Below are 144,179 nucleotides of genomic sequence, written 5' to 3'. Positions count from 1 at the left end.
AGAGAGATAAGTCAAGAGTCTTTTACTATGCTCACGATACGAATGAGGTATCAGGTCTACAAAACTTGTTAAAATTTCGTATAAATTTTCTTCTTGTTTTGCTGTTTTCAAAGCTTCAGAAATTTCAGAAATCGGATGTTGATAAATGAAATTTACTTTGAGCGGTCTTTCACGGTAAGGTTTATGTTTATCGACACGTTGAAGGGAATTTTGAGGCAACCTTAATTTTTCATCATCGGCAATTGTTTCATTGTTAATAAATTTATCAAGATTATCTTCAAAGTGCTCTTTTGATGAAAGAGCGAGTTTGATTGGAGTCAATTTATAGGGTTTGGCCATTTCTAGAGAATAGTGTTTAAATGTCCTGCGATTATCGGCAGCAACAATGAAAAGAAACTACCACCAGCTCGAACAAGCCGCTTTCTCTTATAGAAAACGGCTTTAGTCGTTTGTCTGTGGTCTTATACCTTCTGACAGTTGAAAATTGCTTTCTGTTACATTTAAACGAAGTTCAGATAGGAATTTAATGAATTCATTGTCAATACCGTGTTTGAGTATAGCTTTCCTGAGCCGTAGTTTTGAATACCTAGGACGGAAAATAAATGCCTTTTTCATGTAACTTCTTCAACATCATGATGGTGACTAATGACCTTTTTTAATATTCACGGGTAGATATACAGTAATTTCATTATCGAAAATACCCATTAGTAGATCCAATTAAATCCAATAAAATATCTGCAAAGATCCAATAAAATATATCCATGGGGTTTATTAGTAGCTTGATTTTACGCCGAGAGTAAAAATTTTGGTTAACCTGTATATATTTGCTTGTTTAAAGTTATATGAGAACTTGAATCATGAACAACCCTATAAATGATATAGTAAGCACAATTCAAAGCATATATTCTCATACATGTGCTCTGATGAAAAAAATTATGGAGAATAACAATTGTGGATGTCTTTTTCATGATGAGACAGGCCGTGAATATATCTATTGTAACAACTGTTGAGACAATTCTTCAATAGATTCTGCTAAATCATCAATGATCAACCACGAGTTTGGCGCAATAATATTAAACACGTCAAGTCCTCGTATAAATTTTATGTCTGGTACAATACTCTTTATTTTGTCATAGGACACTCGCGACATACTATAGCAATAATAGATGTTTTTCGATTTTTCTTAAGATATTTCCTCGCCATTTTGAATTATTTTTGTCAAAAGTATTGTTCTTGCCAGACATTGATGGTTTGCAAAGAAATTATCTGAATTGTGTTTTAAATTGATACATAATCCTCAAATGTCAAAAAAACTAACCGAACATAGCCTTAATCGGTTGAATAAATACTGAAAGATAGAATACATGGTTTCTTAAAATAAATGCAATACAATTTCTTAAAAAATATATTTACATAGGCACTTGAACATATTTACAAGTGCATTTGAACATTAAAATAAACATTTGAACATTAAAAAAAACACTCGAACAAACTGCCGGGTGGGGTGGCCGGAACGGGCTGGAAGGTGTGGTGCTTGCTGCGGACCGGGGCAAACCGGCGCAATGGCAAGGAAAAAAAACTTTTGATAATATCGATACCACTTTGCACAAAAAAATGACTATAAACACACGACTAGAAAAACACAACACTATAATATTCACTGCTGAGCTGGAGACTGAGAATTACTGTATGGATAAAAAACGGTCCCCTTTCCACCAACTTTTGAGCTTTCTTTCTACCGAGACTTCGTCTGTAATCTACACATACGTCTCGATCTGAAGTAAGATATTAACCGTGTGGTACTGCCCTCACACCGTCCGCGCGTACATAGAATTTGTCCAATATGGCTGACATGGCATTTATTGACTCGAACTGTGTAGTCTATATTTTAAAGAGCGAATGGCCATGACCTTTGCTCTTGGAACTAAATTATTCTCTACATATTTCCTATAAACACTAATGTTGAAATTTTTCTTTACATAGTGTGAAGACACCACCTTGCTGGACTTGTTTGATATATCAAATTGCTCCCCGTCTCGGATTTTAGCATAAATAGTTGATTTGGGCCTGGTGCTTCACTAGCTCTGGATAAACGGACTCGTCCCATTGTGTAAAATCTGTTCGGGAGGTAATGTGCTTACGATTTTCCAAATCGTCCAATAGATTATCTGCTCTAACTTTCAACAGGAGTGAGTCAGTGTCTTCATAATACACTTGAACTTGTCCCTCTCCCGGCCATTGGCGCTTACATACATTGTAATAAAATTCCAACGTTATTTTTTTGAAATTTACAAAATGGTACTGCCAGCGGCAATGTTATTATTTAATTTAATACTTCTTTTTTTCTATGTGAAAGGACCATATTGGAGTCTATGATCATGAACGATGTGAAGCTCGGAATTGCCATTATTCGGGCACATGCTTTTGAGTCGATCATGAAGTCACAACAACTCCTATTGCGCACAATCTCACACATCAAACAGTTCGTGGTAACGAACTGTAAGTAAGGAGCGACTAGGAAACTCTAGAAAACGGGTTTTTCATACCAATAGATACATCAAAAGAATCAAATTTCAATGCTGATTTCAAATATATAAATTTCATCAAGTTTAGTGCTACCCATCAAAAGTTAAGCGCATGAGAAAGTTTGGCTGATTTTCAAAAAAAGGGGAAAGACCCCCTAAATGCCATAGGATCTGCATGAAAATCACAGCATTAGATTCTGCGTACCAAAGAGCACTACTTTAGAGGTTTCAAGCCCCTATCTGCAAAATTGTGTAATTTTGCATTTTTTGCCAGAAGAAGGATCACGGATATGTATGTATTTGTTTTTTTTGTTTTTTTCCCCAGGGGTGATTGTATCAACCCAGTGGTCCTAGAATATCGTGGGAGGGCTTATTGGAACGCAAATTAAAAGTTCTAGTGCCCTTTTTAAGTGACCAAAAAATGGAGGGTAACTAGGCCCCCTCCCACGCTCATTTTTTCCAAAGTCACCCGATCAAAGTTTTAAGATAGCCATTTTGTTCAGCATGGTTGAAAATATGATAACTATGTCTTTTAGGATGACTTAATCTCCCAAAGTCCCCAGGCGGAGGGCTAAAAGTTATGAACTTTACCCAATGTTAACATATAGTATTGGTTATTGGGAAGTATACAGACGTTTTCTGGAGGGTTTTTTTCTGGTAGTGGGGGGGGGTCGGGGGTTATGCTGGAGGATCTGTCCATGAAGGAAATTTTCATGGGGGAAGGGAAATTGCCATGAAGGGGGTGCCGGACTTGCCAGCATTATTTATTGGTTATTGGGAAGTATACAGACATTTTCAGGAAGGATTTTTTTTTCTGGAGGGTGGGGCTGGAGGAGGGGGTTACTCGGGAGAATCTTTCCGTGGAGGATGTTTCTTTGGCGTAGGGGACATTTCTATGAAGGGGGCGCCGGACTTCCAAGCATTATTTAAAAAACCATCAGAAATTAAATTAAAAAAACAAGTTTTTTTCAACTGAAAATAAGAAGCAACATTAGAACTTAAAACAAACAGAAATTATAACGTATATGAGGGGGTTCTCCCCCAAGTCAATACCTCGCTCTTTACGCTACATTTTTTTTAGTGCTTTCAAAAGAGCTATCTATTCTAACTAAACGGCCTTTGTGATTCAGGGGTTTGTGAATTAATTTTTTTTTAACTTTTAACGTAAAGAGCGTGGTATTGACTAAGGGGAGAACCCCCTCATATACGTAATAACATATACGTAGTTAAAAAAACAACAACAAAACAAGCGATACGCCTCAGTAGTAATCGAAACTTTTAAAAACTGAATTTTGATGTCAATAAATGTATCAAAAGAATGGGTTCAAAATGCTGATTCTAAATATATAAATTTTATTAAGTTTAGTATTACCCATCAGAGGCTACGAGCCTGAGAAAATTTACCCGATTTTTTAAAGAGGGGGACAACATCCCCTACAAGTGAAAGAATTTTAATGAAAATCACACCGTCAGTTGCAGCGTATCAGAAAACCCTATTACATAGGTTTCAAGCTCATATCTGCAAAAATCTGCAACTTTGTATTTTTTGCCAGAAGAAAAATATACGAATATAGAAGTTAGTTGCGTAAGTTAATTTGTAAATTACGTCATAACCAAATTTAGAAACATCCATTTAGCAAAAGAAAAGTTAAATTTTTATGCAAGTTTTGTTTAATTATTCAATGACGGTGAGCCAAAATAAAAGCTGCATTGACTAAAAACGATCAGAAATTAAATAAAAAAACAAGTTTTTTAAACTGAAAGTAAGGAGCGACATTAAATCATAAAACGAACAGCAATTAGTCAGTATATGAAAGGGGCTGTCCCCTCCTCAACGCCTCGCTCTTTACGATAAAGTTTCACTCTGTTTCATAACTTTATTTTTTAAAACAATAAAAAACTTTAGCGTAAAGAGCGAAGCGTTGAGGAGGGGACAGCCCCTTTCATATACGGAATAATTTCTGTTCGTTTTAATTTTTCATGTCGCTCCTTACTTTTAGTTTAAAAAACTTGTTTTTTTTATTTAATCTTAATAAAGGTCGAATTTAAAATAAGTTTAAAGATCTTTTTTCGACCTTTGTTTTCGCTTCAGAGTGTTTCTTGACAAAAGTGTTAACAAACGTCTGGTTTTTGGTCAAACAGAACGGCTCTATGAATCTTTGTGACATTGAAATCGTTGGCCATCATACAACAGAAAATAACGTGATGTACAACACTATTCTGTTTCGGATGGAGGTCGGCAATAAGATTTTGTTTTGAAGGTGTACAGTGCATAACTCCATCCACTACTAAAGATAAATTATAGGGACTCAATGAATCCCAAGGAAACGGTCGGTTTATGCGCAGGAAAACAAAGTCCTTTACCGAATCATGAAGTTCCAGAGGTATTTCACCATCAACTTCGAAAACCATTCTTGTGGTCCATTCTCCTCAATATCATAAATTTTTGGTAAAATTGAAGCAGAAGGATCCTCGAGCCATTCGTAATTCCTACACTGCAAAGATAAGAGAGAGAATGCCGACGGATAAAGGGAATTCATATTCAAGAAAAGTGCATTCAACTTTTCACCAGGGCTTTTCCCAGTCAGGTCGGTTTCAAGGATACAATCCCCGTGGAAAATATACTCTCCCCGCATGGATCTCTCTACAAATAAGTGCTGATCCACGCCGGTAATAATCCCTATTTTTGTATCATTGATTTTAAAAACTAAATCCATCACAAGATGAGGAGTTGAAAATAATACACCAACTCTAACCTAAATTCCTCGTTAGTTTCAACCGTGTTTTTACAGACAATGTCCAACAACGTCAATACCTCACTTCCCAGGCATATTTTAAAATAATCCTCCCCATTTTTACACCCTTACTTAGCACAAACTTTTTTTTAGAAAATTCATAATCGGCAATGGTGCATTGACGGCCAAGAAGTGCATCATAAAACGCTTCGATTAGTTATAATTTTTCCTCACGTAGCTTCGAGATGGAGTTGCAGTACTCATACGGTATATGCCCTTACATGTTAATAAATCATACATTTCATCATCTGGAAAGTTTCTGTTTAAGGAGGGGGAAAATATTAAAATCATCACTTTTTTGTACTTGAATAAACTGACTTAGGGATTTGGGGAATAAGCAATAGGAATCTAAAAAATGGATTTTATTCAAGCACGTATTACCATTATCAATTGTTTTTTATTTGAACTCTAAGACTAGCAACTTCTCAGATTATTTGGGTATGATGTTTAGTGAAAAAGAGCCATCTACCCATCACCATCTACAACTTCATCTTTCTGCAAACGTGCCAACGCTGGTAATATGGATTTCAAGTCTTAGTTGCAATTTTGCATGTAAACCGGTAGAAAGTATTGTTACCTAACATTTACATTAGTTACTCCCTTCCGATAGAATAGGATTACCTTAATGGTCATGATCATGGACTTTTCCATCCCCACTACCCTCGACATTTTTGTTTTTACAAACTCAACACATATCATGATTTTCAATAGCCAACTCGTCTTCTGATGATAGAGTCACTGGATAATCTCTGTCGCACAGCCGTGAAATGGACTTATTAGTAGTTCTAATAAGTGCAACCATAGCTACGCCTACACAATCTTACCCATAAAATGTCTCAAATACATCCACCAATTGTATAGCATTACTCTAGTCCCTTTGCTGTGGGTAGAACAGACCGCAATGACTTCGTGTTCTTTGACACGATTCAAATTTGATGGATCACACACATCCATGAGTTTGGCTTCAATTTCTAATCAAACCTTGTCGCTCTTCAAAAGCAAGTTCTAAAGTTTTTGAACCACAAGGTGGTATTGTTACCCAGAACCGTCTCTACGGATTGGTATACCGCTTGCAGTACATCAAGTGGTGTTTTAATTTTAATTCTGTATACAATAAAGACAGATACATTAGACAGCAATAGCTTGTAGTTTGCTTCAACCTCCAATTAAAACACAACAAATATGTGATTAGAAAAAACTTTCCAATTGAATCAGGATCTTTGGCAGGCTCGTAGAAAAGCCATACCCAGTACCCTTACTGAATATAAAACACCCTTCTTATCTTTAAGTTGCCCCTCTTCATACTCTGTATCGTACTGTGACACTGAAACCCCTATCTTTAAGTGCTCTCTTGCCCTCTTAAAAATGTCAATTCTCTTAAATGTTACAGAATATTACCCCCTTTGAATAATTAAAAACAACTTTAGGAAAATCTCCACCCTCCTCACCCCCAGTAACTGTCAAGTTGTCCAAATGCGTCTTACTAGCTTCATTGAAGGAAGTGTTATGGATCTTGTCAAGGACTGAATACTTGAAGCACTCTAAGCCCGTATAAAGAGAAATACTGAACACCTCTACAATCCTTTAAATATGCATAGTATTTTACACCCCCCGCTTCTCCTCAAGCCTATTAAAACAAATTCTTTTTTAAAATTTTCGATATTTACTTCTAAATTTCGAATAAATTAAACCACTACCCCGCTCCCTTTTCATTATGACTCTCTTTTCTATTAAAAAATTACCAGCCAATCAAAAAATTAAAACCTTCAAAAATGCGCAATTCCAGATGAAGTGTGCACATCGCCGTTTGCAGGTCACGCGAGTAAAAATCACCCGGCTTTTTTATTAAAAAAAATGTGAAGTGTGATAGATGGCTTTATACTGTCCCTACCTTCCGCTTCCCGAAGGTGTTTTTTGAGAAGTGCCCAAATCTTGATGATATATGAATGCGTTATGACTTTTGGATACGTATGGATACTACCACTTGTAAGGGAGTTGAAGGGGTCCCAAGCTCAGCTTTAAGTACATAAATATTGCGCAAAGCAGTATCTGCTAAATACAACTCGGGTAAAGCATGAGGTGAACCGTCATCACTTTGTCCTGCTCCCTCCTCATCACTTTGCTGGGCTGGTATTTTTTCGACCTCACTTGCTGGTAACTGTTCGAGCCATTAGTAGTCCTTATCCAGGCCGATATCCCTCACAAAACTGTCTAAATCAAGTACAGGGAGAGCTGCATTGACCAGATTCATCCCCAAACTTAAAATCCCCTCATGTTCACTACTCTCTGGGGCTTTTTGCATTTCCATTATTGTTTCAGTATTCTCATAGAGTTTGTAGGGCCCCTTGAGATTTTGGTATGTGGACCTAGAGAATAATAAGAGCTTAATAGCTCACTGGAACACTTCATCCTATGAAAAGAAAACAAAAGAGCTAAGAATGAGCTTTAAGGACCTCACTAATACCTAATGAGCATAGACAGGCAATTTGACGCTTCGGACATATTATGAGCATACTACTGCCTATAAATTTAATGATCTTACACTGGCCTCCAAAGGGTCCCCTTTGGGGGTACTGAAAGAATACTATCATCTAGAGGTGCAATGGGCATCCACGGACTCCTTGAGTCTATAATAATAGCTATAAAATTAATGAAGAAAAATTATCAGGTATGTTTTAAAGAATATTAGAAAAACTTACTGAGGAGGTGTCGCTTCCCGTTGGTACTGCTTCAAGGAGGTCAGTCAGGAGATTGCCAAGTAATTGCTTGAGTTCGGGGGCTGTCTGAAAAAAATTTATTCCCTTTGAAGTATTTATGATTTTTAGCTCTGAAAAAGGAATATTATAGTTACCTTGATAAATTTTCGACGCAAGATCCTAGTTATTTGCTTAAAAGAATGTCCAATATACCCCAGGTACCCCCTGACATCCTCCGTTATTAGGATCCCTCAAATATCCTTCTTGCAGTGCAAGGGTGAAACAATAGTTTTAACTATTTCTCAAAGGACTACAAAGAGTAATATCGACAGGGGTCCTTAAAGTAAACTAAAAAGATTGTGTTATTATTCCGAGGAGCACTGGCTCCTCAAACCCTTCAGAACTAACGAATAAGACACTCAAGTCCTTTATTAGCCAGATTAGAATTCGTTACTTTATAAAGATGATTACTCTCGGATAAAAATTTAGTTTTTTAGCGATAAATCATGGTCAAAAGCCCTTCAACACCTTTATTAGGCTGAAAGAAAGTTTTTAATGTCACGTGAAATGAATGTCTTATGTCTCTCTTAGGAGGTTTTTTTTCTTCCAATAGTAAACTAAAAAAGAATAATTCTTTATATCCCAAATAAATATCAAAGGATTTCACTTACATATTCGCATTGCGCAAGTCTTGAACCCCAGCTGCTTGACTGGGGGTTGAAGGGGGCGCATCATGGCCTTGTAATGTGACCACGGAAGGAACAACAGCTTGTATTTGCAGTTTTTACACAGTTCCTTTCGGTTAGTCCAATATCCCCATCAAAATATCTGAAAGCTCCAACGCGATCCTCAAATCCGTTCATAAGGTAATGCTGATGCGCCCTTTTGCAACTGAATGCACATAGTCTTTTGATTTAGTTCAACTTCTCCATGAACATTCCCTGAAACATTCACCTTAATACCCTTAATTTTAGAAGTAATCGTAGTAGTAGCAGTCGAAGATGAGGAAGATGCAGCCAGACAGGACAATAGTAACATCTTGTACTGGTATGTGAATAAATTTAGAGGGAATAGTCAATCTAGATTTGTCCCTCTTGAAGATAGGAAGGGGCCCCTAAAAAGTACCAGTCGTTGTCATAGTATTAGTAGCGGTAATATTATTAGCAGTGTGTACATTGTCCCTTTTGGCTAGTTCAACATCCCTGTAAGTTCTAATATAATACTCAAAGCCGATCATAAGGTAATGCTGATCTGCCCTTTTGCAACTAATTGCAGATAGTGTTTTGATTAAGTTCAATTTCTCCATCAACGTTTCCTGAAAATTTCATCTTAATACCTTTAACTTTAGTAGTAGCCATAGCAGTCGTAGTAGTAGTAGCAATCTTATTAGGAGAAGTAGTGGTAGTAGAAGTAGTAATGGTAGCAGTACAACTACACCGAATTTAAGGTGTTACGTCGAAAAAAGTAGCATGCACATTTTCCCTTTTGGTCGGTTAAGCATTCCATCCATCGTATCCTGTAAGTTTCGACTTAATACCCTAAAACTTTTCTGAAATATAGCTGGTAAGCCCTTTTTACAGGATAAATGAACATAGTGTGTTTTGATTTAGCTTGACACTCCCCTAACATTCCATAAGAACTCCAGCTTAATACCCTTACCCTTTTCGAAACCAAGAATAAAATCCCTGTTGGTGGAAAAATAGAAAAAGATCAACCGAAGGTAATCAGAAATTACCAACAATGCAAAATTAAACTTATTCTCGGCTCCCTGTCTACGTCTTAGCTACTCAGAAACACCGACAAATAAAGCAAAACAAAAACAACGCAGCAAGTACATGGAACGGAATTGTTTCCGATGCAACTCTGTAACGCTGAAACATTGCCTATACCAAAGTGCCACAAGATTTCAGTGATTTATTTATTAAATTTTTTAAAGGCTTTTATTATTTATTTATTTATTTACTTGAAAACCCGTCATAAAAAAGCAACAAGATGGAGCAGTAAGAGAAAACAAAATAATAAAATAATAAAGACAGCAATTTGACACTTCGCAAAATACAAGAAAAACAAGAAAAACTTAAAAAGAAAAACACTTCTAGGCGAACGAGTATAAACACAAACATTTACTATCTGATGTGCCCATTATCTTACGACTGCAAGATATGGCTCCAGTCGCGTGACAAATTAATCGTTAAAATTCACAATATTCGTAAATATGGCCATACATGAATAAATTATACTATACCAAATAAACGCAAACAATTTTCGGGTCCAAGGTGGGAGCCGAAGAGGATAAGTTAAGAAACGATAACAGGACCATCTAATTTATATAATATATATGCGAAAAAGAAAAAAATAGTCAATATGGCGCAACCTACTATATATGCTGCAGAACAGTAACGTTAAAAAATCATGCAAGAATTAAATTATTATTATTATTAAAAACTATTCAAAAATCCATCACAATTAGAGAGAGATGAGATAACGATTTTATTTTCAAACGCCATAAAAACGGTCATGCCGATCAGAGGCAGTTTTTGTCATAATAAGACACTAAACATATAAAACATATGAAAATCATAGAAATAGTTATCGTCATGCAAAAATATACGTTGATTCGAAACATCAACACAAAGGGGACAGCTTGTATTCTGGCAAAGCGGAGGGCATGACATATTTCAGCACAACATATATCAAGACAAATCGGGACTTCATTTTTAGGTAACTAGACTGACTTGTGGAGGAAGTGAAATGGGACATTAAATTTACTTAGAATAGAGTCAACCAACTCGAGGAACTTAGTGTGGTCAATCTTTGACCAATCACGACGATACCGCCGTGCTGAGGAATTGCGTCCTAGTGGACTGCTTTGAGAAACGGAAGACGGCACACCGATTGACAAAAAGACAAAGAATAAGTTTATTTAACAAACAAATTACATGAATAAATAATTTTCTAAACTGGCCGACGGGGAGCAGGGCTCGATGTGTCGGCCAAAAAAACTTAAAATAAAAATGCCGAAATAACAAATAAAGCATATCAATAATGAAAAAAAGACACACATGGTAGGAGATAACAGAGGAGGCCACCCCAGCGCGAGAACACCACAACAAAATTCATACTAAAATCCAAATTCACCAATCCCAACATCCAGGCAAAGAAAAATTTTTGAAATATGTTTTTTCAAAGAAAATCCGCTCTTGAATCTTGGGGACACATCTATTAGATTAAATTTATTTGCAATATGAGGAATCTGGTATCTGATTGAGAATCTAGCTCTTTCAGATTTAATTAGGGGAAGGCGATACTTCTTGGAGTGGACGTGGGGGGCAGGAGAAATGGGAGTCTCAATTATACCCAGATCATGGAAATAATTTTCTGAAGATTGGATATCATAATATCCAAGAGCAAGTTATGAGTAAATGGTCAGACACCTGATAATCAAATATAACGTTAACCAAATTGGTGGTCAGATTTGAAGTTACAGCAACGTGGTCCAAGTTAGAGGTTCGCGAAGACCTGTGAATATACGTAAAATCTGACATTTATCTAATACATGCAAAAAATCACTAAATAAAATTAGTGAATGGTAGTATGTTACTAATGACTACTGATACCCTTTCACTTTTTTGATTGATTGCTTTTGGTTTACTCTACCATAGGACCAGGACTGATGTCCTGGAGGACTACCAAGGAGGACTGATGTCCTCCTTCATGGTCAAAGACACTACTACAACACGAATAAGGAGTGCATATGGAACTTTCGCAACCTTCAAATCAGTTTTTAAGGCCAACAACATTTTTTGCTAAACCATTTTGGTTCAAAAACCCTTGCAATGCGTCTGATGACAGCTATAGGCGGTCGTCAACCCTTCTAACTGGTTTTTCCAACGACAGTATCATCTGGGTTTGCCCATACGTTCTCCAAGACGCTGGTCAATAGTGGGACACACCGTGGGTCACTCGGTAACTGAGTCTGGGTCACTGAGTATCCAGCCCATAGTTGGGAACCCCCCGCAAGTACATGATTTAGTTCTAAGGCACTTGGAGGAGCAATGAACTCCGATAATGGTTTGGATCGTTAATGGAATATTGTCGATCCATTTAGTTTGAACATCCTGACAGATTTTTTTTGCTTGGGCAGGAAATAATGTACTATGAAAGAATACTGTCAGGGATGTTAGTTCCTTATTATTTAAAGGTCTAGTGTTGATATATGGAAATTTTAAATCTATCGAATCAAACGACCTTGCCAACGATGTGTTTTTTTTTGCAAATTTAAAGGCTGAATGTTTACATGATTACAAGTGCCTATCTGGCATTACAATTTATTATAACGTAATCTTTAGTGAACATGGTTTGGATTCTTTAGCCTCTAAGCAGTTTTCATTGAGTTTATGAAATATTTGTCTGATACAGGATTCGAACGTGAGACCTGAGGTTTCTTATGATAATTGGATTACGCGTTAGTAAATTGAACCAACAAGTCAGGGAATATATGATGTTCTTAGAAAGACATTCTAGGTAATAGGTTTTGTGCTAGCGAACTTTGCCTCCTATAAATCAATTAGTGTAGGATTTTCAGAGGGAACCCAAGGTCCTCTATGCCTCTACCAACCTTGAGCCCTCCTTGATTCAACCTTCGGAGGGTCCATCCCCCTCGCGGCGATCTTCAGAGGGCCTCATACCCCCTCCAGGGATCACCAATATCAATAGATTTCGTGCTAGGGAAGTTTGACCCCTATGAATCATTTAGTATGAGGTTTTCAGACAAAACCCATAGGACTCCATGCCTCCACCAACCCTAAAACTCCTCGGGTACACCTCTGGAGGGCTCCATGCCCCTGTAGGGGACCCAATATCAATAGGTTTCGTGCTAATGAGCTGCATTCCCTATAAATTGAATAGTATATTTGAGAGGGAACTTGGGGTCCTCCATGTCCCCACCAACCCATGAGGCCCCCACGAGCTAACTTTCGGAGGCCCGCCATGCTCATCAACTTTTTTTAGTATTATTTTTTCACATCGCTAAACAAAACCGTGTATACTTGTCATACAGTTTTGCTATGCAATTTTTCTGGAGTACCATATATACATACCGTGTATGCATACATAACCGTGTATACATAGTTTTGCTATGGAATTTTCTGGAGTATGAAATGAAAATTGTTTATGTTTGTTAGTTGCAATTTTTTTCTTGTTAAACGTAAACAAAATATTATTTGAGTCTTAGTTTCTTTGTAATCATCTGTATGACACTCAGTTTAAAATGATTGAAGGGGACAAAAAAAATACAAATGGCACCTTGTACCTCATGGATCATCACAGTACAGGACAGTCCTAAGCCATGTGATACTCCATGGAATTTCACGGCCACTGGCCTTTTGCGGCTGTCCCGTGGTACTCTGTGGATGGTCAAGAACGTCGCTTAGTTTATTGTACGTTTTCAATCAGTATTAACAGATTGATCAGTATATAAATTGATTCAATCAGTATATAAATTGATGATAATTGTATTACGCGTTAGTAAATTGAACCAACAAGTCAAGGATTATATGATGTTCTTAGAAAGACATTCTAGATAATAGGTTTTGTGCTAGCGAACTTTGCCTCCTATAAATCAATTAGTGTAGGATTTTCAGAGGGAACCCAAGGTCCTCTATGCCTCTACCAACCTTGAGCCCCCCTTGATTCAACCTTTTGAGGGTCCATCCCCCTCGCGGCGATCTTCAGAGGGCCTCATACCCCCTCCAGGGACCACCAATATAAATAGATTTCGTGCTAGCGAAGTTTGACCCCTTTGAATCATTTAGTATGAGGTTTTCAGACAAAACCCATAGGACTCCATGCCTCCACCAACCCTAAAACTCCTCGGGTACACCTCTGGAGGGCTCCATGCCCCTGTAGGGGACCCAATATCAATAGGATTCGTGCTAATGAGCTTCATTCCCTATAAATTGAATAGTATATTTGAGAGGGAACTTGGGGTCTTCCATGTCCCCACCAACCCATGAGGCCCCCACGAGCGAACTTTCGGAGGCCCGCCATGCCCCATCAACTTTTTTTAGTATTATTTTTTCACATCGCTAAACAAAACTGTGTATACTTGTTATACAGTTTTGCTATGCAATTTTCCTGGAGTACCATATATACATACCGTGTATGCATACATAACCGTGTATACATAGTTTTGCTATGGAATTTTCTGGAGTATGAAATGAAAATTGTTTACTTTTGTTAGTTGCAATTTTTTTCTTGTTAAACGTAAACAAAATATTATTTGAGTCTTAGTTTCTTTGTAATCATCTGTATGACACTCAGTTTATAATGATTGAAGGGGACAAAAAAAATACAAATGGCACCTTGTACCTCATGGATCATCACAGTACAGGACAGTCCAAAGCCATGTGATACTCCATGGAATTTTGCGGCCACTGGCCTTTTGCGGCTGTCCCGTGGTACTCTGTGGATGGTCAAGAACGTCGCTTAGTTTATTGTACGTTTTCAATCAGTATTAACAGATTGATCAGTATATAAATTGATTCAATCAGTATATAAATTGATTGAGCATATGACTTCAAATAATACTGAATTAGCTGTTGCTACCCCTCCAAACCTGAATACATATTTCAACCCCAAAAGTGGCAGATTCTCCATAATTGACCTACAAATTGTGTCATTAAACATTTTGAATAAAATTTATATAAATAAAATTGATAGTCTATGTACTGACCACTTTGCTATAGTTTGATCCCTAAATGAACCTGCTGAAACTCTATCACATACCTCCAAATATATCAACACTAAAGCAAATTGGTCTATGTTTCAAAATAAGCTAAATGATGAAATTACAAGTTTCACCCAAAATTCATGCATTTCAAACACAACAGTTGACACACATGCTGAAGTCTTGGCATCTTTACTAATAAATACAGCAAATCATGCTATCCCCAGGACAACACCTAAGAAAACCTTTCCTAAACACATTCCTAAAGCATGGTGGACAAATGAGTGCCAAAATAAATGGAGAACAAAAAAGGCAGCTAGGAGAGAATTCATAAAAATACCATCACCTACTACATATTTAAAAAAATTACAAGCAGAATCTAATCTAAAACGACTATAATAGATGCTAAATATAACTACTGGAATAATTTTGCAAATAATCTCTCCAGAGAAACACATGAGCCAATTATATATAAAGTCATAAGCCACATCTGTGGGAAAAAGACTTCCTCCAACCCACTCCTGTATGAGCTTATACATAATAATACCCATTATGATAATGAAAAAGCTGAGCTATTTGCAACTCTTTTTGTTCATTAGCTAACATCAAATAATCGAAGCAAAATGTCCCCAATTCCTATGAGCCCAAGTTACCAACCACGACCAGCATCCTAGTATATAACTAGTCCATTTTCAATCCAGGAAATAAATAATGCAATACATCCTATTAGGACCAAAACTAGCGGCAGCTATGACAATATACACCCTACATGGATAAAGAATCTCACCCCTTCATACAAACAGGAACTGCTAAATTGTTATAATCACGCTTTGGCATCTTCTATGATCCCCAATATATGTAAATGTTCGTCCCTACTACCAGTCCTAAAGAAAAATAAACCCAAAAATAACCCTGAGTCCTATAGGCCCATAATGATTACTCCTGTGATGGGCAAAATAATGGGGAAAATGATCTATTACCGACTCTTCTGGTTTTTTGAAAAAAATAATATGATCCCTCACACTCAAACTGGATTCAGGAAACACCACTCCTCAACAAATGCTTTCATTTTGCTAACAAATGCAATAAATGAATCATTCTAAAAAAATAATGTCCTAGTTACAGCTTTCCTAGATCTTGAAGGGGCATATGGCAATGTGAACCACCAAATCCTTTTAAACAAACTTGCAAACCTTGGACTACCCTCCAAGCTAGTATCTTTTATAAAATCCTTCATAGAAGTGCGAAGTTTCATTGTTTGTGTTGGTTCAGCCTCTTCACCCCAAAAGACAATAACAAAAGGCCTACCTCAGGGAGCAGTCCTCAGTTGCCTCCTCTTTGCCCTATATCTCTGGGACATGAACCTCCCTCACACGAATCTACAATATGCTGACGATCTGGTGCTATGGTCATCTGGCAACACCTTTGCGATAGCACAGTCAAATCTCCAGAAGTCACTTTTCCAATTTGAAAAATTCTCTCAACATTCGGATTTACCCACTGCACCTACCAAGTCAAAAATAATCCAATTTCACCGAAAGCGAAACCATGTTAATGCAAGACTAACTCTAAATGGAACAACTATTCCAGAAGATAATCATATTAAATACCTAGGTCTCATGCTTGACCAAAAACTTAATTTCCACCTCCACATTTCAAACACAATAAAAAAAATGCTATAGGAAAACAAATATACTAAAAAGACTTCTTTCCACACCCTGGGGTTGTAAGGAGAAAAACTTACTCTAGTTTTATAAATCACATATAAGACCCCATATTGACTATGGGCTCATCGTCTATGGTACATGTGCAAAGACCCAGATGCAAAAAAATTGAAACAACACAAAATTATATAATACGTCTCATATTTGGTCTTAGGGAACCCACAAGCACCAAGTTTCTGCTTATGGAGAGTGGATTAACAACAATAAGGGAGAGACGTAGCTTTCTCTTGACAAAACATCTTACAAAAATTGAATTAAATAGCTCACACACCCTACATAATTGGTTAAGAAATCCAACCATGTATAGAGGCATTGCAGATGAGAATGCCAATATTCAGAAGAAGTTCCCCGTATCGGCAAAGTCTATTGCACCTATTTTCCCCGAATCCCCTCCATGGAATTGTTCAAGTCCCATAATAAATACTGATTTCTCAAAGTGGAATAAAGATTTAACCCCCATTGCTTTTGTCTAGAAAAAATTTGCTGAACTTAATACAATGACCTATAAAAACCACTTCCAAATATTTGTTGATGTGTCAAAAATGAATGAGAAGGTAACAAGTGGTGCTTTCCTTCCTCACCCGAAAATTGCAATGGGCGAGAGATTATAATAATTTCTTAGACCACACTGCTTTTCCATTAAAAACAAAAAAAAAATTTTAAAAACGAAAAAAGGGTTTTAATTTTCTATAAAGCAGTTAAATAAAAAAAAGTTAATTATGCAAAAAAGCTCCGAATATTTTGGCCCCGCATCCGGGAGCATCTATAAACGGAAAAAAAAAAATAAAATAAATAAAAAAAACAAAAAACTTAACTTACATCACAATACTAAACACATAAAGAGAAAGAAAAAAACAAAAGAAAAAATATAAATTAATAAGAAACAAAACTCACATATTAAATAAACACTTCCATGCACTGAATGTCTATAATGATTCAACTCGCCTCCTCCCAGTGTATAAATGGAAATATATTAAATAAACACTTCCATGCACTGAATGTTTATATAAATGGAAATCTATCAAAAATGAAGAATATATAAATATATTCTTCATTTTTGATAGATTTCCATTTATATACTGGGAGGAGGCGAGTTGAATCATTATATACATTCAGTGCATGGAAGTGTTTATTTAATATATTTCCATTTATACACTGGGAGGAGGCGAGTTTAATCATTATAGACATTCAGTGCATGGAAGTGTTTATTTGATATGCGAGTTTTATTTCTTATTTATTTATATTTTTTATTGTGTTTTTTTTTTATTTCTCTTTATGTGTTTATTATTTTTATTTAATTTCATTTTTGTTTTGTTTTTATTTATTTATTTTTTTTTTTTTTTTTTTTCCGTTGAGAAAGGCTCCCGGATGTGGGGCCGAAATATTCGGAGCTTTTGTGCGAGAGATTATATAATAATTTATCTATAATGTCTGCTGAGTTAAATGCCATAATCATGGCATTAGAACACCTTAAGGGAAACCAACCTTTGATTGCAAATTCAAATAATATTATTGTATATTCCGACTCTTTATCAAGCCTTGAGTTGCTGGCCTCAGCTCCTCAGTATAAGTTGGACATTGATACTTATCATTGTCTCAGTATTATATATAATATTGCTTCAAGCGGCATAAGAACCTATTTTCAGTACATTCCTAGCCACTCTGGTATAAGTGGTAATCATCAGGTTGATGAAATAGCAAAAACTGCTATAAATATTGACCAGCCAAGTGGGAGACCAATCCTAATTAGAGATATTTACAGATGGACACTATCAGATATTAATTTTAATAAGATTAATCCTATCCTTTCCCCCTTTCCCAATAAGTATTTTTCTAAAATTTATCATAGAATTCGTTATGGAACAAATGGACTAAATTTTCTTGCATTCTCGTATAAGTTTTCTAATTCAAGGGGTTCAATTCCCCTGTCCCCTCTTTGCAGGCATTGTAATGTGAATATTGAAACAATTGACCATTGCCTATTTGAATGTAATATGCTGACGTCTGCACAACATACCTTGCTTTGTAAACTGCTAAAATGCTTCAAACACCACAAAATCTCACTATCAGCCAAGAGCCTAGCCAACTATACCTGCACACAGAGCATAGAAATTGACATCTATCATCTTATATTTGAACTCCTAGAGTCGAAAGATCTACTGAAAGATATCTGAAAATATCTAATAAATATTAGGCAATCAAGCCAGTAGCTCTGTAGCCCACAGAGTCAGGGGCGTAAATTGCTATGGGGCAGGGTGGGCAGTTGCCCCCCCAGACCTCGTTTCCCCCCCCCCGACCTGATTTTGCCCCCTCCCCCCCCAGATTTTTTTAGATTATACCCTTATTTATCCTTCATCCGAATAAAAAATACAAAATTTTATCGAATACAAAATCTTATACGAAATGACGCGTAACCCGGATCCTCGTGTTTTCTCTAGCATTGTCAAGTAAAGATAGTAACCCAGAGCCTCGTGTTTTCTCTAGCATTGTCAACTGGGATGCCAAATGGACACTTTTAGTGGCTTTTGGACACTTTTTCACTCTCAGGGACACCGGGACACTACAGGGTCAAAAAAGGCAGCTTTTTGAAAAAAGGGACACTTTTTGGACATTTTTCCAAATCAAAACCAAATGTCTTTATTTTCTTCTCTTTTTATAAAAACGACTACTTTTAATTGGTACTTTACTTTTAAGCAGTGGTAATGGCTTGGGGATTTTACTTAGATGCTTTTGCGCCCTGTGTGAACACCATATATCAACCAAATAGGAATAGGACCTAAAGTCTTAACCAATGTGGTATGCTAGAACTATTGAATCCATCTTTTTCTTCTATCTTATGGATGACGTTTGTCATCAAGTCGGTCAACTTCAAGGACCCACCTACTGCTGGTGGCAAAGCCACAAAGGCCGCTGAGAAGGCTGGAAAGAAGAAGTGAATGGCCATTCCCTGCTGGCATGTTCCGTTTAAATCCCTGTGGCGTGTAGCCCTTTGCATATGGCTATTATTACACTACTGCCATTAATAGAAAGAAAGGAGTTTCGCAGAAAAGCTGTGTTGCGGCTCAATTTTATTTATAGCCGCTAGCAAATATTTCTGTTTTATATTCTATACTTTCAGCTGTGTTTTTTTGTCAAACGCTGGTCGCCAGTTTCTATCGAATATAACTCAAGCGAATTTATTTCAATCGGCCTTGTCTTCTCACTTTTTTAGTTCTCGAAAACGTCATTTTTGCTCAGGGCTACTTCTAAATGTTCAGAAAACGGCAACATAGAGGAGTTGTTAAACAATTTTAATCCCTTGACCAACCGATTGACTGAGTGGTTAAGGTTATCGACGTCTTTTGTTTAACTTTAAAACCATGTAGGTCAAAATAGACATATTGTTGCTACAGCCGTTCGGACCGTGTCACACCCAAAGATCCTTAATAGCTACCAAAGATCGACAACTCGCATCTTTTTTGCATTAGTTATGAAAATGCCGAAGTGAAAATGAGTCTCTGAGATTGGTTCTTTACTTTTCGACTAAGATAAGTAGCGGTATTCGCTCTGTTGACATTCTCGTGACGATTTTTTTCTGCCATCTCTTCAAATTGAACTAGCTCTAAACTTAATTTATTGGTAGCGTTAATGTCAAAGCTGGAAATGCCTGCAAAACTCCTGCAGGTAACACTAGGTATCAGAACAAAGAAGGACAAATTTCACAGGTTTTTTGGCACTTTTTTCACAGGTTTGAAAAATCATGGTGGCAACCTTGTATATTGGCTAATTTTCTAGAGGGACACTAAAAGTGTCCTTTTTTGACTGATTTGGACACTTTGGCCTTTAAAAGTTTTGGCAACCCTGATTGTCAAGTAAAGATAGTATTGAATGAATTCATTTGTTGAATAAGAGTGTGCGATGAGTCAGAGAAAAATAATCGATATTTTTAAACCTATTCAACCGGCTTAAAAAAGCTAAGTTGGTGGATAGTGTAGCAGCAACAGAAGCTGGCCCAAGTGAGGTGTGTAATTTTGCCATTTATGGTTTAACTAATATAAACTTATAGCCTTTGCTTCATGCAATAAATTCCATGCGAACTGAAGTTTAGCCTACAGAAGTAAGATCTTAATATCGCGCTACAACTTTGGATTAATGTATAAATCGCAAATTTTGTGGGGAAAATCATATAACCGAGCATATAACAAACAATTATAGATATAGAGGTGTCATTCAAGGAGGGGGGGGGGCAGGCTAGGACTTAAGAGATGAATACTGGGACAACACCCTGATTTATAAGACATAATTTATTGCAAAGAGTTTTGGAAGAGCTTAAGAGAATGAAAGAGCAGTATATGCTTTCCTAAGGCCCAGCCATTTTAGATAGGCGGCCGATCACCATTATTTATACCTCTTGTTATATTCTCACCCTAGAAACTGGGTATGGCGCAAAAAGGGAATGAAAAAGAGCTAAAATACATTTGAATTGACAGTTTTAGTATAAATAAAAATTGCTGATTCGTGACAAAATTCTACTTTTTAAAGTTAAATCGGCTGTTATTGCGAGGCATTCGCTTCACGTCAGCGTGCTTCATCCAAAACAAAATTTACGACTTGCCCTCCTAGATTTTGCTGATAAGCTCGGTAAGTACGAGAATCTTGTTGTATTGAGTTGCTAAGTTTCTTTTTCGGATTATGTTGTCGTTTAATTTACGAAATTCTACTAGTAGTTAAACTGACAAAAAACGATATATATGTTTTAACCCTTTTAAATTTCAGTTGACTAGCTTATACTATTTTACCGAATTCTAAAATCTGAGAATTTGAGCATTTGGAGGCGCTTAAACATGCAGAAAATGCTAGAGCGTATTAAATGATCAGTTGAAAGATATTTGTATGCTATCGTCAATTTTGGCGGAAATAAAGCTATTATTATAAATGAGAGAAAAAGCACCCTATTTAATAGACCACCCCGTTATTAATCAGGAAATAACAAAAACGAAAACTATTAAGGGCAAAATTCTAATACGTAACACTAAACGGTAGCAGAAAAGCTAATTAGAAGCTAGGAGCACTTTTTTTTAGGGGGGGGGGCGAGTACGACGAAAGTTTTCCAACAAAATCAAAACTGTACCGAGGGAAAAAAGGTTTAGAGTGAAGAAAGTTTCTGTATAAATGGAAGTAAATGGCTTGAAAACAGTATTTTTTGCTGCGGAGCGTTGGAAATTCTAGAAATATTTACTAAGAAAGTCTATTATTCTTTATGTCTCCTAGACACCTATTTAAGGGAACAACTCTTTCATAGCTATCGGCCTCTGAATAAAGTTAAAACGTTTAAAAGCGAAAGCACTGGATTTTTATCTAGGGTGGAAGTGTAGCCGATGCATCGGATACGATATTGAGAGGCAATCTTGACATCTCCCACCATAAAAGGGAGGCACCCAACCAGCCAAAGCTAGCCGACTACCCCAAAACAAACGGTCGCCGTTTTTCTGCTAAAGCCTATGAGAAAAAACCATGGGTAGAATACTCTATTAAAGAAGACGCCATTTACTGCTTTTGCTGTCGGCACTTTTCCTTAACAAGAAATCATGGAAATACTCCTGATAATGTGGTGTTTGTCGACACAGGAATGAATAACTGGAAAAAGCTATTCGAAAGGATTGAAAAACACGAGGCTTCAGAAGCTCATAACGAAGCAAATCGCAGCTGGACCAAATATAAAGCAATTGAGTGTGGCACATCTGAGTCAATAGCTACAACTCTCTATTCAAATCGGAAGGAAGACATAGAGGAAAATCGCCTGCATATAGTCACACTTGCGAAAGTGGCATGTGCCCTAGCACGCCAAGGGCTCCCATTTCGAGGTCATGATGAACACGACGACTCACACAATCGAGGTAATTTTATAGAAATACTAGAAATGATGACAGAGGGAAACCCGGATCTTCAGCAAAAACTAAAACGTCGGTATGAAGCTATTTGAGTCCCGACTACCAAAATAGTCTTATAAGCATACTGGCTGACCTCTTGCGAGAACAAACAAGATGCTCTATTAAGAAATATTGGGCAATCTGCGAAGATGAAACGAAAGATCTGTCGAAAAAGAGCAGCTTGGTTTAATTATTCGGAATATTGATAGTAATGCTATCATCCGCGAGGAGACATTCGGAAGTACACATCTTGAACAATTAGATGCTGCATCCCTTGCTAATGCAATCAAGGATCTTGTTGAAAAACACGGACTTGATTGGAGCACCTGTGTGGCTCAATGCTATGATGGTGCGAGCGTCATGAGCGGTGCATGTAATGGTGTTCAGGCTATTCTTAAAGGATTTGCACCACAAGCTAGGTATATTCATTTTCACGCCCATCGCGTAAATCTTGTGCTTTTGCAGTCAATAGCTTCTTGTCCAGAGGTTAGAAACTTATTTTCGTGCATTCAGGCATTATATGTCTCTCAGCCGAAGTGTGCCACGTCACGAACTTTTCTTTCGAACCCAACAAGAACGCGGAGAAAAGAAGATTGAGCTCGAGTGGCTAGCCGACACTCGATGGTGCTATTGGTTTTCCTCAATTCAGAAGATCCGGACACGTTTAGGTGCTATTCTCGAAACATTAAGGGTTATTTCGGATGAAGCCAATTCCACAGAGGACCGTTCTGAAGTTTCTGGGTTGCTGGCAACAATTGATGCCAAATTCTTGCTCATTCTTGAAATAAGGAGCAGTATCCTCAGTCCGATAGATATTGCATCCAAACAACTCCAGTCCAAGAGCCTCGTTCTTTCAGGCGTAAATTCTCTGCTTCAAGCAGTTCAACAACAGGTTCTAGAGCTCCGATCTGAAGAGCGTTGGTTTAAGATGGTCGAAGCAACGAAAAGCTTATGCAAGCAGCACTCAATCCAAATAGAGAAACCTAGACGCTCGGTTGCTATAAGCAGACGCCTTCTTGATTTTTACGTCGAAACCACTGTCGGTGCCAGAGCAAGAAATCGAACAGAAGAGGATCGTGACATTTTTTAAACTTATAGGTCGGACATTTTATACTTCATAGTCGACCGAGTAACTTCGGAGCTGAGACAAAGGTTTGGTGAAAACTCCTTAGTAATCCAAGGCTTAGAAGCGTTTGAGCCAAGTTCACCGAAGCTCCTGGATGCACGTCTAATACAAGACTTTGTACGTGACTTTCCTACATTATTAGTAAACGACTTGAAGTTTGAGTCGGAGATAGCCTTGGCAAATTCTTATTTACAAAGGATGAAAGCAGAATGCCCATCAAAAGCTCTTACCTACCTCTACATGAACAAAGACGCCTTTGCTGTCATCTCGGAAGCTTTCGAAATTGCTTTGACGCTCCCCGTTTCAACTGCTTCTAACGAGAGATTTTTTTAAACGCTTAAGAGGGTTAAGACATATCTCAGAACAACCATGACTGATGAGCGACTTAGCGATTTGTTAGTTACAGCAACCCAGCCGGAAAAAGCGAAAAAGATAGATTATAACATTGCCGTCGACAAGTTTGCTTCCCTGAAGCAACGACGTTTCCCATTAGAATAGTGGCTCTCTCTGGATACTTCAGTCGTGATGCAAACAAATTTATGATTCATTTGCTTAATTGTGTTTATGTACTTGAATTTTTGTATATCTAATTGTGTTCTAAACTTTGTTATCCAAAGAATTTTAAGTTGGCTACCGCTTAATTTGGCTTGATTTCCCCCTCCCTTGGATTTTTGCTAATTCAACCCACTTGAGGCTGCCTATTGAGACATGGAATTTCCCCCTCCCCAGGTTTTTTTTCATTTCCGCCAGTGCGCTTCGCGCCAAAAAACCCTGTTCTAGGCCTTCACTCAATTCAATTCTTAACAAAACAAAATGGCATTTCCTAATTATAAATTTTCTTTTTTGGCTTAGATCTTTCACAGCACAATATATGTTTTTAAGTAATTTGTTTCCCTAAAAAGGAGTCTAAGAGGTCCAATATAAGGGATAATACAGCTTTTAATAATATTTCAAAAATATCCGCTACTTCGCGGCAGGAAATGCTCTTTCCAAGCCATCCACTCGCTCTGAATTAGAAACTTTCACCAATTCAAACTTTTTTTCTTTTTTTTTAACAGAATATAATCAGCATAGTTTTGTACTTTCCTCACAAAGTAAAAGTGAAAATTGGCAAATTTTCTTCGGTGATGTGGCAAAAATCTTGCCCCCCCCCAGAATTTTTCTGAATTGACGCCACTGCACAGAGTGAATCAAAAGGAAAAGGGCTAAATAGCATTACTGAAAAGCCCGCCTGCTGGTAAATAGAAGAAGAAGAAGAACAGTGCAGTGCAAGGATAAACACATATAACTCATTGTGAAAGTGAAGATGAAATATTTCAGGTAAGTGTGTATTCATGATAGAGTTATCGTAGTGTTGAATGCTCATAAAAACAAAAATTTGAACGATAAAACAATCAGTAATTGTAGCATCATTGGAAACATATGAGTACGTTCTCATAAAATTCAGAGAGTGAGTTTCTTTGGAGTATCGAAAATTTTAACTTTACTGCTGGTGGATATAACAGAGTAACATTTCCAGAGATGATAGTGCTAAAAAACAATGCGATCCTGAAAGTAATAGTTGACGAAGAGGGCCAACTTCTTTCTCAAGGTGAAGGTTACACGCTGTCTGTTGATAAATTATACAGTCAGATTTCAAGTGTTAGCACTCAAATGAAAGCAAAGAAAAAAAAGGCCTACTGCTCTACGAATACCATAGGCCATATCTTGCTTGCGTGCTGGAAGTTTTACCCGCGTAAAAGTAATGTGGTAATAGACAATGAAATCGCACGCAAAATAAAAAGGGCATTTGCAGATAATATCACCAAAATATTTAAGGCCAATTCGATGAATAACAAAGCGCCTGTAAATGTTATAAGTCCTAATGATGTAGCAGGCCCATTTTCTCATTGGATATAGACCTCTCTTGCCCCCTCCCCTCCCCCCAAATAAATGCTGGAGCCATGCCCCTGCCTGCAATATATTTCCTTGTTCTTTTCTAGGTTGCTACAACCATGGAACAAGGTCTCTGCATTCTTAACCTGATGATATCCAATTTTACATTTTATTGAGTGTAATATTGAATAAAAATAGCCTGTGATTTGAAATGATTTGATAAATTGGATAATGTTAGATGGAGACATGATAATTTGATTGATATAAACATCTTGTATTCAACATTATCATTGTTTTAGTGTTGTGTTTTAGTATTTATATAGACTATTCCTTGTTTTAGGATATGTCTAAGAACATCGGGGCAGGCTTGCCACCCCTAGTGATTTATTACTGGTTCTAGTGGGTTTCTTTCTCGCTAGTGATTATAGTAATTTTCGTTCTAAAACTAGTGATATTTCTCAAATCTAGCGATTTTTTACCTTAAAGCGTGGAGATTCATGATTCAATTGAATGAATCATACAAGAAGTAATAAAAAAAAACGCATAATAGTTATTCACTATAGTTTCTAATATATTGCAGATTAGCATTTATGTAAATATACTGCCATTGAAACTTCAAATTTTCCGCCATAACGTGCATATCAGATTTGGACCGGTAGACCCCAGAGCGCTATCATCAGCAAGATGATACGTGAACTTATTTACTCTGGAAATTGTAAAACTGTTCTATAATTTCTATTTCACAACTTTTACTCAGGTTGAATGTCTTCAAATTTATGATTTTTTACTCTCAATAATCTATCAGTTCCAAATTACATTTTCATTTGTTAAAACCTTTGAAAGTGGAGTGGATAGTGGATATGAACACACCCTCTACATCTACTGATAGAACAGAAAAGGAGTCATGTAAAAATAAGAAGGTGGGCATACATTAAATATAATTTTTTGAATGAAACAATAAATTATTGAAACAGAACATAGGACTCAGTGCTTTTTGTAATAAGATTTGTAACATAACTATATAGGTTAAATCGATTGTAGTATGATGATTGAACATGGTTGGGAGTAAAGGGGGGGGGAGTATCTAATCTAAGAGTTGTTTAGTGATTTAATTTTTTACTTCTGATATCTAATCGAAACTCCAGTAATTCTTCAAATTCTCGTATTTGTAAATGTGTAACACCTAAAAAGCGCAGATACCATCCTATGCTTCAAGTTTTTGGATTCATGTGCTAACATATCAAATAGTTGGAGACAACAAACTATAAGAATGGAGGGACACGGCTCAATAGTGACTGAAATTCTAAAAAACGGAATTTTGATATCAATCAATGCATTATCGGATTATTATGCTGATTCCAAATATATAAGATTCGTTAAGCTTAGTGCTACCCATAAAAAGCTACGAACCTGCAAAAATTTGCCTGATATTCTTAAGAGAAAAGAAACACCCCAGAAAGTAAAATAACTTTGAATAAAATCACACCATGAGAAACAGTGTAACAGATGACCCAACTGTACGGGTTTCCAGCTCCTGTCTGCAAAAACTATTAATTTGTTTTTTGTTGTTTTTTTTGCCAGAAGAAAAATCACAAATGCGTGTCATCTTTTTCCCCAGGTATGATTGTATAGAACCAAATAGTCCCAGGTCATTGGGAAAGGGCTCTTTTAATGGAAACCAAAACTTCTAGTGCCCCTTTTTTCGACCAAAAATATCAGAGGGCTACTAGCCCCCCTCTAACGTCCATCTTTTCCCTAAAATTGTTCAACCAAAAGTTTAACATAGCGATTTGGCTTAGTACGGTTGAAAGGTTTCAAAACTATATCTTATGTTTAGCTTGTTTTTGGAGAAAAATTAGGGTTTTTAAATTACATAAAAAAAGAAGTAAATATATCGATTATATCATGGATAACAAATTTTCAGTGATCAGGTTATACGCAAAGGGTGCCAATTTGGAAAAATATATAAAGGAAGCAAGGATTTTGTTCCATTCTCTACATAAAGACGCAAAAAGACATTTTTGTAAGTTCCAAGGGTATTTTTCACTTGATAAACAACAAAACATCAATCTAAAGTTATTTTTCCAGCCCTAGGGAGGTAATTTTACCCCCTTACTATATATGCACCTGTATAAAACATGGTAAAAAAAACAAAAAAGTTGTTAATTACACTGATAAAGAGTATTATAATTTTAGTGATTTCTTTTAAGAATCTTGTGATTTTTGTTTCCTTCGGGTGGCAACCCTGCATGTGGGAAGGTGAAACGTTGGAGAAGGAACCATGATATTTCGTAAGAGTTTAAACTAAGCAAATCTTAAATAATATCTGGAAAGCCCATCCCAGTAAGATATACACCATTGGCACCTAAAATTTATCTAACAAACCAAAGCCCACCAAACCTTTCTCCATTTACGTCCCGGAAAGACTCAAATATGTACCACAGAATACGATCAAATTCTACTGGTCTTAATTGTCAAACTCATCATTTCCAAAACACAACCACTTTGACAATAATGAGCCCTCTTTGCTGCCTATGCCAAACCCATGACGAGACCATCAACCACGTTCTTTTTGATTGCTCTGTGGCAACTCTCAACCATAAAAACGAATAGCTAACTTCATCTGCTATGTTCAAGTGCCTTAAGCTAAGCCCTAATATTGACCAACTAACAAAAAGCAAACTCTCTTCAATCGATGATGCTGAATTGTTCAAAGCTGTCTTTAACTGCTTGAATATAGCTGGTTTCATCAATGATATATAGATTCTATTATTAAACAATAATCAGGGGCGTCTTTTGGGGGTGGCAAGGGGAGCAGTTAGCCCCCCCCCAATAATGTGGAGGAAGAATCAGAAAATACGAAAAAGGTTAAATGGATTTATCCGAAGTCTATTACTGAAGAGAGAAGAAGAAGAAGAAGGAATTTAACAACAGGGTTGCCACCGGTGACACTTTTGTGTCACTTTGGCATTTCTTTTCTTAAGTGGCATTTTTTAGGAAACGTGGCACTATTGTGACACTTTTTTAGTAAAAGTGATATTTTTTTTCCAAAGTAGCACACTTTTCCAGCACGAATTAAAAAAAAAACAAAAGGAAAAGTGTTAATGTAGAAGCATCAATACCCTTTTTTCTTTTATTTTTCAGATTCAGAGACACTATTATAGACACTATATTTTAGATTCAGAGACACTATTGCTATGTTTGTGCTCTTTCATATTAAGCATAAATTTCATATGAAGCATAAATTTTATGGTTCATCACCATCACATTTATCATAAATAACAGGAATTTTGGAAACCTGCTGATTCATCAACACCAAAAAAAGGATTGGACACACTTCATCTTTTTAGCTATTTCCTGGTCACGAAGTTTTGAGTGTAATAAGTGAATATTTTTCTTAAGCTTTGTGTCCCATCTACCTCACACGAAGGATATCCTACAGTTTTTGCCAAATAAATTATTTGAAAGAGTTAGTGTCTGATCAAACATTAGTTGTATCAAACAGTTCGTGGTAACGAACTGTAAGTAAGGAGCGACTCGGCTCAATAGTAACCGAAACTCTAAAAAACGGAATTTTGATACCAGTAGATACATCAAAAGAATTGTATTTTTATGCTGATCTCAAATATACAATTTTCATCAAATTTAGTTTTACCCAGCAAAAGTTACGAGCCTAAAAAATTTACCTATTTTCAAAGAAAGGGAAAAACACCCCCTAAAAGTGACAGAATTTTAATGAAAATCAAACCATCAGATTCAGCGTATCAGAAAAGCGAACTGAAGAGATTTCAAGCTGTTATCTGCAAAAATGCGGCATTTTGAATTTTTGCCAGAAGAAAGATCACGGATGTGTGTTTATTTGTTTTTTTTGCAGAGGTGGTCGTATCGATCCAGTTGTCCTAGAATATCACGAGAGGGCTTACTTGAACGGATATTAAAAGTCCTAGTGCGCTTTTTAAGTGACCAAAAAAATTGGAGGGCAACTAGCCCCACTTCCAGGCTCACTTTTTTCAAAAATGTCACCCTATCAAAATTTTTAGATAGCCATTTTGTGCAACATAATCGAAAATATAATAAATATGTCTTTGAGGATGACTTAATCCCCCACAGTCCCCGGAGGAAGGGCTACAAGTTATGAACTATGCCCATTGTTTACATATTACATATAGTATTGGTTATTCGAAAGTATACAAATGTTTTCAGGAGGGATTTTTTCTGGTGGCAGGGGGTCGGAGGAGTGGGCTACGTGAGAATATCTTTCCGTGGAGGAAGTTTTCGCGGGGGAAGGGACATTTCTACGAAGGGGGTGCCGGAGTTCCCAGCATTATTTTAAAAACGATCAGAAATTAAATAAAAAAATGATTTTTTTCAACTGAAAGTAAGAAGCAACATTAAAACTGGAAACCAACAGAAGTTATTACGTATATCAGGGGGCTCTTCCCCTAGTCAATACCTCGCTCTTTACGCTAAAGTTTTTCTTAGTACTTTCAAAAGAGCTATCTATTTAGTTAAACGGCCTTTTTGATTCAGGAGTCATTCTTAAAGAATTGAAAAAATTCGAACTTTGGTGTAAAGAGCGAGGTATTGGATAGGGGGCGGACCCCCTCACAGACGTAGTGATTTCTGATCGTTTTATGTTTCAATGCTGCTCCTTACTTTCAGTTGAAAAAACTTGTTTTTTTTAATGTAATCTATCATAGGGTCATCAATAGTTGCAATCTATGTTCACGGCATTCTGTTCAGTATTTTCAGAGAAAATTTTCAAGTACCCGAACGTACTGTAATAATCCAGATAGTCCATTGTGTGGAAAAACTGGATGAACAACTCTCAATGTAGACGAGTATTGCTGTCCCTTTTTCCCGTTTTCTCAAAAGAAAAAAAACTCGGACGGCTTTTTCTTTTTTCTTACTTTTGTAGGACTACTCAGAACAAAACAGCGAAACAAGTACTTTATGGGGTGAATTCCCATTTTATACAGTAACCATCATTTGCGCTTTAGCAGGTTTTTATGGGAGAGCTGGAAAGCTGACAAAAGTGGAAGTGCTTCGCAAAGAAGAGAATCAGCACGGCCTAGACAAAATCAATATTAGTTTTTCGTAGTTTATGGATGGCATAAGAGCGGGACTTTTGATGTTTGAAATTAAAAGATGCGTAAAACTGCGCAGAGGTGATCCCATGCGGATTGGCCAATATTTTCAATTTGAAAAGCTTGTTGGTACCAGCGCGAGCGATGCAAAGCATCGCAAGCGGCGAATTTTTTGAAAATGAGACTTTTTATACGAAATTGACACTATTTTGCCACCCAAAGTGTGACCAAAAAACCTGCTGAGTTAACACTACTCTGAATCAGGGTTGCCACCGCTGGTGATTTATCACCAGATCTGGTGATTTTTCATCCTCCTGGTGATTTTTCTGTTGATTTTCATTGAATCTGGTGATTTCTGGTGATTTTCTTTTTTTATCGGGTGATTTCTGGTGATTTTCATTTTTGAACTGGTGATTTTCATTTATTTTGATGATTTTTTACAAAATTGGTTGACATTCCATGCATGATTGGTTTCGCTGCCTTACTGAGATGAAATAATCAGTGCCTTTCATATTTTATGTCTTGTTTTTATTCGTTATTTCTAAAGAGTGGCGTTATTTTGGGCTTCTATGTATTCTTTTAGCTTGGCAATCGGCTTCCCCATAATGGCAAATTTTAATTTATAAATACATACATGTGTGCCCCATTAAAAATGGAATGAGGTCCAGAAACTAAAAAAAAAATTCTCAGGTAAAGAAAGCATAGTTCCACATAAACATAAATTCAGCACCCTAGGCTAGGTCTTTTTAAAAGGACTTAACAGTCTCAACAAACCAGGGGGCTCAATCTCAAGGGGCTATCGTTTAAGGAACCAGGGAAATAAGATTTATCACCGCTTGTCTGATGTTTCAGCTTAGACTTAACCCACGAAAATTTTCCGGAAGTAAAATAAATATATAAGAAATTAGCACCACTTGAGTCGTCTTTTTCAGAGCTAAAGCTTACCACTAAGGATACCAACTATGGCAGGGGGATTAAAGACGCTCATAAGCAAATGAAATTTTATTTGAGGACAAAAGAGGATTATTGGGGTTATTCTTTTCAATGGAAACATCGAAAAAAAGAAAAAGAAAAGATTTTGCAAAGTAAAGACAAAGAAAAGTATAAAAGTAGTTAAATAAATAAAAAGGCTCTTCATGTCCAGTAACAGGATTTTAGGTAACAATTTCTGTCTTTGCCTGGAATTTTGGTTTTAGGTATAAATTCTCGTCCTTCTTGAGCAGTTGACGGCCTTTGAAAAACATAATGTCTTAGCTCATGGTGTCCAACACGTCTTTTTGGTGTAAAGCTTATCGTTATTGACCACCGATTCCTGGTGATTTTATTGGTGATTTTTGTAAAATACTGGTGATTTTCTAGGTGAAAATCTGGTGATTTTCTTGGTGAAAAACAGGTGATTTTTATTTGCTTGTGCTGGCAACACTGTTCCGTATAAGCATTGTCAGGATTGCCACTGAGTTTACGTTCGTACCAATTTTGGTGCGTTTTAAATAAAACGGTACGTTTTAAATAAAATGCTACGTTTTAAATAAAACGCTACGTTATAAGTTATGGTCCTAAAAACGTTACATTTTTGTTACGTTTTTGAATTTATGTTACAATTATGTTACGCTTTTGAATGATAAGTAATTTTCACATTTTCTGAGTAATCTATTTTTTTCCTCCGTAAAAAAAAATCCGCTGTTCCTATTTTAGTTACACTGACATGAGTACCGAAATTCTTTCACATCGCGGTCATTTAATCTTATCACACAATTACTCGGTTATTAGGATGAGAAAATAACCACTTCGCTTACTCGCATTGAAAGTTATGACAATAGTCAGTTAGTCACCTTACCAACTTTCAATTTCATCATATGAGTTTGAATCTTTGTTCTGTCAACAGTCATACTGAACTAATGTGGGGAAGGGCTAGCTGAAGGTTCAGGAAGGAAAATTTATAATAAAACAGGTAAATAATAATAAAAGTTATTTTCCTTATAATTTCTTTTTGAAAATGTGATTATAAGATGATATATGTATTATTCTTTGGGTAACAACCTCATCCCCCCCCCCACCCTTTCTGATTGGTTGGACATAATATCAGGTTATATACAAAACTTGCTCTTTTTATATGGGATTATTAACGGCTGATATTGACAAAATATATGAAACTGTAAAAATGAGCCATATTTTGGTTATAACCAAGCTATATATAATCACTGAGGAGGGTTAGTTGACCCAAAATTTTCGATTTTATGGTAGACTTTCCAAGTATCATGGTCACTTTTTTGATATTATACTCCCCCTCCCCATCTGTATTTTCAGAAAAGGGGCTATGATATTTGAAATAGTATAAAGTAAAAGACTTAATGGTCTGCTTGTGTGTTTAGCATGTCTTCTTCAGAAAAGGAAAATCACTTAATATTTGGCATAAGAAAAAAAACAAATAGACTAGTGCCCATTTTTATGAAGAAGATAAACAGTCTTGTATCTGTATAGGGTAGGCTTGCAGTTTACTTAAACACTAATTCATAGGGACCACGCATGTTTTTCCCCAACCCCCTGAGAACTTAAATTTCTTCCAATTTCTCGGAATTTGTTTATTAAATTGTATGTTTTTTACTATCCCCCTAAATTTTTTTTTTAATTAAACCATTTCTTGTTCGTTTTTATTAACTCACTGATCTTTTTGTAACACCTTCCATTTATTTCTTTGTGACACAATTTTTTTTTTCAATTTGTGAACTACTTTTCAACCACTTCAGAATGTTCAGTTACTTCCCACGTTTATAAGTATAGCACAATTGTATGAGTACTTCCTGAGGCTGTGTTAACTTTGGTTGTGATCTTGGATGAGATATTATATTTTTTTTAATTGGAAAATAAAAAGTTGAAAATATTTTCTTCCCAGAATCTTTAAATATAAGTGAAAATTAGGGGCAAAAAACGATTAGTTTTTTCTTAATTTGATCTTTTTTACTTGTTTTCCTCAAATCATCGACTTACTTCATTTATGCATTCAAAACCTAACAAATTTGGTGTTAATGTTATGTAAAACTCAAAGTTTTTTCTACCACTCTCGTTCACTTATTTTAATATATTCTTGAGAACAAATAAATAATTCTCTACTTTTTAGTTCAATTTGAAAACGAGTTTTTTTTTATTGTTTGACCCCCTCCCCTAAAATTTCTTTGTACGTGCCTGGACTTTTGACACCCATCAAAACAGCTTTAGGCTGACATTCTTATGGTTGAATTATATGAACTCTTCTTTTATTTCTTTTGTTTTGGAGTTACAATTCAAATTACAAACGGAAAAGGTATTTTATGTAAATGACTGCTATTTTGTATAGGAACTGAAAACAACGATTGAAATATTATTTGTTCGATAAAACAAAAACAAAACAAAAACTCTGTCGCTCGGAATTGCTCAAATATTCATGTAGGAGCGATGCAAACTTGAAGCTGGAGGAGGCGAGACTGAGACCAAACCAATCTAAAATATTAGACGGGAAGGGAGCGATTAAATGATTTTTTGGTTTTTTTTAAGAAGCTGGATTTATTAAGATCATTTGAGTTGAAATTTAACAATAAAAAAAATCATGTTGGTTATTGACTTTTCTGAAAACTCTAAATCGTCCTTTGTTTATTGATTTGCGTTTTATCTTGTATGTACTACTCATCAACCTTTGATTTAAATAAATAGATTCAAACACTTTTGGTTCAAAACACTAATAATGTCAATTAAAAAGAACAACAACGAAATAAGCCAAACAGTAGCCTGGGGTTATATACACGCATTAAGGTGGGGGGGGAGGTTGTCTTTCTATTGTGCAGGTAAACCGGAAGCAAAACTTACAGTTGAATAAATAGGAAATTCTTAAAGGTACAGAAGCATAAATTGTTATTATTATATACTTCTTAGGCATCTTTTAACTTTTGAAGGGAAGATTTTAATGAGATAATATAAAAATATACTTTTCAAACTATGTAGGCAACAAAATTCCCCTCCCTCCTTTAAGTACCGCTCTTGATAGCGGAATTAAGGCACTTGGCCTTGAAAAGAGACTTTCCTATCAAAAGTTACAAAAAAGCTACGTTTTAAGAGTTGGACGTTACGAAATTGTTTTTGTCTGTTGGCAACCCTGAGCATGTTTCTATTAGAAGCTTTCAACACAACAACTGCTAAACTGCAACTAGCACTATACCCCTATACCACTGCAATAATTGAGTGATACGAACGCATATGACCAATTGGTCGAACGCGTCAAACCCCAAACAACAACATACCACTGCAACTGTTTCATGCTACATAGGTGAATAAAACTGTAAATTCTTTTCTTGGTTATCTTGGAAAAAGGTTAGGTTAGAAAAATGAAACTTTCAGGGATTTGTCTACAGGCTGAAGTATGTCCTAGGAAGGTATTTTGAAGTGCCTAGCTCCACTCCTTCTCCCTCTAGAGGGTCCTGGAATTTGCCTGCATGACAGTTCTATTACCTTAAATTGCACTTGCTAGCAATAGGACGAATCCTGTGTCCGCCAGCTTCAGTGATGATAGTTAATCATCATCTGTGGCGTCCCAAATGGTGCACCACGGTTTGTTGAGCCACTCCCTATCCACTGATCACTTGAACACATCCACGCTGGTAGAGGTTACTGTTTTTTCACTAAGGGAGTTCCACAAGCTGACAACTCTATTTGAGAAGAACTTGTTCCTTAGTCTGGTGTTGGCTCGTTTTTGGAAAAGCTTTTGAGAATGACCACGAGTTCTGTTTGAATTGTCCAGTTGGAAAAGGCCAGGAATGGTATCCTCAGCATTTAGGAGCTTGTATGCTGTTATCACATTGCCTCATTTGCGACGATAGGTGTTAGAGATGGTATTCTAAGCTTATAGAGACGGGATGGATAAGGGACATCATAGAGGTCCCTAATACATTTTATTGCTCTCCTTTGGACTGATTCTAGAGCTGCTTGGTCTGTCTTATTGATTGGGCATGCGATACACATTCCAAACTCTAGCCTTGGTCGAACTAGACTTTTGTATAGCTTGGTCATAACAGTTGGAGATCTGCTACCTATTGAAATTTTGACAAAACACCATTTTACCTTAATTTTCAGTTATCAGTTTCTTTTTCTCAGGCTTTAGTTCTGAAAATGCAATTCCTGTTATTTGAATAAAATTTTAAGCCATATTAGTGTTTTTTCTCAAAATTTAGGAAATGTGTTTGCACATAGCCTATTTAAAATCTTATAGATTGGAATTCAGCAAAGTTGTGGAGCTGAATAACAATTTTGTTGCACTTCATTTAAGGAGAAGATCTATTTTACAAGGTTTCACTTTTATAACACACAGATCCCTGAAAGTTTCATTTTTTCTAACCTAACCTCTTTCCAAAATAGCCAAAAGCAGCTAAAGTAGAATTTTACTGAATAAAACTGTAGGCTTACCTAAGTAATGTTGCTCCTTTTTTTTATGTTGTATACAGTTTTAATGTTGTGCCAGAGAAAAGTACTCTTAAAAGTTTTTTTTGTGTGATACAGGATATTGGGGGATTATGTTAATGTAGAGGGAATTTTCAACAGGATGAGGGATATGCCAGATACTGTTTTGTGTTAAAAATTTGCTTCATTGAGCAAAGCTTAAGACTGTCATACAGAGCCAGTCTGAAGGGTGTACAAGGCCTTGGGCAAATTTGAATAACAGCTTGTCTTATGTCATCTTTTTCATATTCCAAGCCCTGCTATACCTGCTGGCTTTTTGCCCCCCCCCCTCCCTTTTCAGGATATGTCACAAACATCTATAACATTTTAAATCTCCTACACTGCCCCAATAGGTTTATGCTTATGCTATATTGCTTAATAGCACAGTACCCACACTTCCTGGAAAATCTGGAAAAAGCTGAAAATTAAAGACCAATTTTTCAATCATGGAAAACATCTGGGAAATGAAAAAATTGAAGTGTCCTGGAAAAATTTCAGTTGTCCTGAAAACAATCTTCCATCCTTGTGTATGAATGCAAATTGGTTAAACATCTAATGCCTGAATGTCTGTTTTTTTAACATCTTTTAACAATAGTAATCTTTTAACATCTTAATTTTATTTTCTAGCATATTGCTGGCTGTTTATAATGGATCAGTTGTCTTATCAGCAGCTAAATAAATGAATATTAGCTGAGATCTAAAGCACTCTTTTTTGCCTTAATTTTTACCCCAAAGTAATGGATTGAAAAATATAATTATATTAAAAATAATATTCTGGTTTGTTTGTTAGCTGACTTTTGAATCTTGTAAGATGGTGTTTTACATTGTTATTATTGGAAATATGAGCCTGAAATAATCTCAAATGATAACTAGTTAGACCATTTATCTATTTATTTATTTAAGCTTTGTCTTCTTCTGAATAAATTTTGGCACTGTTTCTGTTTTTTGTTCAAAGTACCTGTTTCTGTTCTGTTTATGCAAGAAAAGAAACAAATTATCCATTTTAATTTACCTGTTCTTTTCTGTTTTGATTTTTATGTTAGCTATTTTGTCCTGTTTCTTTTTTTTCTACTTGGTTTTCTTAATATTTTCTAATGTTAGTGACTGATTGTAAACACAGGTTGACTATGAGAATTGGACTTTAAAACTGATATTGCACATAAAATAGCAGTGTAAGAATTAAGGAAGAGAATTACTTCTTTACATTGCACTGCATTGTGTTGCATTGCAAGTAGAGAAAACTAGGTGGAAATGTTAAAGACAACAATCTCTGCACAACTATAATACCAATGTTTATGGTATAGATAGAGTATCATGTCTCTTTCAAAATATATCCTGATGTGAAGATAATATCAGCATGTGGCCCAGCCCTGGCTGTAACAGCTTGACTTGTATCATGGCCAGTTAGCAATGGAAAATGTCTTTAAAGTATTCTGGAAAATCATTTCAAGAAAAAGTGGAAGCCCTGTCATAGGTCTATACAATATTATTTAATAGATTTAGGCACTAGCTGAAGTAACTGCAGGGCTCTCAGCAGTAGAAAATGTGAATATAGGATTTTACAAACTTAATTTACAGGACAGTAAAAAATACCTTATATGACATTTATATATATAACATGGAATATTCCATTTTATCTTCAGTAGACAATTTTATAAATGCAACCCATATTATAAATTAACTTCACCTTACAAACAAATTCAAAATATATCTGCATTCATAAACAATCAATGGCTGAAATCTACTTCCCAACCTTTTTACTAGCAATATCTTTTATTATTTTTGTTTTTGTAAGGCCTTTGACTATATCTTTCTAAATACAAATAAATGCTTGGCTATTTAATCTGTCTTCACTCATGATTGATTGGAGATAGTTTTTAGATGCAACAGTCACTGACACAGTTTGTACTATCTTGTAATCACTAGTCACATTTGGGAAGAATATTATTTTAATATTTCAAGCTCTGTCTCTTCAAGAATTGCTTCCCTCAGATGTTTCAGCTCATTAATAAAACATTCCAAGTCAAATTTTTGGCTTGCCCTGGTATTATTTATCATTTCAGATTAAGTGCTTTACAGTGCTTATTTAAATCTTCATCACTCAGTGACTTTTAAAGTAAAGAAATTCAAAACAGTCTGAAGTCACCTAGTTGGGTAAATTGTGTCTTCATAGACAAGATGGCCTTACTCAGCAGAGGGAGGAGATATTCAATCTGAAAGTGCTGCTTGGGAGATTTCTTTAAAAACTCTTCATCATGCTCTGCTTTTTGGTCAAAGTATTTCTCCTTCTTACATATTTGACAATGCTTACATTCAACTGGAATTAATTATTTCATGTGGTATTTTCTTAGCTCTTCCTTAGCTGCAACACTAATCCTTTTCCAAGAAGTACTGCTGTATTCAGCTGAATGTCTGGGTCTTGAAGAGTTTTACTTACTTCATTCACCATAAATAAAACATCGTACCAAATGCAGATCCCTGCAGCAAAATCAAACCTTTAATATAACTAGTTAGGGATTTTGCATCACTTTTTTTGAAATGGTCATTCATGACCTCCCCAAGTTCTGAAGGATCATTTAGCAGTTCAGTACAATTGTACGCCAGAACATTTACTCTTTGAACTCTGCACTCCCTTTGGGTTTGTAACAAAGGTTTTTATTTGCTACCTTTGACATTTTTCAGTAGCCACACCCATCCCTTTGTTGATTCCACAAAAATAGTATAGTGATGTTGGGTGATTCCAAATAATAGTTACACTCAAGGAATGCATTGTGCCATATGACTGAGGACAAGATTAAGATAATGGTGGCTATGTGGCATAAAAAGAGCTCTTCAACTGATATCCATTGCATTTGAATTCACAGTGCATTGTAGAGGTGTGTTATTGTCCAAATCTAAAGCATTTATAAGAGTACAATTTGAAACTAGAAACTGACAAATATCTAATGTTCCTTGTCTGGCAGCAGGTGTAGGTTCATGACTGACAAACTGCCTCAACCAAAAAGAGAGACAGCCAATCTGTCCCAAAATTTGACCTCAGAGTGCTCCAGCAAATTGGTGCCCCAAGGTAGATAGGAGTAGGAGAGTATTCTTTTCCTTGCACAGCATTCCTTTTCCTTTATATTGGTCTGGTTATTGTATTCTTGGCCTCTACAGTATTTGAGGGGAAGTTGATAATTTTCTAAAATTGATAGAAGGGCATTGCACACCCCTTCACCAGATGAATCTTTTACTCAGATACACTCTAAAAACGTCAGGATGTTGTTCAAGCTCCATCTCAATGAAACAATTGGGATTAGAGAGGCTATTGGCTTGTGCTTCATTGCTTAAGCTTGAAGATGCATGATTATTTTCATCTGGTTTCGACCCTGTAACAAATTTTCTTGGCATTCTAGCTTGACTTTTCATAAACTTTTTATTCTTTTTCTCTTTCTGGTATTTTCAGCTCCTGATGCACTTTTTGAATTTATCACAATCACCACTGACCCTGTATATTTTCTGCTTAGCCACGCCTACAGTTACAATTCTTATTTTGTTATGTTATATTTTAACAGTTTAGATGTTTATTTTGGATGGACTAAATGTCTATGGCATTCTTTACTTATTTAAAAATCTTTGTAAAAATAGTAGCATGATGTCAAATAATTAATATAACAATGATCAACAATACTAATGAAAGTTAATGTGGCAGACCAGTTTCAGTACCTGTGACACCATCTTTGGTACTAAAATTACTGCCATGAAAACGATTTTTCACACTTGCTGAAACCAGTCTACACCATAAACTGTCATTATTGACTTTCTAATGTGCTTATCTTTTCTGTTTCAATAATATTAAATTCATGTAGCTGTTATTTAAGATTGCAGTTTTCAGTTTCTTTAGGTTTACTCTGACTAAAACAGCTTACCTTTTTTGGGTTGTAAAAGACAATGTAGGGAAGAAGATGGGTTTCTAAATTGAACCTACTTTTCCAAAATTACCTTGATAATGCAGCTTTGGATGCAAGGAAATAAGTGAAAGGTGAAAAAAAAAATCAATCATCTTTACTGATTTAAAAAAATCAATTAGCTCCCAAAATTTCCTCCCTTGCTATAAAATTTTACTAGGTAGAAAAAGGTGTATCCTTGGGGTATTTTGGTGGGGTCACTAACTTCCCCTAGTAGTTGTATCTAATAATGGTCATGTCATAACTTATGGTTTTATGTTTTTAGGTTATGACGTTATTTCATGGCTCTATTTATCTCTTAGTCCCTAGCTTACTTAAGCTGTGCAACCACAGCATTTCACATTTTTCTTGCTTTGTGGTCTTCCAATTTGATGGTTTTCCAGAACTCCAGAATTGATGGTTAAAACTATGATAAGACCTTCAATGCATGTCATTTTACCCAAAAGCCTGTATTTTTATCTTTTGTTTGTGTGTTTTTTTTTAAAGAATTTCCAGATCTTTTCATTATGTCATGGCATTTGCTTTATTGCTTGAGAATCACATGAAACCTAGAGTGTTAAAATTTCATTTTAAACTGCAGATATCAGAGAAAACTTGTCAGTAGCTAAATAGATGCAATGATTTTTTTTTGTGATATTCATATTAATTCTATTTTAATATCACATTTCTTTGGGACAAAAAGGGTGAGTGTATATGACCTCCTTAGGGCTGTCCCCCCACTCTAACTTTTAATTATGCAGGCTGGTGCATACCCCTACACCACAAAACGCTGGAAACACTAGACCAACTAAAAAGACAGTAAAGGGTTTTGATTTTTTTTTCTGGCAATCTGAAGATTAATATGAGTCTTTGAACACATCTTTTTCCCAGAAATCCTTTTTTTAGTTGATTTCCAAAGAAACTAGCTGACTTAACAGTAGACCAAATGAAACCATGAAACTTGGTAAGGACCACACTACACAATAAGCCAGTAGAGTAAGGGGAAAGAAGACAAAGGAATTTGTACAGGGAAAAGGGGGTAGTTGGAACAGATTAAGGATTTCAGAAAGGCATGAAAGGAACCTCAGAAGGGCAAAGTTGGGAGGTTCAGAAAGGACTTAAGGAACTCCAAGCGTGGTAATAAGGTCAAGAAAGGACTAAAAGGGGCTAAAAAAGATCAAAGGAATGAAAAAAATTCAAGAAATTCAAGAAAGTAAGAAGGGACTAAGAAAATTTGGAAAGACTAAAGGAAGCTCAAGGGAACCAAAAATTATTAGGAGAGTGAAAAAGGACTGAAGGAGTCCACAACGTGTTAGAAAGGTGAGAAATGACTAGCAATGTCAGAAGGGGCTAAAATGACCAAAGGAATGAAACAACTTCGAGAAAATCAAATTAAGTCCGAAACATGATGAAAAGGTCAGATAAGACTGACAATGTCAGAAGGGACTAAAAAGATGAAACGAACGAAAAAAAGCGTCAGGAAAATTAAGTAAAATCCAAGCAGAATAAACAAAGTCAAAGGGACTTCAAAAGTTTGAAAGGGCTAAAGGAATCTAAAGGAACAAAACTAAGTTAGGAGGGTCAGAAAGGACTAAAGGGACAAAACAAAGTCAGGAGAGTCAGGAAGGACTTAAGGGAGTCAAAGAGAGTAAAGAAAATCGTAAGGGGTTTAAAAAAAAGTCAGAAGAAACTTGAGCAAGTTGGTAAAAATTATGAATATTGAAAGGATCAAAAGGTAGTCAACAGGACAAACAGAATTTTGAAAAAATTTGAAAACAGGTGTTTTAGCTTGTATATCTAGAATATTCATACCACGGAAAAGCATAAATAAACATACCAAACCATAAGTTTCAAACCAAGACCCTTCAGAATGCACAAGGAAAGCACAAACAAGTCAAACCACAAAATAGCATAGTTAAATATACCAAACCAATAGTTTCATACAAGGCACATTTGAAATAGACAAAGAAAGTACAAACAACTTAAACCATGAGACAGCAGAATGAAACATACCAAATCATTGGTTTCAAACAAGGCTCCTTTCTAAATAGACTAGGGAAGCACCAACAATTCAAACCACAAAACAGCATAATTAAGTATACCAAACTATAAGTTTCAAATAAAGCCCCTTTTGAAAAGACAAGGAAACCACTGACAAGTCAAACCATGAAATAGCATAGTTAAACATACCAAACCATAACTTTAAAAGAAGGCACCAAAATAGACAAAGCAATTACAGGCAACTCAAAATATTTATACATATCAAATCATAAGTTTCAAGGAAACCACAGACAAGTAAAACCCTGAAATTGCATAACTAAATATGCCAAATCATAACTTTCAAACAAGGCCCTTCTCAAAACAGGCAAGGAAAGCACTGGCAACTTAAACTACAAAACAGCATGACTAAACATGCCAAACCATAAGTTACAAACAAGACGCCTTCGAAATAGAAAGAGAAACCTTGCACAGATAAGTCAAACCATGAAACAACATAACTAAACATGCCAAATCATAAGTTTTAAACTAGGCACCTTTGAAATGGACAAGGAAAGTGCAGACTACTCAAACTACGAAACAGCCTAATTAAACTTAGCGACTATAAGTTTCAAACAAGATACCTTCGAAATAGACAATGAAAGCACAGACAACTCCAACCACGAAACAACATAATTAGACCTAGCAAACCATAAGTTTCAAACAAGACACATTCAAAATAGACAAGGAAAGTACATACAAGTCAAACCACGAAACAGCGTAACAAAACATATGAAAGCATAACTTTCAAACATTGCGCCATCAGAATAGACAAGGGAGTGCCAAGAAACATAGCACAGACAACTCAAACCATGAAACGTCATAACTTAACATGCAAAATTATAAGTTCCAAACAAGGCCTTCAAAACAGAAGAGGAAAGCACAGACAAGTCAAACCACGGAACAGCATAGTTAAACATACCAAACCATAACTATAAAAGAAGGCACCTTCGAAATGGACAAAGAAAGCACAGACACCTCAAACCATTAAACAGCATAACTAAACATCAAATTGTAAGACTCAAACAAGGCCCCTTTCAAAATAGACAAGGAAAGCACAGACAAGTCAAACCATGAAACATCGTAACTAAACATGCCAAATCATAACTTTCAAACAAGGCACCTTCGAAATAGACAAAGAAACCCTAGCACAAGTCCAACCATGAAACACCATGACTGAATATGCCAAATCATAAGTTTTAAACAAGGCGCCTTCAAAATAAACAAAGAAACCTAGGACAGATAGGTCAAGCCATGGAATAACATTACTAAATGTTATTAAACATGCCAAATCATAAACTTCAAACAAGGTCCCTTTTAAAATAGACAAAGAAAGCACAGACGGGTCAAACCATAAAACAGCGTAGTTAAACATACCAAACCATAACTTTCATCAAAGGCACCTTCGAAATCGACAAAGAAAGCACAGAAAACTCAAGGTTTCTTTGAAGCAGATGACTATCGATCTATTAGAGACCCAGACTATACCCATCTCTAGCGGGCAAAATGAAATTCCAGTGGAAGAAGACAGCACTGAATTATTGAATAATCAAAGAATTCCACTTCTTGACAAAGCATAAATTCGCCAAAAAGAAGCCCTACTGTTTATTTTCACTAGAAAAACTTTTTTGTAAATTAATATGCAAGAGATTAATGCCCAAAATACTTGATAAATTCAATTCAAAATCAACGGACTCAAGTCCGTTGATTTTGACAAACCTGTCTTGTCTGCAATACAAGACAGGTTTTGGTACAGTATGCAGATTGTGAAATGGAAAAACAGTTCCCCTGAAGTTCATACAATTTTCAGTTATGTTCCAGAAAAAGAGAGAATTTTCTCCAGTGTTGTTTCTTGCCTGTTTGGGCCACAGTAGAAAAATTTAACATAAAATTTTAACAGTAGAAAAAATTTGTCTTCTATGGTCTCGTTGCGTATAAAAGCTCCTCCCATTTTCTTTCCCATCAACGATCCAGTGTAGGATCGTCACTGGTGCGAATTTGTACTATTCGTGATAGCTAAAGCAGAATGAAATTGGATGACCGGCGAAGTGGCTCGCTACTGTCCCATATCACAGGTATGACTTAACTGAGTGGGCTATCCAGGATTTCTGAATGGGGGTTTTGGGTTAGATTTTAGCAAATAAAATTTTTTTTATTACTAACATCTAATGAACACTGCAACAGGAAAATAGTCGAAATTCCATAAATAGTGGGAGTGAGATCCACGAAGTGGCAGGACAATTTGAAATTTGCCACAAAATGTTTTACCACAAAGCCTAATAGTTTTAGTACAGATTATCTATTAGGTTTCATAATAATCTGTGGTTTTAGATAGTAATATTGCGCAATGGAGTGTCAAAACTTTTTATGGGTCATAAAAATGTCCTTGGAAACTTGATATAGGACCTTTGTTTTTCTTCTAATAACTAGTGGAATAGCCCTATCCAAGAAAATACCAAACGTCTGTTAAGAACTGTTTTTCGTAAAATTCTTGGTGAGTTTTCAGAAAATTGAAGGACATCAAAAGAATTGTATTTGTATTATAAGAAGAATATAAAGTAATGCTTGTTGTTATTATTGTTGTAGATATTCTGCCACGAAATCATTCGTTAACATTTATAGATATTCTGCCATGAAATCATGTTAACATTGGGTAAAGTTCATAACTTTCAGCCCTCCCCCCGGGGACTTCGGGGGATTAAGTCATCCTAAAGGACATATTTATCATATTTTCAACCATGCTGAACAAAATATCTATCTCAAAATTTCGATCAGGTGACTTTGGGAAAAAAGTGAGTGTGGGAGGGGGCCTAGTTGCCCTCCATTTTTTTGGTCACTTAAAAAGGGCACTAGAACTTTTATTTCCGTTCCAATGAGTCCTCCCAAGATATTCTAGGACCACTGGGTCGATGCGATCACCCCTGGGGTAAAAAGACAACAAAAAAACAAATAAAGACACATCCGTGATCTTTCTTCTGGTAAAAAATGCAAAATTCCACATTTTTGTAGATAGGAGCTTGAAACCTCTACGGTGGTGTTGTCTGGTAAGTTGAATATTTTGGTATTATTTTTATTAAGGTTTTAATACTTTAGGGTGTCTTTCTTTCTTTTTTCGAAAATCAGCCAAATTTCCTCAGGCGCGAAACTTTTCATGAGTAGGACTAAACTTAATGAAAATTACATGTTTGTAATCAGATATGAAATCTGATTCATTTGATGTATCTATTGATATCAAAAACCCGTTTTCTAGAGTTTCGGTTACCATTGAGCTGGATCGCTTCTTACTTACAGTTCGTTACCACGAACTGTTTGATAGTATATAAATCCCATAGCAGAGACCTTAGCCTTTAGAGACGCTCTTCAGAAGTTGTACCTAATACTTCCTTTTTCCGTAGGGTACCTAGAGAGATGTCTTTGAACATCCAAGTCGTCATCAGAAAATGACATCATGCTTGTCTTAAAACAAAGAGCTATTTTAGGATTTTTCACAAAATTAGAAGCACCTTCCAGTAGCCTACCAGTTTGAAAATTGTCCCTCCGGCCAAATATCTGACCTCTTCCACCTCAGTGGCATTACTGGGGGAAAAGGGGCCAACTTCCCCTTGAGCCGTTTTGTTTGCGCAATGAGCCAAGAAAACCTGTCAGCAAATAAAAGCTAAATGACAGCTCCTAACTTCGGTTTCCTAAGAACTTCAGATAATTTGCAGCACAGTATTATAATATACAGTATTGTAAGGTTATTTTTATTTATTATTTTTAAAGTATATTGTGAATTAACTACGGCCCAATAAGGCTTTTAGTGTTAGTAATTCATATTATATAATATCCATTTTTACGGAAATTTACTTGTTTGTCATTGTTATTTAAAAGACAGATACAAGAAATACTAAACAGCTTAGTGACATTTTTTTAAAGTGTTGCACAGTATGGAAAAAACTACCGTACTCATCGGTAGAGTTGGTATCCTATAGAATAAGAAAAGCGCATCAGCATTTTATAAGACTTTGGCCTGCTAGGCCAAAATCAGCTAGTTAGGCCACTGTTTCAACTCTAGGCGTATCCCTGAAAGGATTTCCATTAATTATATTTAGAGACGGTAGAAAAAGTATATTTGACACTGTGAAAAACCTAACAGTGACTTGCTATCATTACCATACTAGCCTATACATGATAAATCCTGATTATTAATTGCAAATTTTTTTAAATGCTTAGTCAGAGAAGAATGTAAAGGTATTGAAGTCTTGTCCAGTAGAAATATATGTTTTTGCTGGCACGTTTTATTGCATAAACATAACAACGTATACTTTTTCAAAATGCCAAATATACTTTTTCTACCGTCTCTAAATATAATTAATGGAAACCCTTTCAGGGAAAAGCCTAGAGTTGAAACAGTGGCCTAACTAGCTGATTCTGGCCTAGCTGGCCAAAGTCTTATAAAATGCTGATACACTTTTCTCATTCTGTAAGATAACACATCTTCCGGTGAACACGGTAATTTTTACCATACAGCACAATAAAATAAACAAAAAAATGGCACAGGACACCTTTATTAGTTAGAATAACTGCTAGTCAGCAGAAGTCCGTCAAAAATAAAATACAGCTATTAAACTATTCTCAAACAGCGGGAGCTAAATAAATAAATAAAAAAAAATACAAGGAACAAACACACAACATAATGAATTGACTGATGCAAACGCAAAACAAACCAGGATAAAAATAGTAATGTTGCAATACTTACTTTAAAACGTGGAGTTAACGTGATGATGTGCCTATTACTTTTAGTAGTCGAACAGACCACGTTTTAGAGTTTTTTTTGTTTTTTTTTAGTGTCGACGCCAAACTAAGTTCCAACACTAAAAGTTAGTTCTGACTATATTTTTTAATAGACGTCCTGATAACAAGTTTAAAAATTCCTCGCATAGAGGGACTGGATTGTGTCTAGATAAATCGAAGATACAAGCTTTTCTTTTTTAGCACGTTTGGACGAGGTCAAACAACCGTTTCTATTAAATTAATTATAAAAAAAACTCTGAAAAATAAGTTTTTCAACGAAAAGTAAAGGCCATTTTAAACTTAAGCTCAGCAGATACAAATACCTGTTGAAATTCAAACTCAAGACGACCAGAAATTACTAGTAAAGAATAAATGAAACCCAAAACGAACAGAAATTAAATAAACAATCATAGCAAAAAACATACAACAAGTAATAATATAAATGAATAAATAGATCTTAAAGCGAGTAATGCTTAGACTGAATAGGAAAATCAAGCTTGAAACGAAAAAAAATGTTTTGCTATTGAAGCATAAATGAAACTTAAAACGAACAGAGATTAATTAAACAGAGAACCAATGCGACTAAATATACAATAGATACTAATGTAAATCAATAAATAAATCTTAAAATGAGTGAAGCTTAAATTAAATATACAAATCAAACTCGATACAAACAAAAACCATACAAAAAAAAGTTTGGGTATTGCCTCCTTCTCTCACTATAAAAGTCTAAAACATACTGCGTCATTCGCGCTTTACTAAAAACTAAGTTTATTACAAATATTTTCTTTTGTACTTAATATTGAAAATAAACATTAAAATCATAGTAAAATTTTGAACTGATGAGCTTTCAGCAATTAATATAATTATACATCAAACATTCAATCTAATTTATTAGTTCTCTCTAAACTTGTTCATGACAAATATGGTTACACTACAAACATGAGTTTGGATACAGTCCCCTCTCCTTAACTTTGAAAACCTAAAGTCTATTGCGTCATTGGCGCTTCACTTAAAACAAATTACATTATAAATATTTTCTTTTCCAGTTATTGCAGCATTGAAAATAAAAATGAAATTACAGTCAAATAAATTCTTGAACTGATGGATCTTTCAACAATTAATATCATTATACATCAAATATTCAATTTGATGTTCAAGACTGTTCAAGACGCATATAGTTTTCAGTAAAGCGCCAATGACGCAGTGGGTATTAGACTTTTACAGTGAGAGAAGGAGGCAATACCCGAACTCTTGTTTGTAGTGATTTTTGTTCGTTTCAAGCTTGATTTGCATATTCAATTTAAGTTTCACTCCTCTTAAGATTTAATTATTCATTTACATTATCTTTTGTATGTTTGTTTGCATTGATTGTTTATTTAATTTCTGTTCGTTTTAAGTTTTATTTATGCTTCAATAGCAAAATGTCTTTTTTTGTTTTAAGCTTCATTTTCATATTCAATCGAAGCATTACTCGCTTTAAAGATCTAGTTTTTCATTTATATTATTACTTGTTGTATGTTTTGCTATGATTGTTTATTTATTTTCTGTTCGTTTTGGGGTTCATTGATTCTTTAATAGTAATTTCTGGTCGTTTTGAGTTTGAATTTTATGCTGAGCTTAAGTTTAAAATGGCCTTTACTTTTCTATTTTAAAAACTTATTTTTCGGAAAGTATTTTTAATTAATTTTTGTTCGTTTTCGATTGCAAAAAGGTTCAAGTTTTTAAAAATTCCTTATTCCAAAATCAAACTTTTCTTAAAAAATGTTCATCAAAGTACCAAAACTAGTATCAAAGTAACGATATCAAAGTGAAAAAATGGGCTTGTGTCAACCTCCGAGTTTTTATTATCTGATGTTTGAACTATTTTTTAAAAATGGCTATCTCAAATTTTTTATTGGATGGGTTTGGGAAAAAAGAGCGTGGGGGGCTAATTGCCCTTTGGTCTCTTTTGACTCTTTAAAACTGTTACTAGAACTTTCAATTTTCAATCAAATGACCCCGCTCTGAAGTTTATACGAGCATACCTTCTATAAGAACCCCAGAGTATAACTTACAACGCCTGTCCCTTGGCCCTGGGGGGTTGTGTCGACCCCGTAGATTTAATATCTGATGTTGAACTATTTTTAACAAAATGGTTATCACAAATTTTTATCAGATGGGTTTATCCATACGATAAACCAAAAGGCGTGGGGGGTGGTAAGGGCTAGTTGCCCTCTAACCTTTTTTTAATATGAAAAAATGAGTTAGAACCCTTCTAACTTCTATTCAAATGATCCCTCTCTGAAGTTTATACCAGAATCATTTTCATAAGAACCATATACGGCCCCAGGACAAAGCATACAATGCCTGCCCCGGGCCCAGGGGGATTGGGTCGACACCGGAGTTTTTGTTATCTAACCTTTGAACTCTTCTAAAAAATGGCTATCTCAAAATTTGTATCGGATGGGTTTGGGGAAAAAAGGGCGTGGGAGGCCTAGGGGGCCCTCCGATCTCTTTTGACTATTAAAAATTGAACTAGAACTTTCAATTTCAATTCAAATCAGCCCTCTCTGAAGTAAGCATGGGCACTGTTTCTGTTTTTGTTCTGTTTTAAAGTACATGTTTCTGTTCTGTTCTTACAAAAAGACAGAAACAGAACAGAAACAGATGACCTGTTTTTATTTACCTTTTCTGTTCTGTTTCTGTTTTTATAATAACTATTTTTTCCTGATTTTACTTTATTGATTCGAGAATGAAATATTAAGAAATTTTGAACTTACAAAATAGGGTTTTAAATTGTAATTTGAAATTTTAAAGAAGTGTGGTTACGCCCCATAAAGTTTTTGGAATTGGAGCGTCAATATAAAGTAAATACTGCCTAGGTGAAACAGGATTAAAAAAAATCACTTATTACTGTATATTCTGGTTCTAATGGTAGAGCTTGTATATCCTACATTACATGGGAAGTAATCTGCACCTTTAACCGGGAAAAACTTCAGTTCAACAGTTTTTATGGAATTTTTTATGGAATTTTTCTTGAACAACTTTAGAAAAAACTAATAAATTAAACTGAATATTTGATGTATAGTGATATTAGTTGCTGAAAGCTCATCAGTTCAAAATTTTACTATAATTTTAATGTTTATTTTCAATATTAAGTACAAAATAAAATATTTATAATAAAATTAGTTTTTAGTAAAGCGCCAATGACGCAGTATGTTTTAGACTTTTATAGTGAGAGAAGGAGGCAATACCCAAACTCTTATTTTTAGTTATTTCTGTTCGTTTCCAGCTTGAATTGCAGATACAATTTAAGTTTCACTCGTTTTAAGATTTATTTATTCATTTACATTAATATCTATTGTATGTTTGTTTGCATTGATTGTTTATTTATTTAATCTCTGTTCGTTTTAAGTTTCATTTATGCTTCAATAGCAAAATATTTTTTTTCTTTCAAGCTTGATTTTCATATTCAGTCTAAGCATTACTCGCTTTAAGATCTATTTATTCATTTATATTATTACTTGTTGTATGTTTTTTCTTATGATTGTTTATTTAATTTCTGTTCGTTTTGGGTTTCTTTTATTCTTTAATAGTAATTTCTGGTCGTTTTGAGTTTGAATTTTAACAAGTATTTGTATCTGCTGAGCTTAAGTTAAAACGGCCTTTACTTTTCTTTGGAAAACTTATTATTCGGAGTTTTTTTTTCTAATTAATTTAATAGAAACGGTTGTTTGTCCTCGTCCAAACGTACTAAAAAAGAAAAGCTTGTATCTTCGATTTATCTAGACACAATCCAGTCCCTCTATGCGAGGTATTTTTAAACTTGTTATCAGGACGTCTATTAAAAAATATGGTCAGAACTAACTTTTAGTGTTGGAACTTAGTTTGGCGTCTACACTAAGAAAAAGTGTTGGAACTTATTTCCTGCTATGGTGGGAACTAAGAATTAGGGTCTTAGGTATGCCTTTTGAGTATCAGAAATCAACCAAACCTCTGGAGGGTACGGGAAGGGATCAGGTCTACATTCTTGTCATCACGACATCTAAGATGTTGTCAAATCTCAACCAATGTTGATTGAAAACAAGAGTATAAGTAATAGGCACATCATCACGTTAACTCCACGTTTTAAAGTAAGTATTGCAACATTAGTGTTTTTATCCTGGTTTGTTTCCTTGTATTTTTTTTTTTTTTTTATTTATTTAGCTCACGCTGTTTGAGAATAGTTTAATAGCTGTGTTTTATTTTTGACGGACTTCTGCTGACTAGCAGTTATTCTAACTAATAAAGGTGTTCTGTTCGAAATAATTTCGATGTTCTCAGCCCTCCAATAATTTTATATTTTGCTGATTTTTTGTTCAATGTTTTATATGAATTTTGCTGTAAAATAGTCCGCACCTGCAAATAGTAGAGGAGAGGTCCTTGATATTATCCCAAATAATTCCCATAAACAAATGGTGGTTTGAATTGAACCTTCTTCGAAAACTGAATACAGTTAATTGTTACTATTTTTTAGGCCATAAATCCAAACCAAACTACTCACAATGAAAGCATTTATTGTTGGAAGCACAGGTGAGGTGGGAAAAGAGGTCCTCAGGAGTCTAGCAGCCATGTCTGTATATTCGTCCATTACTGCGTTTAATCGACGTTTGGTTGAATACCAGGATGAGGAGTTAAAACAAAGAATCACCCAAAAAGTCATTGATTTTGACAACATAAACAAGGATGATTTTCAGGGATTTGATGCAGGGTTTTGTACCCTTGGTACAACAAGAGGTAAAGCAGGGGCAGAAGGTTTTGTAAAAGTTGACTATGACTATGTTATGCATGTCGCAAGAGCGGCGAAGGACGGAAACTGTAAGCAATTTCATTTAACTTCCTCAAAAGGTGCTAGTGCAAATAGCATGTTTCTTTATACCAAAACGAAAGGACGGGTGGAAGAAGACTTGAAAAACCTTGAATTTCCAAGATTATGTATCTATCGACCAGGTTTGTTGATCTGCCAAAGAGAAGAATCAAGACCATTGGAGACTATTACTCGAGCCCTGAGCAAGTTTGCTGATGTCAATTATTGGTGGTCTATTCCGACTAGTATGGTTGCCAAAGCTATGGTTGCTAATTCTTTAAAAGAAGGAAAGAGTGTTGAAATGCTTGAACAAGGTGATATTATTAAGCTCGCGCAAAATAGCAATTAAATATTTACTGTCCTTTGTATTTTTTTCCATGAGTGTTTTTGTTTAGTTTCTTATGTATGTCTTTCTAAATACTAAATACAAAGAGAATAGCCCTCAAGGTCTACTTTAAGATTAGTAGATCTCTAAAAATTGTCAGAAATTACATCATCAGCCTTCGTACAGATGCCCAGATTTTTCATGGACTAGAGGCGTAAAAAAAGGGGGGGGGAGGTCACAACTGCATCCAGGTCGACTGAACAAATATATTTAAATCATTGCTTTTCATTTGTATTGAACCGTTTTATATATGCATACTCGTAATTCCCAAAGTGGGGCACAGGCCCCACGACTGTCGGCTGACAGTCTCAAAGACAAGGTCCCGTTATTTCTCAGCATCACAGGGAGCTTCCGAAGCAATTTTGATATAAATTGAAAGGGGATTTTAGAAGTGCCAATAGTTCAAAAAGCTAACGAGAGGTTAGTTTAAAACAAAGGAAACCTACAACCTCTTTTCAAATGTTAAGCTTAACGCAGTTTAATCAATGTACATACAGCACAAATAATCTACATCCTGTGCCTGCAAAGATTTCAATCAAGGCAATTAGTACAACTGGAGACTTCAAAACCTGTCAAATTATTTGATGCGACTTCTTTTGAGTTGACTTTTAATGTTAGAATATTTTTAGGGACTGCCCTTTCCAGAACTTCAAAAAGAAAATGCTGCTCTGCTCAATCAAAAAAACAAAATTTATGCTTGTTAATGATGTAAGTTCAATTAAATCTGAATATCTATTTATGGCACAAAACTGGAGAAGTTAAACGATATTTCTAAGATTTCTGGGAAAGTAGGTGTCGAATTTGTTTTCATTCGTTTATTCGGATATCTCATCTTAAGTATACAAGGTATGGTTAGACCGCCTAGCTAGTTCTGAATAGTTTGGCCACACAAACTAAAAAAGCTAGTAATGGACGAGATAAGGTGATTCTTTAAGGTATCGAACGACCTTAATTTTGAAAAAAAAAACATTTTTTATGTGAATAATGCCAAATTCAAATGCTCTTAAAGAGCAAAAAAGATACACGATAGTATTGCAGTGATGCTATATATTGCATAAAAGGTATTGTATTAAGACAGTATTTTCATTAATATATTAATGCCTAGAATACGACCCAAAAAATACCAAGCTAATGGCTTTTTAATCTTTATTCAGGTGAATACGCGTAATATTTTGAATAACAAAATCTAAATATCATGAGGGGGCTGGGGGCATCAGGATTTTAGAAGTAGCTTGGTTCAGCATGGCCCTAAACCGGTTGGGAGCCACTGGTTTAGACTATTGTAGGCATATACAATAGATGTCATGCTTTCCACTACAGGCAACATCGTTTCTCATGCAATCCCTCCCATCCTGCTGCTGCAAGCGGGATGGAATTATGTCTGGTATTTTGCTAACCGTAGCAAAAAAAGAAAATAAATCATAAGATACAAGGTAGTGATCACCATTTTTTTGGTCTTGTATGCCTCTTAATAATTTTCTTATGCTGAATAGTCGAAGCTAGCTATTACAATAGTCTCCTACTTTTAAAGTTCATTTTCAATTCTTTGTCTATACCAGAAAATTGTTTCCTCGATGATTTAATAGCAGACGTGCCTGGCTTTAGCATTAATGTCCCTAACATCAAAGTGACCTGAGATTATCAAAGTCTGTTCTCAAATTTTTCCTCACATATTTCATTCTAAAAAATATTTCTTCATTCTGGCATCGTATTCCTAAGAATGAACGGTACCTGGGTCAAATAGTTTTGTCGTTAGAAAAGTCTTCATTAGGCAGAAGCTAGTAAAAACCTACAGCCTTCTCTGAACTTATCTTAAGGAGGTCATTGGCTTTCAACTAAATGACCTCCTATCTGCAGTTCATCTGGGCAGCTGGCCACATCTGCCTTAAAAGTATTTTAGAACACTTCTTCTGCCTTTGAATTCAAGCCAGAAGACCATTCCACAAACTGTAGCTATAGGTCTCTGATGATCTTGCATAATAATGACGTCGGGAACTCAGCAGCTGCTTCAACCATGAAGACCTTGTACTGCTAAAAGTGTGCCAAATTGTTGACCTGTGCTTGTTCCAAAATCAGGGTGAGTTTGGATCTGAAGGTCCTTATGTGGGTAAATATATCAAACACGTGATCTTTCTCAAATTGAGGTTAAATTTAAAAAGTATAAATGGCTAGTTATGTCAGCAGCAAATGCAAATTTCCATATATATGAATATACAAACCCCACGTATATAATATAAGTCTAAAATTCGTTTTGATTGTCGTTGAAATGGGAGAAGTTTTTCGATATTGGGTGCTAATGATGTGTTTTGCAGTTTTCGTCTTCTTTATAAGGAAAATCCCAGATCTTCCCCTTTACCGTTAGGGAATTTTTTTTTAACTCCACGAAATTCCCTCTTTCCCTTCTTCTATTTTTTTTTCATTTTTATGAAAGTAAAATTAGGCCCTAGGTGGCTGGCCATAAAGAACGATCTTTGGGATTTTGTCCTTTTTCAGCTATAGAATGTGTCCTTAGCATCTTACCTTTCTCTTCTTCTATCTTTCTTATTGACTCACGCTCAACTATAGCAAAAAATTGTTTGCTGCTATATTTTAAGAAATACTCGGGTTTTTTTTTTTTTTTATCACTACCTTCTTGCAATTATTATCATTACAAAGAATTCAGAGTCAGGTTTACGAGCAAAAATGACAAAACAAACAAAAATCTACTGATAACAAAATAATGCTGCTTGAGGAGCCTATAAGTCATTAAGGAGCTGACCAAAAAAGAGACTAATTCATTCTCTTGAAAAATCAAATGAAAATCAAGAAATGTTATATAGTGACCGAAAAATCCACGATATCAATTGACTCTATCAATGAGTATAAGATAGTAAATTGTTGATATACACCTTAACATTACTCAGCGTCAAGAGCTTCATAAAAATTCCATATATCCAGTTATTTTAATCTTAAGTACAGGTAATTTCAAGTAATGATGCGTATTTATGAAGTTACTGTCACTCGGAACCGTGTTCAGTTAGCTTCACTTCGAAGTTGTCTATAAGAACTTCATAAATTATTTATTTAAAACAAAAAAGAGCCTGTCTTGGGGCTATGCTCATTTCTAGGAAATTTCCCCAAATTAAACGAATTTAAGTTAATAAAAATATCTTTGAAAATTTCTGTTTCTAATTTACGGCAACTAATAATGTTTTGTGTTTTCAGTAAGGCGCTAGTTTTTCTTAATACTGCAAACACAGAGGAATATCAGCAGCCGGTTTATTTGCACTAATTTTGTAGATGTGCGTTATATAGGGTTAGTGGCAATTATTTTTGTTCGTCGTAAGTTTCCATTTCACTCTTTATTTCTATCAGAAAAAAATCCTGTTATAGTTGAGTGAGAGTTACTGAGAAAGATGGAAGAGGATTGTAAAATTTTCTTTCGGAACTTGGTGCCTTTCGTCATGGCCCTCTTGATATTAGGCAAAGGAATCATATGCACCGCAATAGCGCTGCATTAGAAAAGAGCGATGTGGACACAATGTATTATTTTTTTTCTTTTCACCGAGGCACTTCGTAGGGAAGGAGTTGCTTCAGAAACTTCGGAAGGAGCACTCATTCGATTGGATATTGAAAATTCTATTGCCCTTTTTAAGACTCAAAACTGATTAGAGGGCAAACCAGCCCCCCTCCCATGTCCATCAATTCTTATGCACGAGCGATTTCTGCCGATTTCGGATGTGCTATTAAGCGATTTTTTTTTTTTTTTAATGCCAAAGGCATTTCTGTTTCCCAAATGTTGAGATTTGGCCTTTACTGGACTAGTTCGCTTGTTTTGTTTTTCATAAATAGAAGAACGTCCAAAAAGCTCTTTTTTGTACAAGTATGTTACACATTGTACTTGTTCTTTATAATTGTAGTATTTTTAAAAGTCCGAGCAGAAATGATGCTATCAAAAAGTAAGAAGATTCCTTGTCTGTTTCCCAAGTTGCTTACGTTATACAAAAAAGCTCACACTATGTTGACCTTGAAAACGAAGAAACACATACAAAATACAATTTCTTAGCTTAAATAGCCACGTGTGGCGCTCGAAGCATTGTGAAAGACTTGACGTAACAATAGGAAAGGACCATTGAAGTCTGAACCGAATTTTCCTTCAGGAAAATGTTAATATATTTGCAGATATTGGTTCTAGGCGTTTACCCCCCCCCCCCGCCGATTACCCTCCCGGAAAATACCTCCCCGCAGAAAATACCCCCCCCCCTCCGGAGAAAATAAGGCTTTCCAAATTTGAGAATTTTATTTGAGTTTTTTTCCGTAGGGAGAAGGAATTTTGGTACTTATGTTTTATACGCCACTCACTCAAGTTTACGCTGTGTAAAACTCGAGAATAAACAGGGTTTCTTCGTTAGTTTATTTCAGTTTATTGCGAAACAAGACAAAGACAAGTGACAGAATAGATGGGAAATATATAATTTGGGTTGTATATTTGCACATAAGGGGGGGGGGTAAAATTTTTGGACAGTTTTAAGTCAGGAAACAATTAATACTTAATAATATGCAGAATAATTGTACCTAACACAATTTACATGCAGACCAGCTATACTTTACCCCCTCCCCCATAATGTGCTAATACACAGCCCAAATTTGTTTTCTAAAGTAACGAAGAAACCGGTTTGTTCTCGAGTTTTACACATCGTAAACTTGAGTGAATGGCGTATAATACACAAGTACCGGAATTTTTCATGGAGAGAGAGCCGGATTTCCCGGTATTATTTAAAACGATCAGAAATTAAATTTAAAAAGTTTTTTTCAAGTAAAAGTAAGGAGCAACATCAAAACTTAAAACGAACAGAAATTATTACGTCTATGAATGGAGTTCCCCTACCACAAGACCTTGCTCTTAACGCTAAAGTTTTAACTTTTTGTCCTAATTCTTTAAGAACGGTTCCTGAAACACAATGGCCGTTAAATTAGAACAATAAGCTGTGCTCTAAAATTCAATAAAAAAATAAGTAGTGTGAAGAGCGAGGTCTTGAGGAGGAGGCAATCCCTTTCATATACGTAATAATTTCTGTTCGTTTTATGGTTTGAGGTTGCTCCTCACTTTCAGTTGAAAAACCTTTTGTTTTATATTTAACTACTTACAGGTTTTATTTTTTAATGGGAAACATACGTAACAAGTTTTTTAAAGAAAAGTAAAGAGCCTCATTAAACCAAAAATAAGCAAAAATAAAGTCAAATAATCTTCAACATAAAAACTATGGAATCTAATAGAAAAAAAATTAAATTATATAAAATATTCTTTTATATGAAAAAGACAATGTCAATAAAAAATGAACAAAAATTAATTTAAAAAACTTTTTCTACAAAATAAGTAATAAGACTATAAGGAATAAATATCAGAATATGTATATCAAACTGACAATACACGGTTGTTTTTTTTTTTTTTTTTTTTTTTTTTTTTTTTTTTTTTTAGTAAGGTGCAAATTTTTTCTGGTCTTGAGAAGACATGGATGTTGTCAGCCATACTCCTTTTAATTTTTGCTCGCTTTGAGTTTGACTAGGTTATCTATTGTAATTTCTGTTAGTTCTGGATTTCGTTTATTTATTAATGGTGATTTGTGGTAGTGTTACACTTGGAAAATAAGAAAAACGAACTCGTAGAATTTGACAAAGCTTTTGTCCGTAAAAATGAGAATTTATAGGTTCCCAAAGCCAATTATCCTTTCAAAGAATAGCTAAACCTTCTTAAACTTTTTGGTGCCATATGTTTTAGCTTAATTTTGATGGTTGTTCCCCTACATTTTTTTCTTCTTCCATTTTATTTTTAATTTAGCACCCGCTACTGCCAAAAATTGTAGAAGTTCATATGGAAGTCTTTTCAACAAAAATGGATTCGCGGTTTTTTCTAAGTTTTTAAGATACTTATGGTGTGTAAATTCCTCTTTTTCGTTCCTTAGCACTTCTCAATGAAACTAAAAAAAAAAAACAACACTCAAATCAAATTCTCAAATTTGGAAACCTTATTTTCCACGGGGGGGGGGGTATTTTTTTGGGGGTAAACGACTAGAACCCTTCCTTAGTTAGCTACTTTTTTTGTAGCTCTACTACACCAGAAGGGGTTATTTTCCCTTACTAACATGAGCAAAACCTCGATTAGTTTATAAGGCTTCGATCTAATTTTACCATCTCTCTCTGGCCGGGCTCCCCCCTTTCTTGGGATTTCTTATTAAATATAAAACTTTAGAAAATAAATTTGCCCCTATCTTGTTGTCTTGGCCCTTATTCTGTCTTCTTGCCTCTCAGTTTATTTCTATTATAAGATTACTATAAGCTTTCTAGTATTCCACTCAGAAATAAAATTGAAGGGTCTCGATTCCCTAGGAATACTATCAATAGCATTTAATATCATTCTTCCTGTATTTTTATCATGAAGCTTTACCTTAACCAAACAACCACCCTTCAAAGCTGAAAATCGAAGATTTTAAAGTTTTGCTACCTGATTGTTTGCAATTGGCGAGGGTAATATCTAGGCCTACATAATAAAAGTACCAACGTAAATTTTTGATCTTTTAAACATTTCTAAATATGAAAAAACAACTCTTCAACTGAAAGTAATGAGTTAAAATAAGTAAAGTTTTTAATACTGTTGAAAAAGCTTATTTTTCTAATTAAATGGCCATTGTGTTTCAAAAAATCATTCCTAAAGAATTAGGGCAAGAAGTTAAAACTTTACCGTAAAGAAGTTAAAGGTCTTGTGGAAGGGGCAACTTTCATATGCGCAATAATTTCTGTTCGTTTTAAGTTTTTGATGTTGCTCCTTACTTTCAGTTGAAAAATTTGTTTTTTAATTTTATTTCTGATCGTTTTTAAATAATACCGGAAAATCCAGCTCTCTCCATGAAAAATTCCGGTACTTGTGTGTCATATATCACTCACTCAAGTTTACGATGTGTAAAACTCGAGAACAAACCGGTTTCTTCGTTACTTTAGAAACAAATTTGGGCTATATATTTGCACATCAGAGGGAGTGGGGTAAAGTACAGCGGGTCTGCATGCAAAATGTGTTAGGTACAATTATTCTATATATTATGAAGTAAGAATTGTTTTCTGACTTCAAACACTTTACCCAATACTTTACCCCCCCCCCCCAAAAAAAACATGTCCAAATACTTTACCCCCCCGCCCCCCTTATGTGCATATATATAACCCAAATTATATATTTCCCATCTATTCTGTCACTTGTCTGTATCTTGTCTCGTGCTAAGCTGAAAGAAACTAACGAAGAAACTGGTTTGTTCTCAAGTTCTACAGATCGTAAACTTGAGTGAGTGGCGTATAATAGAGAAGTACCAAAATTCCTTCCCCCTACAGAAAATATAAAAAAAAACTCAAATAAAATTCTCAAATTTGGAAAGCCTTATTTTTTACGGGGGGGGGGGGGTAAACGCCGACCACCGCAGATATTGGAAGCACTGTCTGCATTGAATCTTTATACAGAGATCTATGCCTCATGTTACTAAAAAAAATATAAAAGTCACAATTTCGCTTTGGATTCTATATTATAGTAACTAAAGAACAAGGGACAAAAATTATAATTTGAGATCAGGTAGTGCCGATATGACTAGAAAACTGTGGAAGACATTGATTATGAAATATACTGAGATCAATGATGAGACCCATTCTCCAACACTGCTGGAAGAGTTCCAAGAGCAATTCTTTTTCCTGGACGAACTCCAAGATTTTCCCACTTTATCCATGATAAACGAGCAGTTAGATCTGAAATATAATGTCACCAGGATTAATATGTGTGTTGAGGCAAATGAGTTTGGAGAAATGAATAAAAACGAGAGAGATACAGGGAGACTAAACAAAAGAGAAAGTACGAGAATTGAATTGAATCATAGGCTTAGTCAAGGAGGTAAGGGTGTCGCTACAATTTCCTTAAAACATGAAAAAAAGAGTAATAGAGGTAGTCTTGTATTCTTACTTATATTCAACCTGCTTTTCGTTTGGCGCCAGATGGCTGGTCAAAACGAACAATCTTTGACCATCTTTCATTCTACATCTAGACCCAGGCGCCGCGCCGGCGGATCAACCAAACGTAGCCAACGAGAGGCCCGGTTGACGGCCACCAAAGTGTCGCTACGCCGCCAGCGCGCCTCAAGCGCGCCGCCGCCGGCAGAGGCGGCGGCGTTTGGCTGACTGAATTAATTTCGCGGCAATTCTTTATTGCGTCAACCGCAAAGTCTGAGCTTTTCTTTCTCGTGTGGTTTAGTATTTGGATTTTCCTGATTATTAATCAAGCAGGGCTTCCACTAACCCCGAATTTTCGGGTATTTCACCAAAAATCTATGCGTCATCCCAAAAAAAGTTGGGTTCCCTGAAAATCACCCAATAACGGTGCCACTCCTAGCGATTTATCACCAGTGACTTCCCCTGCCAAATATCACTTTGCATACCATATGTCTTCACTACTCTCTTGTTCGTTGATTTTCGTTTCTTTTGTTACTTTGCATAAAAACCAGACAGATGCAATTGCAATATACACAGTTCTTCATATGTTGACAAAAAAAATATCGTCTTTATGAAATGAGATTAAATCATTTCAAATGCAGTTTCCCAATTGCTATTTCTTACATCATCTGTAGTCAAGAATTTAATTTTTAAGTTGAATAGAACGTATTCACTACTCTACAGCTTCGGTTAGATTTTGAAACTGATAGCCGACAGATTGTTTCACAGCTGAATCGTAAGTTTGCAGAATTTTGTTTTCTTTTGCTGTTTTTAGATAAGATTTTCTTAATGTTTAATGCACAATTGTTGAACGCCTGATAGATCAAAGAAAATATAATCTTCTTTCTGAAAAAATTCATCCCCCCACCCCAAAAAAAAGCCTTCTATTGAGACAAAATTTAGCTATAGACTAAGCTATGTACAAGGTTGGGGAATTAAAGATTGAAACGGAAGTTACCCCAAAAATATGGTTCATAAAAAAAATGTAAATTATTGCCTATTTTTTAATGTAAAGCTGAGACGATATCCTATCAAGGTGGTATCCAGAGGGGGGGGGGTAGGGAGGTATTACATTTAAATGGTAATATATATAATTTTTTTTATTGAAAGGAGGGATGCCAAAAATTTAATTATTTTTTTTAATTTAAAGCAGAGACGGTATCCTATCATGGTGGTATCCAGAGGGGGGGGGGGGTAGGGAGCTATCATATTTAAATGATAATACCTCGTTTTTTTAAATCCGAAGCAGGGATGCCAAGTAGATAATTATTTTTTTCCTTTAAAGTGGAGACGGAAGAAAAGATATCAAATTCCCTGGACTATTTAAATATTTTAATAAACTCAGGGCCCTCATTGGGACTTGTTTATTGTCTTGGGTATTTTGCGATTTCTCATAGGCTACTGGTCTAATTTGGCTGGTATTTGTGCTCCCTTTTAACTACACTATTTGAATGCTATTGAATGCCAAAGCAAATCAATGATTCATTTTGTCAATAATTTGAGATATATCTGGATAACTTTGAGATTTGTGTTGCCGTTTTTGTACCCCTTTAATCATAGCCTCAATTTTTTTTTCAAGGAACACTAAGCTGTTTAACGTTATTTTGCGTGTTTGTGTGAACCATATAGTGACCTAGTTAATTATTAAGTAAACTATTTTTTAATGTAAAGCTGAGACGGTATCCTATCAAGTTGGTATCCTGAGGGGGGGGGGGTGTTGAGTTGGGAGGTATTACATTTAAATGATAATATCTCGATTTTTTTTTATTGAAAGCAGGGATGCCAAAAAGTTATTATTTTTTCTTTAATTTAAAGTAGAGACGGTATCCTATCATGGTGGCATCCAGAGAGAGAGAGAGAGAGAGGGGGGAGGGGGTAGGAAGCTATCATATTTAAATGATAATACCTCGATTTTTTTTGAAAGCAGGGATGCCAATAAGTTAATTATTTTTTTTAAATTTAAAGCAGAGACGGTACCCTATCAAGAGGGGACCCAGAGGGGGGCATAGGGAGTTATTTTATTTAAGTGATAGTACCTTGACTTTTTTTTATTGACATCAGAGATGCCAACAAAGTATTTCTTTTTTAATTTGAAGTAGAGACGGTCTTCTATCAAGGTGGTGTCCAGAGGGGGGGGGGAGGTTAGGGAGGTATTATATTTAAATGATAATATGTCAAATTTATTTATTTTTCTAAGCAGGGGTGCCAAAAAGTTAATTTTTTTTATTTTAAGCAGAGACGGCATCCTAAGAAGGTGGTATCCAGGGGGGGGGGGGTAGGGAATTATTAAATTTAAAGTATATAATCTTGAATTTTTTTTATTGAAAGCAGGGATGCCAAAAAAGTTATATTTATTTTTTTTAATTTAAAGCAGAGACGGATATTATAGAACATTATATGGAAGCTTTAAAAAAATACAAAAGGGAGTGTGAAGGGAGATGAGAGAATTTTATAAGAATATGACAGTTTGGTTGCTATCAGTAGCTACTAGGTGAAGTATCCTATGAAAATGTACTGTCAATAAGTAGAGAAAGTAAATTTGTAAATTTAAGCTGTGAGTATAGTCCTTCTAATGAATTTGCGTACGCCCCCGTACCAAACAGGTTTTTCTGATAATTCTATTCTACAGGGGCATTACACTCTTTCTTTGTCAGGAGACTTACGCAATTTCAAAGTTCAATGTCTTTTTTTAGTGATAAATCAAAAACCAGCATGTCTTGTTTTCGCTGCTATGCAATTATTTTTTGTATATATTCGGGTTTCAAATTAGATTCTTCAACAGTTCTGAATAGTTTATTCAACTTAACACTAGTGACATTTTTTGTAAACATTTACATAGAAATGGATAATTCTAAGCAATTTCTGGTGAGTAAAATTTTCTCATTATTATAATAAAAAGAAATTGTCTTGTCATTAAGTTAAGGAAGAAATTCTTTCCTTACACTAGAACTAAGGGTACTTATGCACTTAGAAGCCTATTGTTTTTAGGAGCTGAAACCTCTACATAGTTCTCTTATAGGCTGAAATTTACGGTGCGATTTTTATCAAGATCAGTGGACCTTTTTTAGAGATGTTTTTGAAAAAAAGTGCTTATCTTTCGATTGGTAATTTGGGATTATAATAAAATGTTTATTATTTTAATGTATTAATTTTTACAAAAGCTTATTTTTTATCAAGATCAGTGGCTTTTTTTTTTTTTTAGGGATGTTTTTGAAAATACTTCCAGGCCAGTCTGCATTTAAGGTGTGATTTTTATCAAGATCAATTAACCTTTTTAGGGATGTTTTTGAAAAAGTGCTTAGCTCTCGATCGGTAATTTGGGGTTAGAATAAAATGTTAAACACCCTTTCAAAGAGATTTACGCAATTTCTAGTTCAAGGTATATACATGTTTTTTTTATTATGACATCGATTTTTTGTGTGTCAGTCGATTAGAGAAAGTTGGTGGCTTAACTTGATTAGTGATTAGGATTTGAATAAAAGGATAGTTTTTTTTTTCTTGTTTAGCATTTGCAAAAAAGGGGTAATTAGTAAGTGGAAAATTTTTTAATACTTTTACAATCGGAGATGTTTGATTAACCTTTGCAAAAAAAAGGGGTAATGGGAGTTGTGAATTGGAAGAGATTGGTTGAAAAGTCTTTTGAGAGAGTTGAGTTGCACGAGGGTTGACTTGCACGAGGGTTCAGTTACATACGGATTCAGTTACACGGGGATTAGTTAAATGGGGTCGAGTAGCACGGAGTTGAGAGACTCAGTTGCCTAATTCCGTGTGATTTTTCTTTACTTGATGGTCATTAAAAACGAAATTTTTTTGTTAAATAAGTAGTTTTTGTATATTTTAAAAGAGCTTTAAGGGGTTTGAGAGACTCAGTTGCCTGATTCCGTGTGGTTTTTCATCAGTTGGATGAAAATTTATTATTAAATTTTTCTTGTTTGTATTTTTGAGTTTTAAAATTATACTATAAGTACTTTTTTTTAGATAAACATATTAATAATTACGTTTGATTTTTATCTTTGTTAAGCTAATTAAAAACGTAATTGTCATTTTATATAAGAAGTTATTGTATCTTTTAAAAGAGCTTTAAGGGGTTTGAGAGACTCAGTTGCCTGATTCCGTGTGGTTTTTCTTCACTTGGTGGTCATTAAAAACGAAATTTTTTTGTTTAATTAGTATTTTTTTTTATCTTTTAAAAGAACTTTACGGGGATTGAGAGACTCAGTTGCCTAATTCCGTGTGATTTTTATTTACTTGATGGTCATTAAAAACGAAATTTTGGTGTTAAATAAGTAGTTTTTGTATCTTTTAAAAGAGCTTTACAGGGTTTGAGAGACTCAGTTGCCTGATTCCGTGTGGTTTTTCTTCACTTGGCGGTCATTAAAAACGAAATTTTTGTGTTAAATAAGTAGTTTTTGTATCTTTTAAAAGAGCTTTACAGGGTTTGAGAGACTCAGATGCCTGATTCCATGTGGCTTTTCTTCACTTGGTGGTCATTAAAAACGAAATTTTTGTGTTAAATAAGTAGTTTTTGTATCTTTTAAAAGAGATTAACAGGGTTTGAGAGACTCAGTTGCCTAATTCCATGTGGTTTTTCTTCACTTAGTAGTCATTAAAGACGAAATTTTTGTGTTAAAGAAGTAGTTTTTGTATCTTTTAAAAGAGCTTTACAGGGTTTGAGAGACTCAGTTGCCTGATTCCGTGTGGTTTTTCTTGACTTGGTGGTCATTAAAAACTAAATTTTTGTGTTAAATAAGTATATTTTGTATCTTTTAAAATAGATATACAGGGATTGAGAGACTCAGTTGCCTAATTCCTTGTGGTTTTTCTTCACTTGGTTGTCATTAAAAACGAAATTTTTGTGTTAAATAAGTAGTTTTTGTATCTTTTAAAAGAGCTTTACTGGGTTTGAGAGACTCAGTTGCCTAATTCCGTGTGGTTGTTCTTCACTTGGTGGTCATTAAAAACGAAATTTTTGTGTTAAATAAGTAGTTTTTGTATCTTTTAAAAGAGCTTTACAGGGTTTGAGAGACTCAGTTGCCTAATTCCGTGTGGTTTTTCTTTTCTTGGTGGTAATTAAAATCGTCATTTTTGTGTTATATCAGTAGATGTTGTATCTTTTAAAAGAGCTTTACTGGGTTTGAGAGACTCAGTTGCCTAATTCCGTGTGGTTTTTCTTCACTTGGTGGTCATTAAAAACGAAATTTTTGTGTTAAATAAGTAGTTTTTGTATACTTTAAAAGAGCTTTACAGGGTTTTAGAGACTCATTTGCCTAATTCCGTTTGTTTTTTCTTCACTTGGTGGTCATTAAAAACTAAATTTTTGTGAAAAAGAAGTAGGTTTTGTATATTTTAAAAGAGATTTTCTGGGTTTGAGAGTCTCAGTTGCCATAGTTCGTGTGTTTTTTCTTCACTTGGTGGTCATTAAAAACTAAATTTTTTTGTTAAATAAGTAGTTTTTGTATCTTTTAAAAGAGCTTTACAGGGTTTGAGAGACTCAGTTGCCTAATTCAGTGTGTTTTTTCTTCACTTGGTGGTCATTAAAAACGAAGTTTTTTTGTTAAATAAGTAGTTTTTGTATCTTTTAAAAGAGCTTTACAGGTTTTGAGAGACTCAGTTTCATAATTCCGTGTGGTTTTTATTCACTTGGTGGTCATTAAAAATGAAATTTTTTTGTTAAATAAGTAGTTTTTGTATATTTTAAAAGAGCTTTACAGGGTTGAAGAGACTCAGTTGCCTAATTCCGTGTGGTTTTTCTTCACTTGGTTGTCTTTAATAACGAACTTTTTATGTTAAATAAGTATTTTTTGTATCTTTTAAAAAAGCTTTACGGTGATTGAGAGACTCAGTTGCCTAATTCCGTGTGGTTTTTCTTTACTTGGTTGTCATTAAAAACAAATTTTTTTTGTTAAATAAGTAGTTTTTCTATCTTTTAAAAGATCTTTACGAGGGTTGAGAGACTCAGTTGCCGGATTCCGTGTGGTTTTCCTTTACTTGATGGTCATTAAAAACGAAATTTTTGTGTTAAATAAGTAGTTTTTGTATCTTTTAAAAACGAAATTTTTGTGTTAAATAAGTAGTTTTTTTATATCTTTTAAAAGAGCTTTAAGGGGTTTGTTGGGATGTGTAGTTTGCTTTTAGGACTTTTCAGAGCCATGATTCTTAGTCTCTCATAGGCGTTTGTTGTCTGAAACATCTAGTTTGGGATGAATAGTTTGCTGAGAAGTTAACTTTTAGTATTTTATGGTTTTATGTGCCTGAAATCATGAATTAGAATAGTTAATTAGCTGTTTAGGTTTTCAGACATAGTTTTTTAGATGTTCATGGGTGTTGGGTTCCTGGAGGGTTTTATGACTCCTCCTCTCAATGAATTCAGATGGTTTTAGGACTCGTCCCCCTAGCCATAACTCCATTCAACCTTGAGCGAGGATATAAAAGTTTGACGAAGTATTTCTCTACTTAACAACTAAATTAATAACTTCCAAGATGATAGGACAGTATGACACAGAATTTATCAGTTACCGAGAGTTCAATGACTCCTCCCCACAATGAATTCAGATGGTTTTAAGACTCATCTCACTAGTCATAACCTCCGTTCAACCTTGAGCGAAGGTATAAAAGTTTGATGAAGTATTTCTCTACTTAACAACTACATTAATAGCCTCCAAGATGATAGGACTGTATGACACCGAATTTATCAGTTTGAAAAAATCATCTTGTGGTGTTATATTCGAATGTGCTTTTTTATTATTGTCAATGGATCTCGAAGAAATTGACTGTTATCATTGGTTAGTGAACTATAATCTGTTTGAGTATGATAAAAGCTTGTGGAGTACTACATTACGTTGTATAAACACACTGGGATTCTATGATAGAGTGATTACACCACTTAATAATACTGGTCAGGAACTGAGAAATGTCCTGGAGGAAGTCAGTGAAATTTGCAGCTTTTTCGGAGTTGAAGCACTCTACGTAAAGGGCAATGTACCTACAGATAAAGTTTTAATTCAAAAGTGTGACCCTAGGATTCCACATACGGAAATTTCATTCAAAAAACTATGAAAATATTTGTTAGTAAGTAAAAAACTCATTATTGATTTCACCTCTTGGATATACAGTACAGATACTTCATTCAAGAAATTATGAAAAAATTGCAAGTAAGTAACTTTTTTTTCTCTTTATCACAAACAATTTTCACTTAGCTACATGATGTATAAATTTAATTAAAGAAATTATTAAAAAATTCTCAGTAAGTAACAATTTCTTTCTTGAAGTCAACTCTTGGATGCACAATTTCATTCAAGAAATTATGAAAAAGTTGTAACTAAGTAGCAAATTCTTTCTTGAATTCACATGTTGGATTAACAAAAATACATTTCGTTCAAGATATTATGACAGAATTCTAAGTAAGTAACAAACTCATTATTGTTTTCACGAGTTAGATATACGATGTAGAAATTATATTCAAGAAATTATGAAAAAAAATTCTCAGTAAGTAACAATTTCTTTCTTGAAGTCAACTCTTGGATACGCAATACGGAAATTTCATTCAAGAAATTATGAAAATATTTGTAAGTAAGTAACAAACACTTTATTGATTTCACCTCTTTATTGATTTCCGAGGTTACGTGCGCACACGTAACCTCGTCTAAATTAACCTTAAAAAATGAAATAAAGCTATGTCGACTTTGCATGTCTCTCCTGATTGGTCCCTAAAAAACCAGTCTGGTTGAAAACGTGGAGTTTTCGTACTGTTCGCTTTTTGCAATGTGTAGGAATCAGTGGGGAATCCCCGCTCGTTTGGAAAGATGCCAAGTTTTCGTACTGCACACTTTTTGCAATGTGTAGGAACCAGTGGGGTATTCCTGCTCGTTTGGAAAGGTGCCAAGGAAAGGTATGCAAATAGCATGTAGTTTCAAAACGTGTTTATTACTTACTTACAAATATTTTCATAATTTCTTGAATGAATTGTACTCTATGCTTGTCCCTGAGACACGATATGGCTTCTCATTTTTCGATAATCAGGCAATTTTCTCAAGCTCTTTTCTCAAGGTCATAGCTTTTGACTGACAATACTAACATCAAAACTTAAACGGTCAGAAATAGAGGCTGGGCTGTTTCCAAAGATTTAGCTAAAAAACCAGTCTGGTTGAAAACGTGGAGTTTTCGTACAGCTCACTTTTTTGCAATGTGTAGGAACCGGTGGGGTTACTGAGAATTTTTTAATAATTTCTTGAATTAAATTTCTACATCGTGTAGCTAAGTGAAAATTGTTTGTGATAAAGAGAAAAAAAAGTTACTTGCGATTTTTTTTTTCATAATTTCTTGAATGAAGTATCTGTACTGTATATCCAAGAGGTGAAATAAAAAAAAGAGTTTGTTACTTACTGAGAATTTCTTCATAATTTCTTGAATTAAATTTCTACATCGTATATCTAAGTCGTGAAAACAATTAAGAGTTTGTTACTTACTTAGAATTTTGTCATAATTTCTTGAACGAAATGTCTTTTTGTTTATCCGGCAGGTGAATTCAAGAAAGAATTTGCTACTTACTTACATTTTTTCATAATTTCTTTAATGAAATTTCTGCATTGTGTATCCATGAGGTGACTTCAAGAAAGAATTTGTTACTTACTTGCAATTTTTTCATAGTTTCTTAAATGAAATTTTTGCATTGTGTATCCAAGAGGTGACTTCAGGAAAGAGTTTGTTACGAAAGAGTTTGTTACTTGCTTACAATTTTTTCATAATTTCTTAAATGAAATTTCCGTATTGTGTATCCAAGAGTTGACTTCAAGAAAGAAATTGTTACTTACTGAGAATTTTTTCATAATTTCTTGAATCAAATTTCTACATCGTGTATCTAAGTCATGAAATTCTTGAATGAAATTTCCGTATTGTGTATTCATGAGTTGACTTCAAGAAAGAAATTGTTACTTACTGAGAATTTTTTCATAATTTCTTGAATTAAATTTCTACATCGTGTAGGTAAGTGAAAATTGTTTGTGATAAAGAGAAAAAAAAGTTACTTACTTGCGATTTTTTCATAATTTTTTGAATGAAGTATCTGTACTGTATATCCAAGAGGTGAAATCAATAAAGTGTTTGTTACCTACTTACAAATATTTTCATAATTTCTTGAATGAAATTTCCGTATTGTGTATCCAAGAGTTGACTTCAAGAAAGAAATTATTTCTTACCGAGATTTTTTTTTCATAATTTCTTGAATATAATTTCTACATAGTATATCTAACTCGTGAAAACAATAATGAGTTTGTTACTTACTTATAATTTTGTCATAATATATTTAACGAAATTTATTTTTTTTAATCAAAAATTTGAATTCAATAAAGAATTTGCTACTTATTTCCAATTTTTTCATAAATTCTTGAATGAAATTGTGTATCCAAGAGTTGACTTCAAGAAAGAAATTGTTACTTACTGAGCATTTTTTCATAATTTCTTGAATTAAATTTCTACATCATTTAGCTAAGTGAAAATTGTTTGTGATAAAGAGAAAAAAAGTTACTGACTTGCGATTTTTTTCATAATTTCTTGAATGAAGTATCTGTACTTTATATCCAAGAGGTGAAATCAATAAAGAGTTTGTTACTTACTAACAAATATTTTCATAATTTCTTGAATGAAATTTCCGTATGTGGAATCCTAGGGTCACACTTTTGAATTAAAACTTTATCTGTAGGTACATTGCCCTTTACGTAGAGTGCTTCAACTCCGAAAAAGCTGCAAATTTCACTGACTTCCTCCAGGACATTTCTCAGTTCCTGACCAGTATTATTAAGTGGTGTAATCACTCTATCATAGAATCCCAGTGTGTTTATATAACGTAATGTAGTACTCCACAAGCTTTTATCATACTCAAACATATTATAGTTCACTAACCAATGATAACAGTCAATTTATTTGAGATCCATAGACAATAATAAAAAAGCCTATTCGAATATAACACCGAAAGATGATTTTTTCAAACTGATAAATTAAGTGTCATACTGTCCTATCATCTTGGAGGCTCTTAATGCAGTTGGTAAGTGGAGAAATACTTCATCAAACTCTTATAGCTTCGCTCAATGTTGAACGGAGTTATGACTAGTGAGATGAGTCTTAAAACCATCTGAATTCATTGTGGGGAGGAGTCATTGAACTTTCGGTAACTGATAAATTCTGTGTCATACTGTCCTATAATCTTGAAAGTTATTAATGTAGTTGTTAAGTAGAAAAATACTTCATCAAACTTTTATATCCTCGCTCAAGGTTGAATGGAGTTATGGCTAGGGGGACGAGTCGTAAAACCATCTGAATCCATTGAGAGGAGGAGTCATAAAACCCTCCAGGAACCCAACACCCATGAACATCTAAAAAACTATGTCTGAAAACCTAAACAGCTAATTAACTATTCTAATTAATGATTTCAGTCACATAAAACCATAAAATACTAAAAGTTGACTTCTCAGCAAACTATTCATCCCAAACTAGAAGTTTCAGACAACAAACGCCTATGAGAGACTAAGAATCATAGCTCTGAAAAGTCCTAAAAGCAAACTACACATCCCAACAAACCCCTTAAAGCTCTTTTAAAAGATATAAAAAAACTACTTATTTAACACAAAAATTTCGTTTTTAAAAGATACAAAAACTACTTATTTAACACAAAAATTTCGTTTTTAATGACCATCAAGTAAAGAAAAACCACATGGAATCCAGCAACTGCGACTCTCAATCCACGTACATCTATAATAAAATATAGGATAACAAAGTAATTAAACCAACACTTTCTATTTTAATGACCACTACGTAAGGAAAAATCACATGGAATTTGGCACCTTAGTCTCTCAATATCTTTAAAGCTCTATAAAAATAGACAAAAACTACTAATTAAAAACAAAAAATTAGTGTTTAATGACCACCAAGTGAATAAAAACCACAAGGAATTAGGCAACTGAGTCTCTCCAACCCTGTAAAGCTCTTTCAAAAGATACAAAAACTACTTATTTAACACAAAAATTTCGTTTTTAATGACCACCAAGTGAAGAAAAACCACAAGGAATCAGGCAACTGAGTCTCTCTAACCCTGTAAAGCTCTTTCAAAATATACAAAAACTACTTATTTAACACAAAAATTTCGTTTTTAATGACCACCAAGTGAAGAAAAACCACACGGAATTAGGCAACTGAGTCTCTCAAACCCTGTAAAGCTCTTTTAAAAGATACAAAAACTACTTATTTAACACAAAAATTTCGTTTTATATCAAACAAATTAAAGCTCTTTTAAAAGATACAAAAACTACTTATTTAACACAAAAATTTCGTTTTTAATGACCATCAAGTGAAGAAAAACCACACGGAATCAGGTAACTGAGTCTCTCAAACCATGTAAAGCTCTTTTAAAAGATACAAAACTACTTAATTAACACAAAAATTTCGTTTTTAATGACCACCAAGTGAAGAAAAACCACACGGAATTAGGCAACTGAGTCTCTCAAACCCTGTAAAGCTCTTTTAAAATATACAAAAACTACTGATTTAACAAAAAAAATTTCGTTTTTAATGACCACCAAATGAAGAAAAACCACACGGAATTAGGCAACTGAGTCTCTCAAACCATGTAAAACTCTTTTAAAAGATACAAAAATTACTTATTTAACACAAAAATTTCGTTTTTAATGACCACCAAGTGAAGAAAAACCACACGGAATCAGGCAACTGAGTCTCTCAAACCCTTTAAAGCTCTTTTAAAAGATACAAAAACTACTTATTTAACACAAAAATTTAGTTTTTATGTAATACCAATTAAAGAAAAACCACACGGAATTAGGCAACTGAGTCTCTCAAACCCTGTAAAGCTCTTTTAAAAGATACAAAACCTACTGATTTAACACAAAAATTTCGTTTTTAATAACCGCCAAGTGAAGAAAAACCACATGGAATCAGGCAACTGAGTCTCTCAAACCCTGTAAAGCTCTTTTAAAAGATACAAAAACTACTTATTTAACACAAAAACTTCGTTTTTAATGACCACCAAGTGAAGAAAAACCACACGGAATCAGGGAACTGAGTCTCTCAAACCCTGTAAAGCTCTTTTAAAAGATACAAAAACTACTTATTTAACACAAAAATTTCATTTTTAATGACCGCCAAGTGAAGAAAAACCACACGGTATTAGGCAACTGAGTCTCTCAAACCCTGTAAAGCTCTTTTAAAAGATACAAAAACTACTTATTTAACAAAAAAATTTAGTTTTTAATGACCATCAACTAAATAAAAATCACACGGAATTAGGCAACTGAGTCTCTCAATCCCTGTAAAGTTCTTTTAAAATATACAAAAAATAATTATTTAACACAAAAATTTCTTTTTTAATGACCACCAAGTGAAGAAAAACCACACGGAATTAGGCAACTGAGTCTCTCAAACCCCATAAAGCTCTTTTAAAAGACACAAAAAATAATTATAGAACTATATTTTTTCGTTTATTATGAACTAAATTTATAGAAAATTAACACTGAATTAGGCAACTGAGTCTCTCAAACCCCGTAAAGCTATTTTATAAGATACAAAAACTAATTATATAACATAAAAATTTTGTTTTTAATGACAACCAAGTGAAGAAAAACCACACGGAATCAGGCAACTGAGTCTCTCAAACCCCTTAAAGCTCTTTTAAAAGATACAAAAACTACTTATTTAACACAAAAATTTCGTTTTTAATGACCATCAAGTAAAGAAAAATCACACGGAATTAGGCAACTGAGTCTCTCAACTCCGTGCTACTCGACCCCATTTAACTAATCCCCGTGTAACTGAATCCGTATGTAACTGAACCCTCGTGCAAGTCAACCCTCGTGCAACTCAACTCCCTCAAAATACTTTTCAGCCAATCTCCTCCAATTCACAAATCCCATTACCCCTTTTTTTTTGCAAAGGTTAATCAAACATCTCCGATTGTAAAAGCATTAAAAAATTTTCCACTCACTAATTACCCCCTTTTTTGCAAATGCTAAACAAGAAAAAAAACTGTCCTTTTATTCAAATCCTAATCACTAATCAAGTTAAGCCACCAACTTTCTCTAATCGACTGACACACAAATAATCGATGTCATAATAAAAAAAACATGGATATACCTTGAACTAGAAATTGCGTAAATCTCTTTGAAAGGGTGTTTAACATTTTATTCTAACCCCAAATTACCGATCGAGAGCTAAGCACTTTTTCAAAAACATCCCTAAAAAGGTTAATTGATCTTGATAAAAATCACACCTTAAATGCAGACTGGCCTGTAAGTATTTTAAAAAACATCCCTAAAAAAAAAAAAAAGCCACTGATCTTTATAAAAAATAAGCTTTTTGTAACAATTAATACATTAAAAGAATCAACATTTTATTATAATCCCAAATTACCAATCGAAAGCTAAGCACTTTTTTCAAAAACATCTCTAAAAAAGGTCCACTGATCTTGATAAAAATCGCACCGTAAATTTCAGCCTATAAGGGAACTATGTAGAGGTTTCAGCTCCTAAAAACAATAGGCTTCTAAGTGCATAAGTACCCTTAGTTCTAGTGTAAGGAAAGAATTTCTTCCTTAACTTAATGACAAGACAATTTCTTTTTATTATAATAATGAGAAAATTTTACTCACCAGAAATTGCTTAGAATTATCCATTTTCTATGTAAATGTTTACAAAAAATGTCACTAGTGTTAAGTTGAATAAACTATTCAGAACTGTTGAAGAATCTAATTTGAAACCCGAATATATACAAAAATAATTGCATAGCAGCGAAAACAAGACATGCTGGTTTTTGATTTATCACTAAAAAAAGACATTGAACTTTGAAATTGCGTAAGTCTCCTGACAAAGAAAGAGTGTAATGCCCCTGGAGAATAGAATTATCGGAAAAACCTGTTTGTACGGGGGCGTACGCAAATTCAATAGAAGGACTATACTGCTGTGATTTGAGAAATACTGATGAAAACATTAATGTTTGCGGTCAATTGATTGCGCCGGTGGTACGCCGCCGGTGCTGTTTTTGGCCCCGCCGCCGCCGCTATTCCCTCATCGGCGTGGCGCCGGGGTCTATCTACATCAGTACAATGTGTCCTAACCATACCAACCTTTCTTTCATTTTAGCCCTAGAAAATAGGATCGAACAATATTTCTTGTAGTTTTTTGTTTGACATCCGGTGTCATTATAGTAGCTTCCAACATTCTTATCTTTGTCTGCAGAATTATCTTCCTACTCTTCCAAATGTTTTTCAACTGTGAAAAAAGGCCCTGGGCCTTGACTATTCTACCTTTTACATCTTCGTTGCATTCAACGTCCTTACTGGTAATCCTACCCAGGCGTGTAAAACTATCCACTTGATCAATCTTCTCTACCCAATATTACCTCTTCAATTTCATTTATTCCTAGTCCAAGTGACTTTGTCTTCTTAATGTTAATTTTCAAACGTTTTCTTGCACCCTGAAGGAGGTGCACTTGACGCTTGGTGTGAACAGCAATGGGATCAATAATGCCGAACCGATGTGACACCGACAAATTATTTGTCCACGGTCTAAATTAAGAATAAATTTAGCACGCTTCTAAAAATCTGAACTTAGATTTCTTCTATCACTTGTGGAAAAAGATATTCCAAAATAGAGACATAGCTAAAAAAAAAAGACAGCTAAAAAATTATGCAGCCAGACTCGAATCTTTCAGTTATATTTCCTTTTTATTGATGGCAGGACCTCATATGCTTTTCGCCAAAATTACTTATCTGTAGGGCACGCGGAAGAACCATACTCCACCCAATAGGCATTCCTAAGTAAACAATAGAACCTCATTATACTGCCTCTTGATTAACAACGTAGGATAATCGGCCCACTACTATAAGGTACATGAACTCGGACAGAAAGGTTTCTATACATTATTAAGAAAAGGTAAAATAACTCAGCGATCAAGCCGCGTTTATTCGCCTAAGTTAATAGTTCAGCGTGTATTCGGGAATTTAATTTAATGGAAAATGCATCCATTCAACCCATCAGCTGCTATTAGCATGTTCGCTAAATATAATGTACGTGCTCGGGATGGCTTTTAAAAACCAAACTAGTTATTAGCAGACTAACATTTACCTGAGATATCGTCAATAACGAGCATTTCCATTAGTTTGTAGGACAGGTGAAACTGTTATGGTACGGTAAAATACAAAATCTGACGGGTTTCGCCCCTTTTTTCACAGGTGTAATAATGCCGGTAAAAAAAAGGAAATTAAGAACGAGATCCGATTAAAGACAATCTGAAACAAAAGTTTAGCATAACCCAAAAGATTGTTACTTCCATGGGTAAGGACAAACCACAAAGTCCGTCAACACCTCGTCATAGATTTTTCTTTGGATTACAGATGGCGACAGGATAAATTTATGATAGTTATTGCGTAACCAGCGCCAGAACCAGTTAACTTCAGATATTTGGCTTGTTCTTCGCTGAACTTATCTTCAAACTTCGTCGGGAGGGGAAAGCGAAAGGAGAAATCCACTCCCACTCTGAGATCGCAGCTTTGGAACCACTGCGATTTCCATTTCGCTTAATAAATCACAGTGCGTTTTGGATGTTCACTAATTGACTTTTCTGATTGGTCACTTCACTTTTGTGCTTAGACAGGACATTAACAAATTTGTACTTTGCAAGTAAACAAACTTTGCAAACTTGTGCTTAGTAAGTAAACGTACTTACCAAATAAACGATTTACAACAGTAGATCTCGGACGATCATACTCGATCCAAAACTGATTCCAGAGTTTCACACGAGCACACACGTCACTAAGAGCAGCATTTTCAGACCACTTCAGAACTTCCGGGTCGTTTCTAACTTTCTTACTAGGCACAGTAGGTACTTCTGCACATTTTAGAGCATGATAAATTTTCACGCAATACGTATTTAGACACACTTGTCTTTCCTCTTCTCGAGTTAGTGCACTCTGCTGAAATAACTGGAAAGGTACTCTAATCTTGGCAAGAATCCCGTCTAATGCTGCACGGCTGGTAATTATTCAGATTAATTTTATTCCCATCAGTCTTGGCCGCCCACTTCCTAGTACTAGGGAAATTGTCCGGTCTTGCGTGGGTGACTCGACAAACATTCTTAACCGGGAAAATGGTCGAATGCATAGACGTTTACCTTGACGTGATATGAGAAACAGGCATGGGCTTAGGTTGAGCTTAGCATTAAATTGAGGTTAGATGTCAAGCCCGAATCGTGTATGTAAGGGAAACACAGATCACCGACAGCAACACTAAGACCATCGCAAGAGGCTAGAAACATTTGTGCTCGAGCATTATTCCTGTCCGAACAGCTTCAGTCCCGCTCGCTGCGTGGTACGGTCATTTACTTCGCCTACCCACTGAAACACCTACCCGAGTTATATTTGACTTCGATCCAACTGCAAACGGCTGGAAGCGCCCCAGAGGTAGACCACGTATGAGATAGGCGGATATCATCAACGATTGACTCACGGCGTGGGGCATTGACCATTGTGAAGCTCCTATCCTGGCACAAAACAGGCCACTCTGGAGACGACTAACTGCCCTGACGTCTGGTCCCCTCTACGCTGGCATCGCTGCCGAGCAAGAGCTTTAAGTAAGTAAGTATTATTCCTGTCAGATAGCTCATAATTTAGATCACTGGATATGATGCACTCAAGACCTTGGCTAAGACAGCTGCTCACCGAGCCTGACAATTTCCTACATCCTTTACTGAATTGCTTTACGGATATTTCACTTTAGTAATCTGTGGTCATATTCGCTGAGTAGTAACCATTCCATGTACCTTAACAGCAACAAAGAAGTCGTTAGTTTTATAAAGGAAATGCGTTAAGGCTATTACTGCTGAGTAAAGCAACATTACCATACGTCGTGCAATACCATCAACGCCAGAGAAGTTCTCCATGCCCAAAAATGGGCGGGAAGTGGATTGCTTCGCAGAGATGACTTGCTGAAATACTTTAGTTTGAACGAACGATTATAATCAATTTGTTGGGTCTTTATACAGTTCGAATTTAGCGGAGCTAAGGTTTTCACCTGCAGAAGTTTCTGTAGGAATGTGAAGAATTGTTCCAAAAACACTTTCATACCTATGTTCATGTCACTGTTACTGCCTCGGCAAGTGATACGGCAGCATTCTTGTTGATCAAGACTATTCCTGATTAACATTTCCTCGACTTTAACTCCACGATATGTGAATTAGTACTGCCGCTAGGGGTTGTCAAGATGCGTTTACCGTGCGCCAATGTTCGAGTGATTTTTGGGGGGGTTCTATACGACCACGGCATATGACGGTTTCGGCTTAACAGTGTAGTTGAAGTAGCGCGTATAACGGTTCCATCAGGCTCAGGGTTAGAGTTCACAAAGCTATTAAACTTTACACACAGGTGGTTCAATTTCTGTGTCAGAGTAGCTGTTGCTTCTCCTGGAATGATTGGCACTTCATCCGATTCAAAAATAAAAGAAAAAGGGCAAAAGGGAGATATTCTTCTCTTAGAAAACATTTCGTACTCTGATAGTGTTGAGAATATGGTCTGTGTTCTTAGACCATGCAGCAACATGTGATAACGGATCACGGACAAGAGTCACATCATCTCCTTAGCATTGATAATTGCTTGTGCCAAAAGCCCTGCATTTTAAAGGAGATAGCTCCTTGCAGCTTCTCAATCACGACAAACAACTCTCAATCAGTACAGCAACTGCCGACGCACCTCAAGAAAAAGGATTATAGATGAATGGTGTTGTAATAAAAGATGACGCTGACAAGTACTGAACTGGCTAGTTGTAGATAACGCTAAACTGAAAATTAAATAACCTTCTGTTTTTAATCAAGAAAGAATCTCCAAAAATAGGGCTCGAACTGCAACAGAGTCTATTTAATATGTTTTCAAAATTGTACCTTCTTGCTGTCTAATGCAAATTGTTTCTGGTAGTCATAAACAAGTAAGATTTTCAATGTTCTTCAGCTTTCACAATGTTCTTCATACAAGGATAGGACCTTCAATCAAGCTTATCTGTTGGGTGAATCAAATGGCTGCTCCTAATCTACACAACTGAGGACTAAAGAGGTATGAGGATTCAGACACTTCTCGATTATTATTAATCTAAGAGAAAAATTTCGTCGGCGCATCCTCTTCTGTTTCTAATACTGCACTGTTTTTCTCTTAAGACTTGATCTACGGCATCTACTAGTCTAACAAGTACCATTATGCTAAGTAATTTGCTTCCTACTAGTAATTTACTACATTTAATTAAAATGTTCCTACAATCACTGGATCCTTTTTTTTCTTTTTTTCCGAAAATCATATTCGTTGTCCTCAGCAATTTATCACTAGATTCGTAACCACCATATTTCAAAAACTCATTTACCACACTATGAGCACCCGGGGCCTTATAATTTTTTAATCCTTTTAGTACTATTTCTAATTTCTCTTCACAATATAAATCTTGGGTCAGTTCCGAACTGTCAAAAAACTGTTCTTTTCCATATTATGTCCTTAAACTTTGGCACGATTTAACGTATTATCAAAATGTTTTGCCAATCTCTCTTTAGGACTTTCCTTTTCAGTAGTTGAGGCCCCTTCATATCTTTAAGTGAAACAAGTCAGGATCTCCAGTTAAATGGAGGCTCTGTACAATCCTGAACCCATCTTTGTCAATGTACAGTTTACCACATTCGGCGATGCTCTTCTATCAACAAGAGTCGACATCCTGCATAAGCAAAATCAAGCCTATTGTCTCCGATTCATTATATATTCATGGCTACAAATATTATACTACAATGGGGAGGCAACCCATAATAGATAACATAGCTAGGAAGAGTTTATTGACAGAACGGGTCAATTGAATTTGGAGCAAGAAATCAGCTAAAAATAGGCTATTATTATTCTGGACTGGAGTTTTAGTAAAGTAATTTAGTTTTTTCCTTTATATAATTTGGTGGCACCAATTCACGAACTGACAAAAAAAAAAAAAAAAAAAAAAAAAAAAGTCAGTACAGTAAAATCTAGCGAAAATAAATTAAAATGTTTTTTCTTGTACGAATCAGGATATGAAAGGATTTCGTTCCGGCGGGGGTATTTTCAACAAATGAGGGGGGAGGAATACGCCAGACACCGTTCTTGTATTTAAAATTTGCTTCACCGAGCCAAACTCGACCCCTTGGTGTTAAAAAGTCCTATAATGATTCAATCTTAAAAGGGTTCCCGATCAATGACTAATGAGTCAATTTTTTTATTGACCAGCCAGGCGAAGAAGAGAGTAAGCGATTATTATCAAAATTGTGATTTTTTCATGCAAGACAAGCATAATGTATCTACTACTACCAACAACTCACTGCAGCACCAAGCCTCCTGAGGCCAACATGAATGTCTTGGCAAGGGTAGGATGGGTATGGAAGGTTAGAGGTGTTCCAGTGCCGTAAGATGGTTTGGGGGTCTCCGCTCTGTCATAAGTTCCTTTCTCCGTCAATATCCCCAAAAGGAAAACCCTTGCTACGTGACCTCATAGTGTCACCAGGCTAGTTGACCCATAGAGTCTTAAAAATGCTTCTCCTCTGTATCTTGGCTTCAAATTAAATCTAGAAAAAAGTTTTTTCTTGTGTGAGTCAGAGTATAGGAGGATATGTGTTTTTGAGGTAGGGGGGATACGACAGATACCGTTGTTATTTCTAAAATTGACTTCATTGAGCGAAGCGCAATCCCCTGGTACTTTTCTTAAATTGCCCACTCAATTTCAAGCATTATTAATAACGCCCAGACAGTGTTAATATTTATTATATAATTCATCCCTTTGTCAGATTACATTCATTACTTTTTAAATTGCCCAGGCTGTCACTGCTTAGTGAAAATATTCTTTCACTGGGAAAATTTTTGTATTAAATATTCTTTTTTTATAATCTTAGGTTTTTAATTCCCATAATCGTCGAACTGATATAAAACATACTTACTCAAGCAGGAAGGATGGGGAGCGTAGACAGAGAGTAGGGCTCACGATGAATAAAGAAGCTGCTAGGTCTTGCTTAGGTTGGGAGGGTATTATTAATAGAATGCAATTTGCTCACTTTATAACTAAAAACTGCCAGGTATCAGTTATAACAGTCGAGGTCCCCTGAATCGGCTGATATTAATGCTCCTGAACCGAATGATGGAGGTAGTATTGATTCAGATGAATTTCACTTACAGACAGGAAATTACATTAAATTACAAATTGACAAGATCCTGGATAGAAATATAGTGTTTTTATCAGGGGATTATATTGCCCAGGTTTGCAGAAATTGGGATAGATGCCTAGTCTAGGTAAATTTGTGTGTAGAAAGAAAACAGTAACGGTTATAGACCACTGCAATTTTGTAGGCATAAAAATATTATTAAAACCGATGTAGTATTTGGTCATAAAATAGCCAGTAAGTGAAAATGGTATTCGCATGATGGTAAGAAGGCCAACTTTATTAATTATGTTGTTATAAACCGAAAAATGACAGGATCGATATAAGATGCTAGGGTATATAGGAGTGCTGTCATTGATGTTAAAAATATGGTAGTATCTATGGTTAATTTAAAGGTCAAATTTAGGAAGGGTAACTACCTTCCGGGAATTCATGACGCTGGTAGACTCCAGGAGGAGAATTTGAGAGAAATTTTTCAAGAACAATTGAATATTAAACTACAGAGTATAAAAGTTGACAATGTAGAAAATATATGGAAGAATTTTAGGTAAATAATTTGGGAAGTATCAGATGGTGTATTAGGGAGAAAAGTTAGAAACACGGATAGGAATATTAATGAAAATACTTTAAGTCTAGTAGAGAAGCCTGAAGACTTGTACAAGAAGTATTTGAATCATAGATACTATAAAAAAGAGAAGAACTTAAGGAAAATAGAGAAAACATTAAAATAAGAATTAAGGAGATGTGAAGAGGAGGTCATGGTAAAAATTCCTGAAGATCTGGAAAATGATTTAGAGATGTTGAAGATCTGATTAAGAGATTCTGTATATAAAGTTTTATAGGGAAGAACAGTGTGGTTTTCGGAAGAGGAGAAGACGCTTTGATCGAATTTTCACTCTTAGATTAATAATTGAGAAGTACCTAAGTCATCAGACCCCTTTAGTCCTCGTTTTATAGATTATGAGCAAGCGACAAATTCAGCCAATAAAACAGCCTATAACGAAGATTCTAGCCTTGTATGGTATGCCAGATACATTAAAGTGATTTGTTTTATATACGAGAATGACGTTGCTGCAGTGAAGGTAGAAAATGAGGTTAGTATCTGGTTTTGTATTGAATCAGGAGTTAAGCAGGGTTGTGTTCTATTCCCGTTTGTATGGATTGCTTTTATGAACTTTGGTCCTACGGAGTACGACAAAGGCTACGGGAGAGTACGGAATCAAATGAGAACATAAAACTCTCCTAGACTTAAATTATGCTGATGATTGGAATGTTTAGATAGAAATGTTACCACAATGAATGATCCTTTGGAGATTCTGAGTGCTCAGGGTGCAAGATTTGGTTTAGAAATTAACGTAAGAAAACTTACGTATACTGGGAATTAGTGAAGGTAAAAAGGTGACGTTAGGTAACAAGAAGTGGATAACTTCACCTATCCTGGTAGTATTATTAGTACATGTGACGAATGCAGTGAATATAGACAAATTAAAAAAAGCCAAGGCCCATGGTGCTTTTTCACAGTTGAAAAAAGCATAGTTGTATATGGAGTCTTTTGAGTACCTGTCTGATTGAACAAATTTCAAACAGTAAGTTGTACGAGAGGTGTAGTTCTATCCCGCTTTCTAGGGCTATAATGAGAGAAAGGTTGAAATGGCTATGACACGTTCTATGGTTGCAGTACCACAGATTGTCAAAAATCTTCCTGTTCGGCCAACCATTTAAGGTCAATCGAAAAGCAGGTCAGCCCCTAAGGAGGTTGGAGGAGGTCGTAAGGAAGGACTTAATGGAAACTTCTTTGGATGGTGTAAAGAAGGAGGCTTTGAACAGATTGGGATAGAGGAGGAGCGTGCGTAGCTGTGTTGGCCTCGGGTGGCCGGGTGCTGCAGTGAGTTTTTAGTAGTAGTATAGTAATATACTCGTCAAACTTCAAAAAATTGTAGACCTGGCCAATTTATGTCTATTAATTGCCTCATTAGGATGACTCTTTAACTTCCATAACACGATAAACCGAATCCCAAACAATTTATTCTATTAATAGCTTAATTTACTTTCGGTTCCTCATTACTAAACTTAATAGTAATAATAATTATAATTTATTTTTGACCCACTATACAGAAAATGAAGTGGAGTAACACAAGAAAAGAGGAAAAAAAATTATTACATATATATATATATATATATATATATATATATATATATATATATATATATATATATATATATATATATATATATCATAGGCAGCGCGATAGCGCTGCCTAAGTAGAGAACGATGTGGGCACAATGTGTTGTTTTTTTGCTTTGTTTTTTTTCTCCATACCCGGGCGCTTCGTATTGAAGGCGTTGTCGTAGAAATTTCGAAAAGGGCTCATTCGATTGGAAATTGGAGTGGCTAGTGCCCTTTTTAATAGTCGAAAGCGATTGGAGGGTAACTAGCCCCCCCCCCGCCCCTCATTCCCCCAAACACATCCAATCAAAATTTTGAGACAGCCATTTTGTTCAGCGTAGTTGATTTCCAGATAGAAAATATCTTTTTGAGGAGGACATTTCCCCACAACCCACGTGGCAATGGTTTTAAGTTATGCCCTGAGGGCATATAAGGTTTTTATAGAAGTCGTTGTCGTAGAAACTTCAAAAAAATCTCATTCGATTGGAAATTCAAAGGGATAGTGCCCATTTTAATAGTCAAAAGTGATTGGAGGGCAACTAGCCCCCCCCCACGCCCATCATTCCCCCAAATACATCCAATAAAAATTTTGAAATAACCATTTTTTTCAGCGTAGTTGATTTCCAGATAGACAATATTTTTTTGTGGAGGACACTCCCCCACCACCCTCGGGGCTTGGGTGTTGTTTGACGCTGGGGGCATATTAGGTTTTTATAAAAGGCGTTGTCGTATAAACTTCAAAAAAGGCTCGTTCGATTGGAAATTCAAAGGGTTAGTGCCTTTTTTAATAGTCGAAAGTGATTGGAGGGCAACTAGCCCCCCCCCCCCAGCGCCCATCATTCCCGCAAACACATCCAATCAAAATTTTGGGATAGCCATTTTGTTCACCGCAGTGGATCTCCAGATAGAAAATATGTTTTTGAGGAGGACACTTCCATACAACCCTCGGGGCAAGGGTTTTAAATTATGCCCTGGGGTATATAAGGATTTTATAGAAGGCGTTGTCGTAGAAACTTTAAGAAAGGTTCATTCGATTTGAAATTCAAAGGGCTAGTACCCTTTTCTAATAGTCGAAAGTGATTGGAGGGCAACTAGCCCCTCCCCACGCCCATCATTCCCCCAAACACATCCAATCAAAATTTTGAGACAGGCATTTTGTTCAGCGTAGTTGATTTCCAGATAGAAAATATGTTTTTGAGGAGGGCACTCCCCCACATCCCTCAGGGCAAGGGTTTGAAGTTATGCCCTGGGGGTATATAAGGTTTTTTAAAGAAGGCGTTGTTGTAGAAACTTCAAAAAAAGCTCATTCGATTTGAAATTCAAAGGGCTAGTGCCCTTTTTAATATTCTAAAGTGATTGGAGGGCAACTAGCCCCCCCCCTACACCTATCATTCCCCCAAACACATCCAATAAAAATTTTTAGACAGCCAATTTTGTTCAGCGTAGTTTATTTCAAGATAGAAAACATATTTCTTAGGAGAACACTCCCCCACAACCCTCAGGGATTATCAAGTTATGCCCTGGGGGCATATAAGGTTTTTTTTGAAAGCTCTGTCATGGAAACTTGAAAAAGGGCTCATTCGATTTGAAATTCAAAGGACTACTACCCTTTTTAATAGTCAAAAGTGATTTGAGGGCAACTAACCCCCCTCTCACGCCCACCTTTTCCCCAAACACGTCCAATCAAAATTTTTAGATAGCCATTTTATCCAACGTAGTTGAAAGCTTTGGAAATTAGGTGTTTAAGGATGACAACCCCTCCCTCTACAGCCCTCAGGGCAGGGGTTGTAAGTTATGCCCTGGGGGCATATAGAGTTTTTTATTGAAAGTGTTGTCGTAGAAACTTCAAAAGGGCTCATTCAATTGGAAATTGAAAGGGCTAGGGCCTTTTTTAATAGTTGAAAGTGATTTGATAGCGACTAACGCCCCTCTCACGCCCACCATTGTCCCAAACACATCCAATCAAAATCTTGACATATTCGGTTTTTTCAACGTTGTTGAACGGTCAAGAACTTCGATCTTTTAGGATGACACCCCCCTCAGAGCCCTCAGTGCAAGGGTTGTAAGTTATGCTCTGCGGGCATATCAGGTTTATATATAATGTTGTTTTATATGATTTATAGAATAGATTTTAGTCTTCCTCAAATCAAATTTTTATATGTTTAAAAACTAAATGTTGACTTGAGATTAAATTAAAATGCACTGTGATAATGCTAATTCCCAATAAGGCATATCAGCAGTATCCCAAGAACGACTGAGGGTATTATGTTCAAACGTTCGGGGCTACTTCTGCTCTTAAAATTTAACCAAATCCAAATAGCGTAAGTGTATCCAACCTATCAAAGAAAGTAAACAGATTTTTTTGCGAATGGTATCAAGTTTTCCATTACAGGTCAACTAGAGGAGTTATGAAACTAAATTAAACAGTACTATTTGTGTCCAGATTTTTAAAAGGGTGTATGCTGTTAAAAATTGCTGAACATTTTTCCGGCATACAAATAGCAGGCCAAACTATAAAGTCTTAAAAAACGAAAAGATTTAAAGTATTATTTTCTTTTTCCCTGAAAAGACTATGTCAATATAAAACCTACAGAAATTAATTAAAAAAAACTTTTTCCACAAAATAAATTTTTCAAAGAAAAGTAAAGAAGTCCATCAAACAAAAAATGAGCAAAACTAAAATCAAATAATCTACCAAGCGTGAAACTACCACAAATCAGCATTGATAAATAAATGAAACCATAACCGAACAGAAATTACAATAATTAACCGAGTCAAACTCAAAACGATCAGAAATGTACATAAGTTGGGCGCAAAACCCCTATGCCTTCCCAAGGCCAGAACAAAATTTGCACTTCACTGAAAAAATACAAATGAAAGTCCATTGTCAGTTTAATATACATATACTGATATTTATTAATCAAAATGTTAATATTATTTGATTTATTAAAGTTATAAAAGTAAAAACATTTGTATTTTTTCAGTAAAGTGCAAATATTGTTCTTGAATTGGGAAGGCATAGGGGTTTTGCGCCCAACTTATGTTAATTTCTGCTCGTTTTGAATTAGACTCGGTTAATTATTGTAATTTATGTTCGTTTTGGGTTTAATTTATTGATAAATGCTGATTTGTGGTAGTTTCACGCTTGGTAGATTATTTGATATTAGTTTGCTCACTTTTTGTTTAATGGAGTTCTTTACTTTTCTTTGAAAAACTTATTTTTTGGAAATTTTTTTTTCAATTAATATATATATATATATATATATATATAAGTAGATTGTATATATGGAATTCTACAAGACATATAGGAAAACATATCTACAAGACATATACTCCTTTTCAAAGAGAGCAAGTATCCTCTCAAATGGTCTTATATTTCTATAGAAGCTATACGACTTAGCATGCTATTCTATGTTCCTTCCATTGTTATTCTATGGGACCTCTACACGTGATTAAACACGTTATGAAACTATGTGCTATTTGCTTATGTCCCGTTGGTACCATTCCAAACGAGTGGGGATTCCCCGCCTGTTCCTAAACATTGCAAAAAAGATAACAGTATGAACGGGGGATTCCCCGCACAAATTTGTTTCAACTCCAAGTTTTTCAACCAGACTGGTTATTAGGAAAGGTTTTTTAGGGAAGGCTGTCAATCACCCATGTGTTATCCACAGTTCAGTTTTTGAAGTCTGTGGAAACAGTTTGACGTGTTCGGTGAGATTACGTTCCTTGGAGTTTGATAGACATTTGCAAAAAAGGGGTAATTAGTGATTGGATAATTTTTTAATGTGAAATCTCTGAATAAAATATTTTTGGAACATGTACTTGACGATGGATAAAAGGGTTAAGGTGATTAGCAATTACGAGCAAGAATCCCCCCACTGGTTCCTGGCAGTAGGCTACGCATATCAAATTGCTGTACTGTGGGTTAGGTAACATGATTAAACACGCCTTTACAATCGGAATTCATTGATTGACATTTGCAAAAAAGGGGTAATTAGTGATTGGATAATTTTTTAACGTGAAGGGTCAATTTGAGGGAAAACCAAAAATACTCAGAATCCAAAATAAATGGGATCTGCCTCACAGGGAAGGCACAGAGGCCCGGCGTTCCCCCGTTTCTGCGGGCTCAGGAGGGGGGAGGGTCAATTTTGGCGGGAAAAACAAAAATACTCAGAATATAAAATAAACGGGATCTGCTTCAAGGGCAAGGCTCAGAGGCCCTTCGTTCCCCCATTTCTGAGGGCAGGGGAGGGGGGAGGGTCAACTTTGGAGAGAAAACCAAAAATACTCAGAATGGAAAATAAACGGGATCTGCCTCAAGTGCAAGGCTCAGAGGCCCTTCGTTCCCCCATTTCTGAGGGCAGGGGAGGGGGGGGGGCAATTTTGGAGGGAAAACCAAAAATACTCAGAATCGAAAATAAATGGGATCTGCCACACGGGCAAGGCTCAGAGGCCCCTCCTTCCCCCTTTTCTGTGGGCAGGGGTGGGGGGGGTCAATTTTGGAGGTGAAACCAAAATGCTCAGAATCGAAGATAATTTCCATTCATCTTAGTTTTTAACGATGCTCCTTATTTCTAGTTGAAAATGCTTATTTTTTAATTTAATTGGGAATGAAAAGTCAAACTCTAACATAAAGAATAAGGTATTTTGGAGGGGGTATCTGATGAAATAATTTAGGTCGTATCATCAATTTAATTTATTTTTTAAATTCAATAGTTTTTCAGTAAGGACACTCGATATTCTAAAAGTGTCTGATTAAAACTTTTACCTTGAGCATCGATGTTGTTAGCAGAATTTCAAAAAGGATCATTTATGAGGGCTGGCGTATCTGATGAAATAATTTAGTTCGTATGATCAATTTAATTTATTTTTTAATTCAGTAGTTTTTCAGTAAGGACACTTGATATCCTAAAAGTGTTTGATTCAAACTTTTACCTTGAGCATCGATATTGTTAGCAGAATTTCAAAAAAGGATCGTTTTTGAGGGCTGGCGTATCTGATGAAATAATTTAGGTCGTATGATCAATTTAATTTATGTTTTAATTCAGTAGTTTTTCAGTAAGGACACTCGATATCCTAAAAGTGTTTGATTCAAACTTTTACCTTGAGTATCTATGCTGTTAGCAGAATTTCAAAAAAGGAACGTTTATGAGTGCTGGCGTATCTGATTAAATAATTTAGGTCGTATGATCAATTTAATTTATTTTTTAATTCAGTAGTTTTTCAGTAAGGACACTCGATATCCTAAAAGTATTTGATTCAAACTTTTACCTTGAGCATCTATGTTGTTAGCAGAATTTCAAAAAGGATGGTTTATGAGTGCTGGCGTATCTGATGAAATAATTTAGGTTGTATGATCAATTTAATTTATTTTTTAATTCAGTAGTTTTTTTCAGTAAGGACACTCGATATCCTAAAAGTGTTTGATTCAAACTTTTACCTTGAGAATCGATGTTGTTGGGTCCCAGACCACCAGCCTGAATGGTGGAAATCCACTAGCTCAGTATTGGGGTCTTAGTCCACAAGTCTGAATGGTCGAAATCCACTAGCTCAGAATTGGGGTCTCAGTCCACCAGCCTGAATGGTGGAAATTCACTAGCTCAGAATTGGGGTCTCAGTCGATCAGCCTGAATGGTGGAAATTCACTAGCTCAGAATTGGGGTCTTAGTCCACCAGTCTGAATGGTTGAAATTCACTAGCTCAGAATTGGGGTCTTAGTCAGTGTTGAGATTGGAGCGTTGGGATCCGACTATCTGGGCTTTATATGTCAAGGTCTGAATGCTAAGCGATGGACATGAGCTCGATTGGGACCCCATTGTGAAAATGGAAAACAAAAAACAAAAATATATTGTTGGTATGTGTGTAGAGCATGGCATGGCATGGTTACCGCTAGGGCAACAGTCTAACCGTTGACGGTTTTAGGTATCCATGAATAAGTTCTAAGGCTAGAGTGGAAGTTGGGACAAATTTTTGGAAGTGCCCACCTCACCTGCCCAGAGTCTCAGGCAAGTGACCCTAAATTTGAAAAAGTGGAAATTGGCTCAGATTTCCTAAACTGAGCTGAGACAATGAAAAGATACTATTGGGAAAGTGATTGGAGACGCTGAGCATCCGTGAACAAGTGCTAAATTGAGAGAGGAATTTGGGACAATATTTGGGGGCACCCACCCGCCCAGAGTCTCCGGCAGCTGACCAAAAAATTTAAAAAACACACAGATACGACAGACAAAAAGATACGAATCACACACAGAGAGTACAAACACACAGAAACAACATATAGAGACAACACAAGCACAGAGACGATACACACACACAGAGTCAACACATATAGAGAAACGAGACACAAACACAGAAATGACAAACACACATAGAGACGACACACACAGAGACTACACACACACACAGATACGAAACACACATAGAGACGACACACACATAGAGACAACACACACACACACAGAGACAACATCCACACAGAGACGACACACACAGAGACGACAAACACACAGAGACAACACACACTCACACAGATACGAAACACACAAAGAGACGACACACGCACAGAGAGGACAAAAACACACAGAAACGACATACACACACAGAGACGACACACACATAGAAACAACACAGACATAGAGATGACAGACACACAGATAAGAAACACCCACAGAGGTGACACATGCACAGAGACGACACACACACACAGAGTCCACTCACACACAGAGAGGAAAAACACACAGAGACGACAGACACAAAGAGACAAATCACACATAGAAAGGACAAACACACAGAAACGACACATAGAGACGACACATGCACAAAGACGATACACACACACAGAGTCAACACACACAGAGAGACGAGACACACACACATAAATGACAAACACACATAGAGACGACACACAAACAAAGAGACGTCACACACACACAGATACGAAACACACATAGAGACGACACACACATAGAGACAACACACACACACAGAGACGACACACACACACAGAGACGACACACACACAGAGACGGCACACTCAAAGTGACGACTTACACATAGAGATGACACACACAAAGAGACGACACGCACACAGAAACGACACACACACACACACACAGACGACACACACATAGAGACAACACAGACACAGAGACGACACAAACACAGAGACGACAACACATAGAGAGACGACACTCACACAGAGACGACAAACACACAGAGACAACACACAAACAGACAAGAAACACCCACAGAGACGACACATGCACAGAGACGACACACACACACAGAGTCCACTCACACACAGAGAGGACAAACACACAGAGACGACAGACACAAAGAGACGAATCACACACAGAGAGGACAAACACACACAGAAACGACACATAGAGACGACACATGCACAGAGACGATACAAACACACAGAGTCAACACACTCTGTTGACTCAGAGACATGGCGTATCTGATGAAATAATTTAGGTCATATGATAAATTAAATTTTTTTTTTAATACAGTAGTTTTTTTTAGTAAGGACACTCAAGACAACACGCACAAATAGAGGAAACACACACACAGATACGAAACACACACAGAGACGACACACACACAGAGACGACATACTCAAAGTGACTACTTACACATAGAGACGACATACACACACAAACACACACACACAGAGAGGACACACACACAGAGGCGAGACACATAGAGAGACGACACACACACACACAGAGATACAACACACACACGTAGACAACACACACACACAAAGAGACGACGCACAAACACAGATACGAAATACACAAAGAGACTTAATTCAGTAGTTTTTTCAGTAAGGAAACTCGATATCCTAAAAGTGTTTGATTCAAACTTTTACCTTGAGAATCGATGTTGTTGGGTCCCAGTCCACCAGCCTGAATGGTGGAAATCCACTAGCTCAGTATTGGGGTCTTGGTCCCCCCAGCCTGAATGGTGGAAATCCACTAGCTCAGTATTGGGGTCTCAGTCCAACAGCCTGAATGGTGAAAATTCACTAGCTCAGAATTGGGGTCTTAGTCCACCAGCCTGAATGGTGGAAATTCACTAGCTCAGAATTGGGGCCTTAGCCCACCAGCCTGAATGGTTGAAATTCACTAGCTCAGAATTGGGGTCTTAGTCAGTGTTCAGATTGGAGCGTTGGGGATCCGACTATCTGGGCTTTATTTGTCAAGGTCTGAATGCTAAGCGATGGACATGAGCTCGATTGGGACCTTATTGTGAAAATGGAAAAAAAAAAAACAAAAATATATTGTTGGTATGTGTGTGTAGAGCATGGCATGGTTACCGCTAGGGCAACAGTCGAACCGTTGAGGGTTTTAGGTATCCGTGAATAAGTTCTAAGGCGAGAGTGGAAGTTGGGACAAAGTTTTGGAGGTGCCCACCTCACCTGCTCAGAGTCTCAGGCAAGTGACCCTAAATTTGAAAAAGTGGAAATTGGCTCAGATTTTCTAAACAGAGCTGAGACAATGAATAGATACTATTGGGAAAGTGATTTGAGACGTTGGGCATCCGTGAACAAGTGCTAAATTGAGAGAGGAATTTGGGACAATATTTGGGGGTGCCCTCCCGCCCAGAGTCTCCGGCAGGTGACCCAAAAATTTAAAAAACACACAGAGACGACAGACACAAAGAGACGAATCACACACAGAGAGGACAAACACACAGAAACGACACATAGAGACGACACATGCACAGAGACGATACACACACACAGAGTCAACACACACAAAGAGACGAGACACACACACAGAAATGACAAACACACATAGAGACGACACACACAAAGAGACGACACACACACACAGATACGAAACACACATAGAGACGACACACACATAGAGACAACACACACACACAGAGACAACATCGACACAGAGACGACACACACACACAGAGACGACACACTCAAAGTGAAGACTTACACAGAGAGACGACACACACATAGATACGACACACACATAGATAAGAAACACATAGAGAGACGACACACACACAGAGACGACAAACACAAAGAGAGGACTAAAACATAGAGACGACGAACACACAGGGACTACACACACACAGAGATGAAATACATACACAGACGACACTCACACAGAGACTACAAACACACAGAGACAACACACACACACATACGAAACACACAAAGAGACGACAAACGCACAGAGAGGACAAACACACAGAAACGAGACACACACACAGAGACGGCACACACATAGAGACAACACAGACATAGAGATGACAGACACACAGATACGAAACACCCACAGAGACGACACATGCACAGAGACGACACACACACACAGAGTCCACTCACACACAGAGAGGACAAACACACAGAAACGACACATAGAGACGACACACGAACAGAGACTATACACACACAGAGAAAACACACACAGAAAAACGAGACACACACACAGAAATGACACACACACATAGATACGACACACACAAAGAGACGTCACACACAAAGAGACGACACACACATAGAGACGACACACGCAGAGAGACAACACACACACAGAGACAACAACCACACAGAGACGACACTCACACACACAGAGACGACACACACACAGACGACACACTCAAAGTGACGACTTACACATAGAGACGACACACACATAGAGACGACACGCACACAGAAACGACACACGCACACACACACACACACAGAGACGACACACACATAGAGACAACACCGACACAGAGATGACACACACACAGAGACGACAACACATAGAGAGACGACACGCACACATAGACGACAAACACACACAGACAACACACACAAAGATATGAAACACCCACATAGACGACACATGCACAGAGACGGCACACACACACATAGTCCACTCAAACACAGAGAGGACAAACACACAGAGACGACAGACACAAAGAAACTAATCACACACAGAGAGGCCAAACACACAGAAACGACACATAGAGACTACACGTGCACAGAGACGATACACACAAACACAGAGTCAACACACACAGAGAGACGATACATGGCGTATCTGATGAAATAATTTAGGTCGTATGATCAATTTAATTTTTTTTTTTTTAATACAGTAGTTTTTTTTAGTAAGGACACTCAAGACAACACGCACACAGAGAGAACACACACACACACAGATTTTGGAGCAAACACCCTCCAAAATTCGACAGGAATGCCCCCCAACGGCGCGCCGGAGGGGGGCATTCCTGTTGACTTTTGGAGGGTTTTTCCCCATTTTTCGATAATCAGGCAATTTTCTCAAGCTCTTTTCTCAAGCTCATAGCTTTTGAATGACAACACTAACATCAAAACTTAAAAGGTCAGAAATTTCGTGCGTGTGTCGTCTCTTTGTGTGTTTCGTATCCGTGTGTGGGTGTGTCGTCTCGGTGTGTGTGTGTTGTCTCTGTGTGTTTGTCGTCTCTGTGTGTGTGTGTGTGTCGTCTCTCTATGTGTCTCGTCTCTGTGTGTTTGTCGTCTCTGTGTGTGTGTGTGTCGTCTCTATGTGTAAGTCGTTACTTTGAGTCTGTCGTCTCTGTGTGTGTGTTGTCTTTGTATGTGTTTTGTTTCTGTGTGTGTGTGTGTTCTCTCTCTGAGCGTGTTTTCTTGAGTGTCCTTACTAAAAAAAAAATCTACTGTATTAAAAAAAAATTAAATTGATCATACGACCTAAATTATTTCATCAGATACGCCATGTCTCGTCTCTCTGTGTGTGTTGACTCTGTGTTTGTTTGTATCGTCTCTGTGCACGTGTCGTCTCTATGTGTCGTTTCTGTGTATTTGTCCTCTCTGTGTGTGATTCGTCTCTTTGTGTTTGTCGTCTCTGTGTGTTTGTCCTATCTGTGTGTGAGTGGACTCTGTGTGTGTGTCGTCTCTGTGAATGTGTCGTCTCTCTGCGTGTTTCGTATCTGTGTGTGTGTTGTGTCTGTGTGTTTGTCGTCTCTGTGTGCGTGTCGTCTCTCTATGTGTTGTCGTCTCTGTGTGTGTGTCGTCTCTGTGTCTGTGTTGTCTCTATGTGTGTGTCGTCTCTCTGTGTGTGTGTGTTTCGTTTCTGTGTGCTTGTCGTCTCTCTGTGTGTGTCTTCTCTTTGTGTAAGTCGTCACTTTGAGTGTGTCGTCTGTGTGCGTGTGTCGTCTCTGTGTGTGTCGTCTCTGTGTGGATGCTGTCTCTATGTGTGTGTTGTCTCTATGTGTGTGTCGTCTCTAAGTGTGTTTCGTATCTGTGTGTGTGTGACGTCTCTTTGTGTGTGTTGTCTCTATGTGTGTTTGTCATATATGTGTGTGTGTCTCGTCAATCTGTGTGTGTTGACTGTGTGTGTATCGTCTCTGTGCATGTGTTGTCTCTATGTGTCGTGTCTGTGTGTTTGTCCTCTCTGTGTGTGTTTCGTCTCTTTGTGTATGTCGTCTCTGTGTGTTTGTCCTCTCTGTGCGTGAGTGGACTCTGTGTGTGTGTGTCGTCTCTTTGCATGTGTCGTCTCTGTGTGTTTTTCGTTTCTGTGTGTCTGTCATCTCGCTGTCTGTGTTGTCTCTATGTGTGTGTCGTCTCTATGTGTGTGTGTCGTTTCTGTGTGTTTGTCCTCTCTGTGCGTGTGTCGTCTCTTTGTGTGTTTCGTATCTGTGTGTGTGTTGTCTCTGTGTGTTTGTCGTCTCTGTGTGAGTGTCGTCTCTCTATGTTTGTCGTCTCTGTGTGTTTTTCGTCTCTCTGTGTGTGTGTCTTCTCTTTGTGTAAGTAGTCTCTTTTTGTGTGTCGTCTCTGTGTTTGTCTTCTTTCTATGTGTGTCGTCTCTGTGTGTTTGTCGTCTCTGTGTGTGTGTCGTCTCTGTGTAAGTCGTCACTTTGAGTGTTTCGTCTCTGTGTGTGTGTGTCATCTCTGTGTGGATGTTGTCTCTGTGTGTGTGTGTTGTCTCTATGTGTGAGTCGTCTCTATGTGTGTTTCGTATGTGTGTGTGTGACGTCTCTTTGTGTGTGTCGTCTCTATGTGTGTTTGTCATTTCTGTGTGTGTGTCTCGTCTCACTGTGTGTGTTGACTCTGGGTGTGTGTGTATCGTCTCTGTGCATGTGTCGTCTCTATATGTCGTTTCTGTGTGTTTGTCCTCTCTGTGTGTGATTCGTCTCTTTGTGTCTGTCGTCTCTGTGTGTTTTTTAAATTTTTGGGTCACCTGCCAGAGACTCTGGGCGGGTGAGCACCCCCAAATATTGTCCCAAATTCCTCTCTCAATTTAGCACTTGTTCACGGATGCCCAGTGTCTCCAATCACTTTCCCAATAGTATCTCTTCATTGTCTCAGCTCAGTTTAGAAAATCTGAGCCAATTTCCACTTTTTGAAATTTAGGGTCACTTGCCTGAGACTCTGGGCAGGTGAGGTGGGCACCTCCAAAAATGTGTCCCAACTTCCACTCTCGCCTTAGAACTTATTCACGGATACCTAAAACGGTCAACGGTTAGACTGTTGCCCTAGCGGTAACCATGCCATGCTCTACACACACATACCAACAATATATTTTTGTTTTTTTGTTTTCCATTTTCACAATGGGGTCCCAATCGAGGTCATGTCCATCGCTTAGCATTCAGACCTTGACAAATAAAGCCCAGATAGTCGGATCCCCAACGCTCAAATCTGAACACTGACTAAGACCCCAATTCTGAGCTAGTGATTTTCAACCATTCAGGCTGGTGAGCTAAGGCCCCAATTCTGAGCTAGTGCATTTCCACCATTCAGGCTGGTGGACTAAGACCCCAATTCTGAGCTAGTGAATTTCCACCATTCAGGCTGGTGGACTGAGACCCCATTACTAAGCTAGTGGATTTCCACCATTCAGGCTGGTGGACTAAGACTCCAATACTGATCTAGTGGATTCCCATCATTCAGGCTGGTGGACTGGGACCCAACAACATCGATTCTCAAGGTAAAAGTTTGAATCAAACACTTTTAGGATATCGAGTGTCCTTACTGAAAAAAACTACTGAATTAAGTCTCTTTGTGTGTTTCGTATCTGTGTGTGTGTGTGTGTGTGTGTCGTCTCTATGTGTGTGTGGTGTCTCTGTGTGTTTGTCGTCTCTGTGTGTTTGTTTCGTCTCTCTATGTGTCTCGTCTCTGTGTGTTTGTCGTCTCTGTGTATGTGTGTGTGTGTGTGTGTCTGTCGTCTCTATGTGTAAGTCGTCACTTTGAGTATGTCGTCTCTGTGTGTGTGTCGTCTCTGTGTGTGTTTCATATCTGTGTGTGTGTGTTCTCTCTGTGTGAGTGTTGTCTTGAATATCCTTACTAAAAAAAACTACAGTATTAAAAGAAATAAATTAAATTTATCATACGACCTAAATTATTTTATCAGATAGGCCAGGTCTCGTCTCTCTGTGTGTGTTGACTCTGTGTGTGTGTATCATCTCTGTGCACGTGTCGTCTCTATGTGTCGTTTCTGTGTGTTTGTCCTCTCTGTGTGTGATTCGTCTCTTTGTGTCTGTCGTCTCTGTGTGTTTGTCCTCTCTCTGTGTGTGTGTCGTCTCTGTGGGTGTTTCGTATCTGTGTGTGTGGTGTCTCTGTGTGTTTGTCGTCTCTGTGTGCGTGTCGTCTCTCTATGTGTTGTCGTCTCTGTGTTTGTGTCGTCTCTGTGTCTGTGTTGTCTCTATGTGTGTGTCGTCTCAGTGTGTGTGTGTGTGTGTGTCGTTTCTGTGTGCTGGTAGTCTCTGTGTGTGTGTCGTGTCTATGTTTAATTAGTCTGTGCGTGTGTGTCATCTGTGGGTGTGTGTCATCTCTGTGTGTGTGTGTGTGTGTGTCATCTATGTGTGGATTGTATGTCTGTGTTTGTGTTGTCTTTATGTGATTTTAGTGTCTAGCTGTTTGCCTGATATGTGTGTGTGTGACGTCTCTTTGTGTGTGTGTCGTGTCTATGTGTGTTTGTCTTTTCTGTGTGTGTGTCTCGTCTCTCTGTGTGTGTTGACTCTGTGTGTGTGTATTGTCTCTGTGCATGTGTCGTCTCTATGTCTCATTTCTGTGTTTTTGTCCTTTCTGTGTGTGATTCGTCTCTTTGTGTCTGTCGTCTCTGTGTGTTTTTCCTCTCTGTGTGTGTGTCGTCTCTGTGCATGTGTCGTCTCTTTGGGTGTTTCGTATCTGTGTGTCTGTCATCTCTATGTCTGTGTTGTCTCTATGTGTGTGTCGTCTCTGTGTGTGTGTATCGTGTCTGTGTGTTTGTCCTCTCTGTGTGTGTGTCGTCTATTTGTGTGTTTCGTATCTGTGTGTGTGTTGTCTCTGTGTGTTTGTCGTCTCTGTGTGTGTCGTCTCTCTATGGATGTTGTCTCTGTGTGTGTGTGTGTGTGTGTTGTCTCTATGTGTGTGTCGTCTCTATGTGTGTTTCGTATCTGTGTGTGTGTGACGTCTCTTTGTATGTGTCGTCTATATGTGTGTGTGTCATTTCTGTGTGTATATCTTGTCTCTCTGTGTGTGTTGACTCTGTGTGTGTGTGTGTATCGTCTCTGTGCATGTGTCGTCTCTATGTGTCGTTTCTGTGATTTTGTCCTCTCTGTCTGGGATTCGTCTCTTTGTGTCTGTCGTCTCTGTGTGTTTTTTAAATTTTGTTGTCACTTGCCGGAGACTCTGGGCGGGTGGGTGCCCCCAAATATTGTCCCAAATTCCTCTCTCAATTTAGCACTTGTTCACGGATGCCCAGCGTCTCCAATCACTTTTCCAATAATATCTATTCATTGTCTCAGCTCAGTTTAGAAAATCTGAGCCAATTTCCACTTTTTCAAATTTAGGGTCACTTGCCTGAGACTCTGGGCAGGTGAGGTGGGCACCTCCAAAAATTTGTCCCAACTTCCACTCTAGCCTTAGAACTTATTCATGGATACCTAAAACCGTCAACGGTTAGACTGTTGCCCTAGCGGTAACCATGCCATGCCCTGCTCTACACACATACCAACAATATATTTTTGTTTTTTGTTTTCCATTTTCACAATGGGGTCCCAATCGAGCTCATGTCCATCGCTTAGCATTCAGACCTTGACATATAAAGCCCAGATAGTCGGATCCCAACGCTCCAATCTGAATACTGACTAAGACCCCAATTCTGAGCTAGTGAATTTCAACCATTCAGACTGGTGGACTAAGACCCCAATTCTGAGCTAGTGAATTTCCACCATTCAGGCTGGTGGACTAAGACCCCAATTCTGAGCTAGTGAATTTCCACCATTCAGACTGGTGGACTGAGACCTCAATACTGACCTAGTGGATTTCCACCCTTCAGGCTGGTGGACTAAGACCCCAATACTGAGCTAGTGGATTTCCACCATTCAGGCTGGTGGACTGGGACCCAACAACATTGATTCTCAAGGTAAAAGTTTGAATCAAACATTTTTAGGATATCGAGTGTCCTTACTGAAAAACTACTGAATTAAAAAATAAATTAAATTGATCATACGACCTAAATTATTTTATCAGATACGCCAGCACTCATAAACGATCCTTTTTGAAATTCTGCTAACAACATCGATGCTCAAGGTAAAAGTTTGAAACAAACACTTTTAGGATATCGAGTGTCCTTACTGAAAAACTACTGAATTAAAAAATAAATTAAATTGATCATAGGACCTAAATTATTTCATCAGATACGCCAGCATTCATGAATGTTCCTTTTTTGAAATTCTACTAACAGCATAGATGCTCAAGGTAAAAGTTTGAATCAAACACTTTTAGGATATCGAGTGTCCTTACTGAAAAACTACTGAATTAAAACATAAATTAAATTGATCATACGACCTAAATTATTTCATCAGATACGCCAGCCCTCAAAAACGATCCTTTTTTTAAATTCTGCTAGGTAAAAGTTTGAATCAAACACTTTTAGGATATCGAGTGTCCTTACTGAAAAACTACTGAATTAAAAAATAAATTAAATTGATCATACGAACTAAATTATTTCATCAGATACGCCAGCCCTCATAACCGATCCTTTTTGAAATTCTGCTAACAACATCGATGCTCAAGGTAAAAGTTTTAATCAGACACTTTTAGAATATCGAGTGTCCTTACTGAAAAACTATTGAATTTAAAAAATAAATTAAATTGATCATACGACCTAAATTATTTCATCAGATACCCCCTCCAAAATACCTTATTCTTTATGTTAGAGTTTGATTTTTCATTCCAAATTAAATTAAAAAATAAGCATTTTCAACTAGAAATAAGGAGCATCGTTAAAAACTAAGATGAATGGAAATTATCTTCGATTCTGAGCATTTTTGTTTTCCCTCCAAAATTTACCCCCCCACCCCTGCCCACAGAAATGGGGGAAGGAGGGGTCTCTGAGCCTTGCCCTTGAGGCAGATCCCATTAATTTTCGATTCTGAGTATTTTTGGTTTTCCCTCCAAAATTGCCCCCCCCCTCCCCTGCCCTCAGACATGGGGGAACGAGGGGCCTCTGAGCCTTGCCCTGGAGGCAGATCCCGTTTCTTTTCGCTTCTGAGTATTTTTGGTTTTCCCTCCAAAATTGACCCCCCCCCCTCCCCTGCCCTCAGAAATGGGGGAACGAAGGGTCTCTGAGCCTTGCCTTTGAGGCAGATCCCGTTTATTTTTTTTTCTGAGTATTTTTGGTTTTCCTTCCAAATTTTACCCCCCCCCTCCTCTGACCGCAGACATGAGGGAACGTAGGGCCTCTTAGTCATGCATGTGTGGCAGATCCCGTTTATGTTGTATTCAGAGTATTTTTGGTTTTCCCTCAAATAGACCCTTCACGTTAAAAAATTATCCAATCACTAATTACCCCTTTTTTGCAAATGTCAATCAATGAATTCCGATTGTAAAGGCGTGTTTAATCATGTTACCTAACCCACAGTACAGCAATTTGATATGCTTAGCCTACTGCCAGGAACCAGTGGATCCTTGCTCGTAATTGCTAATCACCTTAACCCTTTTATCCATCGTCGAGTACATGCTCCAAAAATATTTTATTCAGAGATTTCACGTTAAAAAATTATCCAATCACTAATTACCCCTTTTTTGCAAATGTCTATCAAACGCGAAGGAACGTAATCTCACCGAACACGTCAAACTGTTTCCACAGACTTCAAAAATGGAACTGTGGATAACACATGGGTGATTGACAGCTTTCCCTAAAAAACCTTTCCTAATAACCAGTCTGGTTGAAAAACTTGGAGTTGAAACAAATTTGTGCGGGGAATCCCCCGTTCATACTGTTATCTTTTTTGCAATGCTTAGGAACAGGTGGGGAATCCCCGCTCGTTTGGAATGGTACCAACGGGACATAAGCAAATAGCACGTAGTTTCATAACGTGTTTAATCACGTGTAGAGGTCCCATAGAATAACAATGGAAGGAACATAGAATAGCATGGTAATTCGTATAGCTTCTATAGAAGTGTAAGGCCATGTGAGAGGATACTCACTCTCTTTGAAAAGGTGTATATGTCTTGTAGAAATGTTTTCCTATATGTCTTGTAGAATTCCATATATACAATCTACTTATATAGCCAAAATATAGGTGACAATTCAAGTATCTTCCGACCACTAGGAACTTTGTATATATGTTAGATTAAGGTAAACTCTTTGCTTGTATTCGATGTTGATCTCCCTATTCACCTTCCTTTCAGATTTCCGGATTAACTAAAAAGACATAAAAAGACCTTTTAAATTGTTTTAGATGGTCTTCCAAAATTTAATTAATAAAGAAAAAAGTTATCGAGTGCACTTGTTAACAGCTGTATTAAACTCCCTTATCAATTTACCTTTCTTTTTGTTTTTTACCAGAAGGCTGGGAACTGGTGGCCTCCTTTATTGTTGCAGAATTGTTTAATTACTACTAACTTACCACTTGTATTCCAGATTGCTCCTCTTTCAGATCGAATTTCTCCACGCAAGGATTTTTCAACAAATGCGACAGGGTCCAAGTCTGACTTGAGAAGGTCCCGAAGTAAAGCAATGTACGATATGGCCAATCGAAGGGTGTCGATTTTTGAAAGACGTTTTTCATACGGAAATGTTGGGACATTTACTCTTAGCTCTTCAAAGGCTGAATTGATACTGCTTAAAAGAGTAAAAGAAACACTGTTAAAAACCATTCTAAAAGACCTAGTGGTATCGCAAGGAGGATGATTTCTGGAATTTAGACATCCGCTCTCCCCAACTGTCAAGACTTTCATGAAGCTTGTACTTTCCCTCCCCTTCTCCCTTTTTCTACATTTTTTGTGTGTGATCGATTGTTAGTACTTTACAAAGGACAAACATGGCAAATGCCACTCTTTTTCATTCTCTCAACAACAAAATAAATTTATTTCACAGATGAGGGGCAGCAGGATCAAGACGATATAATACGAGCCTAATTAACTAATGTTTTAAATGAAGGGTATTGTACCATGCCTATTACACAGACAAGTATAGAAAATGATATCTGATTTAAGATCCAGAAGTCCACCCTCAGCAGTTTTAGGGTCTTTGCATGGCTTTGGCAAAAAATCGGATTTTTCAGTTTGTAAATTCCTCATGCATTGTGAGGCGGTTCCAAGTACGAAAATGCACTAGAATGATCAAAATGCCAAAGGATCTATCTCTTCTCTCAGATCTTTAAACCCACCTGGTTAGCACTCACCGATAAGCTTAGAAATTGCATAAATGGATTTCTGATGGTTCTGAATTAACCGTCTTTTTTCTGCTTTTCAAGAAAAATACAGTCCATTTTAAGTTCAGCACATAACGGCCAAAAATTACGTTTTACGGTGATCCGATCTCTTTTCGAACTAAAAACGGCTCTTTTACTTTGTCTAGTGTAGATATTTGTTTTTTCTAATTCAGTTCATGGTTCTGAAAGCTTGCTTCATGCTAAGTTAATGATAAAAAATTTGAATTTATTTATTTCTTATCAAAATTTTTATTACTAGCATTAAAGCGCAGTAAAATGGGATGGGTCAATGTTGATAACCAAATTGGTAAATCAAGAAGATGTAAATCATAGCTGCAGCAATAGCCGCAACCTATTAGAGCGAACCACGCCGCGTAATAATCGAAAATAAAAACCAGGGTGAAAGAAACAGTCTACTGACAAATACTTCCAAAATGCTTTTAAAAAATACGCTCCTGAAGAATCTTTGATTATAAAAAAGCACCCAAAGTCCCTGAAACATGGCATCAAATGAAAATGGAAAATAAAACTTTGAAACCACCATGTTTGAACCCCCCCTTGACTGAGGATTTTCCTTGTGAAAAACAAGAAAAATCAAATTGTGTACGGGGAGCAGAGATGTCTTTCGTTTTCTTTTTACCAGGGGGGATTGTACTGAGTCAGTGAACATAAAATATTGGGAAAGGGTTCATCTGAAAGAAAATCAAAATATATAGGCCTAATGCCATTTTTCAGCGAAGAAACAAATGATGCCACAACAAAGAGCCCTTTTTCGCCATTTTTGCTGGAAAACATAATTTTTGACAAAAATAGGACAAACAAGCTGAAAAGTTATGATTCTCAGATAACCAGCCAGCTCGTTATGATTCGAAACCCTGGAGCTTTATGGTTCGTTTACATATTGCGGAAATTCATGCGGATTTAGCAATCCGTGCGGAAATTCCGTCCGTTTTCGTGCTAGAAAAAATCTCTAGCTTTCCGCAACGTTTTGGTCAAATTAGGACGGAATCTTGGCAAGGACTATAAATGAATAAAACCATGAGTATGAATTATCAAAAACTACAGGATCTTATAACTTTGGTTCAAGGCTACCCCAGCTTGTATGATCCCGCGCACCCAGGCTTCAAGAAAACTAAGAAAAACGGTGTCATTTGGCTCTCTATTGCTCAAAAGCTTTCAGAAGAGGGTAAGAACATAATACCCTTCTTGATGTTTTGATGATAACCACAGGGAATATCCACCATATGGCTACCAATAAGTCCTTTCACCCCTTTGACTCTAGGTCACACAGTTGCAATAATTTGAAATCTTTGCCTTAAAACGTAGCGTTATTTTAGCCATAGTTCGAACAGAAACGGCATGGATTTCCGCAATGTGTAAACTAACCATTACAGTCCTCCATCTGGAAACCCGAGCACAACCAGAGTTACCACATGCAGCACGAAAGTGCTATTTTAGCACTATTTCAAAGTGTGCAGCACCGTAGCACGTACTTAAAATTGCTAAAATAGAACGAAAGTGATATTTTGACACTATTTTGGCACTATTACAGTCAACTTTTTTACTGTAGCACTGAAAATCGTTGTGTAGCACGTAAATTTGAGTAAATGTAGCACTTAAGGAATGCAGCGCCTAAGGACCGTGGTGGCAACCCTGAGGACAACATCCTTTTAGCATCTGTAGCCTAACCGTTGTGTCTGTCTTTTTTTCTAGTTCTCTTTCCATGCGTTAACGTGTTGAACCAAAGGCGTAAATTATCACCAGAGGGCTTATTTGAACAGAAATAAAGGTTTCTAGTCCCTAGGTCTACCCATACACATACGCTTCAAATTTGTCGGCAAAAAACCCTATTGACGAAATTTAAACCATAAAAACATCCTAAAATGCTTTAATTTTCTGCTTTGTAAACAAGGGAAAATATCCTAAACCGGTACTGTACGACAAGCACCGGTCGTTTTGTGTTCATAGTAAAGCGCGAGTTTTGCATAATCCTACAAATATAGATAAATTGGATGAGTCAGTTTATTTGAGCTAGTTTTACAGATATATGCTATATAGTCTGCGAAGCAATAGTTTTTGTTCGATTTAGATTTCAAAATTGCTCTTTATTTCTAAGAGAAACTCTTTTTTTTCTAATTTAGCAAAGGCGTTATTGAAACTTCTTTAAAAAACTAGAGACTTGCAGGCTAAAGTCCTTTTAATCAAAGGTCATAGTCTCGGCGTAAGTGACCTGGGAGCTATTTAATGGTAAAAGATGCAAAAAAAAAGGAAAAAAAGAAGTTTATGCGTCCTATACATGTAATTTTCACGTCAATTATGTAATAAATATTATTTAGCTCATTTAGCTCATAACGGGAACCGCCTTTCATTAGCAAAGAACGAATTTTCTTATTCAGAGAATACGACACCTTAAAATTATTTTGTGAGTCTCAGCGTCGGCTCACCGTCGCAGATACAAAGAACCCATTAGCGAGTTTTCACAGGGGACTGGCCATCAGCGAGAGCCGTCGAGAATATATGGCTTGACTATGAGATTTTATTAAAAATACAATGAAATTTTACGTCCCTTTTGTCGGCAAGCTTTTCAAACAAAGCGGGTAGAAAAACAGACGACACTCCCGAAGCTGCCATATTGCTCAAATGATATTTTCTTTGAGCGTTTTCCTAGCAGGTATGCTAGAATAATTTTAGGGACTGTTCTTTCCTGAACTTTAAAAAGAAAATTATGCCCCGGTTATTCGAAAAAACAAAAGGTACTTGTGTAGAGTCTGGGTACACACGAAATAAAGACCGAATCGAAATCTCAAAGTCGCTATTGATAAACAGGTTTCCGCTGCATAGTGAGATATTGCTCACTCCGTGACAAAGATTTAAACTTTAGTTTTTTGGGGTTTAGGGGGACTAAAAGGTAGCTAGGTTAGGTTATGTTAGGTTAGGCTACGTAATTAATATATGATATGCGTCCCCCCCCCCACTCCTAATGTGCAAATTTATAGCCCAATTTGTTTCTAAACTATTATATTTTCATCCTATTTTGTTTTATTTCATCAGCATTTACGAAACTTCACTTCTCGCGTGTGTACCCAGATTCTACACAAGTACCAAACAAAATTCACACTTTCTGATGATGCAAGTTTCATCAAAACTGAACATCTCTATTTCCCGGCACAAAACAGGAGAAGTTGAATGGTTTTTCTAAAATTTCCAGGAAAGCAGGCGTCTGTTTTTAGTTTAGTTTTTGGTCATTTATTCTGATCTCTAGTATAAACTCTAAAAGTTATGGTAAATGGCAAGGCGCCAAATCAATTCTAAGTAGTTTGGCCCAGTAAACTAAAAAAGTTTATATTGGACGAGATATGGTGATCCTTTAAGATACTGCATCACCCTAAAAAAAAAATCATCAAAGTTTAAGACTTACCTCAGCATTCTCTTCCTTTCACGAACGTTAGCTGCATATCTTTGGACTTTATACGGTCCACTGCCATAGTAACCATCTTCGTCTCCTGAATCCAAAAAGTCATCTGGAAAAGCAGTTTAAGTAAGTAAATATTTACAACTGTAATATATAGCCAACGGCACCCATATGTATTTTTAGGGATAGAAGCTTGTAAAAAATTATCAGAGAGAGGGGGAGGGGCAAAGGTTTGAGAAGAAGTCTGATAGGAAATTGTTTCACTGTTTTTAAAATATATACGCCAACACTACCCTTATAATTTCTAGATTAGCTTGAGTAGCACACATAGCTTAAAAATATGTCGGTTGATTGATGGTTGGGAAGAAGTATTCGACAGAAAAGTGTCACATTGTTGTCAAAATATTACAAATAACAAGAAAACACGTGTCTTGAGAAAAAGAAAATTACCACGCTGATTGATAACTCGTTATGAGAAGAACACATGTGAAGTATATTGGTTCATATTTGCTTATATACAACTTGTCTCAGTGAATTAGCTTCATGTGCTACCCCAGTGGTTCCCAAACTGTGGTACACGTGCCCCCAGGGGTGCGTAGAAGCCTGTAGAAAATATCAGTAATTTCGGCATCAATTGCTTAGTAGGACTGCCACGAAAGTTACGTTCGTAACATTTTTGTTACGTTTTAAATAAAAGTTACCTTTTATGTTACGGCCGTAAAAACGTTACAATTTATTTTACATTTAAATAAATAAATTTTTCGAGCAATTCATTTTTCCCCGTCAAAAAATTCAACTGTTCCCGATTCAGTTAGTAGTTAACCTCATAAATGTGGACATTCTTCCACACTGCAATCGGGTAATATTAACACACAATCATTCAATTATTTCTCATCTTAAGGTGAGAAAACACCAGTGTTGGTTACTCGCATAGTAAGTAAGGGTAAGATTATCATCGTGGACTTATCATTTGCAATGCTGAGAAAGTAATCACGAGGTTGTTTGAATTGAAAAATGAACCACAAGCCTTTTTCGAAGATCAACTTTTTCAGTTGGCTTCCAAGTTCCATGATTGTAATTGGCTTCAGCAGCTTACGCACTTAAGTGACATTATTTTCCTAAATTAATAAACTTAATCAAGGATTACAGAACAGTTCCATTAACATTTTTAGGGTATCTGACAAGATTCAGTCCATTATAAAGAAATTATAATTTTGAGAATCCTGCCTCATTAAGAACCAGTGTAAAGTTTGTTGCACACTTTATAGTTTCCTGACGGAGAATAATCTCAAACTATCAGAGGAAGTGAAACATTATATTATATCACGCTTAAAATGTCATTCAGGAAATACTTTCTGGAGCGAAATAGTGAACTAGCGAACTGGATTTCAAATTCCTTTGATCAAACCTTTTTTGAGCAAGCAAACAAATTGTTAATATGAGCTAAAGAGGTATTAATTGAAATTGCAACAGATTCTTCTCTATGCTCCGAGTTTAAACATGCAAATCCTACTGAGCTCTGGGCACGAACAAGGAAAGAATAGAAAAGCATCGGTGATAAAAAAAAATACCTTGAAGTGTCTATTGGCTTTCAAAAGCCAAATACTTGTTGCCAAAGCATTTCTATTTTGTGTATTTATCAAGAACAAACAAAGAAATAAACTTGATGCAGCTCCAGATTTAAGGCTGTACCTGTCGTCATTTGGTCCAGATTTCAACAAGCTCAACTCGAAGATACAACCTCAAGGATCTCATTGAGTAGTTTAAAGTTTTCTGCTCATAAAAAGAATTTGTGAACGACTGACATATTCAAAACACAAGAACTCGTTTATCTTGGATATTCTAACATTGGTTTTGTTTACTGCTCATTTGGAAAATCTGATTTAATAGGGTTTAACTAAAATATCCACCCTGCTGGATTACCTCCCAGCTGAATTCACATGGCGGTGAATGGTGGAACTTTTTTGTCATGAGTGATTTAACGTAATCTGAAAATGCATCTTAAAAACTCATGATTTTTCTCGAAACACTTCTGAAAGATTTTAGAACTTATCTTTTTTATAATTTGTTTTTGTGAAGTATTACCCTTCGTGCTTCTTACATTATGGAGACTTTGGCACGTCAAAAATGTTCGAGCTTCCGCTCGACTGAGTTGTGATCATAGGGGAAAGCAAACCCAATACTTCTTCTTTTCTTTAGTTAGCATTTCTCAAAGTAAAGAATTGAGAATGTGTAATGTATTTTTTTTTGCACGAACATAGGAGAAGATATTAAGTATATCGATCGTCCAAAATAAAGATAAAATAAAATCGCTGAAGAAAGTGACTTTTCAGCTCTTGCAGTATTAAGTTACTAGATTGTACAGAACATAGTTGCAAGCATTATATTTTAACGTAAGAAGAGGGTAATGGGAGGACTTAAATAGTATGGCTGATGCAACATCTAGATAACTCAAACTTTGTTTGGTTGACCATTGCTGTGATTTTAGGCGTCCTGCATTCAACTATCATTCTTTTTAAGACGTATTGGGCGTTCATATTTTCCCGTTTTTAGTTTAATATTATTCAACACACTAGGAAAATACAGTTCTGGAAATAAATTAGCATTATGGTTAGAATCTTCATTCCGTCTAATAATAATAAATTATCTGTAAATAGTCCAGTAAATCTACGGACAAAATCGACGATCTGGGACAAAATTGCAATATAAATGATTTTTACACTATTTTGTTGAGAAAAAAAAACTCTGTACAACATATCAAAAGTCCCGAGGAATTCCCTTGGCCGAAGACGATGAAAAAGGGGGGGAAGGGGAAAATCTAGGGGTTAACTCGAAATAGCATTCCTGACGCTCTTGGGTCCAAGAAGATCGAATATGCGTTTTTCTATTGCTGTGTAATAAGTTGTTCCCCAGTTTCCCCACTTACAGGGGGAAAAGAGGGGGTAAATAGAGATTCTGTACAACAGTCTGCAAGACTTGTTTTCTGGGGTTTCCTAGTGAGAGAAGAATGAATACGTTACTTCGATTGCTCTGTCATTAGCCTTTCCGCCCATTTTCTAGTTACTAGGGAAAAAGAGGGGAAAATCAAGATACCCTCTAAAGGGAAAAGATAGTCAGACGGCTCTACAGAATTTGGAGAGGAGACAAAAGTCTATCAACTCGGTTTTAAAACCCTCTAACACCGTTTTGACGAGAGTTTAATATCCTATTCCCTGGTGCTTCTCTTTTACTGTTTGCTGGAGATTCACTACCTACTGGTAGGTTCAATCGGTCAAGAAATAAGGCAGTCTTGCCGTTCCCAATCTTTGATCGCTCCTTTACAAGTATACCTTGGAGTCCAGCTACACCAGCAACTTGGTTCACGTTTTTTCATCGACCAGCTGAATGGACTTGGTTTTTCAACTTATTACTCTGAAATGCTTCGATTCGAGCGTTCTGCTGCAGTAACTCCTAGTACAGAATTTCCAGGGATGACTTCGAAAACTTTCAAGCAGTTCATTGGCGACAATGTCGACCACAACATTTGCACTATCGACGGAAAAGGTACTTTCCATGGGATGGACATGCCAGCTGCTGCCACATCAAGGCTGCCCAAATTTCCAATCATAATCCCAAGAACAGTTGTAAGCCTTGAAGTAGTCCAGCAGGTTGGACAAGCGCCTTTCTTCTTCTACAACAGAAGCCAAAAGAAGAACAGTCTTGTGTACAAACCCATCCCGACCATCATCTTTGACGACAAGATCGATGGCATTGACCTACTATGGCATGCAAGCCAGATACATGACACGAAACGGGTCGGATGGAGTGGATTTATGCAAGCAATTCACCATGGGTCACATAAAGGCACTTTGTCGATTGTTTTTCTGCCTACTGTCGACTATAATGCCTCCGATCTTTCTTGTGTATACACGACCTTAAGTTTTATCTTCGATAAGGCACGCCAGCACGGAATGGTACCAGTTGTGACTTTTGACCAACCTTTGTACATGAAAGCGGTGAACATCATCAATGCTGAGTCTGTTGGTAGTCCTCTCAAGGTAGCAGGTCCAATGATTGTTGGTCTCCATTGCCTTACAAGCTTTCTTGGAGCAATCGGGCACTTGATAACAGAAACAGGAATAAAAGAAGTGCTCGAATACTTATATGCCGGTAATATCATGAAGCATATCCTTAGCAGTAAGGCTGTTTCAAGAGCCATGAGAGCCAACGAGCTTATAGATTCAGCATTGCAGATCACTCTCATTTGCAAATCATATGGTTTCGACTGCACAGATGACTTACGTGTGAGTCATCAAGACTTTGCAGAAGCTTCGGTAATATGTATAGCTCTACTGAATGAAAAAGTAACCCTTGAAGACGCATCCAACGCAGACGTAGTGCGTCGAATCCAAACGCGAATGATGGAGTTTCAAGACACGCTGCAGAACAATAGGACTGAAAAAATATGGCTTCAGTATTCAGAAATGTTCGGAGTGCTTAAGAAGGCCATCAGGGCAGAATGGACCAGAAACTGGGTGCAGTATCTTCAAACACTCTCTGAGGTGTTCCCTTACTTTGCAGCTGCAGGCCACAACCTGTATACCAAATCGGTGAGAATATTTCTTCAGCAAATGCAAAAGCTGAAAGAAAGAAACCAGAAGCTGTATAAAGACGTCGCGGATGGGATATTTGTCATTCAAAGAAGCGATAGATTTTGGGCTGGGCTCTCTCCCGACTTAGTAATTGAGCAAGTACTGATGAGGTCGCTGAAAACACATAGGACTCACGAGAGGAAATGGAATGAGTGAGACGCAAAGGTTGATCTGGACATTTTCAATGTGAGCTAAAATTAATGAGCTTATGCAGTCACTCACCAGCGTTGAGCAGGTGTGATCTGACCAGCACGTTTCCGCAAGACCAGCTTGGATAGAAATAGATAGAAAGGACATAAAGGCTTTAGTAGTTTTTTGCACAGTCTTTTCCGTATGACAACTGAACTCAGTTTTGCGGTATATCGAATGGTAGGACAGCAGCAAGGGATATCAATACGAATGCAGCAAAGGCGATAGGAAAAAAAAAATCCTGAAGTCAATGGAGGACACCGATGCCGATCGCTACATCTTTCTGAAGCTGACGGTGAAGACATACAAATTGACGCCCGTCTTCTATTCCAACGTCTTGCAGCAGTAGCAACTACAGCCAGGGAGGATATAGAAGAAACACTCAGACTGAAACTCTCAAACTACCCTACTGTCCTTTTCGAATCGCCAAGCCTGTCGTCACAACCAGATAAAATGGAGCTAGCGAAAGCTGTTTGGAAAATAGCAAGGGCAGAACCTGTGGTCCCCAGATCCGGAAATCAAAAGAGCCGGAAAAACACGTGATCGATTGTGGATGGCCGCTCCGGCATATTCCATGGAAAACAGGAAACACTTTCGAACAGATTTGCAACAGTTATGATTCATTCGTGACACAGAAGTATTCAAATGCGTCCATCGTCTCTGATAGTTACACTTCAGGTCCGTCTACCAAAGATGTCACCTAAGTTAGACGAACGAAAGGTATCCAGTGTCCGACCGTCGATTTCACACTGAGTAAGAAGCAGTAAAGGAAGAAGGAGGAATTCTTGCGGAATCCCAACAATAAGCAAAAAATTATTCGAGCTATTGGTAAGAAGCTTGTCTGAGCCGGCATCAGTATCCTTCATGCAGAGAGAGATGCGTACGTTCTGATTGTATTAACAGGTGTTAATGTGGTCAAGGAAAGGGTAACCGCAGTAGTCGGAAACGACACTGATTTATTGATTCTTCTCCTCCATCACCTGCCTCCGGAAGCCAAGGATCTCTACTTCGAAACCAGTGCCAATTCAAGAGCGCTGTCAACTAAATACTGGCACATCAACTTTATCAAAAGATTGCTGGAACTGGTTTGTCACCCTATTCTTGTTGACCACGCTTTTCTTGGTTGCGACACGACGTCCCGTTTGCTTGGGATAGGAAAGCAGGCTGTCTTGCCATTCCTGAAAAGCCATGAGCCGGTGAAAATAGCAAGCCGGTGAAAATATCTTGCTGTGTTTCTACAAGGCTAAGAAAGGGGAGGGTCTCAGCAAAGCTAGGTACAGGGTTTTTCTTAAAAAACTGAACAGCTCAAAGACATCAACTTTTGTATACCCAGAGAGACTTCCACCAACTCCATCGGCTGTGAAATTTCATTCTTATAGAGTCTTCTATCAGATAATGGAATGGCGTAATGCTGCGTCCGAACTCAACCTAAAAGATTGGGGTTGGCGATTACCTGACGGACGCCTGACTCCAATCATGACAGACATCGGAACTGCACCGCCTCATCTGCTAAATGCGGTTTGTTGCAGCTGCATGGGTTCCAACCGCGACAGTTCACATTGTAGTCCCCAAAAAAATGGATTGCCTTGCACACTTGCTTACGAAGACTATCAAGGGATTGTGTGTTCCAATAAAGATATTTTTGTTTATAACGATGAAGAATACGATGTTTAGAACAAATCCTTGATCTAATCCTTTTAAGTTCAATCAAAACCGTAATTATCCTTTGCTGTGATTACCGAAGTAACCTGATTTGTTTCATTTTTTACATTTAGTTTTGTCTTCTGTTTCTAATATATAGTCGAAGTAAATCCGTCCATGTACTCCGAAGGCCAGATGCACTGTCTCCCCTACAGTGAAAACACTGCAGAAAAGCAAGATACGAATCTAATACCATGCTTATTTAAATCGTCGAGTCAAAAAACCTTGGGGGCAACATTTTGACCAGCTATATCGCACAACTCTCAAGGACGCTGTTTCCCCCTCCCCCTTATGCGCTAAAGGGGTAATTCGAACCAAGTCCAGCGATAAAGTAATATAACTTTCTTTTTTCGAGTTCTCCGCGCAGAAAAAGAGCAGAAGTGAAGTTCGAGCTCACAATAAATCTGCCCCTGAATTTTTCCAATTTTCCCCCTTTCCCCCTGTTTTTTTACCCTGTTCCGCCAAGGGGATTTTTGGGGACTTTTGATATGTTGTACAGAATTTTTTTCTCTATAAGACGGCGTAAAAATCTTTTATATTGCAATTTTGTCCCAGAGTTTCGTAGACTTACTGGACTGGACTGGAAAACAATACTAAACCTAACTTCGATGCATATTTTAAAATAATTTCAAAGGAACAATCATTTTGCATTGTTATTTTTTAGTTTGAACAATTTAGCTAGAACATTTATAAATAGAAAACGTAACACGCGAAAACAAGTATTAGAAGGTGTCAAAAATGAAAGTAAAGAGGAAGGAAATATTATGTTAGAAGAACAACATCATCACAACCTTCGACACCGGTAAACTGCGGCACAAAACGCAATTTAAAGTCATTGGGCCCCTTCAACGTTGTATGTATTCACTATTATCCATTTTCTCGAGGAAAGAGCGGCAAACAAAATTAATTCATTTGAGTTTTCTCTTTGCTTGGTCAAAATGAAAGTGAAGAACAAAGAATTATGCAGTTAGAAGAGAAGCAAAAGCGAGAACCAGAACGAGTCAAAAATAAAAGTGAAGAAGAAAGAAATATAAAGTTAGACGAAAAACACCACTGCGATCTTCAATACCAACAAACGGCGGCACAAAACATAGTACAAACCTACAGAGATGCAGTAAAATACGCAAGTATTAGTTAAAAGTCACTGGACCCCTTCAACGTTGTATGTATTCACTATGGAGCCCTCAATTTTTCCGACGAAAGAGTAGCAAACAAAGGTGATTTATTTGGAGTTTGCTGCTTGTTTGGTCAAAAATGAAAGTGAAGAACAAAGAATTGCGCGGTTAGAAGAGAAGCAAAAGCGAGGATTAGAAAGAGTCAAAAATAAAAGTGAAGAAGAAATAAATATTAAGTTAGACGAAAAACGCCACTGCGATCTTCAACACCAACAAACTGCAGCACAAAACACAGTACTAACTTACAGAGATACAGTAAACTACGCAAGTAATATTTAGATGTCACTGGGTCCCTTCAACGTTATATGTATTCACTATGCAGCTCTCCATTTCTCCGAGAAAAGAGTAGCAAACAAATGTGATTTATTTGGAGTTTGCTGCTTGCTTGGTTCAATTGCATTGGCACCTCCAAAATTTTCAAATGAATTGGTTTGCCTCTTTTAAGGACGTCACTTGCTCTCTACAAACTTCCACAAACAAATCTAAAACTTGAACTCATGTTTCGCTTTGGCTCCATTAAATGTAAGCGAGTATCGAACCATCAATGGTCGTACCGTTTTCATTTTCAGAGTAGCTGGAAAAATTACCACAAAATCAATTGAGCGGCACATCCATCACAAATTTCTGAAGGTGATTTTGAACCACCTTCATAGGACCAAATGTACTTTTTAGACCCCGATGAAGCTGTTGAAGAAGCTGTTGAGCACAGCCTTTAAATTATGGAATATCTCGTAACTTAATGGATCTCTTGGAAGAAATATTGTGAGACACAAACAACTATGCCAAAGGTTACATGGAAATGCGAGAAGTGAAGGATGATGTAAATCAGCGTGCTGCTTCACTGGGACAACAGCCTCAGTTAGAAGACAAGCAACAAAGAAAATCAATACATACAAGCCTGCCACGTAGCCGTACATGGGAACGGGGGCCCACCGGGGGGGGGGGGAGGCAATTCGTTGACGGCAGATGCAGTTATGCTCGGCGGCGCGCCTTCAATTGATCTGTGTTTGTTTTATTTTTAGAATTTTTGGCTTTTTTTTAAAGGTTTCGAAAACTCAATTGGTATAAGTTTTTTTGGAATCCCTTCTAAGAAAGAGTTGTTGGGGTCTGCACTTCCTTTTCAGCTTCGAAACCATGACCGGACCTCGGAAAAAATAAGGACGAGAAATCTTCTCCCAAACATTCTTCTATTCCAAATGATCGACAGTGAGATCTTAAACTGCCTGAAAATTGAATTAAACAGACAGAATAGGGAACTTAAAATTTTATTTAAATTAAATTCTAAAACTTAAATTAAAATAATTTTACTTCTACTATATCTGGTTCAAGAAACATCAAGGTAAACTTCGAGGGAATCTGATCATCTTACATCTTACTCTATGTCTCGATTTCCTGATCTTGCAACCTGCATTCCACTTCTTTGACAACACTATACCGATTTTGCCATTCCCTGGGTTGTCTTTCCTTCATTACAATACTCAGAAAAAACAAGGTTTATGCCCACTTTACAATTGTTTTTCCTCCAATGGCATCGTAACGGAAACTAAATACAAAGAGTACGGCATTGGACTTTACAGTTCCTTCTGGCGGTGCTGATCTCCATTTCATGGCCTTTTGCCAGAAAGTGCAAAGGGGGGTTATGCGCCACCCATCTTTTGCTTTCGCACACCCTTTCTGTTTACCTTCCCCAGGTACCCATTTAGAGCTGGCTCGAATCTGGCTAATCATACAGAATCACACCACTTATCCGCGTTTTAAACCAAATAACGAGCGACAGCAGGATTCGAACCCCTGTCTTCATGGACAAAGGATGTCAAGTCTAAAGTGCTAACCACTCGGCTAACCTAGTAGTTAACATTGATTAGCCACTCAAAATTGTACTAAACCACCTTTTTGTATCTTAGAGCTCCAATTAAAAGAAGTAAGGTTAACCAATATCTCAATTTTAGAGCTTTCCAAAAATTGTTCAAGACAAGTACAATTTACATTTTTTCCAACAACGAAAACTAGCTGTCACATTTTATAATCAGACCTTATAAAAGCTAATAAAAGTTATAGAGTTAATAAGATAGCTAGTTTTTTAATGAAGGAGCCGGCTGACTGACCGTATTTCAAACAGTAGACTGTACGAAAAGAGTGTGGTTCAATCCCACTTTCTAGGGCTATAATGAGGGAAAGGTTGAGGTGGCTAGGACACGTTCTACGGATGAAGGATGACAAATTGCCGAATATTGTCCTTTTTCGCCAACCGTCTAGGGCTAAACGGAAAGCGAGTCGTACGCGGTTGGGGTGGAAGGATGTCATAAAGAAAGAACTAAAGGAAATGGGAACCTCCTGGAAGGGTGTAAAGAGGGAGACTTTGAATAGATTGGGATAGAGGAGGAACGTGCGTAGCTGTGTTGGCCTCAGGCGGCTTGGTGCTGCGGTGAATTGTTAGTAGTAATAGTAAATAAAAAAATTAAAACGCCAAAAAATTACCCGAGGTAAATAGCAGAATGTAATCCCTAAAAATTTTCTACTATACTATAATATCACTACAGAAAACACAGAAAATATATAAAATTTGCATCCAGACTTTCAAGCTTTTAACTCGAATATTATGTCCACAGTAGTGGTAATAAAACAAAATTACAATGGGAAAAAAAAATAATACCAAACAAGCAAACACTGCCATGAGATTCTAAATATAGAATATAATGACTGAACCTACGTCCATGGCCTAATATCTCCGATTAACTTATCAGTCGAAGATTTTGTAAGAATTAACTCAGTCAAGCTAACTTTCATTTTTCTAAGTTTTTGTTTTACAATTAGTAGAGTAAGCTTTAATTTCCTGAAACTGGCAAGAGCTACTGCTAGTTTATACCGGAACGCTGTGATAACAATACCGCACGTATATTTTCACTATCAATAGGCCTACTAATCCGACAATAACAAAACCATAAGTAATAAGACAAGGCTGAAGTGATCAGAACGTAAGTAAGTTAACTGTTTTTTTTAAGCATGACTCAAATGGATTTAAATTCCCTCTCTTTAAAACAGACGTTTGTCTTCAAAAAGTTAAATAAATGTAACACGTTCAACATATAGAAATTCTGGCAACAAAGTGAGAACTACATGTAAAATAAAAGAATTGTGGCGACAATAATTAGGCTTATATAAAAATTAAGTAAAAAAAACAAGTTTTTTTTAACTGAAAGTAAGGAGCGACATTAAAACTTAAAACGAACAGAAATTATTCCGTATATTAAAGGGGCTGTCCCCTCCTCAATGCCTCGCTCTTAACGCTAACGTTTTTTATTGTTTAAAAAAAACAGAGTTGTGAGAAAGTCAAACTTTAGCGTAAAGAGCAAGGCGTTGAGGAGGGGACAGCCCCTTTCATATACGGAATAATTTCTGTTCGTTTTGAGTTTTAATGTCGCTCCTTACTTTCAGTTCAAAAAAACTTGTTTTTTTTATTTAATTTTTGAACGTTTTTGAATAAATACAGGTTTTGATCTTGGCCCACAGTACATGAATAATTAAAACAAATTTTTCATCTTAATTTACTTTTATTTGGTTAAATGGCTTTCTCGAAACTTGTTTCATTTTATTTACGAACGTTTTTGTTAGTAATAAATATACGTAACTTACGAATTAACTTACGCAACGAACTTCTATATTCATATATTTTTAATACGTATATTAGGGGGTTCGCCCCTTAGTCAATACCTTACTCTTTAAGCGAAAGTCCAAATTCTGTTCCAATTCTTTAAAAATGACCGCTTAATCACAAAGGCCGTTAATTAGAATAAATAGCTCTTATAAAAGTACTACAAAATCTCTGGATTAAAGAGTGAAGTATTGACTAGGGGGTGAACCCAATCATATATGTAATATTTTCTGTTCGTTTAAAGTTTTGATGTTGCTGCTGTTGCAGTTGAAAAACTTTTTTTTTATATTTAATTTCTGATCTTTTTTTAAATAATGCTGGGAATTCCGGCGTCCCCTTCATAGCAATGTCCCTTCCCCATGAAAACTTCCTTCATGGAAAGATCCTCCCACATAACCCCTGACCCCCCCCACTACCAGGAAAAATCTCCCCTGAAAACGTCTGTACTGTATACTTCCCAATAACCAATACTATATGTTAACATTGGGTAAAGTTCATAACTTTCAGCCCTCCTCTCGGGAACTTCGGGGGATTAAGTCATCCTAAAAGACAATTATAACATTTTCGACCATGTTGAACAAAATGGCTATCTCAAAATTTTGATCAGATGACTTTTGGAAAAATATGAGCGTAGGAGGGGGCCTAGTTTCCCTCCGTTTTTTTTTGGTCACTTAGAAAGGGCACTAGAACTTTAATTTCCGTTCCAATGAGCCCTCCCAAGATATTTTAGGACCACTGGGTCGATACGATCACCCCTGGGGAAAAAAAAACAAATAAACACGCACCCGTGATCTTTCTTCTGGCAAAAAATGCAAAATTCCACATTTTTGTAGATAGGAGCTTGAAACCTCTACAGTAGGGTTCTCTGATACACGGAATATGATGGTGTGATTTTCATTAAGGTTCTATAACTTTTAGGGGGGTCTTTCCCCCTTTTTTCGAAAATCAGCCAAATTTTCTCAGGCGCGTAACTTTTGATGGGTAGGATTAAACTTGATGAAACTTATATATTTGAAATTAGCATTAAAATCCGATTTTTTTGATGTATCTATTTGTATCAAAATACCGTTTTCTAGAGTTCCAGTTACCATTGAGCCGGGTCCCAATAACCTTTTCCCAATGTTAACATTGGGTAAAGTTCATAACTTTCAGCCCTCCCCCTGGGGTCTTCGAGGGATTAAGTCATCCTCAAAGATATATTTATTATATTTCCGATTATGCTGAACAAAATGGCTATCTCAAAATTTTGATCGGGTGACTTTGAGAAAAAAAATGAGCGTGGGAGGGGGCCTAGTTGCCCTCCATTTTTGGTCACTTAAAAAGGGCACTAGAACTTTTAATTTCAGTTCCAATGAGCTCTCCCACGATATTCTAGGACCACTGGGTCGATACGATCACCCCTGGGGAAAAAAAAAACAAAAAACAAACAAATAAACACGCATCCGTGATCTTTCTTCTGGCAAAAAAATGCAAAATTCCACATTTTTGTAGATAGGAGCTTGAAACCTCTACAGTAAGGTTCTCTGATACGCTAATTATGATGGTGTGATTTTCATTAAGGTTCTATAACTTTTAGGGGGTCTTTCCTCCTTTTTTCTAAAATCAGCCAAATTTTCTCAGGCGCGTAACTTTTGATAGGTAGGATTAAACTTGGTGAAACTTATATATTTGAAATCAGAATCAAAATATGATTCTTTTGATGTATCTATTGGTATCAAAATTCCGTTTTTTTAGAGTTTCGGTTACCATTGAGCCGGGTCGCTCCTTACTTACAGTTCGTTACCACGAACTGTTTGATAATCTCCTAGTTACGGTATTTCCAGATTGATAAATATCAATTTTGACCCGATTTTGGCAGAAAATTAGGAAACAGCTAATTGGCTTGGGACTTAAGCTACATGAATGTTGTCCTAGTTTTAGAGGTCAAATTGCCCAATGCTGCCACATTTGCCTCTTTTTGCCTCAACATTAAGTTAAACAGTTCACACAAAATGAAGAGACAGTTATCCACTATTGCATTGTTGCTCGCAAGTATTAGGGAAGTTGAGAAAGTCAGGGGATCTCCTTTATTTTGGGGAGGGGCTCTGGAAACTCTCAAAGGTGTAGTTTCTAGGGCCCAATTTTCGTGAACGATTTCTATCTTAAAAATAATCCAAGTAAAACTGTATATTCCAAGAAAAAAATATTTGACTAGCACAGCTTGATTTTTCGCTTCTAATAGACTCGAGTATAATAAATTTCATATTTTAGGAATACAGAAGCATCCAGACTAATCATCGGTTAGTCAAGGAGGCACACTTGTGCCTCTATAAAGAGGCGACCCACCACAATGTTAAGCGATTTCAGGTCCTAGAGGTCGCAGAGAGACGGCGGTAATTGCATTTTGTAGCCCAAGCTCAAACTAAGAAACTTGCAAAATTTCATCCTCCTCCGACTTTATCTTCATGGGGTAAACTGGGCCGGAAGTTTGGACCCTCCCACCACAGCCCCCTTTAACGTTGTCCGATTGGGCTGAAATTTAGAGGTTAAGCTTTCCTAGGGCCCGGGAGCTTATCCTCGAAATTTCAGCTCAATCCGATCACTCCTTCCCTGTTTTCAAAAAACCAAATATCGCCACTTACAATTCATCTCTTTTTTTTTTTGTTAGCCACGCCTACAGGCCACAGTTGGCACCGGATCCGGTTGAATGAGGACACATTCGAAGCAGAATTAGACCTGTTAGGGCCTTTTGATATTTTCAGACCGAAAAAATTATCCCCCGAATTTACATTTACGAAAAACCTCGTTTTCCTATATGAGCCCATGTTAATTTTTCCCTCCCCAACCCCCCCTTTACCGGTGTCTGATCGGGCTGAAATTTGGAGGATAAGCTTTCCTGGGGCCTGGGAGCTTATCGTCGAAATTTCAGCTCAATCTGATCACTCCTTCCCTGTTTTCCAAAAACCACATATCAAGATTTTTGGGAATTTGCTTGCGTCGAAAATACCTTCTATTTGCTAAACAACAATTACTATTGTGTTTGTATAGTCCAGCGGCTGAGACTTCAGGCTTTCAAGCGGAAAACTCGGGTTCGATTCACCATCAGAGCAACTTTTTTATATACTTTGAAAAGAAACTCAGTTTCTTTTTTAAATTATTTGAAAAAAATTACGTTTTCTAAAGAGTTAAAGAGGCTGAGTTACAAGGTCGACCCTTAAAACGTACAGGGATTAGGAGGCACAGTTGGGGGGCTGTTAAAGAGGCTGAGTCACAAGTTCGAACCTTAAAACGTACAGGGATTAGGAGGCACCCTGTACGACGTGATTTGAGTATTCAGGAATTAAAAGCCTTAACACAAGAATGTTCAAGAGCGGGGGGTTTGGGGGGCGGAAGCCCCCAACTTTAACTCCTGACACGATCAGCTAACAGTTAGTCAAGCAATAATAAGTAATAAACTGTACAAAAACGTGCAGAAATTATTTGAAAAAAACTACGTTTTCTAACGAGTTAAAGAGGCTGAGTTACCAGGTCGAACCTTAAAACGTACAGGGATTAGGAGGCACAGTTGGGGGGCTGCCGCCCCCAAACCCCCGCTTTCGCAGCCTTTAAATATAAAAAAAAATTTCTTTAAACTGAAAGTAAGGAGCGACATTAAAACTTAAAAAGAACAGAAATTATTCCGTATATGAAAGAGGCTGTGCCCTCCTCAACGCCTCGCTCTTTACGCTAAAGTTTGACTTTCTCACAACTCTTTTTTTAAACAATAAAAACTTTAGCGTAAAGAGCGAGGCGTTGAGGAGGGCACAGCCTCTTTCATATACGGAATAATTTCTGTTCTTTTTAAGTTTTAATGTCGCTCCTTACTTTCAGTTTAAAGAAATTTTTTTTTTATATTTAAAGGCTGCGAAAGCGGGGGGTTTGGGGGGCGGCACCCCCCCAACTGTGCCTCCTAATCCCTGTACGTTTTAAGGTTCGACCTTGTAACTCAGCCTCTTTAACTCTTTAGAAAACGTAGTTTTTATCAAATAATTTATATATATAGGACAATTCAACTCACCAGTGGTTGATACTGCAGGCTGTGAGTTAAAAACGCAAGAGGAATATTCAGGGTCTAGTTGCTGTATTTCTTGTGATATGTGCATCGCTCCGTTTGAGTATAATTTTTCATTGCGGAAATCTTCCTGCATTTTCATCACTTTCTTTTTGCTTTTTTTCTCAGGATATAAACAGACGGCCTTTCTCTTCGATCCCGAAGGATAATCAGTCCAACCACTATCGTAGTTTGTCGAACTATCACACGGTTTTGCTGTCACCGGTAAGTCGGCCAACTGATAAATATATTGATGATAAAGGTTTGTTCCGCACCAGGACTGAGACTGATCTTGAATGAATTCAAAGGCTCCCTCGTGCCCCAAAAGACCTGTTAGTGACATAGTATTAATCTACAGTATACTCAGTGTCAGGGCCACCAGCTTTGTAAAGAGTTCACTTGCTCAAGAACGACTGTCACAATCAGAAAGAAAAAAGGTAGCTATTAGTACTACGATAGAGCTTGAAGTAGGAGTTTCTGTTGGTTATATTATATTATCCTATAGCCAGAACATTTTATTTGTCAAAATCAAGTGCTAAGAGAGAGAACTAGGAGGGGAACCAACATTTTTCATATCCACTTCTGGCCTATCCAATACCAGAATTTTGCGAGAGGAGGAGTCAAGGAAATCTCCTAAGGAAATGTTCCTGACATCCCGGAGAATAGTTTTTCAGCATATGTCACTTCCAGATGGAACACCCAATTATCCTTAGTAAAAGAGAACGTGCACCCTCGCCAACGGAAGTTAAACTGAATCTGAATGACTAATAACAAGTTTTCTTTTAACATCAAAATCATCATATATATTCTCAGAAATGCATAATGGTTCATAATGGTTATGGCCGTATTAATCAACTGGGTGAGTACAGGCCGTATTAATCAACTGGGTGAGTACAGGCCGTAACAAAGAGGCGTCCAAGTCTGGGGGGGGGGGCAACTCGGTGCTTACGTGTTATCCCGACCACACTCAAGAAGTTTGATCTGTTTAAAATTGATTTTTCTGTGTGCACTCTCAGATAATATTAGCCAGAGTGAGATAAACTACTATGAAGGTATATTCTAATTAAATATTTAATATATAGAGTTGGTTGAGTTAGGTATTTAACATAATGCTTTCGGAGTGGCCTGTTTTCCGTAATTCTCTGTAGTAGTTTCCTTAATTTTATAAATGAAGTTTTGTATTTTCATCATATTTAGGTATATTTCATTATGACTAACCTGACTTCACTTTTTGAGTGTGGACGGGATAACCCGTAAGTACCGGCAACTCAGTTTATTTTTTAAGGTTCATTAAGCTAGGGGCCCGATCAAGTCATAATCTGGTAATGCATACAGTTATGGCAAGCTAAGCAGCTACTTTTATCCTTGAAACCCAAAGAATTATAATTAAATACAGAATATCAGAGGTATCCTGGACCTTAGTGCTCAATGAAACAAAAAAAAAAGTTTATTTAAAGAAAAGTAAAGAGCATTCAACAAATTTAAGTTGTTCTGAACTGAAAGTATTTTTAAGTGTATTAAACATGACCAGTTTGAGATTGCAAGTGCATTGACCGGTTGCATATAATAACATTTAAGCGGAAAATTTTACTGTGTAAAGGAAATGCGAATAAAAAAGCCTTTCCATTCTCAATGAATAGTAAAAAAAAAAAATTCATTGCATTACTTACGTGTTAGAGCATTGGTTCTTGAAGCTTATGGATGAGTGGATTCAGAACTTATGGTAGTAACGGACAGAGTCGGATCTAGGTTTTCCTAGCCCCAGCTCCATGGAGATACCCCCTCCCCACGGACATATCCTCTATACGATTCGATCCCGATAAAAATTTATCCTGACAATTACTCTTAACCCCTCCGTGCATAAAATTGAGGTAGAAAAGAGAAAGCAAGAAATATAAAAAAAAAAATTGTAAAAGAATTCTGGCAAATTCCCGCAGTGTATAATTTCCCCTGACAAGTTAGTTCCCTGGAACTTCCCTCCCCATTAGAAAACTCCCCCGTGGAAAAACTCCCAGCAGAAAATTTGTCCCTCCCCCCCCCACCCCAAAATGTATGCCTACATCCCAATAACAATACTATGCGCAAATAATGGGCAAATTTTATAACTTAAAGACCTTTTCCCTGGGGCTGCGAGGGGGGGGGGGGTCATGTTATACCCAAATGCATAGTTATAGGGCCTTTCAACTATGGTGAACAAAATGTCTATTTCAAAATTGTGATCGGACGATTTTGGGAAAAAGGGGTGGAGGAGGTGGCCTAGTTGCCCTCCAATATTTTTAGTCACAAAAATGGCACTGGAACTTTCAATTTCCGTTCAATGAGCCCTCTCCCGATATTCTAGGACCACTGAGTCGATATGATCACCCCTGGGGAAAATACAAACAAACAAAATAAATAAATAAATAAAAACGCCTTTGTGATCTTTCTTCTGGCAAAAAAATACAAAATTCCGCATTTTTTTAGATAGGAGCCTGAAACCTATACAGTAGGGTTCTCTGATATGCTGAATTTGATGGCGTGATTTTCGCTGAGATCACTTGACTTTTAGGGGCAGTTTTCTCCTTTTTTCGAAAATCAGGAAAATATTCTCAGGTTCGTAACCTTTGATGGGTAAGACCAAACTTAATGAAGCTTATCTATTTGAAATCAGCATAAAAATTCGATTTATTTTATATATCTTTTGGCATCAAAATACCGTTTTTAGAGTTTCGGTTACTATTGAGCCGGGTCGCTTCTTACTTACAGTTCGTTACCACGAACTGTTTGACTGATAAAACGACATAAAAGTATCAAACGCTTATACTGGAATATATCCTATGAATTTCGAAAAAAAAATTATGTCTTCATTAAAAAACAGTAACATCGTTGCCTCCCTTCATTTTCATGAATTTGTATCCCCTGGAAACTCTTAAAATTATTAACAGAGGGGCCTACCTATTATTAGCTGGACAACAGACAACTGTTGAAGCCTCACTTATGACCATTACGTCGCTCTCTCAATGCACACATGAACCCTTAAAGTAAAGCAGAAAGACAAAGTTAGAGGCTACTAAAAATATGTAAGGTAACTGTGCTTTATAATAGAATTGAGCAGGCCTACTGTACTTCAGATCATTTCAAACGTTGAATTAGTTTTTCTTCCGGGATGTTTTTCTTTGTAATTTGCTCTTTAGCTTGTTTGGCAGCCTCCAGGCGTCTTGCCCGTGGCACTTGCCCCCTAGATCTGACCCCAGGGATGGGTCGGAGAAAGTGGCAACTCCAATCGTATACATGATCAGTTCTGTCGTTTTAAGTGTTAATGTCGCTCTCGGTTTTCACCTCGATAAAAACTTGTTTTCCTTTTTTTTATTGTAATCTCTTTCGGTTTTTAATATAATATTTTGGGTATATCAGGAAGCTTTCCTCCAGAAAATTAGTTTTTATATATTTGTTCTTTCTCAGTCGAATAACTTTTTTGACTGTCAGTCTCACATCATTTAGCCGCAATAAAACCAAGGGGAGGGGGGCTTGTTACCCTTAAAGCACTTGCAACAGAATAAAAAGGCAGTAGGATAAAAAAACGTTCGAAAGAGCCCTCGTACAATATTCTTTTGAATCGAGCAACCTAGTGACCGTTGTTCTAAATTGAGATAGAGGGGTAGGGAATATGATCCCTAATCATACAGGAATTTCAACGTTCAATTCAAAATTTTATAATATGCTATCCCAAAGTTTATCAAATAGCAACTGGGCCTAGGATATGGCATTAACATCATTTTAATCTGTATATAGAGGGGAGGTCTTAAGGATCGTAAAATTGTCTCAGGTAAAATCTATGAATAATCAAAATTCCAAGAATATATAAAATTCTCGCTTTTCTAATTAATACACGGATAAAGTTTTTATTTGAAATTAATCATCTGCATAAGTAGGGGCCGTCTTTTGGAAAACACAACATACTTTTGACCAAAATATCCGTAAGATGAGTTCAGCAATGCATAAAATGCACAATTTTCTTCAACAGTTTATTTATGCATCCCTCTATGTGATAAATTAATAAAAAAAAAATTCGAAAAAAGAATTTTCTCAAAGAAAAGTTAAAAGTGAAGACTAGTGGAAATGAAGTCCTAAAATAATTTAAGTTTAAAACGAACATATTACTATCAATGAATAACTGGCCAAAATCAACATAAATGAACAATGAAACATAAAGATAACAGGCACTGCCATAGATAAATAAATGAATCCTAAAACGAAGAGAAATTAAAATGAATAATCAAGTCAAACTTAAAACTAACATAAATTACCACAAACAGGAGTATAGCTACCGCCCCCTAAACCCTCTAAAGGCCATATGGTCATTTACATTTAATTGAAAAGAATATGTATTTTGAACAGTGTGGTTTTTGTTGATAAAAAAATCGATAAAAGCAAATAAAAATAAAGCACCATAATAAAAAAAAATGGCTGTAAAGAACTTATAAAATTAGACTGATTGTTTATTAAGTAGCGGTGTTAATTCCGGGATATCTCGGTGATTTTTTATTATTCAAAGCTACAATAATAAAAGAGACAATGTTTGAAACATATATTGTGTTCAGTAAAGGGCAAATGCTGTATTGGTAATTAGATGGTTTAGAGGGTAATAACTCTGCTCATATTTGTGGTAATTTCTGTCCGTTATGAGATTCATTCATTCATCAATAGCAGTGTCTGTTACATTCATGTTTAATTTAATCATTTATTTTAATATATGTTCGTTTAGGGTTGCATTTATTCATTCATAATAATATATGTTCGGCTTAAATCTGAATTATTGTAAGCTTTTTTTTCACTCCTCTTAGGTTTTAATATGGCTCTATAGTCTTTTTGAAAAACTCCTTCGTCAGAAATTTTCTAAAAATCAATTTTTGTTCTCTTTTAATTAACATATTTTTATTGTTGGTTAATGTAAAGGATATTCATACAGATTTTTCAGATTTTTTGCTTAAGAATCAAAATACTGGCTTGTCATTTAAGTGTCGGACAAGATTTGAATATTCAGTTAAAGTTGTTGATCAACTGTAGTTATGTGCAATACATTCATGACAAAAGTTCTACTATTAAAATAAATGGCGGGTGGAGAGGGGTACTGTTATTGATAGGAATTGAAAATCTCCGTTATTTGTAGTCTTCTACAGGACTGAAGCCATCCTGACTCCCATTGTGTAGACAACCTTGAATATTATTGAATTATATGTATTTAAATCAACTATTCTATTAAAAGGGTCTTTTTATGTTATATTTTCTTGTAATTGTTTGTTTAAATTAATGCTTTCCAAGGTGTTTTACTAAAAAGAGTTATGTTTTGTCGTCAAAACATAAATCAAAAATCATAGGCAGCACAATAGAGCCCATAGACTGCAATATCACCGAATCTTTCAAGCCTTATTAATAAGGAAATGATAGAAATAGTAGCTTGAAAAACTATTTTCGCGGTATTATTTTAGCCCTGGACACAATCCTGAAAGTTTCACTTACCTAACTCAAACTATTTTGCAAGATGACAAAAGGGCAAATCAGTTTAGAATTTCTGTTTGTTTCTATTGCACAAATATTACAAGTTTCCCAGATCGAAAATCCTAAGCAATATTAAGAACGTAGAAACGTAGGAGTGCTAGAGCGAGGAGGAGAAGCAATTCCCTTTCCCAACCGTAAAATTTTTGTTTTTCCTTGACATGATTTTATTATTGTTAATTATAACGATATTTTAAGTTTCTTACCTCGCAAATCTTATGCCCAAGCTGATCTCATTTGTTCCCAAAATTGTATATAGCTATGGTATTTAGATAACCTGGATCCATATAGACATTCTCAAGATATTGCAAATATACAATTTTGATAACCTGGATGCATACAGTGTCTTATGATTTACCTCTGCCCCTCCTCAAAGTCGAAAATTTGAGGTCGGCTTAAATCCACCCCTAAGACTCCCAAAAAGTTTCAACTTGATGCAGTTGATCCTCAAAGCCGTTCCCAAGACATTACCGGTAATTTGAAAACTCTGGCAAGGCAAATCTTTATTAATACAGACATTTTATTTACAGATATTTACAGACATTTATAACATAATTCCTACTCTAGCCAACGGAGAGTAGAGCTCAATGCATAAATAAGAGCTTCGGACAAAAGTAAGAACAAATCAAGGAAAAATCAGCAAAAAGCCAAAGAAAGAAGAAGATAGAGTAGAGACCAGCCCATCATGAATATAAACAAATCAAAGTAAAAATGAAGCTATCATTAACAAGTCCCCACATCCCGACAAGGAATAATTTTCAAGCACATCTTTTCAATGACGAACGATTGTTTGGAATCATTTCAGCCAGATTAAAATTATTTGTAACATTGGGGATGTGGTACCTTAATGAAAATTAAATAAAAAAAACAAGTTTTTTTAACTGAAAGTAAGGAACGACGTTAAAACTTAAAACGAACAGAAATTATTCTGTATATGAAGGGGGCTGTCCCCTCCTCAACGCCTCGCTCTTTACGCTAAAGTTTTTTTATTGTTTAAAAAAATAGAGTTGTGAGAAAGTCAAACTTTAGCGTAAAGAGCGAGGCGTTGAGGAGGGGACAGCCCCTTCATATACGGAATAATTTCTGTTCGTTTTAAGTTTTAACGTCGTTCCTTACTTTCAGTTAAAAAAACTTTTTTTTTTTATTTAATTTTTAAACGTTTTTGAATTAATACAGGTTTTGATTTTGTCTCAAAGTAAATGAATAATTAAAACAAAATTTTAATATTATATTTTGTTAAATTGCTTTCTCGAAACTTGTTTAATTTTATTTACGAACGTTTTTATTAGTAATAAATATACGTAACTTAGAATTAACTTACGTAACGAACTTCTATATTCATAAATTTTTACCACGTATATTAGGGGGTTCGCCCCCTAGTCAATACCCTGCTCTTTAAACTATAGTTCGAATTTTTTTTCCAGTTCTTTAAAAATGACCTCTTAATCACAATCAGTTGATCAGTTGAAAAACTTGTTTTTTTTTATTTAATTTCTGATCTTTTTCTTTAATAATGCTGGGAAATCCGGCGCCCCCTTCTTAGCAATGTCCGTTCCTCCATGAAAACTTCCTTCATGGTAAGATCCTCCCATATAGCCCCCGAAACGCTCCGTCCCCCACCACCCAGAAAAAATCTCCTCTGAAAAATTCTGTATAATTCCCAATAACCAATACTATATGTTAACATTGAGTAAAGTTCATAACTTTCAGCCCTCTCCCTGGGGACTTTGGAGGATTAAATCATCCTAACAGTCATATTTTATCATATTTTCGACCATGCTGAACAAAATGGCTATTTAAAAATTTTGATCGGGTGACTTTGGGAGAAAAATGACCGTGGGAGGGAGCCTAGTTGTCCTCCATTTTTTTGGTCACCTAAAAAGGGCACTAAAACTTTTAATTTCCGTTCCAATGAGCCCTCCCACGATATTCTAGGACCACTGGGTCGATACGATCACCCCTGGGAAAAAAAAGAAAAAAAAACAAACAAACAAACAAATAAACACGAATCCGTGATCTTTCTTCGGTCAAAAACTGTAAAATTTCACATTTTTGTATATAAAAGGTTGACACCTTTTCAGTAGGATTCTCGAATGCGCTGAATATGATGGTGGGATTTTCATTCAAGGTATAGAGCTTTTGATGGGTATTTCCCCCTTTTTTCTAAAATCAGTCAAAGTCTCACAGGCACATAACTTTTGATGGGTATAATTCAAATTAATGAAACTTATATATTTGAAATCAGAATTAAAATCTGATTCTTTTGATGTATCTATTGGTATCAAAATCCCGTTTTTTAGAGTTTCGGTTACTATTGAGCCGGGTCGCTCCTTACTTACAGTTCGTTACCACGAACTGTTTGATCTAAACCTTACTGACTTAAGCAGAGGAAGAAGAAGCTTCTTGGAGCGAACATGGACATAAAAAAACGGGGACCCCGGCAGAAGCCTAATCATGGAAATGGTTTGTTGGAGATTGAATGTCAAAATACCACAATGAACTTTGTAGTTCTTTTAGTTGTTTGAGATTTGAAGAAGTTGTTCGAGATTGAAGAATCTTTATCTGTTTTAGTTGTTTGACATTGAAGAATTCCAAGAAATAAAAAGAGAGTTTGGGTTTCCGATGGATTTCGGAGGTTGGTGGGACGAGGAATAAAAGAGCCAATCTGCAGGGGTTGTAAGTGAACCGTAAATATGTTGAAATAAATAATAGTACAATGTTTGAGGAAGGACCTGAGACAATTTTACGATCCTTAAGACCTCCCCTCTATATACAGATTAAAATGATGCTAATGCCATATCTTAGGCCCAGTTGCTATTTGATAAACTTTGGGATAGCATATTATAACATTTTGAATTGAACGTTGAAATTCCTGTATGATTAGGGATCATATTCCCTACCCCTCTATCTCAATTTAGAACAACGGTCACTAGGTTGCTCGATTCAAAAGAATATTGTACGAGGGCTCTTTCGAACGTTTTTTTATCCTACTGCCTTTTTATTCTGTTGCAAGTGCTTTAAGGGTAACAAGCCCCCCTCCCCTTGGTTTTATTGCGGCTAAATGATGTGAGACTGACAGTCAAAAAAGTTATTCGACTGAGAAAGAAAAAATATATAAAAACTAATTTTCTGGAGGAAAGCTTCCTGATATACCCAAAATTTTATCTTAAAAACCGAAAGAGAAAAAAAAGGAATAAAAAAAAGGAAAACAAGTTTTTATCGAGGTGAAAACCGAGAGCGACATTAACACTTAAAACGACAGAACTGATCATGTATACGATTGGAGTTGCCACTTTCTCCGACCCATCCCTGGGGTCAGATCTACGGGGAAAGTGCCACGGGCAAGACGCCTGGAGGCTGCCAAACAAGCTAAAGAGCAAATTACAAAGAAAAACATCCCGGAAGAAAAACTAATTCAACGTTTGAAATGATCTGAAGTACAGTAGGCCTGCTCAATTCTATTATAAAGCACAGTTACCTTACATATTTTTAGTAGCCTCTAACTTTCTCTTTCTGCTTTACTTTAAGGGTTCATGTGTGCATTGAGAGAGCGACGCAATGGTCATAAGTGAGGCTTCAACAGTTGTCTGTTGTCCAGCTAATACTAGGTAGGTCCCTCTGTTAATAATTTTAAGAGTTTCCAGGGGATACAAATTCATGAAAATGAAGGGAGGCAACGATTTTACTGTTTTTTAATGAAGACATAAATTTTTTTTTTTCGAAATTCATAGGATATATTCCAGTATAAGCGTTTGATACTTTTATGTCGTTTTATCAGTCAAACAGTTCGTGGTAACGAACTGTAAGTAAGAAGCGACCCGGCTCAATAGTAACAAAACTCTAAAAACCGTATCTTTTAATACCAAAAGATATATAAAATAATCAAATTTTTATGCTGAGTTCAAATAGATAAGCTTCATTAAGTTTGGTCTTACCCATCAAAGGTTACGAACCTGAGAATATTTTCCTGATTCTCGAAAAAAGGGGAAAACAGCCCCTAAAAGTCAAGTGATCTCAGCGAAAATCACGTCATCAAATTCAGCATATCAGAGAACCCTACTGTATAGGTTTCATGCTCCTATCGGAAAAAATGCGGAATTTTGTATTTTTTTGCCAGAAGAAAGATCACAAAGGCGTTTTTATTTATTTATTTATTTTGTTTGTTTGTATTTTCCCCAGGGGTGATCATATCGACTCAGTGGTCCTAGAATATCGGGAGAGGGCTCATTTGAACGGAAATTAAAAGTTCCAGTGCCTTTTTTAAGTGACTATAAAGACTGTAGGGCAACTAGGCCCCCTCCTCCACCCCTTTTTCCCAAAATCGTCCGATCAAAATTTTGAAATAGACATTTTGTTCATCATAGTTGAAAGGCCCAATAACTATGGATTTGGGTATAACATGACCCCCCCCCCTCGCAGCCCCATGGGAAAGGTCTTTAAGTTACAAAATTTGCCTATTATTTGTGCATAGTATTGTTATTGGGATGTAGGCATACCTTTCCAAGCAACGTGATTAAACACGTTTTTACAATCGGAATTGTTTGATTGAAATTTGCAAAAAAAAGGGTAAGGAATTCGCAAATTGGACTCTAAGAACGATATTAATTAATGTTTAAATAATAGGAGCGTGATTGATTCTAATTAGTGATTGGATAATTTTTTAACAAGAAATCTCTGAATAAAATATTTTTGGAGGGATGGGGTGATGGGGGCGAGGTGTCTTAGAGTATTTATAATGGTGTTATTTGGGGAGATTACGTTCCTTGGCACTTTTGAATGACATTGCGAGTTGACCTAGCTCTACCTCTCCGGATTTTTATCATTTTAATACTTTTCCACAGGGGGATTTCCACTAGGTATGTTAAGATTCAAGCTAATTCTTGTAAGCTACAATTTAAAATAGCTTTACGGGGGGAGGGAGATACACACTACACTCTGCTCATGAATTTGACATTGTGTCTGAGCTTTTTCTGAAAGACTTTAGACTACTGTAATTATTTAAAAGGTATAGTTTATTTATTCTAAAGATAATGACTTAGCCCTCAACGGCAAATCTTTTTAATACTTTTGCACAGGAGGATCTCCACTAGGTATGTTAAGATTCAAGCTAATTCTTGTAGGCTACCTTTTAAAATAGCTTTACAGGGTTTGAGAGTGTCGTCTTATTCTGTGTGTTTTTTTTTTCTTTACTTGATGGTCATTCAAAAAGCAAGGATTTCTGTTAGATAAATAATTCTTGTACCTTTTAAAATAGCTATACAGGGTTTGAGAGACTCTGATTTTTTATTTTGTGTGTGTTTTTTTTCTTTCATTACTTGGTGGTCATTCAAAAAGCGAGGATTTCTTTTAAATAAATAATTCTTGTACCTTTTAAAATAGCTTTACGGGGTTTGAGAGACTCTGTTTTTTTATTCTGTGTGTTTTTTTTCCTTTACTTGGTGATCAAGTAAAGGAAAAAATTTTCTTCGAGTTCCATTGACAATAATAAAAATGCACATTCAAATATAACACCACAAGATGATTTCTTCAAACTGATAAATTCTGTGTCATACAGTCCTATCATCTTGGAAGCTATTAATGTAGTTGTTAAGAAGAGAAATACATCATCAAACTTTTATACCTTCGCTCAAGGTTTAATGGAGTTATGGCTAGGAGGATGACTCCTAAAACCATATGAATTCATTGTGGGGAGGAGCCGTAAAACCCTCTCTGACCAATGAAAAATCTCAAAAATTCCTCTGGTCTTGATTTCACCTCTTAACTTAAACAACGAGGCATTCAATAGTCATTCTTTTCAAAGCTATTAAAAAAGTGTACCATTGCTGCATCTCTGACCAATGAAAAATCTCAAAAATATCTCTGGTCTTGATTTCACCTCTTAACTTAAACAACGAGGCATTCAATACCCGTTCTTTTCCATGCTATTAAAAAACTGTACCATTGTTGTATCTCCGATCAAACCCCGTAAAGCTATTTTAAAAGGTACAAGAATTATTTATTTAACAGAAATCCTCGCTTTTTGAATGACCACCAAGTAATGAAAGAAAAAAAAACACACAGAATAAAACAACAGAGTCTCTCAAACCCCGCAAAGCTATTTTAGAAGGTACAAAAATTATTTATTTAACAGAAATCCTCGCTTTTTGAATGATCACCAAGTAAAGGAAAAAAAACACACAGAAAAAAAAAACAGAGTCTCTCAAACCCCGTAAAGCTATTTTAAAAGGTACAAGAATTATTTATTTAACAGAAATCCTCGCTTTTTGAATGACCACCAAGTAATGAAAGAAAAAAAAAACACACACAGAATAAAACAACAGAGTCTCTCAAACCCCGTAAAGCTATTTTAAAAGGTACAAGAATTATTTATCTAACGCAAATCCTCGCTTTTTGAATGACCATCAAGTAAAGAAAAAAAACACACAGAATAAGACAACACTCTCAAACCCTGTAAAGCTATTTTAAAAGGTAGCCTACAAGAATTAGCTTGAATCTTAACATACCTTGTGGAAATCCCCCTGTGGAAAAGTATTAAAATGATTTGCCGTTGAGGCCTAAGTCATTATCTTTAGAATAAATAAACTATACCTTTTAAATAATTACAGTAGTCTAAAGTCTTTCAGAAAAAGCTCAGACACGATGTCAAATTCATGAGCAGAGTGTAGTGTGTATCTCCCTCCCCCCGTAAAGCTATTTTAAATTGTAGTTTACAAGAATTAGCTTGAATCTTAACATACCTAGTGGAAATCCCCCTGTGGAAAAGTATTAAAATGATAAAAATCCGGAGAGGTAGAGCTAGGTCAACTCGCAATGTCATTCAAAAGTGCCAAGGAACGTAATCTCCCCAAATAACACCATTATAAATACTCTAAGACACCTCGCCCCCATCACCCCATCCCTCCAAAAATATTTTATTCAGAGATTTCTTGTTAAAAAATTATGCAATCACTAATTAGAATCAATCACACTCCTATTATTTAAACATTAATTAATATCGTTCTTAGAGTCCAATTTGCGAATTCCTTACCCTTTTTTTTGCAAATTTCAATCAAACAATTCCGATTGTAAAAACGTGTTTAATCACGTTGCTTGGAAAGGTATCCATAAGTACATGCTCTGAAAAGGTGCCAAGGAAAGTAATCTCCCCAAATAGCACAGGAAGGAACTTAGTCGGCTAGAATCTATAAGTACATGCTCTGGAAAGGTGCCAAGGAACGTAATCTCCCCAAATAACACCATTATAAGTACTCTAAGACACCTCGCTCCCATCCCTCCAAAAATATTTTATTCAGAGATTTCTTGTAAAAAAATTATCCAATCACTAATTAGAATCAATCACACTCCTATTATTCAAACATTAATTAATATCGTTCATAGAGTCCAATTTGCGAATTCCTTATCCCTTTTTGCAAATGTCAATCAAACAATTCCAATTGTAAAAGCGTGTTTAATCACGTTGCTTGGAAAGGTATCCATAAGTACATGCTCTGAAAAGGTGCCAAGGAACGTAATCTCCCCAAATAACACCATTATAAGTACTCTAAGACACCTCGCTCCCATCCCTCCAATTTATTTTATTCAGAGATTTCTTGTTAAAAAATTATCCAATCACTAATTAGAATCAATCACACTCCTATTATTCAAACATTTATTAATATCGTTCATAGAGTCCAATTTGCGAATTCCTTATCCCTTTTTGCAAATGTCAATCAAACAATTCCGATTGTAAAAGCGTGTTTAATCATGTTGTTTGGAAAGGTATCCACAAGTACACGCTCTGAAAAGGTGCCAAGGAACGTAATCTCTCCAAATAACACCATTATAAGTACTCTTAGACACCTCGCTCCCCTCACCCCCCCCCAAAAAAAAACAATTTTCAGATATTTCTCGTTAAAAATTTTATTTCAAGTCATTCATTTGGGTTTTCCAAAAGGAATTCGTACCATGGTACAGAACTATAACTACTCTAAGACACGCTGCTGTCCTCTCAAAGTATTCGCAAATGCTAAACCCTTTTTTTAGAGCTATGATCGCAATGAATGGTACCTGTTATCAGACAAAAATGCCAATTGCCAAAAAATAAATAAAAAATAAAACCCTCCTGTGCAAAAAAATTTAAATTGACAACATTGTTCAAACATCACTTGTGTATTATACAGAACACATCAAAGTATTCGCAAATGCTAAACCCTTTTTTTTCCACCTTAATAGGATCAAATTCGTAAATGCTAAACCCTTTTTATAGATATGATCGCAATTAATGTTACCTTTTATAAGACAAAAATGTCAATTCCCAAAAAAAAAAAAAAAAAATAAAACCCTCCAGTGCAAAAAATTTTAAATTGACAAAATTGTTCAAAAATCACTTGTGTATTATACGGAACAAGTCAAAGTATTCGCAAATGCTAAACCCTTTTTTTTCCACCTTAATAGGATCAAATTCACAAATGCTAAACCCTTTTTAGAGCTATGATCGCAATGAATGGTGCCTGTTATCAGACAAAAATGCCAATTGTCAAAAAAAAAAATAAAAAAATAAAACACACCATGCTAAATGTGCTTTCAAAAACCCATCTGGTTGAAAACATGTCTGTTATCGTTAAGCATTTCCAAAGATTGATATTGTTCCAAATTACCATGCCAGCTTTTTAAAATGTTCATGTCTAAATATAGTGTCAAAGGCGTGGGTTATCTTGTGCAATTCAATGTATTTTTTCATGTGTAATTAGAAGTACTAGATAGGTTACTACTCACTGCGTAATTCTTGAATGTGTTTCCAATAACCGACAAGTACCACAAAATATATTAAGAATGATGGGGGGGAGGGAACGAATTTTCCCAAAGACCTGACCTATCTAAATAGCTTTATCCATACCGGAAAGCGTTACTAAGCCAATTTTCAGGAGAAAATATACTGGCGTTTCAGAGAAAAGATTTATAGGCTATAAACATACACAAGTATTCAATTATTTCTGGTTTAAAGTTGTAATGAAATAAGGGCAATAGTAGTTAATTTAATCAAGATTTGAACGATTTTAAATTCTTCTTTGGAAGTACTAATGAAAATGCAAGAAAACAAATGAGTAGTTATAGCGCCACAACGTTAAAATCATAAAAGTGGTGTCTAGCTTCAATGCACGTTTTCTTTAACCTCTTGCTTTGGATTATGAGGGAGTTTGCCCAATCAAAGAACCGATCCAAGATTTTTTTTTTCCATCGCAGTTATAAGTACTTGGAACTACCATCAAACCTTCTCAAACGCGAATAATCAGGACAAACTTCAATAAGCAAAATTTTTTAAACTAGCTCAAGGACTATTACAAGTTTTACACAAAATTGTGTACATTAAGTCTATTAGCCATTTTGTTGCCATGACTTAAATTGTATTCTATGAAACTGGCCTAGTTTAAAAAAAAATGGAAGTGGAGGTTTTACACATAAGGGCAACAATATCTTTCTTTCTTAGGCCAACAATAACCTGACTGTTATAACCCTATCAATATAATTATCATTATTAATTTTATATTACTCTAATTATCTGCTTATGTAATTGGCAAGTGGCCGTAACATTTATCCATCAATCTTTAATCCGAAGACAATGACGTATTATTGTTATTACATGAAGCGCACTTGCATTTAAATTGGTGTCTTTGGGTTTCCTATAATTAAGGAGTCTACGTTTTTTATATTTAAAGGCAAGTGGATACAGTTTAAAGAAATTGCATGCAACCAGTAGCCTTAATTAAAAGGTGAGGTCAATTTTTTTTTGCGTTCCTTACGAAAAAAGTATACACAACAGTTTTCCCTTTTTAAGCCGGTCGTCAAAGAGGCTTTTTGGCTCGTTACTAATAACTTCGTTAATTTATGGGTATTAAATAAAAAAAACAATAACATGTTTTCTCAAATGAAACTAAAGAGCGAAATTCAAACTTAAACCAAACAGAAATTATCCCGAATATCAGGGATACTGTCCCTCCTCAAAACAGGGCAGTAGTATAGCTTTATGCACCACGGAACTAGGTACTGAAAAAGATCATATAAAGCTACCGAACCGGTTATATTCGGACTAAATTGGTATACAATACGAACAGAGATCGCATGAAGCGACCAGAACCGGTTATATTCGGACCTAAATGATATACCATACAGATACGAATTATGCAAATGAGATACCTTTTGATACCTGTACTAATGTAGGCAATACTGGACGAGATCTAAGATACCTTTTGATACCTATAATAATGTAGGTCAATGACCCAAATTATGGTGTTCGTTTAGTATAACATTCAAATGGTCTGAATGGTCTTAACTCAGGATATCCGATAAAACCTAGATGACAGCAATAAGAATAACTGTTCTTTTATTTGAATTGAATGAAACAGGTAAAGAATTGAAATTTTAATTGCTTATCAAGTAAAGGTATGTCTGAGGAAATAGTGACTCCCACGTAACATCATAAAAATGTCAGAATATGATAAGAATAGATTCATACTTTCAAAGGTCGATTGATTCGATTCACCTAGCTTCACTTCTTGGCTTTGGTCGCTATAATACACAATTACCAAGTGAGGAGTGCGGTACCAAGTAAACTTGAAACTAATAAAGTCATAGGCGCCGAAAAAGGAATTTGAATACAGAAATCCAGAACAATCCTTAAAAATCCATTACACTCTTTAGAAATCAAATAGTGAGGTGACTATAGATTTGACAAGCCCCATAGTGGGATTACTATTGTAATTATTACAGATTCGTCTTACAAAAAGTCGTATACATTTTAGGCAATGACACGGCAGCTATTGACCACCAAGGACCCCAACCTTTAAGGACCCCAATACCCGTCCCCCAACTTTTGGCTCCTCCCCCCATTTTTTATACGTTTTTTAAGTTTAATTTTTTTAACTTTTTTTGAAATTTTATTTTTTTTTTTTTTGTTTTTTTAACATAGAAATTTTTTCAACTTTTTCTTACATGTCTTAAAATAACATAAAATACACTTAAACAAAAGACAATCACTTTTAATATTTCCGAAATACAAAATGAGAACGATACAGATATGTTAGTCGTCGCTTTTAATTTTAGAAAAATAATGTTTGCAGTAGCACTTCTTCTTTTTTGCACTGAACTTTTTTGGACGGAAATTATTCGACTTTTTTTTTGTATTCGGCTCAACCAATGGTACTCTATGATTGCTCATAGTTATTATGTCAGTGTTACCTCTATTGATATTTCAAAGTTCATTTTAGAATTTGTTTCGTTTGAAACGTATGACTTAGAATATTTTTTTTAGTGTTGTGTTGTGGTTTATCTTGTCGGTATAACCTCTGCTGATGTTTCAATGTGCATTTCAGAATTTTTTCGTTTGAAATGTATGACTTGGAATATTTTTTTAGTGTTGTGTCGTGGTTTATTTTGTAAGTGTTTCATTCTGTTGATGTTTCAAAGTGTATTTTGGAATTTTTTCGTTTGAAACGTATGACTTAGCATATTTTTTCTAGCGTTGTGTCCTGATTTATTTTTTCAGTGTTACCTTTGTTGATTTTTCAAAGTTCATTTTTGGAATTTTTTTCGTTTGAAACATATGACCGGATATTTTTGTGGTGTCGTGTCGTGGTTTATCTTTCCAGTGTTACATTCTGTTGATGTCTCAAAGTGCATTTCGGATTTCGTTTGAAACGTATGACTTAGGATATTTTTGTAGTATTGTTTCGTGATTTATCTTGTCAGTGTTGGCTCTGTTGATGTTTCAAAGTGCATTTTGGATTTTTTTCGTTTGAAACGTATGCCTAAGGATATTTTTGTAATGTTGTTATATAATTTATCTTATCAGTTTTACCTTTGTTGATGTTTAAATGTACATTTTGGAATTTTTTCGTTTGAAACGTATGACTTGGTATGTTTTTTTTGTAGTGTTGTGTCGTGGTTTATCTTGTCAGTGTTACTTCTCTTCATGTTTCAGAGTACATTTTGGATTTTTTTTGTTTGAAACGTATGACTTGGAATATTTTTGTAGTATTGATTCATGGTTTTTCTTGTCAGTGTTACATTCTGTTAATGTTTCAAAGTACATTGTGGATTTTTTCGTTTGTGACGTAACACTAAGGATATTTTTGTAGTGTTGTTTCGTGATTTATCTTGTCAATGTTAGCTCTATTGATGTTTCAAAGTGCATTTTGGATTTTTTTTAGTAGGAACCGTATGACTTAGGATATTTTGTAATGTTGTTTCGTGACTTATATTGCCAGTTTTACCTCTGTTGATGTTTCAAAGTGTATTTTGGAATTTTTTCGTCTCAAACGTATGACTTAGAAATTTATTTCTAGTGTTATGTCATGTTTTATCTACTCAGTGTTACATTCTCTTGATGTTTCATAGTGCATTTTGGATTTTGTTTTTCGTTTGAAACGGTTGGCAGGATATTTTTTCTAGTGCCGTGCCGTGATTTATCTTGTCAGTGTTATCTCTGTTGATGTGTCACAGTTTATTTTTGAACTTTTTCGTTTGAAACGTTTGACTTGGAATATTTTTTTAGTGTTGTTTCGTGATTTAGCTTCTCACTGTTATCTCTGTTGATGTTTCAAAGTGCATTTTTGATTTTTTTTAGGAAACATATGACTTAGTATTTTTGTAATGTTATTTCGTGATTTATATTTCCAGTGTTATCTCTGTTGATGTTTCAAAGTGCATTTTGGATTTTTGTCGTTTGAAATGTATGACTTAGAATATTTTTTTTCTAGTGTTGTCATGGTTTATCTACTCAGTGTTACATTCTGTTGATGTTTCAGAGTGCATTTTGGATTTTTTTTTTTTCGTTTGAAACATATGATAATATATTTTTCTATTGTTGTGTAGTGATTTATCTTGCCATTGTTACTCTATTGATGTTTCAAATTCATTTTTGAATTTTTTCGATTGAAACGTATGCCTTAGGATATTTTTGTAGTGTTGTGTCGTGGTTTATCTTCTTAGTGTTACATTCTGTAGGTGTTTCAAAGTGCAATTTGGAATTTTTGTTTGAAATGTATGACTTGGGATATTTTTGTAATGTTGTGTCCGAGTTTTTATTGTCAGTGTTTCCTCTGCTGATGATCAAAAGTGCATTTTGGAATTTTACCGCTTGAAACTTATGACTTGGGATATTTTTGTTGTACTGTGTCGTGATTTATCTTGTCAGTGTTACCTCTATTGATGTTTCAAAGTGCATGTTAGATTTTTTTCATTTCAGACGTATGACTAAGGATAGTTTTGTAGGTTGTGTCGTGGTTTATCTTGTCAGTATTACATTCTGTTGATGCTTCAAAGTGCATTTTGTAATTTTTTTCGTTCTAAACGTATGATTTGGGATATCTTGTCAGTGTCACCTTTACCGATTTTCAAAGTGCATTTTGAATTTTTGTTTCGTTTGAAACGTAGGACTTGGGATATTTTTGTAGTGTTGTGTCGTGGTTTATCTTGTCAGTGTTACATTTTATTAATGTTTTAAAGTGCATTTTATAATTTTTTTCGTTTGAAACGTATGGATTGGTATATTTTGTAGTTTTGTGTTATGGTTTATCTTGTCAGTATTACCTATGTTGATGTTTCAAAGTGAATTTTGGAATTTGTTTCGTTTGAAACGTATGACAGGATATTTTTGAAGTTTTACCGGCATTATTTGAAAAACGATCAGAAATTAAACAAAGAAAAAACAGGTTTTTAACCGAAAGTAAGGAACAATAATAAAACACAAAACGAGCAGAAATTATTCCGTATACGAAGCGTTGCCCTCTCTTCAGTATTTTAGCTCTTTATACTAAAGTTTGACTGTTTCTCTAATTTTTTTAAGAACAGCTACTGAAACACAGGGCCGGACTGTTTAACTAGAATAGGAAGCTTTTTTTTAAATTGCTAACAGCTTTAGAATAAAAGGCAAAGTATTGAGGAGGGGGCAACCCTTCATTTAAGTAATAATTTCTGTTTATTTTGAGTTTTAATGCTGCTCCTTACTTTCAGTTAAAAAATACTTTTTTTATTTACTTTATATAAAAATCCATAGTATGACTAGCTATTTTTCTGTGGGAGAACATTTTTCAGCAATTTTTAACAGCATACACCCTTTTGAAAACCTGGACACAAACAGTATTGTTTAACATAGTTCTATACCTCCTTAAGTTGGCCTGAAAAATAAAACGTAATACCATGACCAAAAAATTCTACCTATGCTCTTTGATAACCTGGACACACTTACACTCTTTTGATTTATTTGAATCATAAGAGCAGAAGTAGTAATAGAAGTAGCTTTGAAAGTTTAAACTTAATACCCAAAGTCGTTTTGGGATATTGCCGAGAAGTATTATTGGTAGCCAGCCTACACTGTGTCTTTTGATTTAGTTTTAAAGCAACAGTTAATTTTATGGCACAATGGGCAAATTAAATAACTGTGGGAGGTTGACCTACCGAATTTTCTTAGAGAAAGTTACTGGATCGTTGAACTATGCTGAAAAAAAATGGCTATCTAAAAATTTTGAATAAATATGTTTGGAAATTAATGGGCTTGGGAGGTCTATTTACCCTCCAATTACTTTTGACTCTTAAAAAGGGCATTAGTACTTTTAATTTCTAATGGAGTTTCAATGATATTACTATCTATGATAGAGTGACACTGCCTGTGATATTGCTGTATTGCCATTTTGAAAACCTGCCTGCATACAGTTTTTTCGTTCAACTGAAACTCCCCATAAACGTTCCTTAAAAGTTTCAACTTAGTGCCGTTAGTGTCATTAGTTACAGTAGCCGTAGAAGTAGTATTAAAAGTATACACATAGTGTCTTCTGGCTAGTTCAAAATCCACTACAACTTACCCTGAAAGATCTAACTTAATAGTTTAAGCAGTTCTTGAAATCTTGCTTTGTCACCCTTTTGACAATCTACATGCTCATAGTTCGTTTTGATTTAGTTCAACATCCGCCTAAATATTCCTTGAAAGCTTCACCTTAATATCCTTAGCTTGTGTAGTAGCAACAGTTGTAATAGTAGTTGTAGCATTAGTAGTAGTATGCACATAGCAGGTTTTTTTTTTCAACATCCCCATCAAAAACACGCTGAAAGGATATTGCTTTTATGCCATTTTGAAAACCTGCATGCATATAGTTATTTCATTTAATTGAAATTCCCCCAAAACTTTCCCTAAAAGTTTCAACTTAATGCCCTTAGTGTCATTAGTTACAGTAACCGTAGAAGTAGTATTAAAAGTACACGCATAGTGTCTTCTGGCTAGTTAAAAATCGGCCACAACCTACCCTGAAAGGTCTAAGTTAATAATGTAAGCTGTTCTTGACATATTGCTGTGTCCCTATTTTGACCATCTACTTGCTCATAGTTCCTTTTGATATAGTTCAACATCCACCTAAATATTCCTCGAATGCTTCACCTTAATATTCTTAGCTTGTGAAGTAGCAACAGTTTTAGCATTAGTAGCGGTATACAAACAGCACCTTTGGTTTTCTTCAACATCCCCTTCAAAACACGCAAAAAGTTTCAACTTAATACCACAAACTGTTCCTTAAGCGGTGTTGATACGTCCACTTGACAACTTATATGGACATAGTGTCTTTTGACTAAATTCAATACAGTTTCAATACTCCAACTTAAAACTTAAAATTCATTTAAGTTCATTTAAGGTTTTAAGTTCCAACTTAAAACCTAAATTCATTCTTGAGATACGCTCTTTTGACAATCTTCATACACATACTTCAAACAATCTTCATGCAGCTCCCTATCCTCGCGGTATGGAATTGCTAGTCCAGCGTCCGCGGTGCAGAAAAGAAATGAGAGAAATCGGAGGCAGATTATTGGTGAAAGCACCTCTGAAACTGTCCTTCGTTGATAATGTGTTACATATAATTGCCCTTATTTGTATTTTTTTCTTTTTCTTTTTTTTTCCTGTCGGTTCTTCTTTGTTTTGTTTTTGTTTGTATTTGTCACAATTTATTTGTTTCTTTTCCTTTTCTTTCTTTATGCTCCATCAGTGTTGTATTTTACATTTATGATGGGCAATAAATTTATACATACATAAATACATATAAACATACTTAGTGTCTTTTGATTTAGTTAAAATTTCCCCTCAATATTTTCTCAAATTTTCATCTTCATACACTTAGCCTAATAGTACTATTATTATAATACTAGGCTAGTGGCGGTAGTAGAAGTAGTACGGCTGTATTAGTAGTACTATTAACAGTAGTAGAATCAGTATTAATAACAGCAGCGCAGCAGTGTGCAGATATGGAGTTCTAGTCAGTTTAACATTTCCCTCATGATATCCCAGAAATTGCGTCTTGATGCAGTTGGCCGTTCCAAAAATATTGCTGATGTGCTCCTTTGACCCACTTTTGACACCCTTTTCATCTTAATACTCTTAGCCTTACAAGTAAATACAATTAAAGTAACAGTTGTCGTAGTCTAGTAGTAGTAGTAGTAGTAGCAGTGGTAGCAGTGTTAGTAGTAGCATTCATATATTACCTATTGGTCAATTGATCTTCCCCTTTAAGGATTCTCTGAAAGTTCCAACTTAATGCCCAAATCTGAATTTCAGATACTCCATTTTGACAGTCTGCAAGCAAATAGTGTGTTTTGATTTAATTCAAATTCTCCCTTGATTTTCTACGCGTATGAATTTTCACCTTCATACGCTTCATAGCTTTTATATTACTATTATCACATTAGTAGTGGTAGTAGTAGGAAGTAGTGACTTCTGGGGCATTATGCCCCAGAAGTTTCATCTTGATACGGTAAGCTATTCCAAAAATATTGCTGATACGGCTGTAAAACTGTATGTACATAGTATGCTTTGATTTAGCTCAACTTTCCCCTCAACGTTTCCTCAGATATTCATTTCAATTTCCTCAGCCTTGGTAGTACTCGCTACAGAAGCAGCCATTTTAGTGGTAGTATGGGCAGTAATCGTAAGTAGAGTGCTAACTTATACTTTGCTTACACATATAAGAATTACCATGCTATTTGCTTACACATATAGGAAAGACATTTCCAGGGCATGTACTTATGGATTTGCTTGCCCTATGTTCTTTGGCACCTTTCCAGAGCATGTACTTATGGATTCTGGGCCTTTACGTTCCTTCCTATGCTATTTGGGGCCTTTACGTTCCTTCCTATGCTATTTGGAGCTTTTACGTTCCTTCCTGCGCTATTCTGGGCCTTTACGTTCCTTCCTGTGCTATTCTGGGTCTTTACGTTCCTTCCTGTGCTATTTGGGGCCTTTACGTTCCTTGACACCTTTCAAAGTGGTCAAGCATGTAATGAAACTAAAGACAAGGTTTTATTGCACAAGAAATTTCACAATTTTTTTTTAAAGCTGGCAACTCAATCAGACTGATTTTTGAGTCAACATCCGTTTTTTAGGAGCCAATCAGAGAGCGGAGGTTATTCCATATGCGATAATTTGATTTGTGATAGAATTTGAATAAAAGGAAGGGTTTTCTTTACAATTCATATTAGTAAGAGAATTGAATTTAGAGAGAATAGTTTATTTGAGAGGATTTTAGTAGAGAAAAATAAGTGTTGCATTTATATTGTTGGAGATTAATGATGGAGCCGGCAGCAGTAATGATATACGAGTACCCAATGTGGCTGCGGAAATAACCAGTGGTTGTAGACTATGCTTTTAATGGGACAATATGTATGCTGGATACGTGATATCATTAAGCAAATTTAAGCAGGAGGAACAACTATGTTTTGCTGGAAAAGTGAATATTGTGCATATAAATAAACTTCGGGCAGCATTAGATGTCCTATCGAAATATATTGATGAGAAAAAAATGCATCAGTGAATATTATTATTATTGTAATTATGCTCAATAAAATTGTTTCTAAATCAAAGGTATTTTTCTTTCTACAGTAGACTAGCGTATGTTTTTTAGAGTAGAAAAAATTTTGGTTAGTCTGAAGTTGGTTGTGAGAGTGTTAGGACTAAAAAATGGATAGATTTGAGAAAGAGCAAATCACGGGGAATCTAGTGCTTATGAAAAAACGTTTGATTCTAGATGGTGATCTTCTAGAGCTGTCTATTCAAAGGGAGATATTTTCTCGGGGAATGCTTGTCGATATAATGAAAAGTGATTCTCCATCATTAGACTATTGTATGAAGCTTCTACGTCGCGGTCCAAATGCATTTACACAATTGATTGATATATTGATCACGACACGGCAAAATGATATTGTGGATATGCTTTTAAACATTAGTTTAGAAATTTAGGACTTTTTTTTTCAACCAGACTGGTTTTTGAGCCGACATCTGTTTTTTAGAGGGCCAATCAGAGACAACGGAGGTATTTACTCCTCTCTCTATCTCAGACAATTTGTTGTTGTTGGTAGCTCAGTTTCATTGTGGCAGTGAGAGTGTCAACACATGAAAAAATTTTCCATACATGCCCGCTATGTATGTATACACTGGGCAGCTGGTCATCATGTGAGAATTGCACAATGATTGATGAGTATGATGAAAAGTGTAGATATGCAAACTTTGTAAATTACATAATGGATATACAATAAAAACTAAAGGTTGTAATTTCTGTTTGGAAGAGGTGTGTGACTGTCATACTAGAGGCCACCTATGCTGCAATTGTCAATATGATAAATGTGATAAGTGGCAGAATACCTATCTAGGAATGATTCGAAAGAATCCTAACCGTGATTTTAGTTTATTGCTACGAGATTGGTATCGTCGTGGTTTTAGATTGTTCTGGGAGGAGGAGCCGGGTCAGCAATTTAACTGTTGGAACAACGAAAGAATATGGTTTCTACGTCATTGTTGTGAAGACAATGGGTGTTATGATTATAAGCCTACTTATTTTTATTTGACTGCGACGGAATGTGATTCGAAACTTGAGGACACTGTTTGTAAAATTGCTTTAAATAAGCAAATTG

General features: G+C 36.2%; 3 protein-coding genes across 5 annotated transcripts; 2 read left to right on the top strand and 1 right to left on the bottom strand.

Annotated features, from left to right (window-relative positions):
- The first annotated feature begins 20,094 nt into the window (after window positions 1-20,094).
- On the top strand, window positions 20,095-22,429 carry LOC148949404 (zinc finger MYM-type protein 1-like). The gene is made up of 2 exons (XM_089092697.1): window positions 20,095-20,130; window positions 21,809-22,429. The coding sequence occupies exons 1-2, from the start codon at window positions 20,095-20,097 to the stop codon at window positions 22,427-22,429; spliced, it is 657 nt and encodes a 218-aa protein (XP_088948823.1).
- A 12,185-nt stretch (window positions 22,430-34,614) lies between these two features.
- Window positions 34,615-51,937, top strand: LOC148949403 (protein HTATIP2-like). Its single transcript, XM_089092960.1, has 2 exons — window positions 34,615-34,761; window positions 51,162-51,937. The coding sequence occupies exon 2, from the start codon at window positions 51,190-51,192 to the stop codon at window positions 51,838-51,840; it is 651 nt and encodes a 216-aa protein (XP_088949086.1). The 5' UTR covers window positions 34,615-34,761; window positions 51,162-51,189; the 3' UTR covers window positions 51,841-51,937.
- A 7,474-nt stretch (window positions 51,938-59,411) lies between these two features.
- Window positions 59,412-122,744, bottom strand: Fer2 (basic helix-loop-helix domain-containing Fer2). Of its 3 annotated transcripts, XM_089092959.1 has the most exons (5): window positions 122,661-122,744; window positions 119,694-120,056; window positions 104,316-104,418; window positions 100,091-100,305; window positions 59,412-59,637 (listed from the first exon to the last, which is right to left on the bottom strand). In XM_089092959.1, exons 2-5 carry the CDS (start codon window positions 119,827-119,829, stop codon window positions 59,525-59,527), a joined length of 567 nt encoding a protein of 188 aa, XP_088949085.1. In that variant the 5' UTR covers window positions 119,830-120,056; window positions 122,661-122,744; the 3' UTR covers window positions 59,412-59,524. The 3 variants fall into 3 exon arrangements, with proteins under 3 accessions (XP_088949085.1, XP_088949083.1, XP_088949084.1); XM_089092957.1 differs by lacking the exon at window positions 122,661-122,744 and having other exon boundaries at window positions 119,694-120,193; XM_089092958.1 differs by lacking the exon at window positions 122,661-122,744 and having other exon boundaries at window positions 100,091-100,302; window positions 119,694-120,193.
- Between the last annotated feature and the right edge of the window lie 21,435 nt (window positions 122,745-144,179).

Source organism: Artemia sp. Qi Xiang Cuo, chromosome 8, assembly GCF_049724085.1.
Source record: "Artemia sp. Qi Xiang Cuo chromosome 8, ASM4972408v1, whole genome shotgun sequence".
In the NCBI taxonomy this organism is placed as follows: Eukaryota; Metazoa; Arthropoda; class Branchiopoda; order Anostraca; family Artemiidae; genus Artemia; species Artemia sp. Qi Xiang Cuo.
This window is presented reverse-complemented; position numbering and strand designations above follow the sequence as displayed.

Excerpts from the sequence above, each read along its gene's own strand:
- LOC148949403 (XM_089092960.1), top strand. The coding sequence starts at position 51,190 with ATGAAAGCATTTATTGTTGGAAGCACAGGTGAGGTGGGAAAAGAGGTC.
- Fer2 (XM_089092957.1), bottom strand. The coding sequence starts at position 120,069 with ATGTCACTAACAGGTCTTTTGGGGCACGAGGGAGCCTTTGAATTCATT. Across the intron at positions 100,306-104,315 it reads GAAAGGAAGAGAATGCTGAG|CAGTATCAATTCAGCCTTTG; the intron begins GTAAGTCTTAAA and ends TACTCTTTTAAG. Across the intron at positions 59,638-100,090 it reads AGCAATCTGGAATACAAGTG|ATCTAACTGCTCGTTTATCA; the intron begins GTAAGTTAGTAG and ends ATTATATTTCAG.
- LOC148949404 (XM_089092697.1), top strand. The coding sequence starts at position 20,095 with ATGTCAAAGCTGGAAATGCCTGCAAAACTCCTGCAG. Across the intron at positions 20,131-21,808 it reads TGCCTGCAAAACTCCTGCAG|GGTGGAAGTGTAGCCGATGC; the intron begins GTAACACTAGGT and ends ATTTTTATCTAG.